The following is a 137,345-nucleotide window of genomic DNA, read 5'->3' on the forward strand; positions in this document are numbered from 1 at the left end:
CTAAAAACAGATAAACGGACTATGATTGATTCTTTTTTTTTTTCCATGCTGTTTTAAAGCTGAACATTGAAAGAAGTTCTACCAATTGACTGTATCCGCCATTTGTTTCTTTTGTTATACCACTACTTCCGTAATTATCGCACCGGTCGATTGTGTGTCGACGCCTTTGGCGCTGTGATATCATCTCCATCCACGCAAGTTCGCAAGTTAACGTGAACAAAAAGTCACATGTGATCACACCCACACTAGATGAACAATGCGGTTCCTAAGCAACTGATCCGGGTTGTGTGGGTTTAATGCGTGGACACACTGTGGAACGCTGCTGGGATCCGCTCGCCCAGCCGTGGGAGCAAAGCCTCGCCAAAAAGACGGCCAGGTGAATTGTGGTGAAATTGATGTGGGAGGAGGACGCGGTGAGATCTTGTTGCTTTTAACAGAAAACCTTGGTGAGCTTCAATATGAATCCAGTGGAGATGTTGTTGTATAGGTTGTTTAATGAATATACATTAGCATTTTGACATAAGCACTTCTTGAAATGAAATCACCCAACATGGTGTGTAGTTTTGATCAATACGTTTGTTCTCTTGCAGCTCTTTGTCAAACCGTATTGGATGTCTATTCCCGTCAATTGCAGTGAAAGATCATCATTCAAAGCCAATCATTACATGTAAGGAATTTAATAAGATGCCGATTTTTGGGGGGAAATGCAAGGACCAACTAACACAGCTAGAAAATGGAACATTATGGGCATTTTCAATTAAAATGGCCTTACAAACTGGGAATATTTACATTGAAGATTATATTAAATGTTAGCAGAAATAATTTAGCTCTGATAAAACAGTGATTTATTCAATGTTTGTTAGTTGGGGGGGGGGGGTCTCCATCGCCACCATAGGGCACCGAATTGAAGCATAACTGCGGCACACATTGAAGTGTCCAAGATCAATGTATCACCTAATGAGCAGCTATCACATCTCGTTTATGTTAGAGGAGGCTGTTGGCTCCAAATAAAAAAATAAAATCTATAAATATAAAAAGTATCGCACCTATGTTGCGGTACAAACGAGACATCGTTCAGACGAAACCAGCAACCTGGATCAAATTTTACTTACTGTCATGCAATCTACCAACAATACCATAGCAATCAATGTAATGAGGACCACTGTTTCTTAAAACTTTGACCTTGCTTAAAACAATTCAAATCAAACTTTTGGTGAATCTTCTATTAATAAGCATGAGTCTCTCCCTCTCATTTATTCTTGCCTGGCCACTTTTTTTAATGAAATCCCCCAAGATTGAAGATTTCCTGCGCTTAGTAAGCATTTTTCATTATAGACGTAAATGCAATTTGAGTCTCGGCTAACCCTCACCGCTCCTTTTTAAGTCAATTGTGTGGCCAGGCTTCAAAGGTCCATCACTGCCCTCTTTAGGAATAGTTAAAAACACACATTTGTTTGTTTCCCACAGTACTTCTTCATTTCACCTTCCTAATGCCGACCTTCTCCTTCTGGACGAAGCCATTGGTTGACAGGTGAGTTAGACAGCGAGCAGGCGTCTTATCTGAGTGGAAAACTACAAGGGAGGCCCCGGGTGGGAACAACGGAAGGGGGTCTGTTCCGTTACTGGTTGGGTCGGATGAAGTTTCACGTTATCATGGGGGTCACTGCTCTTTAAGCTGTCACCGTACCAGCATGACCACGTCACGACCCGTCGATAATAATAACAACACACTGTCACTTTCTTCCCGCTGTACGATTAAGCAGACATCATTTTTTTCCGTTGGGGTCCGTACTGAAATATGAGTTGAAAACAGCTGTCTGGCCCAGTGCGACAATTTGTTTTGTTCAAAACTGTTATTTGTCAATTACTTGTGGCAGGCTTAATCTAATACACAAAATGGATTGTTGTACACCTACAGGGTCCCTTAATAGTATTTGGATGGGTGTTCACTATGTGACATCTCTTAATATTGATTAAAAACACTCAGGGTGTTCAAACTACAGCCCGCGGGCCGCCTGCTGCCCACTGCCCAGTTTTTATCGGCCCACAGGAAATTAAGAAAATATCATTGAATATGGCTCACATAAGAATCTTAGATATAACTCCTACATTCACTTAGCTTTTTACACTAGATCAGGCTAGTCACTTAAATAGTGCCATGCCATTATTTCCAATCTATGTAAGATACTATAGAATTTCAAAAAAATATTTAAGAAAAAAAAGATAATCTTGATAGAGTTGGGATTTTCTTGACTTATTTTTTAGGTCACTGGACATTTTCATAGTTCTGGAAAGCTGGTTTCAGTAGTGTGAATAAATATGTATTACTGCTGTCAAGCGATTAATCAGGATGCAGTCCATAGTTTAAGTTCAAATATTGTTTTAAATAAAAAATGATACTATATTTTACAATATCCTCAGGGTTGACTCAGCTGTTAACAGTTATAGACAACAAATTGTGACATATTTTAAATTTGTTATTCATCACAACTCAAGTTGTTTGGACGGCCAAAAGGCCACCCGCCACAAAACAAAATTGAAGATAAAATAAATAAAATCAACAGTTGAATGTGGGAAAAAATATGTTTAAATTAAAACAAAATACAATTTGAAAGGGAGTTTTTTTTAAATTTGTGATTTAAGGTATTCGAAAAAATCCAGAGCAAACTAAACCTTCAATTTAAAAAATGAATTTGCTTTCAGTACTTTTTACGCAGTTTTCACCTATAAATGGAGATCATTAAAAAACAAATCTGATATAGTCCTCATTTCATTGTGAGGCTGCAGCAAGTCCCAACAATTTAGGTGAGACATTATGCAAATGCACGCCTGCAGCCATCATTCTGCCGGTTAGTGGGTCAACCACACACATTTTAGTACTCCCCTGCCCTGCAGGGATCAACCAGATATCTAATCTACATCTTTATATACATACTGATTGAAGTCATTACTGCCCTTGTTTTCAATTATTACAGTAATTTCTCACAAAACAGTTAAATGATGGAGTTAATTGCAAGTGAAACACACTTATGGGTGTTTGTGGTTGCATAATCAATATAATGATGTGATGTTGCTGTGACTGCTTGATTGACACAAGCACATTTATCTCTTTATAGGGCACTGATTGAAAGAGTTAAACCTGAAATGAAAGAAAGATTGTAAGGTAAGAGTTTGTTCATTAGAAATGAAGTTAAAATGTAACACTTGAAAGAAAAAGGCACATTAAAAAAATAATTCAAATTACAAAATCCATTTTGCTGCCCAAATCCTCCTTTCGAGGCTCTTAATAGCGAATATTTTATTGTTTTTTTAATGTATTAACTTTATTTTATTTTTACAAAAAAGAGGGAAAATATTAAATATTTCCCCTTTTTCCATTAATATTGTGTGTTAATTAAAAAAGGAAAACAGTAAATATTGCATGATTTTAAATGTAAAATAGAAGTAGAGCGTAAGCAGTTTTATTTATTTTTCAAATTTTTAGATTTAAAAATATTTTGTTATAAAATATGTGGGGAAAAAGGATGTTCAGTTTAAAACATAAAATATTAAAAATAAAAAATATAAAAACTAAGTACATTTGAACAAATATAGTTTCATTTTACTATGAAAACTGAAAAATAGGAAATATTGAGTTTTCTTCATTTATTTATGTTTTTAGAATTTCAAAAATACCAAAAAAAAAGCCAAATATTATATTTTTTAATTTAAAAAATTTAATATTTTTTTCTGAAAAAAGGAAAAACAAAAAGTAAATAATCTGAATTTTAGCAGGAACCATAAGTTCGATACACAATTTATTTTCTTGGGCCACCCAAAATGTTGTGGCGGGCCGAATCTGGACCCTGGGCCGCCAGATTGACACCAGTGGTGTATGTGGACACAGGTGTTTGTGCCATTATAATTTGCTAAAAATAGTCACTCACCCCAAAAGGGTTGATATGAAGAAAAGAAAGGTGCTGCAATGTACTTAAATTGTGACCTTAAAGAAATCGAAGAACCTTAAACTGTTAATTTAAAGCCCACAGAACCACATTTGCTTTGCTAATAATTGCGGAAACGTACAGATTTGTTTTGAACGAACCAAAACTCATGAATTAGACAAACTTTGCAACAATATCCAAGTCTGTTTATGACATACAAACTAAATCCAAAGTCTTACTGACGTGGAATGAAGTGAGCGACCAGGTTGCATGGCGGTTGACCTCAGGGGGTCCCGGAGGCGCGACGAGCTCATGCGGGCCGTAAACAAGACGGCACACTCTGCCGATTGTGTTGTAAACGCTCACCGTCTCTCGGCCGTATTGATCTTCTGATAGTATCGGCGTGTCTGCGTGTGCCGCCTGTTTGCGCGCACGCCCACATCAATGGACGACGTGATGACTAAACACTCGGGGTGGAGACAGGCGCTGGCGTCGGGGCCCGTGGCCACAAAAGGGGGATGCGGATTCACTATCAAATACCCCATCATGCGAGTGTGAGGACAGCGTTCAAATGGCTTGCATCCAGGGAGGAAATTTCCAAAGTAACCCCTCGTAATTGTCACCCCAGTTAGGAATGAAAAGGGCATCCTTTTTTAAAAACACCATCTGTTTCACTGAGATAAAAGAGTGAAGTGGTAACAAATCTACAGGGCGCGGGCCGGAAGCGGTCCGCGTGAGGGTCCAATCTGGCTCGCGGGGGTTATTCTAACTGACAGGCTCTTTGTGGTTCATTCATTCTATACATGCAGAATCGAATCCTACAAGAAGGATCCCAGAAATTCCCCCAAAACCAATAGGAAATGATCCAATGATTATCGGAAGTGACCCCTATAAGGACAATCAATGGCGGCCAGTAAGTTAACTTTTTTGGCCCAAAATAACGTACATGAGATTTAGTGAATGTGGCCCACAAAAATAAATAAATAAATAAATAAAACCTTTCCACATACCACCATAGTGACTAGCATTAAAAGCCTTGTTGTTTTCATCAAAAAAATGGGATTATATTACTTGTGCAGTATGTAGTATTGTAATCTATTGTAAAGTCAAGTGCATTATGCCATTAAATATTATGACATTTAAAATAAACAAAAACACTTTCTGTTAAGGGGTGTATGTTTTTAATTCTATTGATTTAATCATGTTTTTATTAACATTGTATTCATTTATATATTTGATTTATTTGCAAAAACTAATGATAATAATACAAAATTATATAATGTAATAATATTTGAGGTTTGTATACCAAATGTTATTATTGTGGTCTACTTGATCCAAAATGTGAGGTCCACTTATTGCGCATGGCAGATTTTTATTGTTTTTTTAAAGTATGAAAATTAGTCAGTTGCCCCATAAAGGGTTAATACTGTTAATTTTAATCTGTATTTCTTTTCAACTTATTCTACTAGTATGAATGAATCTGGAAAACATGTGATTCAAATTTTTTTTTTTTATTCCCCCAAAAATCTTTACATACAAACTACATTACCATATTGGTTGCCAATGACGACAATACTCGTCCAGTCCATTTAAACTTGGACGGCTGGCAGCGATTGAACATTAATTTGCTGTCAGCCCTCCAAGTTCAAAGGGATTGGATGTTTACTAGTGATAAATTCATTTCAATTTATAGCAAAAAGATATTTGGGCACCACACGACTAACATCAACAACGAAATTGAAAGAGTAAAAAAAAAACAATAAATAGAACAATAAACACAGCGACAGACATTTAAAAAAACATCAGAAGGATGTCAGAGTCTGCTGGAAACCCAGCGAATCGAGGGGCAGCTCCTCCATGAGGCCCCCCAAGAGGTTAGCCTGGAAGAAATCCTTCTGCTCCAACTGCTCCTCTTGGAACTTCAAGAAAGTAGCGCATGTCGTTTCTAGTTCGGCGTAGAGCGACGATGGGGAGAAGTGAGGAGAGCTTGACTCAGAAGAAGAGAAGAACACAGCAGGAGCCTGAGGAGAAGAGCTATAGGTGTCCCACTGAGGTACCACGGCTCCTGGAGAGTAAACAATCCCCCGAGGGGGAAGCAGGGAGGCCTCATCTGGGACCTGGGTGAACACGGAAGTCTGAGGGGAGCTATGCCAATCAGGCGAGGACGTAACCTCCGGAGCGTGTTGCCCGCCCAGACTTTTGGGGCTGGGCTGAGATGACGTGTCGGACGAGGAGCCGCGACGTTTCTTAGCAGATGTGACGGTGTCGGTTTTCCTCTTCCTCTTGCGGCAGAAGTTACCGTTGTCGAACATCTTGTCGCAGTTCGGATCCAGAGTCCAGAAGTTTCCTTTTCCTGCAACACAAGAGGTGACCATGAATTTGCAAAGAGTTGAAATTTCCGTATTTACTCTCAGTTCTCTCAGTTCATTCCAAGAAATGCCCATAATTCCCTGCTTCCAGAGGGTGACTTGGCAATTTTTCCTTCACAATCATCTTCTTCTTTTTCGAAATCAAGGGACACTTGGTGAAGGAGAAGACCAGTATCATCAGTCTAGGGCACATGTGTCAAAGTGGCGGCCCGGGGGCCAAATCTGGCCTGCCGCATCATTTTGTGTGGCCCGGGAAAGTAAATCATGAGTGCCGACTTTCTGTTTTAGGATCAAATTAAAATGAAGAGTATAGATGTATATTACATTTCCTGATTTTCCCCCTTTCAAATCAATAATTGTAATTTTTAATCTTTTTTTTCAGTTTTTAGTTCAAAAATCATTTTGTAAAATCTAAAAATATATTTAAAAAAAGCTAAAATAAACATTGTTTTAGATCTATAAAAAACGGAATATTCAGGGCTTTTAATCCAGTTCTTTTAATCAATTTATTTTAAAAAAAATCTAAATATTATATCTAAAATGGTCTGGCCCACATGAAATCGAGTTGACGTTAACGCGACCCGCGAACCAACCCGAGTCTGACACCCCTAGAGCTACTAAATAAATGTCTTTTCTTCAACTATTTAACTTACTCAATGCTAAATTGTCTATATAACCTAGCTTCAGGAGTTCCTTGAGGTTTAAAGGCCCTTGGATGTGGTCTCAGGTTCTCACTTCATCTGGATCTGGATCAGGATTTACCTCTAAATATCAGGATTGCTTTCTTAAGGTCAAGACAATCGTCTCTGAGGATCAAGACGGTTGCTATTGTGTGTACTTCTGTGCCAGGACAATAACAGATTGTTCTAAGCGGCCAGAATTTCATTAACTGAGTATGTCACGACTAGAAGTTTAAATCGTTTGAATGGATTTTTGTTCCCTGGTTGCTCGCCCTCCCAGTTTAAATCAAGTGAGTTCATTTCAGTTCCAAAACTCACCAGGATTGTTGTCCTCACGCGGAACCTTCCGGAAGCAGTCGTTGAGCGACAGGTTGTGCCGGATGGAGTTCTGCCAGCCGGCTTTGTTGCGGCTGTAAAAGGGGAAGTGCTCGGTAACGTACTGGTAGATCTGACTCAGGGTCAGCCGCTGCGATGGCGCGCTCTGGATGGCCATGGCGATCAGAGCCGAGTAGGAGTACGGCGGACGGCCCTGACTCAACGGGCTGTCCAAGGAGTACCAAGCCCCCCCGGGGAGGTAGGGACCCTGTAGGTTGTAGTAGCCTGCTCCAGCGTGGAGGCCCGGCAGCGAGGAGCGGTCGTGCTCGGGTGGCGGCGGCGGCGGCGGACCGTAGAAACTGAAGTCACCCAAAGACGGGAGGTCGTGGTTGGATGGGCCGTAGGGCATGAAGGATGCCATTCTGTTGAACACCTGTCTGCAAGCTCCTCTCACCTGCACTTATACTCAAAGGCACAGCCCACATGCAAGCTGATTGGATGCTGGTTCGCAGGCAACCAGTACTTGTTTTGAATAAGGGCAGCTTGAATTCCTGCCCAGGGGCAGACGTCAATGACTGATTGAATCTCTTTTTACAGTTTTAGTCGTTACTCATTCATCAGATTCTTTTTTTTTTTAACACTTTGCAGCCCCCTATGATTAACATAACCGTTCAATCAAGATTTGACACTTTGGACACCTTTTCATGAATGTGACAAAGCTCGTTCATAAAAGTTCACTCGGTTCGAGTTCTTTAAATTCACATATTTTTGGGGGGTGGGATTTCAAAGTACTCGATGATCTCCTTGCCTGCTTGAATTAGTTTGTCACAACTAGACATCCAATCCATTTGAAATAGGACGGTAGCCTTCCCACTTCACATGAATTGGACAGCTATCACCGCCAGTGACGTAACCACAAAAAAGAAAGAGCCAAACAACTTTTTTACTCATAGTTAAACTGAAAATAGGACCAACCTCCAAATCTTTGCGCGCTAACGCGTGAAAGGCGCAGGGTTGTAAATCTTACTCATAAAGCCGATGCGTTGCCGTCTTATCAGTTCATGTTCACACCTGCGAGGGGGGCTGCCTCGCACTCTTTTTTTGGGGGTCCAGGACGAGCCAACGACATGCGTGTGTGCGTCAGTTGGCGACAACGTCCAATCTGCAGCCGGCGTAGACAAAACATGACGGGCTGAGCTGTAACTGATCACTTGGATTATACGGGTGTCAACGATGAAAACTAAAGTGCGTGACTGGTCGCTTTTTGTTTTTTTCATCTTAATTCTAGAAAGTCTACAGGATTATGCGCTGCCTTCCCGTTTGTTTGTTAGTCTTTTTATTTGGGTTGAAGATAACTTAAGAATGAATAAGGGGATTATTATCAAATTTGCAGCATCGGTTTATCATGAAATGGGAGGGGTGATTTGGGGTAATGAGGTCAAAGGTCACAGGGGTCAGAAAAGGAATTTATTGTTATGGAAAGGTTTTAGAATGTGTTTTTATATATATTTATTATTTTTATATATATTTTTCATGTGTGGAAATATCTGTCTGTTTTAAAAAACTATGGATTTGGAGAGACAATCTTAAATGGGGTCTTAGTTCGAACACTTTTTGGGGGGGAAGCACTATCTAATGAAACTAGTAAACAAAAATATGATGAAAAGACTTGTTATGTAATCTTGGGTTGTTGAAGTCAAGTCTTTTGTAAGGTCTAGTTGTTGTTAATTCAAAACAACATTTTAAACAAGGTGGGTATGTAACTCATACTAATATTAGGAAATCAAAACGGTCAATTTTATGAAGAAAAAAAAGCATAGAGGGGAAAAATGATGGCACATTTGACATCAGCTACCAAAATCAGTACATATAGAGTCAGTTAAAACAAAATCACAGGGAATTGTGGTTCTGGTGGTAAGAAGTATTTATTCATATTAAAACACATTGCAATTACAATATTACATTATCATTTCATTTTTAACTCAGTGGCTGCTATTCATAGCCATGGACGTCCAATCCATGTGAAGACAGAGAGACTAATGATTGAGTTATTTAAATTCACAGCAATCTATCACATCACTGGCAGTTAATAAAAAAATAGTAATCATTGATGCCACCAAATTAAAAAAAAAAAAGGTAGAATGACTACAAAGGCGTTACAAAGAAGGCACCGCTGACGGCTGCTGTCTTCGAAGCAATTTGGAATAGAATGAGCGATTGGAAGGTCGGTCTCACAGGCTACCGGTCATGTAAATCCCTGCTGGCTCAGACAGCAGACACTGATTCTGTTGGCCCAAGGAGTTTTTCTTGGCATCGATGAGCAGCAGGTGACACTGGGAGTAGAATTTGATGATGTCCCACACCGAGGGGAAAGACTGCACAAACACACACACAAGGAACATTGGTGATTTATGATAATCGGGATTATATGATCTTCATTGGCTTTACCTCCTGGGCCTTCAGTCCGGTTCCGAGTTGAAACTGCTTGTCCTTGTGGCGGATTTGAATGTTGAAAACTTTGTTGTTGTAGAGGACCATCAGTGTGTACGGCTGGTTGGACTGCTTTTGGGAACTGTCCCGCACCAGGTATGCCCCGTCCTACAAAAACACACATATACAAGTCTATGTAGAGGACAGCAGTTAAACTCGCCACCTGGGTCTCATTTTGGGGGACTTTATGTTTCTTGCTACAATAAGATGAAAATACATGATAAATTAAAAAAAAACATTGTTCTATATGAAGAGATTTATATACGAGATTTATGTGTGTGTATGTGTATATGTATGAATGTATGTATGTATATATATATATATGTGTGTATGTATGTATATACATATTTATATGTGTATATATGTGTGTGTGTATGTATGTATATATATATATATTTATATATGTGTATATATATGTGTGTGAATGTATGTATATATATATATATATACATACATACAAAAGTATAGTTAACCCCCCTCCAATTCCACATTGTGCCTAAAGTTGGCTGGGATAGGCTCCAGCACCCCAGCGACACTTGTGAAGATAAGTGGAACCGAACTTGGATGAATGAAAAGTATTTTGAAATATAATTTTCTACTAAAAAGCTAAAAAAAAGAGGATTCTTTATTTTGGGTAAACTCTTTAAAAATGAGTTAAACATCAAAAGAAATGTTTCATTTGATCCTTATTAAGTCAATTAATGGTGGCAAAAAGAATGCAGGTGAGGTCATAACATAATGGAATGATGGTTTAATAGATGTATATGCTACATGACCATACAAAGTAATCGTGAGTTAATTTCCCAGTAAAGGAGGGATACATCAACTCACGAAACATGGAAATACATATGAGCAAACAAATTAGTTTTATACCTTGTTGTGTATGTATGTGTATATTACCTTGCTGACTCGTTTCAAGTAACTTTCAGCTTGCCCCCTGGTCACTCTACCAACATACCAGCGAGGGTCCATATTCTAGTCGAGCACATGGTTTCTTTTTAAAAAATGTATTGCTTAAGAGTCATTTATAAATGCTGTTCTTAAAATATGATTTAAATGCATAAGCTTACCTGTTTGAATGGAGGATTTTGCAGGGGAGGACGAACGTGCTCTGATGTGGCAAATTTGGCCCTGATGCCCCCTAAAGATGATGCACAGTCAATATTTTTATGAAAAACATAAATAGTCTACAACACCTGTTAAAGTGGCGGCCCGGGGGCCAAATCTGGCCCGCCGCATCATTTTGTGTGGCCCGGGAAAGTAAATCATGAGTGCCGACTTTCTGTTTTAGGATCAAATTAAAATGAAGAGTATAGATGTATATTACATTTCCTGATTTTCCCCCTTTTAAATCAATAATTGTAATTTTTTAATCCATTTTTTTCTGTTTTTTTGGTTCAAAAATCATTTTGTAAAATCTAAAAATATATTTAAAAAAAGCTAAAATAAACATTGTTTTAGATCTATTAAAAACTGGATATTCGGGGCTTTTAATCCAGTTCTTTTAATTCATTTATGAAAAAAAATATCTAAATATTAATGCTAAAGCGGCCCGCGAACCAACCTGAGTCTGACACTCTACAATTAAAGAAGTTTAATGAAAAAGGAAGTAGAGTGAAAAAATGAGTACTATAGTGTGTTTCTTATAAGTTCGTTGCAACTATTGTAAACAAGATTGGGAATGTCAGAAGAGTATGATTAGCTAGAAAATGAAGGATTCTCACCGTCACTGTTTGTTTGCTGGATGGAGAAAATGAGACGATTACAAAACTTGACATGTCGAGTTTTCTTCAAAATATTAACTTACCCCTCTCATTCTTTCAGCCCTGAAATTAAAACCAGCACACAAAAAAATGAATCGGTTTTATCTGAGATGTGCCTGGCTATTGATGAGGGGGGCGTCGGACAACCTGTGGAGAAGAGAAGGCGTGACGGAAGATTTGCTTCTGCTGACGCTGACCGAAGAGGAGGGCGGAGGTCCGAGATGTTTGGGCCAGGCGGGGAGTTCCGGGACGTCCGTATGAGGCCTGAAGGCAAGTACGCTCATCATCGTGACACTTTTTCCAACCTCGGGATGAACCCAAATTTAATGCTGATGACAGTGATTCATAGAGCAGGCCGCTATGTCTACCAATTAAGATGCCAAAATTAATCAATTCAACAAGTGACTGCTTTTATGAGAGTCGGTAGATTGTTTACAGATATTGAAATTTGTCCATTTCCTTTTTTTGAGACTCAAAAATAGCAAATATTCTCTTGTCTTTTTGATTTTTCAATTATCTGCAATTTGCTTAAATCAAAAAGTAGGAAAATATTGTTTTTCCTTTAATCTTAACTTTTTAAATACTCATGTTATTATTTATATTTCAAACTTTTAGATTGTTAAATATATTGGAAAGACTTTTTCAACCTTTTTTAAAGGCGGAAAACATTAAATAGTGCCTTTTCTCTTTTAATCATCGTTTTTTTATGTTACAAAGACAGAATGTACATTTTGACAAATATCTGATATTTATTGATTTGAATTGAATGCGTTTATTGTCAGTATAATGAGATTTAATTGTATTTATTTATCAAAACGTAAAAATGGAAAACAGGATCTATTCTATTTTAAAAATATTAAGCACAACCTAAAAACAAACAAACAAACAAAAACTCCAGGAACGGTCAAATTTTCATGGGAAATCAGTTATTACAAACTGGAGGTGGGCAGACAGAAAGGACAACTAAAACCAAACTAAATCGTTTTTTAATTAAATATTTTTAAAGGGAAAAAAGAGTAAATATTCTCAATATATCTCTAATCTTTATTTGAATTTTAGCATGTAATATAGTCGACATAGATGATTTACTTTCACGGGCCGCACAAAATGACATGGCGGGCCTGATCTGACCTCCGGGCTACCAATTTGACAACTGTCCCATAGAATCATGTGTGTGTGCGTGTGTGCGTTACCTTGGAGAGCGTGTAGGGGGCTGTAACGTACAGAAAATAATCATTTGCAATCCTGTTGATGTAGCTACAGTGGTACCTCGTGATACAACATGCTCGTGGTACGACGAAAATTTCGATCGAATAATTCGCTCGCGATACGATTAAAATTTCGAGATGCGACCAAGCCAGGTGGCTCATGACATGAGAGGCTGTTTATTATTGTAGTGCACTGTCTTTTTGCCGCATCTCTTTCGTGTATAACTAACGTTTTATAAAAACTATTTCTCGTTGGCAATGGTCGTGCGTTATCCTATTGTGAGGACATTTGTGTGCATCATTTTTGGAATATTTTGAAGGGAATAGTACAACAGCAAACAGTCCATCGATAGCGAACGTGAGGGTGGAGGCGTGGCAAACCGCTAACCCGGAAAACAAAGGTAACAAAAGACAAAACTAGAATTCAGTTTTGTGTAAAGTTACATTAAATGTATGTTTGAGTGTCTGTATATATTTATCCAAAATTAATTTAAATTTGTTTGTTCGTTTACGAGTGCCGTGGATCGTTGTCTCTCCCCTCCGCAAAATGCGTCTAATTTTACATCTATTAAACACATTTTATTACTATTAAACCACTCGTTATTTATTACTTTGTCAATATATGGCGAATTAGAAGAGATGAAACATTTTTTTCCAATCCAATATCCTGTTTTTGGTGTTTTTTTTCAGAGGGTTGCAACGAATTAATTTGTTTTCAATTCATTTCAATGGGAAACGTTCGCTCGAATTACGAAAAGCTCAACGTACGATCTCAGTCTCGGAACGGATTACGATCGTATGTCGAGGTACCACTGTATTTAATAACTCTTTTGCTTCCACTGATGACGATAGACGTCCAATCCATTTGAACTCCCATTTCAACAAATGTATTGGACGTCACTTGCCGTCAATGGCAGGCAATGAACTTAAAGCAACACGTACCCTCTCTTCTATGTTGGCACCTACAAACAAAAGAGACAGAAAATGATGCTCAGTGTCAAGTCAACCAAACTCGCACGAGAAATCATAAAAAATACCGCGAATGGGAGATGGGTTTCGACCCGGTTTGTTCCCACGGGAAATTTGAGGGGGTCCTTGAAGCACTTAAAAAAACAAAGTGGAAGATTCAGAACATGTATTATATCATGATTATTCTTTGAATAAAATGATTCAGGGCATGAATAAAAAAGCGAGCCCTGGGGAGTTGTGACTCACATTTCCCCGGCGGTGGTTGATCTTGACTGGATAACGACTCACCAGGCTACAAAATACACACTATTTTAGAGCTAATCCATTTTAAGATTAAAATTGTGGATGTGGAAAATAATTAGGTTGATCAGCAGTGACATATTTAATTGGCCAAACATGGTAGAAATGCAAATTGACCAGAGTGTGGCAGTCCCTCAAAAAGGGTCCAAATTGAAACGTTTTTAAGTAGTTTATAACATCTACTATCTTAATTCTAACATACAATAGAATAGGTCATTCACAAGTTGATGGAAACTAGCAGCATTTGCCTAATGTTCATAAATAAAACAAAGTATTAAGGCCACAAAAGAAGAACAAAATGGGCCTTACAGACTAAAGCCTTAATATCACCACATCTAAAGTGTAACTTGTAATATTAGGAGAAAAAGTAATAATATTATAAGATTAAAATCACAATGGTGTGTTACTTTCCATACACTAGACAATGTGTGGATATAGCACGTCTACATTATGAAATTACCACTTTTTTTGTTGTTGCCAATTTGCATAATAAACAACACTGTTGTTTTTGTTAAATAATCTTAACACTGTTATTGGGTGCTCTATTTCTCTTTTATTCATTTTAATTATATTAATTTCATTTTTATAAACCTTTAATTCTTTTATGCAGTTTTGTATTAATTTGATTTATTTATTTATTTAAAAAAATAAAAATATGACCAAAAATAATCACTTACACTCTAAAGGCTTAAAATAGCCTCTTAAACCTTAATAACAAATAGCATTTATTCCGAAGACATTGTGTGCCCAAACATGAGATGCATGCCTGCCAAAATGTTTTGGGAAATCATTTTTAGATCATTTTTTTTTTTAAATATATTGAGACTTTTGAGTCTTACCAATCGAGGTGACAGACTTGGAAGTGGAGAAACCGGTGGCCGAGGACTCAGTGCTGGTGGTGGGCCTCTGCAATCCCATTTGTCTGAGGGAAAATACATAAATCAGACGTGGATCAAATCATCACATATTGTTTCTTAATTAGCCCTCCTGGTCAAAACGGATTGGACGTCACGCACAATCATTAGCACTGAAATAACAGCCAGTTCCTCCAGAGTTGGATGTCTATCACTTATTATTCGTTTGAATTTTAGTGCTAGTTTCTGTTAACATGTTATTCATATATGGGTTTATTAATTAAAAAATGAATTGTTGGCTATCTATATATGTATATATATGTATGTGCATATACATATGTATGTATGTATATATAAATATAAAAAATTATATGTATATATATATATGTGTGTATATATATATATGTATGTGTATATATATGTATATGTGTATATATATATGTATATGTGTATATATATATGTATATGTGTATGTATATGTATATATATATATGTATATATATACAAATGTATATTTGTATATATGTGTGTGTATATATATAAACATGTGTATATATACATATATATGTATGTATGCATGTATATATAAATATATATATATGTATGTGTATACATATATGTATATATATACACACATATATATATGTATGCATGTATGCATGTATGTATATATACATATATACATACATATATATGTATATATACACACATATATACATATATATATGTATATATATATACATATATACATATATATATATATGTATATATATGTATATATATACAAATGTATATTTGTATATATATGTATGTGTTTATATATATAAACATATGTGTATATATACATATATATATGTATGTGTATACATATATGTATATATATACACACATATATATGTATGCATGTATGTGTATATATACATATATACATACATATATATGTATATATATACACATATATAAATACATATATATATGTATGTATATATATATATATATATACATATATACATATATATATATATATATATATATATATATATATATATATATATGTATATATATTTTTTTACATTTTTAAAACATTATACCGATGTAAGGGTCCTCTTCGCAGGCCAGAGCCGCGAACCGTTTCTGAGTCAGGTCCTCAGAGGGTTCCGTGGGAGGCGGTTCATAACTCGAGTCGTCCTCGAAGCTGCTGTTTTCATTCTCGTAGTCAGCCTCATCGTCGTCCTGAATCGGTTTAAACCAGATGCATTCCAAGTCCACGTCCAATTACACATTTTGGGCATTGAAACAGCGTTTGGTTATCTCAGATGTCCGTAAATTGAATTTTCATTAGACTCACAAATTCGTCATCATCCCAGCCGTCAACATTAGGAGCTGTCGCAAAACAAAACAGGGAAGGAAACTTACATTTTTTCAACTGAAAGTATGTTACACAACTAGAAGATGACATTTCTGGCAAAATTGTATTGGGATGCTTTGCTCTTCTGATTGGTAAACCTCTGTGGCTCACTCCTGGTTGATCTTTTTTTTCGCGATTTACAGTCCACTTCCTGAAGAATTTGGTTCACTTTCAATTCATTTTGGGGCATTTTTAGGTGACGGCCTTTTATTTTGGGTCAAAAATAATGACGCTTTGGTGGGTGTTATATGTGTTGTTATTGGGAACATATGGGAAAGTTTTTGTCCAATTTTGGCCCAACTGCATTTTTTTTAAACTAAAAACTGGCTAATACCTTTTCTGTGCCTTTATTTTGTGAATGATTTGATGTGCGCAATATCTACGACAAAAACTAGGAAGAATACTATTTTTCAAATTGAAATTGTATATATTATCTCTACAAAGTCAAAGTGTGCCCAGCAAGTGACTGGGACAAAAAAAAATACATATCTAATATCATCTTTTCTTGCTATAGTGAATAAAAACGTCTTACCAGAGCAGGCAGTGAAAGTCTGTGATTTTACGCTTGGAGGAAAACTGTCCAATAATAGAAAAGAAAAAAAAAATACATATATAAATGTAGTTCACATTAACTCATTGGTTGCCAGTAGTGTTAAACGTCCAATCCTTTTGAACTGGCTCGAATGGATTGGACGTCTACTAGTGATGAGCTCGTGTCATAAATTCACAGCAGAAAGATGAAAACAGCCACAAAAGGTTCAATTTTTTTTTTTTACCTGTCTCCAGGGCGGATTGGCCGTATGGGACGGGACGGCAGAGTCTTATTGAAGGGGAACGTGTTGAATTTTGTTGCTTGAAAGAATAATTGAAAGCTTACAGTCAATAAATGCTTAAAGGATTTTGGAATGAACATCTCACAATCATTGTGTGAAGGCCTGACGGAGGAGTTGCTTCTGCCGATGGAGGTGGAGGAGGAAGGATGTGGGACCCGAGGTTTGGACCTGCCCAGATCAACATCTGCCTGACACCTAAAAACATTCAAGTACTGTCAACGTTAACTACGAGGACAACAAACACAAAGTAAGTGTTTGCGCTTACCTTAGCGAGGGTACACTTGGCTGGAATTCACAGTCACAAATAAGATATATGCGCAAAGTCTAATTGATATATTTGATATATATAGACTAACCTTCTCTGCTAAATTGGGACCTGTGAAAAGGAATAAACATCTCAAGTTTTCACCACCAGTAAAAGAAAAATAGGGGAAGTATACCTCGAATAGGAGAAGAATTGCGGCCCGGCTTGTTTTCACGGATGATTTGCGGCGGTCCCGGAAGCACTGAAAGTTGTAGCATGAGGCAAATTTGAATAATTCTACAACAATAAATGATTAGATGGTTATAAATTTACTTACACTTTTCAGAAGATTTTCTTGAAATTTGTGGTGAGCTATTTCGACTGGGCTTTCCCGGCTACATAAACACACAAAAATATCTTTATCAATCATTAATCGCCGTCAGTTAATTGACAATCATCAATCATTCTTTATAATTTACGCTTTTGATATTTCAAATACATAACTGAACGTTTCTGAGATGAGCATTTATACGCATTTTTTTTTTTTAATATATGCCCTAAAAAACAAAACCTTATCAATATGCATTACTAAGTGCACCACCACTACACTGTAAAACATAACACTTTTTTAATGGATCTGACATCTAGCACAGTCAATGGTAGACAATGAGTTAAGATGTCTGACCAAGCCATGCAACAATTACTTTACAGTTAAGAGTATACAGTAAAAGAAAGTGTAGTACTATTATTAATTTGATTTAAAACATGGTACCGGCATTGGTCGATAATACAACCATGGTCTTTGTGCAAAATTACTGAAAAGGTTGATTTTTTTTCAGTTTTGCATGAATACGTGATAATTTAACTGAAATCGTCTCACTTGAAATTTGACAACTTTTTTTTTTCTTTTTTTTCAGTGCCCCTATTTATATACTCACTCCTCGAGATGACAGTGGTGGTACAGGTGGGCGGGGACAAACAGCGGGCGGCATACCCCTCGATGACCTGTCTTTATTCCTCGTGTCTATAAGGTGACAGTAGATTTGCGGTCATGTAAAAAAGTGTTTCCCCACCGTTTTTGAACTGTGGCACACTTTTGGCATTGCAAAAATCTATATATACTTCTATATTTACAATATAAAGTCATTCATGTCAAAAGTTTATCTACGGAGTCAAAAAAAAAAAAAAAACAGTATTTCAATATCTAAATTTTGTGTTTAATCTCAGGTTCAAACCTTCCTGTGTGGAGTTTGCAAGTTCTCCCTGGGCTCGCGTGGGTTTTCTTTGGGTACTCCGGTTTCTTCCCACCTCCCAAAAACATGAAATTTGGACTGGTTGAACACTCTAAATCGACCTTAGGTATGAGTGTGAGCGTGAATGGTTGTCCTTTGTCTCTTTGTGCCCTGCGATTGGCTGGCCACCAATTCAGGGTGTCCCATCTACCGAAGTCAGCTGGGATAGGCTCTAGCGTGACCGGACGTTTCGTCGAAAGACGTTTGGTCCCCGGACGTTTGGTCGACCGGACGTTTGGTCGACCGGACGTTTGGTCGACCGGACGTTTGGTCGACCGGACGTTTGGTAGAACAGACGTTTGGTAGAACGGACGTTTGGTCGCCTGGTTCGCTCGCTGTCAAATTATGACAGAGGGTTTACTGTTGATATTTTGATATTAGATATTAAACTCACTCTCTCTCTCTCATGATTATAATTTTGAGAGCTGGTTTCAACAGTAACAACCAAACGTCCGTTCTACCAAACGTCCGTTCTACCAAACGTCCGTTCTACCAAACGTCCGTTCTACCAAACGTCCGTTCTACCAAACGTCCGTTCTACCAAACGTCCGTTCTACCAAACGTCCGTTCTACCAAACGTCCGTTCTACCAAACGTCCGTTCTACCAAACGTCCGTTCTACCAAATGTCCGGGGACCAAACGTCCGGGGACCAAGCGTCTTTCGACCAAACGTCCGAGTTCCGGCTCCAGCACCCCCTGCGACCTTTGTGATGATAAGTGGAAAGGAAAATGAATGAATGCATACATTTTCACGCCGACTTTACGTCGCCAAAAGTCCACGAACGCGAAACGTCTTCTCGTTGACTTGATTAAAAAATTAGTTATCATAATTGTATCACTTTTCCCCCCAAGATGACTTGAATCTCATAATATTACGTGTAAAGCAGTTTTGTGGTCACACAGACTTTTTACATTGCCAAAAGTTGATGCCCATGAAACCAATCGTTAAAAATAAGCAAGAAAACAACTTTCAGCTTGCAATATTACGATTTAAAACTCGTAATATATTACAGTTTGGACTTATTGTTCGTCGTATTTCAATTTTAATCTTGTGATATGCATGACTTCTTGCCAGGTCATTTTCCGCGGCACATTGGTTGGGAAACACTGACGTAGACGTAACGTTTATCACTACGGTAAACCTCGTAGATCGCCGGCGTATTGGGTGTCTTGGAGGTTCGCGGCGCCGCGCAACTTGTGTGGCAGTAAATCCTCCGGGGGTTCCGAGGGGGGCACTTCGTAATGCTGGCCCACGTCGTCGTCGGGCTTCTCGTAGTCGCTCGTGTCGCTGTCCTGGTCGCCGCTGTCGGGACTCTCGTAATCGTTGACGTCGTCGTCCTGAAGTGCGGCGAAACGGGATTGAAAGATGATCATGGAGGGACGGTTTAATTGCAACGTTGGGGGGGGCAAAACTTAAACTTACAGAATGATTGGCACCTGAACTTTGTATATCACAAACTGGTGAAGACAGAAGATTATTGGTCGCTTGAAAACTCTAAATGACGCTTACGAAATGCATCAAAATACCTGGTTCGTGAAATTTCGGCGTCAATGTTCTGTGAAGGAGAGAAATAACATTCCGTTTATTGGGTTGATAACGAAACTTTTTTTTTTTGGAATAACGGAAACACGATATTACATTGATGGTATGCATTCGCGTTAAATTTATTTATATTTTAGTACACAACAAAAACCTACTTTTTAGTTTTAAACAAGCCTCGTTTTTCTTCCTTCTTGCCGATGTCAGCACTCAATTTGGAAATAATGCTGAAAAGTACACAAACAGAGCTTACAATGTCCTTTTTTTTCATGAAATGAAAAAAGTGAAACCCCGAAAATTGCTTTTGTGTATGCTTACGGCGTAAGAAGTTTCGGGAATTTCTGCAGATCGTTCTCACTCAGGTTCTGCAAGCACAAAAACTACGATCCAGTTGAACTGGGACAGGTTGGAGGCCCTTCCCAGTTTAAATTGAACGCCTATCACCATCGTATCGACTGAAAAACTCACCACAAATCGCAATCCGTTGATGGAGTTCTTCAAAACGGTTCTATCACAATCCGAGAGATTCATCTGCAATTAACGTTTCAATTCTGTCAGATTTTTAGCAAGCTGCTTGCACGTCAAATAAGTCTTTAAAATGGAGTCTGACCTTCCTCAGGTAGTCCGCCAGCTGTTGAGGACTCCACTCCATGACCTCCGACCGAGAAGGCACTCGGCCGCTGCTCATCCTGTGTTTTTTATTTTTTTTATTTTTTCTGCAGTTCTTCTTTCAGGACGATCTAAAACTGACGCTCACCCAGCGTTCGGGACGTTGACTATGGTAGAGAACCGACCTCGAGCGTCGACGTGGTGGCCTAGGCCGCCATTTCAAAAGTGGAACCAAGAAGCCTTCCTTCGTTCTTCCTGTCTCCTTCGCTTGGTACGTTTGTCAATGTCTCGCTCTCTCTTTCTTAACCTCAGAGGAAGTGACAGAGCAGAGGAGGGGAACGAAAGCAACGTCTTCCTCCTCCACCGCAAAGCGGAACAGCCCGTCCATGACTTTGACGCCACTGAGTCAGCGACATGAGGTTCATTTTTCAGTCATTTCCACTTAATGTTCGGGAATTTTCAGTTCTTCAAGCTAATTGTGTCGACAGTGAAACACCATGTTTTCACAGAAACTCAGTCTGTTATCTGCTTGATATTGTGATTATTTGGCATTCTGAGCGGCAAATAATTGCGATATAAAAATAATAATTCTGCTTTGGTGCCATCTGGTGGAATCTTGGTGTTAAGTTTTTTCCGTCCTTGGCATTATTTTGCGTGATGGAGGTATGAGGGGGATTTTTTGACTCTTTAAATGCACCCTGCTTGCTTTTAGGGTTGTCCCCATCACATTTTGGCACCCGAGTTTGACACACAGTCACTGGATTTTTGAGGATCTGCCAATATCGAGTACCGATCCATTACTTAGAATGTATTAAAGAGGGGGGGGGAGCAACGACGTAACAAAATATTTTCTCATCTCATCTCATTTTCTGAACCGCGTTATCCTCATTAGGGTCACAGGGGGTGCTGGAGACAATACCAGCTGTCTCCGGGCCAGAGGTGGGGGACACCCTGAATCGGGGTACACGGTCGATTGGTCGCCGGTCTTTTGGTCGCCGATCTTTTGGTTGCCGGTCTTTTGATTGCCCGGAAGGTTATTGATAATTACCATTTAAATTGTTGCTCAAATTCCCTAAATACACACTGCGGATTACTATTTAGTAATGCTTAATGCTCTAGTAATTATTAGGCTAAAGAAAAGCTCCAAATTTCCCGGACTTTAATTGTTTTTTGTTGGCGAACTTGTTAAGACACTGACTGACATCCCTTCTTAAAGGGACAACTCATGTACATACAAACTCTTATACACTCACACGTCGGCTCAGTGAAACTGCTCATGGCCATTGTTTATTGATGCGTACACCGTGTTGTTTTACCTTGTTTTGTCGCCGGTCTTTTGGTCGCCTGTTGTCACGGTCGGGGCGACCAAAAGACCGGCGACCAATCGACCGCACACACTGAATCGGTGGCCAGCCAATCGTGTGTGTAAATGTGTGTGTATATATATGTATGTATGTGTGTATATATATATATATGTGTGTATATGTATGTGTATATATGTATATATATATGTATACGTGTGTGTGTATATATATATATATATATATATATACATACACACACATATATTAACATTAGGGTTAGTGATGTTACCATAAATGTTCTTGTTTCTTTGGACAATATCCTTGTACAATTTGTTTAGTTTACCTCAAATATTTAGCAAATCCTTAAAGTGTGAATTTAAATGACCCCATTAGCGATCAGTACATTTAGTCGAAAACCAGTTAAAAAGAATGTCATTTATTGAAAAGAAAACCTGTCAATATACAACCAATAAAATGTCTTAATGACATGAAAGACAATTTGTATTCACTGCCAACCATTGGCGAGTGTTCTAACAAAGAACATAAAACATTACACTTAAATAAATGACTGAATTTCGGTCTTATTTTGGATGAACGGATGAGCTTCACTTGCAATTGGACAGTCCGTTTCGCTTCAAACATGCAAACCGGGGAAATGAATATTGAAAAAACTGAACTGGGAACATAAATGCCATTGTGCAGCAAGATTTAGTCATCCATCATCTTGCATGCGCCCTCTCCAGGCCACCAACGGCAATATAAGACGTGCTATCTCCATTCGGTGATGTTGTCGAGCCGTCAGCGGCTCTTTTTAGACGTGCCAAACCCCGAGAAACCCATGACGGCCGCCATTTCGTCGTCGTCCTCAAAGTCGCCGCCGTCGTCCTCGGCCCGTCGCTTCCTCTCTTTCTGTTTTTCCTTCTTGTAGGCTTTTGCCTTTTCCTCCTGAACAGAAGAACCCAAAGCAGACAAAAAAAATGAGGTTCAGGAATAGTAAAGTAGAACACCAGTTTTTGTTTGAGCATTGTTGTCCTCTTATTTATTTCCACCAAAAACGTGTAAAGATCTTATCAGACGGATTTTGAAACGATACGAGAATGTAATATGACGATATACAGTGGTACCTCGACCTACGATCAGCTCTATCTAGGTACGATGAAAATTTCGATCAAATAATTCGCCCTAGATACGATCAAAATTTCAAGATGGAACCAAGCCAGGTGGCCATGACACGAGAGGCTGTTTATCATTGTAGCACACTGTCTTTTTTTGCCGCATCTCTTTTGTGTATAACAGATATCTACGAGCACTGAACGATTTATTCAGACGAGTTTCCTCCAACACATCGACCAGGAAACGCACAACGCGCATGCACGGGCAAAAAGAGGGCTTTTTGGGTAATGACGTATACTCGTGCACACAACACCGATAGCCAATGGCACCCTTTCTTAGAATAAAACTTCATTACCCACAATCAATACGTGGGTAGGCTGTTATTCCTTCCTTAGCCTGTTAGCTCCCGCGATCGCTCATTCAAGACTATTTCTCGTTGGCAAGTGGTCGTTATCCTATTGTGAGGACATTTGTGTGCATCATTTTCGCAATATTTTGAAGGGAATACAACAGCAAACAACCCATCGATAGCAAACGTGAGGGTGGAGGCGTGGCAAACCGCTAACCCGCCTAGAACGAAGGTAAAAAAAAAAAAAATAGAATTCAGTTTGGTGTAAAGTTACATTAAACGTATGTTTGAGCGTGTCTGTATATATTAATCCAAGTTAATTTAAATTTGTTTGTTCGGTTACGAGTGTGTTGTTGCCATGGATAAAGTGCCCCCAGCTCCGTGTATGTCGCTGTCTCTGCCCTCCGCGAAATGCGTCTAATTTTACTTCTGTTAAACACATTTTATTACTATTAAACCACGAGTTGTGTTATTTTTTAAGAGATGGCGAATTAGAAGAAATAAAACATTTTTTCCAATCCAATATCCTGTTTTTGTTGTTTTTTCAGAGGGTTGGAACTAATTAATTTGTTTTTAGTTCATTTCAACTCGAGTTACGAAAAGCTCGACATACGATCTCAGTCCCGGAACGGATTAAGATCATATGTCGAGGTACCACTGTATTGAAGAATCATTATGTTTACCAGCCTTACTACTAACTAACAACTGTGACTTCTTCTCACCTCTTCTCGCAGCTCCTTCATTCGCTCCTCAAAGTCGTACTCTTTCTGCTTCTCTTCCATCTTCTTCTTATTTGCCTCGAAGCGCTTTTTCACCTGATCCAGAGATGACCGCTCAACCCTCATGGACATGCCGAGGTTCCTCTGATCTGAACAGTCGAGAAAGTGAATCGGAAATTCAACTCAAGCCTTGGACTGCCATTGACGATGACGGACCTCCGACCCATTTTGAAATCACTCACGTTTTTTGCCGTTGATGTGATCCAGGAAGTTGATGGAGTCTTTCACCACACAGTCACACACATTACAGTAGTAGCTGCAACACATTGAGATAACGTCAAGAAAACGGCAGCCATTCTTCAAATTTGTGCGGTTTAACGTGACGTACCCGCCCATTTCAGCCTGGGGGGTCATCTTGGTAATGACGATGGTTTTCCCCAGTTTGGATTCCAGGTCCACTTTGTAGTCCCGATGACGCAGATTCTCTCGCTTGATCGGAGGCACAATTTTCCCTATAACACGGGATGAGTTAGTACAAGGCTTGGCGGTAGAGAAGATGGCCCACAATGTTTTTTTTCTTAAATAAGTTAGGTTGACAGGAAATTTGAAATGAAGACTACTATTAGACTATGAGTAGTACAAAAATACAGTGTAACACACCAACAAAAATACAATGTAATACAGACAGAGGGCAGGGTGTTGACATGTGGACTATAAGATGTCATCATTGCACTTTCCTCTGCTAGCTGTTAAAATGTGTATACTTTTGCTGTACAGTTTAGCCCGGTGATTTTTTTTACAGAACAGAAAGGATTTGAATTAGAATGACATGCAAAGAAGTGGAAACAAAACAAGAACTCGCCATCTTTGCTGTCTTTTTCTCGTTCCTCGTTGATCCGCTTCTGAGCGAGGTTCTCGTACTCGTCTCTGTCCCACTTCCGACGGAAGTCATTTTTACTCGACTGGAAGAGAAGCACAAGCCTCAGTTAATTTCAAGGTGCATTCTTTGGTTGACAACATGCAGAAGGACAACAATGCAAAATAATGGTCATGGTTTTTCTAATCAACAGAATTGTGCTGTTTTTTCCCAGTTTTTTTTAATATATGTAGTATTTATTTATTAGGAGCCGAGACGGGTAATGTTAAGTAGAGCTGGGTTGCCCGTTATGAAAATATTGTAAATATATTTCTGCATTTTCTTTGTTAACTCATTGTTTGGTGTTGACCTCCAATCAATTTGGATTGAAAGGGACAAATCGACGTTGTTTCGCCCTTTTTCAGTCCAAATTGATAAGACGTCTAGTGCCGTCAAAGGCACCAAAAGCTGAAAAAAAAATCTGATTTTCACTCACTGGCTACCATTTACGGCACTAGACGTCCAATCCAATTGAAGGTGGAGGATTTCAATATCGAGCAAAAGGATGATAGGACCCGAAACAATTGGATGTCGATCATTGTCAATTGCACTGAACGAATTATATAAATATAAATATCAGAAATGGGGCGGCTTGGTGTGGCAAGTGGTTAGCCTCACAGCTTTGGGGTCCTGGGTTCAAATCTAGGTCGGTCCACCTGTGTGGAGTTTGCATGTTATCCCCGGGCCTGTGAGGCCTCCGGGTACTCCAGTTTCCTCCCACATTCCAAAAACATGCATGGTAGGCTGATTGGACACTCTAAATTGCCCCTAGGTATGGATGTGAGTGTGTATGGTTGTCCGTCTCCTTGTGCCCTGCGATTCAGGGTGTCCCCCACATCTGACCCAGAGTCGGCTGGGATAGGCTCCAGCACCCTCCGCGACCCTAATGAGGATAAAGCAGTTCAGAAAATGAGATGAGAGATCGGAAATGGATCTTATATCGTGTATTTTTTTAGTATATCAAGTTGAAAATTTTAGTAATCGTTTGGTAGAATGAACTCATCTTCATAGAGATTTAGCTGATTAAATGTTTTACATAGAGATCAATGGCCACAAAACAGGATGAACAAGTACACACTATGCAATGTAGTATAGTAAGCTTTCTATATTTTGTACGCGAACTGACTGATAGCAGCTACGACGAAATAAACAAAGTTATTTCGACAGAGTATTTTTTTAGGTCTTTTGTTTTTCAGTGAACGGTAGAGTGCGTTTAGAGACATGGATAAAGAGGAAAACACAGATCGACACATAGACAGAAGCAAAATACTTCACAACTAACAAACCACTGGTAAGATTTTGAACAATGTGAAAGTAGTATAAAAAGATATACCCCACTGCCAGACGCCATGTTTGCGGATATTTCCGGTATGAAGAAGGAAGAAGTCGAAGTAGTATTGCTTTTTCAGGGGACAGCGCTACCTAGTGGATCGGAAGGATTTTTAAAAAATATGTTTACACACGGATATTGAAAATGCAACATATAACGACACATGATAGGTTTTCGAGAGAATAAATAGACATATTAAAAATAAATTAATGTTAATATTAAAAATGATATTAAGATTATTCCCATGTAGGGCACTCACTTAAATACAATGAAAACATGTTTTTTGTTAGAGTTACTGGAGACTATGGCCAGCGTGTAGTATTTGTGGTTATAATCATGTTTGTATTTATTTTTGTTTTTATTAGACCAGAACAAATGGTAATATATACACATCATTGTATATACATATATTTTAGAAATTATATATATATATAATCACTTTTCATAAATATATATTTTTAATACAAAATAGATATTTTGCTCAAGTTACACATTCGAAAAATAGAGATCGCTGGAATTTTCCCAAAAGGATTTTTTTTTTTACATCAGCCCTAGAATAAATTGTAGTAAACAATTTACCCGGGTTTCCAAGGAGTATCATGCTACCACCCACGGGTCAGTTTTAGTACTGCAACTAACATTATCATATTCGATTACTTTCTCATGTGTGGGGTTTCTGGAAATTTGACAAAAATAAAATAATAATGTGAGCCCTTTTATTAAGAACATTTAATATGCGTGTTTTGGGAAAAAATGCTGCGGCAGGCCGCGCCCCCTTGCAGGTGCCACTAATTAAAAACGCCAGTAAAATAGAACATGGCGTCAGTCCGTTCCAAGCGAAGGTGCCAAGTTCTAAAGTACTGATGTCACGCTGTGGAGTTGAATCTGCTGCCCAGAGCCCGCGCCTCTCCTCCAGGTCGGTAACACCACTTCTTCTGATGTACTTCTCCAAGATCACATATCTTTAATTGACAAATGCATTAATACGGGGGAGTTTAACAACGTAGCATAAAGTCATACGTTTTTTTGTGAGTAAAACTTGTGCTTGCCGTTGCAACCTTCTGTCTTTTATTGTGAAGAGTTTCAGGAAGTTCTATTGACTACAAGCTTTTTAATCATTATAGGCCGCGGGAGCGTCAAAATCATATCATCCTTGTCGTTTCATCTTTTTTTAATGACTTTTGTTGGAGATTTATGTCGGTCAACCCTTATTAGTACTAAAGTCACTAGTCAAACTAGAGCTGCCACGATTAATCGACTAATTAACAACAAGGGGGTCACTTAAGAGTGAAAGCAGGCAATAAATAATTGGTAGAAAATTATTGCAAAACATTTCCATGAATATCTTTTCAATTGAGCTTTTGCAAAATAAATATATTTAATTTCATGCTGATAAATGATCAGTTATTGGTTGCCGAACCAAAATTATTTGCTGTAATTTTCCTCAGCCATTCTCTGTATCGTAAGAAATTTGCACATGCATGCTGAACATAAAGCATTTATTTTACTCAATTTTTGGGGGGGAAGTTGCAAATTAATTTTGATGTGCCCCATTGGATTTTCCAGTTTTTTTTTTTTTTCCTGTCACCATTTGTTTTGTTTTTTTCCCTAAAACCCTCAAATTTAGGTATTGAAGCCCTTGGTCTGACTTGAGTTGTGCTCGCAGTTTCTGTTTCAGCCCACGGCCATGCGTTTGTGTGAAGGACTGGCCCACGGCCATGTGGAACGGCCAACCCGAACCACTTCTGACTTCTGCTGGATGCTCTACCCCCGAGCCATGGCTTCTTCCTGGCTGCAGCTCCGTCTTTGACAGCCTCGTCAGGTCAGTTTCGAACGCTGGCGCTGTGTATTATATTTGATGTCTGCCTTTAACTCCTCGGATGCCATTGATGGTGATGGACCTCTGTTCCACGTAACCGGTTCAAATTGGAATGGATTGGACATCTATTAGTGACAAACTAATTTAACCATTTGGCTGCCCGATGCTTGGCGGATTTATGCTTTTGAAAAATAGCATTTTACTTGGAAATAAACCCACCATATATATATTTGCATCATTTTCTGATGTTGTGGAGACTATTTCTTCCAAATATACCAATGTTAGCTTTCTGAGAATTCATATAATTATGAATATATTTTCTTGGAAAAAAACCATTTCGCTTAACTGTGCTTTGAATATTAGGCTTTCATGCTGGTTTAAGAGTCCAGTAAAATGTTTGTGCTCCCTTGTCTTTTGTTTACATTGGAGCATCTGTTTTTCAGAGGGTGATTGTTTCTTTACTCAATTATTTTTCAATTTTACAAGGTTTTAGGGAGCATGGTGCCAACTTCAATGTTTGTTGCATTATTGCTAGTTAGGCCTTTCATGAGACTGTTAATTTTTGCAATAGGCAGTCAAAGGGTTAAATTCACATCAGAAATGTAATAAGTCACACAATGATTGTAGTTTGTCATTGCCAACAGTACTGAGTTAGGAAAAATAATAATAATCGTGCAGAAATAAGAGCCCAGGGCTCACTTTTGTCATTTCAGTAACGTCTCTCCAATCCTGATGTCTCCAGCGGCGATCAGCCCACGAGGAGGGGAAAGATCTGCTGGCCAGAAACCACGCAGGTTGGTAGGCTTTCTCTCTTCTGGAATATGCCTGCATATCTTTTGAATTTGTTTTTCGGGGTCTAGGACCTCCATCTTGGAGAGGTGCATCTTAAAAGTGTCCACCAGCAGCATTGCTGTCGGAACGGATGATCTGGACAAGAGGTGTGGTTACGTGGAGCCTTCCTATTATCCAAGTCCAACAAACCGGGTTTATTTGGCCATCTCAACAGGGCCGCTCTCGCTCGATGCTACCCTCGCATCCCAGACCCGAGCATGGAGACCAACGCTGCGGTTCTCAAGCGCCGACGGAAGCAGATCTTGTACGGCAAGAACACCAGTGGCTACCAGAACTACCTTGAACAAGTCCCAAAGTAAGACCAACTGTATTTTATTGCTTGACTTTATTCAGTAGTTAAACCTTTTTTATGGTACTCCTTTATTTAATTACAGTAAAAAATATATAAAACTTTTCTGCCTTTGTGGCACCTAGTCAGAGTTTATTCCAAAATCACCAGAAAGAGGTCAAGCGACTCAAGTACCTTCTCTCCACACAATGGCCATCACCAAAGTTGTCATGTAGCAAAGAACGTCAAGCCTGGATTGAGGAGCTTTGTTGGGCTAGCATAAATCAAAGAATCTTTACATATCTTCAGCACCCTCAAAATTCTGTAGTTTCTCAATGGTGATGTCAGCATATCCCTTTCGCCAGAGCGCTACAGCATTACATTTGACTTGACTTTATCACCACTTGTAATACAAAGTGTAGCTTGTCATAATATTCCACAATGCAGACAATTCATTTCTGACCAAATTAAATGGGAAATGCTTTAATAATGTGAGGTCATCTATAGTTACAGTCACCATTAAATGATGTCATCAAGGAAGAATGGTCTCATTTCTATAAACATAAGAACGTCAATGGACTTTTAAGTGAAAGGTGATAGGATGTTAACAAATTGGCTAGGACCTTGTGGGTTTATCTAACCCTTTTGGAGAAATCAGATGAACCCAAAATGGCCCTAATATTCCCCCCAATAAACTGGAAGTGACCAAAGGGGTTAAATGTCCAGGATTGCATTTTCTAGTGAATTTTGTTTCAAATTTATTGTATGTATGAACACTTAAAATATTAATTTAAGAATTGAATGAACAAAAAGTTTATAATTGACACGTGGGCCTTTTATAAGTTGAGAGAAATACAAAACTGCCTTCCTCAGACTTTTGAGGGACCCCAAAATCCATCCGTCCACCCCCAACAAGTACAGGAAGTTCAGCCGACGCTCCTGGGACATGCAGGTTCGACTGTGGCGACGATCGCTGCACCAGTGGGACCCTCCGTGCAACTCCCTGTCGGATGCCTTTGACCTCACACTTGACCCTGTGGAACAACTGTAAGTGGAGCTCAAGTTGGATTGGAATACCCCTGGTTTTGTATTCCTTGCAGTCCATGGTGTTTCATTTTTATTTATTTTTAAATTCTTGGTTGGGTAATGATGTTTTTTGCAGGCAGAAACAGCTGGCCAACATGACCTCTGACCTTTGTGACCATGGAGGAGAAAAGCAGAGAGAGAAGGAGACCCGGAAGGCATCCTCTGTGTCTCCCCTGTCGGCCGACACGTCGCCAGAGCTGCCTGGCGCCTGGAACAGTCCGCTGTCACCGGTAATGTCACACATTCAACTACGTGCGGATTTCTCACCCTAGCTTTAAGCCTTTTCTAGGGTGCTCATTGGAACTTGACATCCATGGAGCAAACTGGCCCCTTCCCAGTCAAAATGGCATGGATGTCTTACTCTGTCAATGGCACTTAATATGAATATTCAGGAGCAGTTCAACCTTCTTATAATACTATTTCAGCTAAGATAGACTGGACATAACTATCAATGGTAGCCGATAGGTAGTTCAAACCCCCCAAAAATGGGTACACGGTCGATTGGTCGCCCGGAAGGTAAGTGATAATTACCATTTAAATCGTTGCTCAAATTCCCTAAATACAAACTGCGAATAACTATTTAGTCATACTTAATGCCCTAGTAATTATTGGGCTAAAGAAAAGCTCCAAATTTCCCGGACTTTTATTGTTTTTTTTGTTGGAGAACTTGTTAAGACCCTGACTGACGTAGCTTCTTAAAGGGACAACGCATGTACATACAAACTTTTATACACTCACACGTTGGCTCAGTGAAACTGCTCATGGCCATTGTTGGCTTTTATTGAGGCGTAGACCGTGTTGTTTTACCTTGTTTGGTCGCCCGTTGTCGCGGTAAGGGGGGACCAAAAGACCGGCGACCAAAAGACCGCATATGCAAAAAATGTGCACTATAATTGCAATTCTAGTATTTGTTCACCTAGAGGTAAAATTTCCCTCAACTGCAGGAGCCTGAGAGCCTACACCGACCTCCTCGCTCTCCCCCTGGCCTCAACTGCTCTCTTAGGATTCAACTGTCCAACCAGAACATGGTTGACTGGCTGCAGCTTCAGCTGGAGGGCAAACATGTGGGAGGTGAAAATGCTTTGAACTGCTCACTCTCTCCACATAGTTTTATGGATGACATAGTTTTTTTCCCCCCACATGTTGTAGATTTTGGTGTGGATGACCAACAGGTCCCAGTGGTTTCTGATCAATTCTTATGGAATCCCTACTGATCTCTAGCTGCAATTAGCCCGCTTAGGTCATCTCGGAGAAATTGCGTCATCTGAATTTGAACTTTGTGTATGTTTCCAGTCTATTTGGAATTTTTTAAAAACACGGGTTTGGAACAGGAAATGGTTTTTGTACACTGAGCTTCTTTGCTCTTTAGCCAAGGGGGAATAGATTTGTCAGCTGATCTTGAAGGTGTCCCATTATTTAACAGACAGGGTGAAACTTGGCACGTGACCTGAGCATGTTTCATCATTTTCCCTCTTGTTAACTGCACTTGGTGACTTGCAATGTGTTCTCCATATACACAAAAGGTCTTCATTTGTGTTTGGTCCCTTTTCTGTGTTGTCACTATTTGGTCTTTGTAGAGGCTACTTTTTTTGTTTTGTTAGTTGTTGTCCACATTCACCGCTGCTTACACCATTTCCTTTTTATTTGTAACATGTGTTGCTTTATCAACTGAAAAGCGAAGATGAAATTAATAAAGATGTAAATGTCATCAGCGTTCCCAGCATTTCTGTTATGTTGCATTTTTTATTTTGTAGGATATCATTTTACAAAACTAGGAAATCCACAGGTAGGAAAATATAATTCCCTTGGTAAACACGAGTTTTAAATTATAACATAGACCTTGTTAACCCTTAATTTTTAGCCTTTTTAATGATTAAAATTTTAACTTCATGTATTGTTGTGAGCCCAACAGTGCCATTGACAGCATAAGTCGTCCAATCCATTTGGACTTATTTTCAACTTCCACTTAAAATGGATGTTTAAAGATTTATCTAGTGAATCCAAATTACACTTATCTTTATAAATACATTAATATAAATAAATAGCAGGTGCTAGTATACTGATTACGCGTGGGGGGGGGGGTGATGGTGTGTAACCCCGCCCCTCACCCACTCATCCCTCCCCTCCCTCCTCTCTGCCACCGTAAATGTTATTTATGAATGCCTCGCCGCTGTTGTGCACGTACAAATCTGTATCATTATGTTTTAAATAATCGGACGACATCGCGTATCGATCGTATCGTGCTGTAGCGGGGACGCCTTCGTCTGTGCCACACGTGCACAGACGGTATAATTCATTGCGGTGGCTGCTTTTTGGATGCTGAGCTCGGCGGCGGCGGCGGCGGTGGCGGCGGGGACGGGCTGGAACGCCGCGTTTGGTTCCTCAATCACGCCGGGTCAAGACGCCGACTAACCGGGGACTGGACGGACGAGGCATTCGGAGCGAGGATCGCCCGACGAGGTAAGCCTGCCATCCGCTCATGAATGCGTCCGTGAGGGTGCAACGTGCCCGCTTGTTTTGCGGTTCCGTCTGGGGGTGAGAGGAGGGTGGAGGTGGTGCTGTTAGAGGGGAGGGGGAGATAACAAGCCCGGACATATCCTTCCTTCCCGCAGCATCCCGCCGTGTCGCCAACCTCACTCCGGCTACCATTTCGCATCGAAAATAAGCGAGATAACAACACTCATTCAGTCTGTGTTTGTTGACACACAATAATAAAGCAGAAGCCTCTTCTCTAACGCCGACGGGGAAGGTCCCAGTCGGATATTTACAGTCCGCTAGCTTGCTGTGGGTAACACTCCGGTTCGGCCGCCTCGCTAGCCCCGCAGTGCAGCGGCCGACCGGGGCGTGTATGGCGAGCAGGCGGGCCGGTACACCCATAGCCGCAAGCCGGCTTGTTTTCCAACAGCTTTGCGGGGGAATGGAAGCCAGCGCCGACCTTGAAAGTTCTAACGAGATGACATTTTATTTATAGCTAACTGGGCTGGTCAGGTGTAAATGTTTGAGCATTAAACATGTCGTATTCCACGTTTGAACGAGCGCCCGAATGAGCTCAACTATGAAAGGGTTTCTTCTGTGGAAGCTCTTGTTCGAGAAGAATTATGTTTTTTCTCGAATGACAATTGGCACGGGGGTAGTAGCATCCCCCGTCGAAAACAATGGGAAATGTTAGCATGGAGCTAGCCGCTGCGGCTTCAGTGGGGCGGCCTTCTTACCCACGGTAGCCCCAATTAAACCTCAGCAAATAACACCAAGTCTTTGACATCACTTGGTGTGGAGTCAAGACACTTATTTCATCTGCTTATATGCCACCCCAGTTAAGCTAATTAACAAGGCTAGTACAAAAACAAGAAATCCAGCAGTTGTGTTTTGGTACTGGTTTTGCTGGCACAGAAACCATCATATGCTGGGCTTCCCAGTGTGTCTCAATTTGTTGTGTGATTTTTTTTTCTGGACTTCCTCCCAAATTCTAGAAACAGAACACACGTCATTTTAATTGAGGATTAAATTGGGGGGACAGCAGCGGTTAATGTGTCGGCTTCTCAGTTCTGGGGTCCTGGGTTCGGATCCAGGTCGGTCCACCGTTTGCATGTTCTCCCTGGGCCTACATGGGTTTTCTCCAGGTACTCTGGGTAGTCTCCAGCACCCCCTGCGACCCTAGTGAGGATAAAGTAATTCAGAAAATGAATGAATATTAAATTGGGCATTCTGCGCAGTGTATAAACACGCAGAGCTTCGATCCTAGAACTTCTTCATGTGAGGCAGAACAATTGCACTACTCTTTCCATCAATCATCCACTTATCTACTCCCGTGTTTTTTCAAGTGTTAGACTTTTAACCAGAAGGCTTTTTGTAATCGCATGAGCAAGTAGGGGTGGGCATGTCAAGATAGCAGCTGATACAATTTGCAATACAAGACTCACGATTACTGTTGTCTCACAATATGGCAATATATGTACGACAATTATTGAAACATGGGCCAGGAAATCAATCCACAATATTCTATAATACAATTACTAAAGACAAAACAAACCTATTTCTAAATGGGAAAATAAAGAATGTATATTTTCTGCATTAGATTAGATTCAACTTTATTCATCCCTTATTGTCCCTGACAAAAACATTTGTCTTGTCAATATATCATTCCAACATACTTGTAAACGAATGGGAACAGATCTTTATTAACTCATTGCCTGGGATTGAAAATGATAGATGGCCAAATATATTTAAACTGGTAAGACTGGCTTGATTGTTGTTGTTTGTGTCATTCATACCTCCCAATCAACATCTAGCTATGATGTAACAGACACTATTCTAGTGGCAGATTGTGAATTACAGTAATCCCTCGATTATCGCGTCTTCACTTATCACAAATTCCCTACTTTGCATTTTTTCCCGCTATTAATTAGACTGAAGAAAAAAAAAAGTTATAATAGGGGTGACCCTAATTTGCGATTTTTTGATTATCGATTATTATTATTCTCTTGTCTACATTAACAGCGATATTTGAGGGATTTCTGTAGCGGAAAATTTTGAAAGCAACCTATTGACTCCTTTATTATACTACAGTGACATTTCTTAAAATGATTTTTAGCAGGACCATATTGATAATTTATTGGAATGCAATGTTTTGTGATATATCACCATTTGTCACACCCTTACTAGCAAGTGGCTAACAACTAGTACCAATTTCTGCCTCACTATTCATTTGTTCATTTTCCATACTGCTTATTGTGAAAAGGGTCACGGGGGTGCTGGAGCCTATGCCAGCCAACTATTGCCACCAGGCAATAGACATCCTGAATTGGTGGCTAACCAACTGCAGGGCACAAAGAGACAGACAATCATTCATGCTCGCACTCATACCTAGGGGCAATTTAGAGGGTCAACAAGGCTACCACCCATGTTTTTGGGATGTGGGAGGAAATCGGAGTACCCAGAGAAAACCCACATGAGCCTAAGAAGAACATGCAAATTCCACTTAGGAAGGGTTTAAGCCTTCATCTCTGAACTGTGAGGCCGACGCTCGGCTACCGGGCCGTGCTTCTTCCTCGCTAGTGTCACAATATTCCAACTTCTGCATCTTGGTTCTATTTTTTTGATAACTTAAACTCTGGTAAACTTAGAGTGATGCAAATTACAAAGATTTTCTCAATCTACTTTAATCAAAAAAAATATCCGAATACAAAAATCAAAGTAAGACAGTCTTCTACCGCATTTTGGCGTGACCGGACGTTTCGTCAAAAGATGTTTGGTCCCCGGACGTTTGGTCCCCGGACGTTTGGTCGACCGGACGTTTGGTCGAACGGACGTTTGGTAGAACGGACGTTTGGTCGCCGGGTTCGCTCTCTTTCAAATTATGACAGAGAGTTTACTGTTGATATTTTAATATTCGATATTTAGATATTAAACTCACTCTCTCTCTCATGATTATAATTTTGAGAGCTGGTTTCAACAGTAACAACCCGGCGGCCAAACGTCCGTTCTACCAAACGTCCGTTCTACCAAACGTCCGGTCAAACAAACGTCCGGTCGACCAGACGTCCGGGGACCAAACATCTTTGGACAAAACGTCCGAGTACCACATTTTGGACATCTGAATGAAGTGAACTTCTTCCGGACAGATACCGGAGGTTGTCGGTGGGCGAAACTGCCATGTTGTCCTAGTGAGAGTGGGCGAGACTACCTGGGCCGGTGGTGCGAGGAAGAGCCACAACTTTTAGCCCCTCCCCTTTCTGCACTCACAAAAAGACACCCGAGCGGGGGCGTGCCTTACGCCTTCTCCCTATTGCTCTCCCTCCTCCGCCGCCACCATGACGTGATCACCCTGCTGGTGGAGAACGTGAGGAAGTCTGGAAGGTGACCCTGCTCCGCCGGGGGACTCGGACCTGGTGAGTGGACGGGCGATGGACGCCCCATCGTTTTGAAACGAGAGGGTTGGCATTGAATGGACGAATGTCGATTCGCTACCACCCTCCCAGTAACAAAAAATAAATGCCCCAAGGAGTGGCATTTAAAAATGATACATGGATTGTATTGCAATAGCATGGGCTACGTATTACATTGCTCATTATACTCAAACAGAATATGAAGTGCAATGTCTATTTTAACATGACAAGAGTACACCATTTTCTTTTTCCTGTCTCTTAGTCCCAGCTGGACCCAAAAAAACTCCCAGAGTGCTGGCCCCCAGATGGCTTGATGCCTGGTGAGTGTCTTAACTTAAAAAATGATTAAAAATGTTTATTTTAAATGTTCAAAAAATATTTGATGTAAATATTCTTTTATCTGGAGTCGATAGAAGTCCAAATCTATTGAAAGTGGATTGGACATCTGCTAGTGATAAACTCCTTTGAATGTGTATGTCAATTTTTTTGTCTTTAGAGAGCAGCTACTGGCAGCTCTGCCCTCCCTCCAAGTCCAGCCTGCAGGGGGGGTTGCTGAGCTCTAGTTTCCCTCCCGGTCCCGTCCCCCTGGTGCCGCCAGATGCCCACCTCCAGGAGGGCGGCGACCCTCTGGACGACGCCAGCTCTCAGCCGCAGCAGCGCCGGCCTCTGGCGCCCAGCACCTCGGCGTCCGAGCTCTCGCTCCCCGGGGCGGCGGCCCCTCCGGGTCCGGCTCCGCCGCCCCCACCTCCCCCGCCGCCCAAGCGCCACTGCCGCTCTCTGTCGGTCCCGGAGGACTTGTCGCGCTGCCGTTACACGTGGCGGCCCAGCGCCTCGCGGGTCTGGACTCCCGTCAGTCGCCAGCAGTGCCACGGAGGAGCGGGCGCTGCCGGTGTCGCCGGCGTAATGGGGGCAGGGGTGGGCGCCTGCCCGTTGCGCGCCCCGAGCTCCTCTCTGAACTCGTCCCTGCACTCGTCGTCCAGCCCCACCTTCTTCAGTTTGGCGCTTTCTCCGGATTCGCCACTGCCCTGGAACTTCCCATGGGACCCCAGTGAGGCGGCGGCGGGCGGCGGCGCCTGTTGTTGTTTCTTTCCCTCACCGTCCTCCTGCTCCTCATCGCCCTCGCCGCTCCACCCGCCGCCACCTCCCCAGCGGAGGTTTTCCCTCTCGCCGGTGCTCATCAGGGACTCGGCGGCCGCCGCATTCCTTCCACCGCGTCCCGTTCCCAGCCCGGCAGCGGCGCCCCGGCCAGCCGGGGCGGGGAAGGCCCCGGTGCCGGCTTCGCCCTCCTCGGCGTGCAGCACGCCGTCCTCTTTGCGCCGCAGCTTGCCGCCGCAACTGCCCCGTTGCCACTCGCAGCCCTGTGATCTGCTGCTCCTCAAGCCTGGGCTGAAGAGGCGGCGCGACCCCGACCGCCCCTGCGCCCGTCCCGTCCTCGACTTCACTAAGATGACACAGGTGCGTGCGCTGCTCTTGCTCACGAGTCTTCCACTGTTACTTCGTTCGCCCCTTCAATACTGCCTCGTAAACCCTTGAAAATTATAAAAGTACCAAGTTTGTTTGAACTATGTACGTAAATGAATGTATATATGCAAAAAAAGAAAAAAAAATGTTAAGACAAAATGAGTACGGAATGCAAAGGCGTTTTCCAATAGGGTGGAATTGCGAGTGGCAGCTGAGTAAACATACGCACACATGCATGTAAACACGCACTTTATAATTATGTTACACACACTCGGACAGATCGCCGAAAGACGTTTCGCCGACGGATGTTTGGCCGACGGACAGTTCGCCGAACGGACATTTCGCTTGACCTCGGCAGTAATAAAGTGGCCTGTTCTCCCCGTAGACTCGCAGCATCGACCCGCAGTATTTGGAGCGCGGCGGCAGGCTGGCCTGCGGCGGCGACCTCTTCATCGGCACCGAGTCCTTCATGGGCGACTTCCGGGGCTCGTGCTCGCCGGCCGAGTGTCTGGGCAGGTCCAGCATCGGCCCGCTGAGCGAGAGCGACGAGGAATGCCGCGAGAGCGACGAGGACGGCGAGGAAGACGAAGACGAGGAGGCGAACCAGCGCGAGGCGGCGCAGCAACAGCAGGCCGTATTCGAGAGGGATTGTACAGAACTGGATTTGAATTTAATCGAAGAAAACTGACTTGTTTGTAAAGGGAAGGTCCACTTTGTTCTCCCCCCCACACCCCTTATTTATTTTTAGATCGGAGGCCTTTTATTTTGAAATGAGAACTCCTACCCGTCAACAAGGCACTCAGGAACACCTCTCATAGGATGTGCTGGAGTAAGTCAAAAGGCAACAACAGTGATGATGTGACTATGTGCCAGAGAGACGCAACACAAAAAGAGCGGTGGCCGACGGTCTGCCATCAGATTCGGTCAGAGCGCACTTTTCTCCCGACACACCGCACGTCCACCTGAAGCATTTTTGGCATCATTGGTAGATCATTCGCTCTTGATAGACGATTCCCGAAAATTATCCGTTCAGTTCGTATTTCAGATTTTTTTTCTCTTCTAGGGCCACACAAAGGAAAAAAAATAGGCCGATGAGGAAAAATGAGGTCGGGAATGTTTAGGTCAGATTATTACGAGATTTAAGTTATATGTGACGAAAAAAGTCATTATCACAAGATTAAGTTGTTAAAGTGAGTAATTTAAAGTGTGGAGTTTTTCTAAAATCCTGCTTTTTTTATTTAAACAATCACAATATAAAACAAACATCAAAACAAATAGAATAAGGCACATTGCAAACTAAGATAAAAGAAAAAGAATAACAGAAAAATAATGGAAGCACACCTTAATAAAAAAAATTAAAATTTTTAGACAGAAAAAAAAAATAAAGGCGGCATGCTGCATAACATGTGACAACATACAAATAAGGGTTTTAAAATTGCACCAATTTCCGTTAAAATAAATGACATTCTAATACACAAATACCTTTATTACTTGTATGCTTAAGTGTATTCACATAAGAATGAATTTGAACAGAAAAAAATGAAAACATGGTTCAGAGTTGAAAGCTCATATTTTGCAAATATTTTCAAACTTAGCTTGAGGTTAACCACAAAGTATTATACTTTAAATTCGGATTAAAATGTAATTTTTACTTTTAGACCAACTACAAATGTAGATGTAGTAAAGCATTTCTCAAAATTCTTCCAAAATTTACCACATTTGGGTAAAATGAATACAGCACAGCTAAGTCATCATAAACAGCCTCATGAAATGCTCAAAATCGAATATGTTAAATGTTACGTAAAATCCCTACACAATTTCATGACTTTATTCTCTTCATATTACAACTTTTCTCTTATATTACGGCCTCGTACTGACTTGCATCTCATAATATGACGACGTATGATTCAAATCTTGTAACTTGACTTTTTTTCCTCGTCCTATTACGATTTAAATCTCGTAATATTATGACTTATGATTTATAGCGTGTCATATTGTGACTTCCGAAATCCCTTTTTCTTTCTAAAAATTACATGCACTAGTAATTCTACTAAATGTTTGCCCTAGTTCAGGTGTCAAACTCGTGGCTCGGAGCCCAGATCTGCCCCGCCGGATTATTTTGTGCGGCCCGCGATCATTGGACCGCACGTCTGATTCCAAATTACCAATACCGCAAGCATTTTTGTGGCCTTTTAAAGCAAATGAAGTAGTTGGTGAACAACACATTTTGAGGAATGAGTTTGAAGCCCTTACTCTAATCGGAACAAAATCTCAACACTTAATTCAACCCATTTTTGCATTTAGTAAAAGACTAAATCAATTGTTCACCTTTGCAGGTATGGTGATGCGTTCAGGTGCACCAAGCGGCTGTGTTAGCGTGACCACGCCCCTTCCGAGTAGCCACTGATGCTGTTGTGTACCCGAGCCGTCACACTTTCCTGTCACCTTCGCACTACGTGTGTGTGTGTTTGTTTTAAACGACCAATCGCACTTAAGAGGAAAACAACACGAATAAGGACAATCACGACGAGGGGATTTAGTCGAGAAATAAATTATTGCCTGGCCGAGTACCATATATAAACACACACACACATCCCCTCAGTCAATTGCATCATAATGCCCAACATGAGCCTTAAATCTTAGCTGCCATTGACAGCAGTGGACGTCCATTCCCTGTGAAATGTGAGGATGGGAGCTGTAACCTTCCCACTTCAAAAGGATTGGACGTTGACTAGTGATAAACTCCTAAAAAAAAAATCAGTTTTTAAAATCCACATAATTGGATGTCTATCATTTTCAATGGCATGATAGTTACCAACAAAAATTAAGATTAAAATTGTGAAAGCTCATTTTAGTCATATGTTTTGTTGCACTTTTATCCCAGTTCTGGATCAGGCGTACGACTCCTGATGGGACAAACACGATGGACAATGAACGCTTACGAACGTGTTACAAAAGAGACTCAGCTTTTATTATCATTATTATTATTGTATGTGTTTAAAAAAAGGAAATGAAAACATGGCAATTTGAAAAGCAGTTTGTGAATAAATTATTGAGAATTATTTTACAAAAGATGAACACTGGTATTGTGTTTTTTGAATCCCTAAAAGCAGTTTTATCAACGATGCATGATTGATATAACACAAACAAAAAATACAATACTTTAAGACCGGCAACACTGGGATATACTATTTATTTCAGGGATGCTTTGAAATTTAAATGGCCCCTAACTGACAGGAGGTGACTGAAATACTAATGTTACTCAATATTTGGTAAAAATTAGTGTACTAACACTGTTTTATAGCATCAAGACCACAAAAATGGCGACTATTCTACGTCATCTTCAAAACATGGACATAGAGTTGGGAGGACAAACCCTCTCGTGGAGCGCGGTAAGCAAGCCACCATCTTTTCCACATTCAATATGGGGAAACATTTTCCCTTATTTATATATATATATATATATATATATATATATATATATTTTATTTTTATTTTTTTTGGCTATAAAACCTCTACTGCAGCTACAGCTGCGACACATAACAAAATAATCAATAAATCAATACACAAAAATGGGGTAAAATCCACTTCCTAGCAGCATTTCATGATTAAATACAAATACTGGAGCTTTTCAGACATTACAACCGGGCCGGGGGGTGATTTTCCCGGGAAAAGACAGCAATGAACGTCAATGGCGTACGGGCAAACATTGCCCGAAAATGTTATGAATACACACATCTGGAGGCAGTGCAACCAGGGGGAAAAGCAATGAAAGGAAGCTAACAGACCATTTGGAATAATAAGTATTGATGGACAAAATATAATATATGATTCAGATACTATATCTTAGGCCAGCAGAGAAGGCCCTGACGGCCCGCTACTGTTTAAATGTCTAGAAGTAAAAAAACAAACACTAAAGTGCATGTCATCACAATGTTCATAATGTGCAATACTGTATTTTAAAGGATTAAAGCCCAACCCAAAAATATTTACAGCTCCCCCCACTAACTAATGCACGTTATGATGAAAACAATGTTTTTTTAAGTATGAATGCCCAATCAACACGTACTTACAGCCCCGCCCCCGCCCCACCCACTGACTAATGCATGTTATTATGAAAACAATGTAGTATTTTTTTTAAGTATTAAAGTACAACCAAAAAGCATTTACAGCCCCCCCACACACACACACACGCTGACGAACGTACGTTATTATGAAAACAATTTATATTTTTTGTGTCTATTTTTAATAGGCGTGGCCGAGGTCAGCTCAAATAGCCGACGTCAAACCCAAAATGGCTGACTAGCCAGGAGGCAGCACGGTCGTGCACTGCAGAGCAGCTCAAAAGTGACGTTTTTGCCGAAGAAAGCCTGACAAACTTCTCACAGGACGATGCAGCACATTCGGTACGTTGTCATTTGGGGATTTCGAAGCCCCAGTTCTCGTCTTAAGAGTGATAAGAGCATGATTCGTTGACGTGATGTAGCCCCATGTGTGTGCAGACAGCAAAATGTTTGCAAACAATTTGGCTACATTGCGTTACCGATCGCTCTTTGTTTAAAAAGAAATCATTCCATTGTGTTTCAGTCCCTCAACGAGCACAGATGGCTGGGAAACATCAAGAATGTGGCCAAAACGACCAGAAAGGGGCATCGTGTCGACGCCATAACAAAGTGAGTCATTTTTAAATAGTTGCGATTTTATCTATCCGTGTAATATTTAAACGTCAGCGTTCAGTATTCAAGGCTTTGCGCAATTGGCTCGTTTTTCATCATGATACATTCAACTTTTGAATGAAAACACCAACTAGCTCAGTGTTTTTTTAATAGCAAAAACCTGTGGATAAGTCACCCACACAAATGCCATTAGTGGACGTGTAAGGAATAAACAGTAATCCCTCGATTATCGCGGTTAATGTAGACCAGACATGGCTGCAATAAATGAAAAACTGTCAAGTAGGGTCATCCCTATTGAATTTAATTTAAAAAAAGAATACTATAGTGGCAAGTGTAGGACTAGCTTCCGCTTGCGAGTTTCACATCTTTCTTAACTTACAAATAATAATCGAACATGGGCTTTTTCATCATCATTGACTCGACAAAAGCCTAATTGTCATCATACCCAGATAACTGCGTATGACGAAATTGGTAATTGGTACAAAAAATTCTGCCATGTAGTGGAACTGTGAACTCTAATAGATTATATACTTTTACCCTGTTAACTTTCTTAAAGACCTCAGGGCTTGGACCGTTTCATTTTTAGTTTTAAATGTGGTTTTGACAAAACCTAAGTGACATTTATTCAACAATAGTGCAGGTGTCATTTTTGACTCTAAACATTTTTTTCCTTGGCATGAGAGAAAAATGGAAGCTTTTTGGATATTTATTTTTTCAAGAATGAATGGATTTGAAATAATTGACTGAAACTCAAGGCAGAAGTAGGATTTATTTTATTTATTATTTTCATGCAATTTGTACCTTGTGGGCCCCTGTCCAGTGTGTTTTCTATATTTCCCACCACATCAGGATCCTGATTATTTGTTTGTGGAAGAAAACATGGAAATATAGACTGGATAGGGCCCTTTAAAGATCATTTTTTAGTCTCTCTGCAGCAGACAAAAAGAAAACCAGACCATCAGGAGTATGTCTAATAATGGGTACCCTTTAGATGTTTTATAGAAAAAAAGCTAAATGTAGGAGGGTTTTTTAGTTAAACTAGGCCCTAGTCTGTAGTTCTTTTTTATGTAACTTAATCTATTGTGCCTTGACTCCTTTTTGTTTTCCAGAGTTCCTCCCAAGGGGGACAAGGTTTCCTGCCTATGTACAGATAGGCTGACGCACCCACACATTTCTCGGTGCTGGGTGTTACGCGAGAACCTATCTCCAAACTTTTTCAAAATAAAAGGTAAGACCTTGCGAATGGTTTTTTACTTAACTATTGTGCCTTGACCCCTTTTTTTGTTTTCCAGAATTCCACCCCAGGGGGACAAGGTTTCCTGCCTATGTACAGATAGGCTGACGCACCCACACATTTCTCGGTGCTGGGTGTTACGCGAGAACCTATCTCCAAAGTTTTTCAAAATAAAAGGTAAGACCTTGCGAATGTTTTTTTACTTAACTTTGTGTATTGACCCCCCTTTTTTTCCCCAGAATTCCACCTGGTGCCAAGGGGAGTTTCTTCGTCCATTTGAAAATGGATGAAGGCAACTGATTTTTAAAAATGCTGGAGGGCCTGCGCGAACCTATCTCCAAAGTTTTTCAAAATAAAAGTTTTTAAATGTATACATGTGTTTGTCTTTATCTAACAAAAAATGCAAGAAACAATTTAAGTTAAAACAATTTATTTACAGGTAAACATTTCAACTTTAGCATACTTAGTTGGCATTACATTAAAGTGTTGATTGGTGTAGCCAGTCTTTTCTCTGGTTTGTCCACCTGTAGACAAGACATTTTAGTTAAAAGTTCACAAAACAATTTTACACTTACAATTATTCTTTGTAAAATACATTTAGAAAATAAAATAAAAAACTGGGGGAATAAACACTTAGAAAATAAAATTAGAAAAATAAAAATTAAAAAAACGGGGTATACACTTAGAAAATAAAATTAGAAGTAAAAAACTGGGGGAATAAACAATTAGAAAAATAAAAATTAAAAAACTGGGGGTATAAACACTTGGAAAATAAAATTAGAAGTAAAAAAACTGGGGGAATAAACACTTATAAAAAAACTGGGGGTAAATACACTTAGATAATAAAATTAGAAAAAAAACTGGGGGTATAAACACTTGGAAAATAAAATTAGAAAAAACTGGGGGAATAAACACTTAGAATTCCCGCTCTAACATTAACTGAGATCCTTCTTACCTTAAAGATTTAGTCAAAGAGCTGTGGAAATGAATGGCCAGTGAAACATCACCATGATGATTTAGGCTTTTATTTCATTTGGATTTTCAGAAGTACAGAGACACCATATGATTCATGTGGGCAACTTGCGAGGAAGATCTCTCAGGCCTACATGGAAAAAAAATAGCAAAAGTTAGAATATATACAATGGAGATTCAACTTTTTTGGGGGGGGTGTAGTTTTACCTTGATCTGGCACAGTCTCCTCTTCTATAACCTCAATAGTGCTCAAGGCATGCTAGAAGAGCTGCATCTTGGTGCTAAACAGGAAAAATTTGCACACACAAAAAGCATAAGTTAGCATATATAGAGCCTGGAGATTCAACAGATAGGCTTCGTTGTTTTTTTGGGGAAGTAGTTTTATCTTGATGCTAAACAGGGAAAACTTGATTTAACCAAGTATTTGGGGGTTGCCAAACAATTACGGGATAGAGAAATCTTACAAGAAATGTAATAAACGATCAAGATAAAAAATGAAAATTAGTTAGCGAGTGCCAAGTGCTATTTTTCCTTTTCTAGACAAGGCGATTAAATATACAGACTGACGTTAACAGCTAAGACAAGGGTGTCAAACTCGGGTTGGTTCGCGGGTCGCAATAACGTCAATTCGATTTCACGTAGGCCGGACCATTTTTGAAATATGATATTTTTTTCTATTTAAATTGGATTAAAAATAACTGTATCAAAAGCCCTAAATATTCAGTTTTTATAGATCTAAAAAAATGTTTGTTTGAGCATTTTTTTTCTTCATGAGGGAAAATATCTTATAATAATGTGTTTTTCATTTCAAAAGGAAACAAAATATTTTTGGGAATATGTTCAATATTAGAGTGGAAACAGAATTTTTTTAAATATATTTATTTTTAGATTTTACTAAATGCTTTTTGAACTAAAAACACAAAAAGGAAAACAATGGATTAAAAAACTACAATTATTGATTTAAAAAGGGGAAAATGAGGAAATATAATATACATGTATAGTCTTCATTTGAATTTGATCCTAACAGAAAGTCGGCACTCATGATTTACTTTCTCGGGCCGCACAAAATGACACGGCGGGCCAGATTTGGCCCCCGGGCCGCCGCTTTGACACCAGTGAGCTAGGAGAAAGTTGGCTTAATAGTTTTGTATACGGCGATTAAATATACAGACTGACGTAAACAGCTAGGAGAAAGTTGGCTTAACAGTTTTGTATAAGTGATTTTTTTGTAAAAACAGAACAATTACAAATCGGCAACGGGTGTTTAGCACTCGGGTGTTTCGCAATGAAAACAATTACATACAGGAACTAAATCGTGCCTATGGATGTTTAGAGTGAGCATTTACCCAGCAAACTGTCGGTTGATGACTCGGCGTTGTTTGATTGAATTTAAAGCCTTGCCACACGACTCAATAATGGAGAGAAAACGGACAACATACTTTTTAAGTCAAATCGTGACACTAACGCTAATGTTAACTAGTAACATACGGCACACAGCCGATGAGGAAAAGCAGCGCAAACTTAAATTGTCGACGGTGTGCTAAACCTGGCATTAAACTAAGATATTTGTTGGCGTTTTGGGCTCAATTGATTGCTGAAAAATCTCCCGATAGCGTGATAAAAACGCATTTTAGTCAGTGAATTGCTCCATTCCTTACCTTGTTAGCGTGCTGGTCGACCGTCAGCGTGTGAAAGGCTTCCAAAAGGAATGGTTACTGCGCATGCGCGTTAATTAACTCGGCTGCGTCTACAATAGGCGTGGTGGACCATCAGGGCCTGCAAGGCCTTCTCTGTTGGTCTAAAATAGTAGTACGTATCTGAAAGACAGACTGATGTTTATTATATTTTGCCCATGAATATTTATGATGACCATGTATAGTGAGTCTTTTTTCTTGCAAAAATGACCATGTAGAGTAAGGCTTTTTTCTTGCAAAAATGACCACGTATAGTAAGGCTTTTTTTCTTGCAAAAATGACCATGTATAGTAAGGCATTTTTTCTTGCAAAAATGACCATGTAGAGTAAGGCTTTTTTGTTTCAAAAATGACTATGTATAGTAAGGCTTTTTTTCTTGCAAAAATGACCATGTATATTAAGGCTTTTTTTCTTGCAAAAATGACCATGTATAGTAAAGCTTTTTGTGTTGCAAAAATGACCATGTAAGGCTTTATTCTTGCAAAAATGACCATGTATATTAAGGCTTTTTTTTCTTGCAAAAATGACCATGTACAGTAAGGCTTTTTTCTTGCAAAAATGACCATGTATACTATACATGGTCATTTTTGCAACACAAAAAGCCTTACTATACATGGTCATTTTTGCAACACAAAAAGCCTTACTATACATGGTCATTTTTGCAACACAAAAAGCCTTAATATACATGTTCATTTTTGCAAGAAAAAAAGCCTTAATATACATGGTCATTTTTGCAAGAAAAAAAGCCTTACTATACATGGTCATGTTTGCAAGAAAAAAGCCTTACTATACATGGTCATTTTTTTCCTAAAAAGCCTTACTATACATTGTATAGTAACTATACATTGTATAGTAAGGCTTTTTGGAAAAAAAATGACCATGTATAGTAAGGCTTTTTTCTTGCAAAAATGACCATGTATAGTAAGACTTTTTTCTTGCAAAAATGACCAATAAACAATATTCATCCTCCTTTCTTTCCTCCTTCTTTTCTATCACCATCGAAGCTAATGTTGAAAGTCGAGCCTATCCTGTCGCATGTCTGGCAAACGTTTTTATTCGATTTAGTGCTGAAAATGTTCGGTCCCGGTTGTGACAGGTTTGCTTGCTTTGGAGTTGACCAACCTTTCTTAATGATGTCCAGCTTTTTTTCCCTTGAAAAATCCGTCTTGAAAATGGCTTTGACAGTAAATCTGCAAACAAATCAATTTCTTCTCCTCCCTCAGCCATTGCGGGTTGACAAAACCGCTATTAATTCAACACAACAATATATTTGCTTGTGCAGCTCGCTACAGATATGTGAGCAGATATGTGGGCAGACAGGGTTCAAATCCCAGTTGGTAATCATTTTTCCCTTAAATAAAAACAACCATGTGTAGTCAAGACTTTCCAAAAATGACAAAGTTAAGTGTGGCCACTTCATGGTGCAGAGGTTTGTTCACCTGACTGCCATGTGGGCAGTTGTCATTTGAATCCCAGTTGGGAATTATTTTTCCCTTAAATAGAAACAACCTTGTGTAGTCAAGACTTTCCAATAATGACAAAGTAAAGTGTGGCCACTTCATGGTGTAGAGGTTCGTTCACCTGACTTCCGTGTGGGCAGGCAGGGTTCGAATCTCGGTGGACAATGAACCATTTTGCCATTAAAGAAGACTAAGTCATTCAGTCTTTCCTCAAATGAAAGCACCAAATGACCATATATATGATTCAGATATTTCTTAGGCCAGCAGAGAAGGCCTTGAAGGCCCTGACGGCACACCACTGATAACGTGTATTAGTCTAACACACGTCAATCCAACTCTCAACAACTATTTTGTTATTCAAGTCTTGTATTTGTTAAACACCCACGCTTATCTTGAAACAGTCTATTCACTATTGCGCTCTAGTGGTCCAAATAGGTAATCGAAACACACCCACTTATATTCAAAACATTGTTTTCATAATAACGTGTATTAGTCTAATACACGTCAATCCAACCCTCAACAACTATTTTATGGCTATAAAACCTATACTGCAGCTACAGCTGCGACACATAAAAAGCATCAATAATAACCTCATACAATATTATTCAGTAAGATAGCCACATTTTACTCACCAAAAATCATTTTTATTTGAACACAAAATCCATCCTCCTTTCTTTCCTCCTTCTTTTCCATCAAAGCTAATGCTGAAAGTCGAGCCTTTCCTATCGTATTTCTGGCATAGTAAGTTTTTATTCAATTAAGGCCTTGTTGTCGCCAACTCGAAATCTGGTTGGTTTTATCAACGCTTATTTTATGCTGCAGGGCCTGCAGAACTGATTGTGAAGGCCTTGAGGCAGATTTCTGACCCTGGCAACAAATAATGGTTGCAATGTGATTGGTTAAATGCTTAAATATGAAAACACATCTGGAAGCAGTGCAACCAGGGGGAAAAGCAATGAAAGGAAGCTGACAGACAATTTGGTATTATTTAATAAGTATTCATGGACAAAATATAATTAACATCAGTCTGTAATTCAGATATTTTTTAGGCCAGCAGAGAAGGCCTTGCAGGTCCTGACGGTCCACCACTGCTCCATACGGATAGAGAAAAGTGTTATTGTTCTAACGAGGCCACGTTTAAAAATAACTTGAATGGCGTGTTGTAGCTGGGAAAAACGTCTTTGACATCATTGTTGAAAATAGAATACGATTCATTTTTTTATAAATACATCGACATAAATGAACAATTTCTGACTTCAACATGAGAAATAGGCTTCTGTCCATCTCTCCAAATGAGGTGTCACTCTGTCACCTTGTCGGTGGATGAGGGGCCCTCGCTCTGGGAAGACTGCGCCTCGACTTGGACGGGGACGTCGACGGCCGACGCCACGGCGATGGGGACCAGTCGCTCCTTGCCGTCCCCAGCCGCCTTCTCCCGCGGGGCCTGAATCTGCAGCCGTCCCCCCACCAGCGAGCAACGGACCGTCTCGGGTTCCACGTCGTCGGGCAAGTCCAGCTCCTGCCTGAACTCCTGACACCTGTACGAGTAGGAGCCTTTGCCGTCCTCTTGCTTCTTCTCCGTCTTCCCGCTGACCCTCAGCTTGCGGCCCACCTGCTTGACCGACAGCTCCTCCGGGGCGAACTCTTGCGTGTCCAAGCTGAGGGCCAAACCGCCTCCCTCTGAGCTCAACCGGTGGAAGGCGATGGGCCCGAAGGTGGCGGTGGCGGGCGTGCGGTCGATCTCCTCGAAAATCTTCTGGTGCAGCCTCTCCATGAACTCCATGCTCTGCCTCATCTCCTGGACGTGGCGCAGCATTTCCTGCTCCAGGTGGTAGAAGAGCGGTCTGGTCTCGGGCCAAAGGCTGCGGACGGGCCACAGACCGTCGGTCAAGGGCCTGGCTTGGAAGACGCTGGGGCACAACATCCTGCTTCTTCTTGATCCTCGCAGCTCGAGTGTCTGATGTCGGGACGTCCTCACTGCTTATGTAGGCCCGGCCGAAAGTTCCAGCAGCATTCCTTTGCGCGTGTGTGTGTGTGTCAGAGTCTAAATTCAGCACACGCGGCTGCCGCATGCCGACATGTCTATGCTTTGTTCTATTTCCGAAGATAGACTCAGTCATAAGTCTTTCTAAAGCAGCAGCGGTTGGACGTAATCAAGTATTTTGATATTTCACTCACTGACGGAATTCAATCATTCATTTTCTGAACCGCTTGATCCTGGCAAGGTTCGCGGGAGGTGCTGGTGCCTATCCCAGCTGACTTTCGGGCACCCAGCCGATTGGAGGGCACTACCACTACCCATACTGTACAGCAGGGGTCGGGAACCTTTTTGAAAGAGAGAGCCATAAACAATTCATATTTTCAAATACTATTCCTTGAGAGCCATAATCACAATTTAAAAGTCAAAACACATGAAAATGTGCGATTTTTTTAGTCATTTTACAATTTTTAAAGTACAAAAAGTCTCTTAATTATTTTGACATTTTTAAACTGTTGCTAATCAATGAATGTCAATGAGTTCAAGGAGTATCAATGAGAGAATGAATGCAGAAGACGAATGAAAAAAAAAAATCAATGCCAGTGCCGACGTGACGTTCTTATTGGGGACTCTTTTCTCTCACCACCGGTTTCCATATTTTAGCTCAGAGCCATATGCACCCATCAAAAGAGCCACATGTGGCTCCCGAGCCATAGGTTCCCTACCCCTGCTGTACAGGCTAACAGCCAATTTGTAAACACAGCCTAATGAGATGGACAATACTGTTCATTTTAATGGCACTACGCCTTGTAATGTTCCGTAAAGTTCGGATACAGTAAACAAATATATGCACATATTACAACTTTTATCTCTTCATATTACAGCTTTGTACTATGACTTTTTTTTCCTGGTAATATTACGGGTGTCACGATTTTGCCCAAGAGCATCGAGGATAGAAGGACCCAACTTGGGAAGGTACGCAAAGACAGGGGGTAGAATGCACTAACGAAACTTTAATAAAACTTGGCAAGGTTTTCCAAAAATAACAAAGACTTTGCAATCAAATAATGAAACCATACCTGAAAGGGATGGCGTGGGGAGACGAGGATCACGGGACATGGGCTCAACAGCGCAGACGATCCGACCAGGACTGACAAACACACAGGGTTTCAATGGACAGACATGAGGTTGATGAGACAATCAGAAACACCTGGGTCACACATGAGGCAGAAAGCAGGAAATAGACCAGGGGCAATCACATGGACAGGTCACACAGGAAAAAACATAAGACCAATCCCTAACAGCAGGTTTTAAGTCATAACATCATACCTGTCAACCTCTGCCGATAACTGACTGCCCTTATAAATGATTATGATTCCCCTTACAAATCCCCCCAAAAACTTACAAACACCGTACGACTCGTACGGTGTTTGTAAGGTTTTTTCAGAAAAAAATGTATTTTTCTGGGAGTTGACAACTCATGGTAAACTGACTGATTTGGTGCCTTAACCATGATGGTTCCTTTATCTATACCATATGTCCCGTCATTGTGATATAGGGGGATTAGCTCAAATGGTAGAGCGCTCGCTTAGCATGCGAGAGGTAGCGGGATCGATGCCCGCATCCTCCATAGCTTTTGGTTGTTTGTCTTTGGATTGTTTTTACCAAATGAAACGAGAAAATCAACTCCAATGACTGTTATCTATTCACTATTGTAATTATGTGTCAGTCCCCTCTATATTTGTGTGCGGGGGGATTTTAGTTATATATAGGCAAGGTTTGCAAGACAAAAAACAGTTTTTGCAAACATTTTAGATAAATACAAATTGCCGACCCCTGATGTTGCTTGTTAAGAATTGAAAAATAAAATGAAATGGGGTGTGTTGCCTGTCAAGCAAAATATATTTCAAAAAAATAGCATGTTTCCGCCCGGTCTCGAACCGGGGACCTTTCGCGTGTTAGGCGAACGTGATAACCACTACACTACGGAAACTGACATACGTTGAGCCGTATTTTTTATTAAATCCATGTACCCTGGTAAAACCAACGATTTAAAGAGAATACCATTGCCGTTTTAAGCCTTTGCTCAAATCATCAATTTTTAAATAAAAAATCGTACGTTGGTAAAACAATGTAACCTACTATTATAAGATAGCCGCCATTTTGTTTTCCATGTTTCTACGACCCTCAGGAAGAGACACAATGTGCCATTGAGTTGTATACAAAAATGGATATGTACATACTTCTTAAAGCGATCACAAGACCGTAAAAATGTTTATATTTATGATTCATTGCTTGTAAAATAAATTTTGTACCAAAATAAATACTGTATATAAAGTAAAGTGCCACTAAAAATGAAATCAAAGCCAAATAATTTTCCAGAAAGTTAGTGATGCTTTTTGGGGCATTTGATGACAAAAATAAGGTAATAAAATACCATAATTTGTATGTTAAGGTTATAAAACAGTGAATTAAAAAATATTAAACAAATGACCCCCTCTAATGACTCAAATTTAAAGAACACCTTTACGAATTTTTCTTTTATTTGTCAAAAAAAGCTCGTTTACAGCGCCAAGACCTCCATCCTGTAAAGCCTGCCGACATGTAAAATACCCTTACAATACATTAGAATCAAAACGGGTACCAAAAAGTACAGTAAAATGACACTTCCTTTCAATAGAAATGTCAGGAAGGGGAGAAGATGACACGGAAGGGAAAATAAAACCTTGAAAAAAAATGAAATACAATTTAAAAAAAAAAAATGGAAAAGTTACATTTCAGTTTTTTTCTGTACAAATGGTCTTCTGTCATAAAAGGTGTCACGTCCATTCAGTCCAGTGTTTTCCTGGATTCTGAGGGAAAAGAACACTACACTGTGACAAAAAAATGAAAGCGGGAAACAAAGCAAGACTTGGACGACATACCTCATTCCCATTAGTATGGCTTGTAGGTGCTCTGGTGGCCCCGCCTGGGGGCCTTGCCGTAACTGGCGCTGGCCTGGCCTGCTGCTGTAGCAAAATTGAGTTCAGTACCACCGTAGCAAAGGCAACATTCAAATGCAACTTACTGTAGTCGTAGCCGGGATATCCATAGTAACCCCCCGTGGGGTAGTCGTAGCCGCCGTAGCTACTGTAGCCCCCGTAGCTGCCGTAACCTTGGCCGCTGTACGCCTGGTTATAGTAGCCCCCGTAGCCCCCCTGACTCCAGCTTTGGGTCTGACCTAACATTTCAGACAGAGTGAATCCACGCCACTTTCCCATCTAGACTTATTTGATCAGACCTCCTCCTCCTCGCGCACCTCTTCCTCGGGCGCTGAATCCGCCGCCGCGGCCTACGCCAAACTGCTGCTGTTGTTGCTGCTGCTGGTAAACCTCTTTGGGTTGGGCAATTTTCAGCTCGCACTACAGACAGAACAACCCAACGTTAAACGCCTTGTCAAATGTATTAGTATATATCATACCCGTCAACCCCTGCCGATAACTGCCCTTATAAATGATTATGATTCCCCTTACAAACCCCCAAAAAACCTTACAAACACCGTACGACTCGTACGGTGTTTGTAAGGTTTTTTGGGGGTTTGTAAGGGGAATCATAATCATTTATAAGGGCAGTTATTGGCAGAGGTTGACAGGTATGATATATATATATATATATATTTTTTTTTTTAGGGGATGCTGTACCATTCCACCCCCAAAGCTTTGGAACTTCTTGGCCATGCACTTCTTGACACTGGCGTCCTCTTTGTACGTGATGAAGATGAAGCCCCTCCTCTTCTTGGATTTTGGTTCCACCGGAAGCTCGATGGCTTCAATCTGTGAGACAGATGTTAAATAATTGTTAATGAAAAGATGTGCGGATGGCAATATATGTCTAATTCCACTTAATCTAGGAGGAATGCCTTTGAATGCTCATCTTTCAGCTAAAGTGAGGGCATTAAATGTCCTATCTATTTCGGATGCAAATGGCTTGGATGTCTATGGCAGCAGTCAGATAATTTGACAATTAGGACAACTATATAAGCAATAAGTCCTTTTCAGATTAAGATAGAAACAAATCTGTCTACTAATAAAGCATTGGCAATTGTAGTTTATGTTCTAAGGAAAATAAAAACAAATTCTGAACCTCTTCTTAATTCTGAACCTTCCACTTATAATGGAATGTCAATTTTTGTTTGCCCTGTGGCCAAAAATTAAAAACAAATTTGTAATTTAAAAAATCTGTACAATTATGCATGTTTTTCTTTAAGAAATTCAGAAACCCAGACTATTTACCTATAAAATTAGCATTTATGTTACTTTATAATTTTTCAAAACTAATAAAAAGCTGAGAATTTGTGCATGCAACTACCCACCCATCCATCAAAAGAGCGAAAACTACTCCCATGTTTTTTTTAACCAGGATGAAACATCTCGCATTCTGGTTGTAAACTCCACTCAAAACTGTCGCTACCTCTCCGTAGGTACTAAAGTGTTTCCTGATGGCCTGCTCGGTGGCTTCTGGGTTCAAACCGCCCACAAAGATCTTCCTGGCCGGCTCCCTCTTCATGGCCAGTGCCCGCTTGGGGTCAATTTGTCGACCATCCAGTTTGTGCTGGTTTTGCTCCAGCACCTGCACAACACAAAATTTTAAAAAGTCAGCGACAGGACTTGGCGCAGTTTGCACAGCGACCCACCTTGTCCACACTGGCCGCATCTTTGAACAGCACAAAGCCGAAGCCCCGGGAGCGCCCTGTGGCCGCGTCGATTTTGATGGTGCAGTCCGACACCTCGCCGAACTTGCTAAAGTAGTCCTTCAAATCCTTTTTGTTGGTCTCCCAGCTCAGGCCGCCCACAAACATTTTGCTGCAAAATAAGGCCAGATTTTAAAACATGTTCTGCTGGAGCATAAAATTTAAAATCAGTTTAATTCATTGTCTAGCACCAAGGGTGAAAGACGTCCAATTCACTTCAAACGGACTTGTGGCAAACTTTTGAAATTTACAAAGGAGCGACATGACGGGAAATCTCAGAGTTAAGCGGCACGCACCCGGCATCTTCTTCACTTTTGCTGGCGTCAATCTTATTGCCGTCTTCGGCGCTCTGGTTGTCTTCGTCGGCCATCAGTTCAGCCTCGGCGCCATTCTGGTCCTCGTTCAGGTCCTCGTTCAGGTCCTCGTTCAGGTCCTCGTTCAGGTCCGCGTTCAGGTCCTCGTTCAGGTCCTCGTTCAGGTCCTCGTTCAGGTCCTCGTTCAGGTCCTCGTCACCGTTCTGTTCCGATGTCTCCATGAGCAGGATGTCAGCGTCAGCCATTGTAAAGATGAGTAATGTAGCCTGTCACAAAAAAAACATTGAATGCTGCACGACCGCTCATGACCATATGAGTTGGGACTCAGTGTTATTGGGAGAGCAAAGTGGAGAAAAATCAGTATTAGAACTAAATGCTAAAAGGTTTGCGTGGTTTAAATATTTTTTTTCCCATGTTGCGGTGGTTCAAATATAATTTTTACCCATGTTCCGGTGGTTCACGGGGATTAAAGCGTGGCTTCATAGCTGCTTGAGAACCGAATGACTTTAATGACAAACAGTGGGGGGCGCTTCTCATTCAAACAAACGCACGCGCTAATTGAGACCAAAACATACGCCGTAAACACGACCGCTGGTTAAATTTTGATCCCTACTATGTTGATTTAACACGACCCGCTCTCAAATGAGATATTTATACAAGACTGAAATGATCTAACGCCAGGCAATGTTTGGCAACAATAAGATGGAGATCTGCGTGCTAAAAAGCCGCGCAAGGCCCTAGCTAGCGTTTGCCAAACAGATCCGCGCCTGCCTAGCGAAGATAAGTAGCTGGTTCACAAATAGCCATTTAGAATGTGAATTTAAGTGTAAACCTAACCTCAAATGCGTGCTAACCATTGATTCCTACATGTGACACACGCCGTAAAGTAAATACATCGCTGTTAGCCACCTAGCTCCGCGATAACATCGTCTCGGAGCTCCAGAAGATGCAATTATACGCCATAAGGCTATATTCAAAGGGTATAACGTCATAGACAAGCGAGCAAAGTCACGTTGGTTGACATAGGAGCACTTAGATTGAGGAACAAATGCCAAATTGTCTTACTTTAAGAAGGTGGGGGGAAAAGCGGGAGACGCCGGATAGGTGCTCAAAATGGACACTCCGAATTCGCCGCTAACTCGTGGTAGTTTATATACGACCGGATGTGACCAAGCGTCACTGCACGTCCAAACAACGATTCTCTGGATTGGATGAAATGACTGAGCTCGCGAATTATGGCGATGCGCCATTGGCTGTGACATAAACATGGCGACCGAATGCCCTGGCTGTTCCGTAGTTTCGTCCTGTTGAAAGGCTATTAAACATGTTTACGCTACATTATTTCTAACTAACATGTTTCTCTGCTAGTAAATTTATCTAGCTCAAAATTGAGATAAGTCAATTTATTACATTATGACAATGGTCGAGTTGCAGGAGTTGAGCACTCTCTGTTTACGCACTAGATGCTATATTGACAGAATGTGCAAAACACAACTATTTTCCACATTCAGAAATAGATTGCTCTCTCCTCGATGGTTGTAATTAAAATATAAAGATCTTAACAATCTCATCTGCAAGTCATATTCAGAGTTATCCCAATTTTCCACCCGTTAGTTGTGGTTTAACCATTTCACTGCTAATAATTTCCAACTATTTGACACAAGATTAATGTACTTAATACACAGGTAAAATATTTGTGTGGGTGCTTTGCCATATTTTCTTTGTGCAATTTGGCCTAGTTAAAATGTTTTTATCTGTAAAGATATTTCCCCACTATATGCCCATTCCCTCTTTTATTAAAAAAAACGTTAGCCGTGCAAAGAAGCCCAAAAATGGATGCTTAGTCAAATGGAAAGAACAAATAAGCTGTAGTTTTTATTTCTTTTCACCGACAATTCACAGTTGAGTTGCTTTATTCAAATGTTAGAAGTTTAAAAACACATTTACAGGTAGAATTACTTAAAAGCACTTGTGTTTCAAGACATTAAAATGAATAATTTTAAATCATAGTCAAAAATACCTATCCTTTAAAGAGACAAACACCCTTGAGAACCCCCCTACGTGAATCTGAAAGGTATTATGAGCGGGATTTGCTGACCCAGTGGGATTTGCTGACCCAGTGGTACTTGTCCACGCGAGGCCCAGTGAATAAGAATAAGGGCCGGTATGAATTGGAACCTTTGGAGGCTGGGGGCTGCAATGGTGCACAAGGAGGAGGGTCCACGTGAGACGGGCAGTCATCCCCACCGAAGTTCTCTCTCGTGGGGTAGTTTAGCCACAATTGAGGAGCGCCAAAGCCAAACTCGTTGAACTGTGGCAGGCAACAAATAAAAAAAAATTAAAAAGCCCAGTTTTGCATTTAAATTTGACAAAAAGGAGGAAACAGTTGAGTATAAAGTAAGAATAAATCCATAATTACAAAAAATGTCTGCAAAAGGGTTATAATCCAAACAAGGAAGCTTTGTTAGTGCACAATTTGTGGTATAGCAATTAAATTAATGCCACACATTTGTTTATAGTCAATGACTAGCTAGCTGAATAAAAAAATATGACGAACACCTAAAAAATATTGCATTAATTAAAAAAATGGGTTTCTGCAAATAATGTGTGCATTTATAATGTTGGCACATTATCTGCCTCCACCCATTCACACAATTTATTCTTTTTTGCTAAGGTTACCTCCATTTTTTTCTGGTTAGAAGAACTGCTATTTTTGGTCTTTTGGCCATTTAAAAATGTTGAGTTTTTCCTTTCCTAAACTGGCAGTTTAACTTCAGACAATCTTGCAGATTGACATCAAATGACATCAATAGCAATTTTTCCAGAGCCTAGAATTTGATTAATTCATCCACTTAAATCCTATTAATTTAAAATGAAATTATGGCATTTTGGGACAAATAATGCTTTTCGGTTAATCATGCTTACATTGCCTCAATTAAAAAAAAAAAACAAGTCCCACCCCTAGTAAAAAGCTTTAATTTAGTGCAAAATGCCAACTTACTTTGTAGACGCTGTTTGGGTTGTTGACAGTCGGGATAGTTCTGGGTTGAGTACAATGCGAAGACGGGCTGCCGGTGCCACCGTCCTCTTCCTCGTCAAAGTCATCAACTTCATCGTCATCATCCTCATCCGAAGAGCTCTCCGAGGGCACGTCCAGGGCGGCGCGTTCCACGGCGTCGTGGACGCGCCGGGTAAACTGCCCGTCAGAACAGCGCCTCCCATCCAACAAAGAGACGCAGAAGGGGGAGCCGTGTTCACCATACCTGCAGTAGAAGTATTTCTCATTTTTCCACTATAATTTCAGCCGAGTGTCAAGGTTGTACACAAAATAATACACGCACCTGCAGGAAACCTCGCCGGGGTCAACCCAGATGGTGATCTCCTGAGGCAGGCCGAGGTCCCCGTAGCGGACTCCACTCCACTTGCACGCTTTCTGAAGGACCGGATCCTCAACCTGCATGCGGGTCATTCGCAGACACCTGCACGATATTTTTTCATTAGATTAGAACTTCATTTAATCCGGTAGTCTGGAAATTTCTTGGTTGCAGTAGCAAGACAGACACAAGACACACAAGACATTGTAGACCTAGGTAAGAAACTGGAGCCACACACAAAAAGTCCACAAGGTGGGCACCTTCTGCAGACTGAGACTGTTACCACACTTCCTTGCCTAGATCCCTATCATGTCCTATCACCTAATCAGCAGGCTAACAGAACAAAGAAAGTTGTAAAAACATTAAAGTAAAAAGTATAAAGTACAAAGTAAAGTAAAAGGAATGTGTTAAGAAATATTAAAATGTAACAAAAAAAGGATAGAAAGGCTGTAAAACCCCAAAAACTAATAAGAGTGGACAGAGCTACTGCCACCGGCTGCCGCCTGACGACGCCATCTTGGGGAGGGGAAAATAAATAATTTGCAAATAAAACCGCTTTGGACAATTAAGGTTCTCGGGGTTAACTTTTGTTGACACCTACCTGTAGGCCTGTCCCTTGGTGGGCATATTGGGGTACCAGTGGTTCTTGTAGCACTCCAACAAAGCAAACGTAAGTGCAGCGCCAAAGCGTTCGCGTCCGTCGTTGTCCAGACGTCCGTAGCGCTTTACTAAGCGGGTCATAAAAAACACAGCAGCAGCAATCTCTTCCTTCATAATTCAGTTTCAAATTCACAAAGTATAAAACCGATCATCTACTGAAACATGGGGACAGGGCTAAAAACAAAAACTCTTGCTACCACAGCAAGAAAAGTAAAACTAAAGAAGACAAACAGAAAACCATAGCTCAAGCAAACAGATTTGCTGTTGAAGCTCCATAAAAAAATCAGTCTGCACTTAAGTCAACACTTGTAGACAATTGCGCTAATTGGCATGGGCGGAGCTATTCGTTTGATTGGCTCTAGTCTAAAGGCTAAATCTTGCCATGTCCAATCATGCTTCTGCTGTGTATTAAAATACGTTTTTCAAGAGTTGGCGTCCAATCCATTTGAACTGGGATGGATGGCAGATAATGACACGTTTGGTTAATCAATCCCTGTATAAAGCGGTTCAGAAAATGAATGAATGAGATATATTTGGAGTGCTATTTCCCAATCATTAATCAGAGTCAAGGGACAACAAAATCACCAGATTCATTTTTTATTTGGAGGGTATGTTTTAGAAATTCTGACACTCCCAGTAGATGAAAAACAAATTTACATTCAAAACCTCCACCATAAAACCCCTGAATTTAAGCAAGCACAGAAGTAAAACCAACAAGAACAGAAGCCGGGCGGAAAGTGCATTTTGTTGCATTTTTCATAAATTTAGTAAGGCCTTCATAAAAAAACATTTTGATGACCTAAATATCTTTTAACAATTTAATTCAACACAACAAAAAGGCAAAAGGTGCTTTTAAGAGCTACAATCGAAAATTCCCAAAACAGATTAAAGTCCCCAAATTTTAACTTTATATAAGATGTCATTTTTAGGGAATAACACCGTGCAATGAATTAAATCCTGAAAAGGCTCACAAAGTCGGGAGTGTAACAAAGCGGGAAATCTTGTATAATTCAAGCATGGATGAGGGCAGCATAATTCAAAATGTAATAAAATAAATAAATCCGCAAGAATCAACCCACTCGTGAAAATAAGTGTAAAACAACAACAACGTAAATCAGAAACCGCATTCCGTGACCAAGACACACACACTACATGAGGGTTGATTAGGTAACAAAATATGACAATAGATGCGTCTTAAGATCCTTGTGGCGACCCTTCGTTTGTGACATTGTAAAGCAAGTGAAGCCAAAGCTGTAACGACAATTCCCCCCAAAATCTGGTGTTATCTCTGGGAAAAAATAAACTGGACTACTTTTGAAAGTTTTTCATTCGACCACATAACAAAGCATTAAAGTGCAGCCATTTTCATAACATATCACATAAGTCGGGAAAAAAAACACTTACAATAACTCATATCAGTAAATGATCTCTACAGTTCTTAATGGCAATACTCAGACAGTTCTCACCCGAGTTTTTTTTCCCCATTATGGCACCGTTCACGTGGCAGCAGCTCTGTCCACTCTTATGTTTTTCATGTTTTACAGCCCTTCTATCTTTTTTTAAATTACATTTTAATATTTCTTAATACATTCCTTTTTACTTTACTGTGCAAATAGAAGAACAAGCGGTGAAATCGGGTGAGAACTGTCTATGAGTATTGCCATTAAGAACTGTAGAATTAAAAAAAACTAACTATTTTGAATCAGGAAAAAAAAAGTAGCCAGACAAACTGTATCCATTAATTATACAGGAGGTACCCCTAAGACATCATGTGATTGGGCAAAAGAAACAAGCAAGCAGTCTTTTTGCATGTCTCTCCCATGATATCAGAATTTTTAGCCTGTATTACTGCCACCTCATTTCAGTCCTGTTGCAATCTACTGTACTAGGAGTACCGTTTATTGTCATGAGAAAGTTGTAACAGACAAAGACTTTTTCCAATTAGGAATCAGCAGTAAAAGCAGGCTAAAATTCAGATCTTAGGGTTTCTAGTTCAGAAGACAATAAGAGTGATACATTTACAGATTTAAGTATTAGGCAAAACATGGAGTACAACTAATTTTGGCACGTCCGAGTTTGGAATTGAATATGTGCCGCCTGTTTTAATTTGCAACAGAGATTTTTTTTGCTCAGCATCGAAATTCCAACAGATTTCACCTTGCATCAAAATGCAGTCGCAATATTTGAAGATTTGAAGCTCACTTTTATTTCTAGAAAGAAAAAAATCTTTGTTGGAACTTCAAATATTCGTTGTTAGAAATTTAAATTCTGGTGGCACAATTTTACTTCCATATATAATTGTGATAGGCGCACACTTTAGCTAGTGTCGCCATTAGCGTCGCAGCAAAGGCTTTGGCTCCGATTGACACCCATGTTGGGCTATTTCCGCCTTAAGAATCTCCAGCTACAAACAAAAACTTATGGCACTTTACTGTAAAATCTGTTGTAACATATGGACTGTTTCACTTTTGAAACATTTCAAACATTGCAAAGTTTATAACTATACTTTCACATCTTTGAAAAAAGCTGAGGTTTAAGCGCATCAGAAACAAGTTCGAACATTTGGCCCTGCAATAAGTAGCTGCTGGGTCACGGGGTTCACGATTGCGTTGAAAAAGAATAAGTCACCCACAAATAAATAGCGTAATAAAATAAAATAACATGGTGTTGGATGAGTGTGGGGAGGATGGCTGATGTTTTGGTTGAGTTGCTGGTAAAGGAGTGTGACTATATACTGACACCACAACTCTCCCAGTGTTGCTGCCGACTCTCCGGCGTCTCTCCGAAAGTCCGTGTCCAATCGACACAGTCCAATAGATCAGTGCTGTCCCACTGCGTGTTTCCACACTTACAATGGGAGCTTCTTTAGCTGCTCAAAGGTGATGAAGAACTGAGATGGTGATGAAGGAAAACATCCGCTGACAGATAAAACAAACGATTATGAAACAACTGATTTATTTATTTTTTAACTTGTATAAAGTCTCTGGATTAGAATTTCGCTGGTGCCGTACAGTCTCTCTGAACGTTTGTTGAAATTACCGCTTCTTTAAATAGTGATGCTAACTAATTAACCGTGTGCGGTCGTTTGGTCACCGGTCTTTTGGTCGCCCGGACCCAAAAAACGGGCAACCAAAAGACCGGTGTGTGCTAACTTTTGATTTGTTATCGTTTAGTTCGGTGTTGTGGCAGCCTTTTAATGGCTTAATAGTTTACTTATATATTTTTATGCTGTTTTTGCATACATATAAACACCTGAAGACATTTATAGTGGCTAGTATTAAAGATTGTGGAACAACTCATGCTAATTCAATGTAAAATGCTGCTCTAGTTATGAAAAATCCAAGTTACAAAACAAGTTCTGGAACCAATTAATTTTGTAAGTAGAGGTACCACTGTATTTAAAAAAAAACCCACTCCAAATGCAAAGGATACGATTATGTTCCAAGGCCCCAGTCGCAGCCAGTTGGGCCAGAAGCCTTTATAGAGTGCGAAGAAGCCCTCGTTCCTCCAAGTCTGCATCAAGCCATCCAACGTGCCTTTGTACATGGGCGCCCCCGAAATCACCCGCTGGTTCATCATGCGTGTGCGCACTACGTCCACTGGGTTGGAAGCCAGCGCCCCCGCTAGGCCGCAGGTGAAACTTGAACTACACAGGCCCAAAAATAAAAGGTTAAAGTAAAGATTGAATTAAATTCCTAATATTCACTCTTACATGAAATGCGTCAAAATGGTATCGCCCATGACACCAGATCGAAGGAGGTGCTTCTTTGTGATATCGTAAACAGGAAGTTCTACACCAACGACGATGGCGGCTCTCTGCGCCGTGGGGATCACGCCCTAATGTTGAGAAATACACATTCAACTCTTTCACTGCTATTGACAATGATAGATGGCCAATTATGTGGCTCTTTTCAACCTTTTACTGTGAATTTGAATGAGTTTATCCATGGTAGACGTTCAATCCTTTTCAATGGATTAAATGTTTCTCACTGTCAATAGTAGCCAAGAGTTAAAATAGACATGAATGGTGCAGACTCACTCTCCACAGGCCTTTGGTGCCCTCTGTCTGGTAGATATTGACGAAATTGGACATCATGCTGCCCTGAAGCAGACTGCCCTGCGCCTGCATCCGGATCTAAAAATCGGACAAAGTTTGTATTTTTAAAATCATGATACATTTGTCCCTTGTTGGATGAAAGAAAAACTTGGAAACATTAAAAAAAGAAACTCACTTTGAGGACATCTGTGGGATTTGCCAAAGAAGATGACAGGACGCCAGCAATGACACCGCAGAAAACATTGATGACCATTGTCTCATCTGCCAACAAACAAACATTTGCTTCAAATAATTTCAACAATTTTCTTTAGATGTCGACTCATATGGGATTTTCAATAGCTGTTACACAGTTAAAAAATAATAATGCTAGAATCCAATTTTGTAAGTTGAAAGTTTGTATATTAAAATAGGTTGACAAGGACAGGCAATTGAAAGACTCACTGTATGAACGTATAAATAAGAAATTAAATAAAACAATATCTCTATTTCTAGAAAGCTCAACCACTTGCTGTTCTCTAACTTTCTCTTTGATGAAGCCTTTTAGCCATTGGGTGGTGCAAAATTCAAATTTAACACAGATCATCATCCAAACAGTGAACATGACGGCCCATCTTTCATTTTATTTCTATGATGTTACCGTATTTTCACGACTATAAGGCGCACTTAAAAGTCTTAAATTTTCTCCAAAATAGACAGGGCGCCTTATAATCCAGTGTGCTTTATATATGGGAAAAAAATTAAGTGTCATTCATTGAGGGTGCGCCTTATAATGCAGTGCGCCTTATAGTCGTGAAAATACGGTACCTTCTGGACGAGCGACAAAAAGCCTCTTCAGGGAGTTATAAGTTCCGATCTTGATGGTCCCGTACGACGCTTGTCTCAAGAGTGCAGGTGAGATCCTGTGACAAGCAGACACAGTGTGTTATTATGAAGAAAGAAGACAAACGCAGATTTCCACAATTTGCTTTTCTCACGAACTGATACTACTTGAAAATGCAAAGTTTTTGACCCCGAGTAGAGTGCCCGGATGCCCTCCTCTTTGCCGATCCTGAACAGGGCGTGGAACATGCCCTTGTAGCGCACCTCCATGTACTGGGACTGACCCTGCACCTGGAGTCGTGTCTTTGTCAGATCGATGGGAAATGTGCCTAAAAAAAAAAAAAGAGTAATGCAGATGTGTTTTTAACCTTTGCGTTGCATTTGTTCATTTGGTATGTTAAAATACTCATGAGCCCAACCAAGCTCCATCTTTGATTAACTATGAACTATTTCAGTGCCTTTAACAATGATAGACGGCCATTCATGACGCTCATTTGGTCCGTGTGTTGTGAATTTAAATAAGTTTATCACCAGGAGATAGAATGAATGTTTGTTCATTCGATGCTAGCCTCCCAGTTCAAATGGATTGGACGGCCATCCATCACGGTCATTGACAGCCAATGAGTTAAAAAGTAAATGAGGTAAAACTTGAAAATTGACTCGGTCACTCACAGCTGCTTACAACAAAGCCACCCTTTTTCCCCCAAGACTCAAAACATTGTGTTCTACCAAATAAAACTCTTCCATCACCAGCAAAAAAAAAGTACTTTGAAAAAAAAAAATCATTATTTAGAAATTAGCAGTAAAACATTAATTTAAATGTTTTTCCTAACATTTTTACTTTTAAACGGATCCGTTTTGCAAGGACTCCAATATTTGAAAATTATTCCAGAGTGATGTAGCGCATTGTAACACAACTAGATAGTTTTCAGGAGCGATACCAATTATTAGTAGTAAGAGTAGGCCAGGCGTCCACAATATACAAAAACAAGCTACCAAATCCCCCAAAACGAAAATACATTTCCAATATCCGTTATATTATTTGGAAGTTCTTGCGGTAGCGTAGCGTCCTGCTTGACAATCTCCCCACACTCTGTTGTCCTCTTATTGGTTGTCTCACAACAACAACTCCCCGTCTTTTGTTGTTGTTGTTGTTGTTTTGATTAAAGCAACTTTGTTCTTCATTTAAAATGACTGGTGAGAATGAAATAAAGAAGCGGGACCTGTTATCCATCCATGTTTGATATTAAAAGTTCTATTTAATGCTCATTTTTTAAAAATTCATAATTTGTTGTTTAGATATGTGTTTATGTGCATGTGTTTGTGTGCTTTGTCGGTTGCCTAATGTTATAAATTTCTCCTTGCACTCATACACCTGCAGAAATATAAAATGTTTTTTCGTGCTTGCTATTCATTTTAATGCATTCATGAATAATTTTCTCTCATTTTTGTGTTTCTCACATCGTTCATACAAAATTAGACACTTTGGTTATTTGTAAATGGTTAAATTGGTAGTCCTTTTTTTAGGCTTGTGCAACAACAAAAATACTGCTCTATTTACGGAAAATTCAATTTACAAAACAAGTTCTGGAACCGATTATTAGAGGTAACACTGAAGATCATTAAAACGACAAACCGTAAACGACAACACACAATGATCAATGGATGTCTCACACTTTGACACGGAGCATCACCTACTAAATTCTGCAACGATCGAGGCCATCCCGCCGTAGATGAACGGCTTCCAGTTCAGGTCCATGTCTGCAGATGCGGAGGCGCCGGCTGCTGCTGCTGCCTCTGCCTGCTGAAGTCCGGCTAGGAACAACACCAAAGCGCCCAGACACAGGTCTACACAGCAGTGCTGCGAAAGGAGGCGAATAAGTAGGATGTAAAACATGATGCTGCTGTGATGAGCAGGGAGTCTCATCAGCATCAGCACCCGATAGCACACTGCGGCCGGAAACTGACAACGAACCGGCGTCACGTCGGCTCCTTCAATGCTATTAGAAGACAAACGTGTCAATCAAAACGTGAAACGCAATATTGACGAAAGGTAGCATGGTGAATTTAAAGTATTTTCTAGTTATATGAAGCCGCCTCTCCTAAAAGTAAATAATTATACACCGATAAATACGACAATATAAATAATTTCTTATAATACTACACAGACAATGCGGCGAAATTCACAGAACGACGCTTCGCCGTAATTGGCTGGCATCAATGTCAGTCAAACACTCCGCGATTCTATTGGAGTACGATACCCGAATCTAACAATGATAAAATAACTACTTTTAAAGTCGCGTGATGGGTATCCGAGATTGTCTATATTTCAAAATTAAACTTCACCATATAACGTTTATATTTATAAACATAATTAGCGGACATCGCTGTCTTAGCGAGTTAGCAACTGTCGGCTAGTCGACTAGCACTTTCAACCGATTACTACTAGCCTGTTGGACCGTTTGCAAACACTTCCGATTATGATAAATCACTCTTACATACCCGTGCGAAGACAATAAAATTCAGCAGCTGCTAGCCCGCTAGCTTTTTCATGATTCAATACGTATTTATGGTTAACTCTGGCGGAGCGATGAATGACAAACTTATTGGTCGTCGAGTTCGGCTTGTCTCCATTAAAGCTAATGTCAAGTACAACGGAAGCTACATGGCCAAGGTTTCCGGCTTGCACTTTCAATGTAAAATGACTCGCTCCACTGTGTACAATGTTGAAATAAAATGGTGTTTGTTCATAGTAAAATAAAATCAAAAAACAACATGATCTTGTTGAACATGTAAAGTCAAACCCTTTACTTTAATGCTCTCTTTCGTTACCTTTACATTTACCGTTCCTATATTTTTGGTTTGACTATTTTAAAGCATGTAGCAAAAATATTATCACCAAAATCTGTCATGTTCTTAGTCAACTTCCCTGTAACTCATTCATTCACTTTCTGAACCGCTTATCCTCACAAGGGTCTCCGGGGGTGCTGGAGCCTATCCCAGCTAACTACGGGCACCAAGTGGGGGACACCCTGAATTGGTGGCCAACCAATCGCAGGGCACAAAGAGAAGGACAACCATTCACGCTCACACTCATACCTAGGGGCAATTTAGAGCGTCGCATGTTTTGGGGATGTGGGAAGAAACAGGATTATCCGAAGAAAACCCAAACAAGCCCGGGAAGAACATGCAAACTCTACACAGTGATGGGATCAAACCCTCGACCCCTGAATGTGAAGCCGATGAGCTAACCACCTGGTCACCTTTCACTGTAACTCATCAGTACTAATTTTACATGTCATGATTTACTTTCCCGGGCCACACAAAATGATGCGGCGGGCCAGATTTGGTCCCCGGGCCACCACTTTGATACATGTGGGTTAGGATGAACAATTTGACAATTTTAATGACATAGTTCTAGAGAAAAAAATCTGCATTATAGAGTTTCCAAAGTAATACATTTTATTCATCATACTTCAAAAGTCAGACACTTTACAGGTTTATTGAGATCTTTGTAAATGACGAGGACGATCTTGCGGTGAAGAAGTCTCTACTGTCCACCTTCTGTTTTTAGACATCTCTCTGCGCCTATTTTCCACATACACACAACATAAATAGCACATGGACACACACATAGATATAAATCAAATGTTAGTGTCCAGTGACCCAGGAAGAACAAAAATCCATGATGTTCAACAATTTAACCTACAGGCAATAGCAGGTTACAGAAAATATATGGGGTGTGTGTGTACAGATGTACATTTAAAAAAAAACGATATACAGTCGATCTTCCCTGAGTCAAATAAATAACTTTGGTTCCTAAGGGTTTTCTGTATTGTCTTTTGGATTTTTTTGCAGTAATTTCTAATTGTAACTTTGTTGCATGTTGCACATCATAGTGAATAAATCTAGTTTTCATGTTGAAATATTACACTATCCATCAGTTGATGTACGGTATGAAGATAAAAGTTTCTCATCCAAACACCTAATTTATAAATTAAAAATACCCCTGCTTATACATGTACAACTTACAATGGAAGCCACACAGGCAGAGGTTATTGTGACTGTAGATGTAAGAATAAAAATACACACGAAGAAAATATATAGATGGCGTAGTTTAATTTAAATAAAACAATAGGAGTCAATCGCAATCTTGATAACAAAACTATGGTGGTGCTGGAGCTATCGCAGCAGGAGCAGCAGGAAACATCTTTTTTTAATTTAACATTACATTACTAATTATTATTATCACTGCTCATTTATGTTGTCGTCAGTTTCAGCCAGGTTTCACAGAATGTTTCGAAGCAGGTGGCCAAACCTCTTGGAAAGTTGCTGGAACAGTGACATCAGGTTGCTAAGGTGACAGAGAGTAAACATAAGCAAGGAGGAGAGAAATATTTGCGGTGAAATTAAGGGGGTTGAAGAAAATCCAAGTGATGCATTCGGATAGACGTTTTGCACCAACCTACACTAAAAGAAATGATGTACACATTAAAAATCTCAGAAAATACATTGCAAGGTACACTCACACTCATACCAAGCGGCAATAGATTGTCAAACCAGCCTACCCTACATTATTTTTGGGATGTGTTCAGGAAACCCAGAGAAAACCCATGCAACCCCGAGGAAAAGATGCAAACTCCACACAGTGAGGAACGGCCTGGAAATGAACCTTCAACCCCAGAACTGTGAGGCCGATGAGCTAACCACTCAGCCGCCTTTATTTTTATTATTGCGATTACTATTATTGCTACTTACTATTATCACCTTTATTATGCAGGACACCGGTACTCGGACGTTTCGTCGAAAGACGTTTGGTCCCCGGACGTTTGGTCCCGGGACGTTTTGTTGACCGGACGTTTGGTAGAACGGACGTTTGGTAGAACGGACGTTTGGTCGCCGGGTTGTTACTGTTGAAACCAGCTCTCAAAATTATAATCATGAGAGAGAAAGAGAGAGTGAGTTTAATATCTAAATATCTAATATTAACAGTAAACTCTCTGTCATAATTTGACAGCGAGCGAACCCGGCGACCAAACGTCCGTTCTACCAAAAGTCTGTTCTACCAAATATCCGTTCCACCAAACGTCCGTTCTACCGAACGTCCGTTCTACCAAACGCCCGGTCGACCAAACGCCCGGGGACCAAACTTCCGGGGACCAAACGTCTTTCGACGAAACATCCGGTCACGCAGGACCCCAGACATACAATTTTATTCTTATAAAAAGTATTATGTATTCCCCAACTTGCTTGTAATGTTTGCTGATAAAAAGGTTGTATTTGTCATGTTTACGACACACAAATACTTCTGCTAACTATCACAACACATATTTTGCCAAATCTATACTATACTTAAAAGACTTCAACCCCACTGATTCCAGTAGAATAAAAATAACATAAATCTGTTATGCTGGCGATTTTAGTTCATTCAGCTTTTGTAAAACTTCGGAAGTCACAGTATAGCTACATTAAACACCCGTACTCTGATCCCAGTGGAAATGCAAAATATATGGATGTCATTGTAGTATGCTGCAGAGTGGGGGTGTACCTAATAAAGTGAGCAAGCCTCACCGGGGTCCGGCTGAGGTTCCGCAACTGCCGCTGCTACGTTGGCGCTGACGGCACAATAGCTTGGTTGCATGCCGGACACAGTACATTACCACGGACAACAGGGCGCTCTTGGGGGGCATTTTCAGTCTGAGCGACAAGTGGAAAAGGGAAAAAAAGAGTTCATCACTATACACCAGTCGACGTCCAATCCATTTGAACCAGGAGGGTTCTGTTCGAATGGATTGTATGTCTGTCATTGTTAATGGCAGCCAATGATTTTATGTCAAATGGGCAGATGAGATTTTAAGGGAGTGACCCAGGCGGTCGTAGTTCATTTTGAGCAGGTTTGAATGTAGTTTTATTGTATTATATTTTCATCATTTGCTTCCACATTTTATTCAAACGTACAAACAGCACATTTTTTGGTTAATAAATGCAATTAAACAAAACTAGGTGATACTTTTGTTTGCAAAACAGATGTTTGGTACCAAAATTTGATGTAGTTTTGGTTTATTTTAATTTTGCTAACCAGTACTGGCATCAGATCATGTTGTTTCTGTTTTATGACTGTCCCACACATTCAAGCAATTCCTAGTCATATACTGTATGCATATACTGTACATTAAATTATATTAGTGAAATTCTATCAGTGTGAAAAATACTAGGGAATACTCAATCTATAAATTTAGCATTTCAGTTTGGAACATCATTTTGGTCAGACTGAAAACTGGTTAAAAAAGAAAGGAAGACTAATCGCACCAAACAATTAACTTTTACTTACGAATTCCTCTCCTTGAGAACAAAAAAAAGTGAAGTCAGGAAAGAGGTGTCGTCTCAAGCTGTTAACAGAACCCAAATCGGAACTCTAACCCTGCTTCAACGGACCACAGGCCGCCATAAATGCTGAGGTGGGCGCTTTTGCAGAAGGTCCTGAATGGTCCAGTGGCGCTTGGATAACATTGACTCATTGTGTCAAATGTGGCAAGAGCTGTTTATGTGTTTTGTTTTGTTTTTTTTAGAGAGGGGTGGGATCTCATGTTGTTAAAGAGCTTGCTTTTTGGCAGTGTTGCTGTTAAGTCTTACTGACATGTCAATGAAAGCTGAAAAACCAGATGATGCTTGATATCAGACAGTAAAAAGTTATTTCCTGATGGTTTCTTTTCCAATTCTTTGTCAAGTAATGGATGTTAATTTTGTAAGATTATGCAGCCATACATAAATGACAAGTCTTATAGTACATATTGTTTGCTTCTGATCAGCATTAGTTCAGTTTATTGAGAAGGAAAAGCAAATAATAATTATTAGAGTCAGTTTGAAAAGAAAAATATGTCATTCCCTTGACAGCGTTGTAGTTTTGGGCAACAAAATCATTTTACACAGAGTAAATATAGTAGTAATGAAGTAAAAATGCCCCAAATAAAAGGTTTCAATTCAATTTCAAGGGTTTTATCTGTATTGTTCCCAACTATAAAAGTGACTTCAAATACTATACTCTTGAGGACAAATCAGATGAGCAGGTATAGCAAAAAAAACACTAGAAAATTGCGTTAAAATGTATTTCTTTTTGTAAATTCTGACTTACCATCTAACCTTTGAATGTTGATCCCTTTTATGCGAGGATGTGCAAAAGCCTCATTAGCCATATCTGTTTGTGTGTGTAGCCGAGTGGAAAATGTCTGTCCAGCGGGCGGGTGAGAGTTAAGTAGTGCTGGCGGATTGGACTTTAACTGGAACAACTATTTTCGGAAGAAAAAAAAAGACTCAGTCCTAGGGATGTCGGAAAGTAGAGTCCATTTTATCAAGTGGCCGGATGGCAGAAGGCTGCAGGTAGAATCCAGATCGCATAGGCGCCAGTATGACGGCGTTTGAGGTGAGGCCGCGGTTGACGGCTTGGATCCTGAGCGTGGCCTCCTGCTTGATTGTGGGCACCAATGTCCTGGTGGCCACCGCGGTTCTGCGGCTCCTGGTCAGGAGACGCAGCCAGAGCTGGTGTTTTGTCCTCAACCTGGCCTTGGCCGACAGCCTGGTGGGTTTAGCAATCACGGGCCTGGCCACCGAGGACTTCGGGACCAACGTCACCTCCATGGACCTCGATCAACACCCGCGTCAAAGTAGCGAAAACTCCACGTCTGCCGCGCTGGGAAAGAGCCGTTGTTTGATGCGGATGGCCTGCGTAATGTCGCCGTGCACGGCCTCCATATTGTCCATGTTTCTGATCTCACTGGACCGCTACGCTGCCATCAAGGTGCCCCTGAGGTATTACCGATTCTCTGGGAAGGGGACGGCGACCGGGTCTCTTCTGGTTCTTTGGGCTTGTGCGTTCACCATAGGATTTTTACCAGGTAAATCCCTCACTTTCTTTGGTTCCTGAGTTGAGTGATCTATCGCCATATCGTAGCACTCATTGCGTTTGATACAGCTAATCAGCATAACTGGTGAGTGGGATGTATATTTCCAACATGTCCACAGTGATGGTCCGACAGCTGCAGGCAGATGGCTATGGCGGCCTGTGTGCCTTCTTCGCCGTAATCTACCCAACTGGCATCATCGTCCTCTTCAGCATCTGCTTCTTCCCCGTCCTCTCTGCGTTCGTTTACATCTACATGGACATCTTGAAGATCGCTTGCGGCCACCAACGGCAGATTTTCCAGATCAGACAGGCAGGCTCTCGGACCACCGCCGAGCCTGCACCCCCCATGCAACATTCCCAGTGGCCCCAGACAAGACACCGGTACTGGAGTCACGTCAAGGCTTTGAGGACTGTGGCTTTACTGGTGGGCTGTTTCCTGACCCTTTGGTGCCCCTTCTTTGTGGTTAGCATCGTGCATCTGCTGTGTAAAAACTGCCATCTTATCACAGTGTTGGAGAACCACCTGTGGCTGTTGGGGATGTCTAACTCGCTCATCAATCCATTGGTGTATGCCTTTTGGCAGAGAGAGGTGAGGACGCAGATTGCCAACATGTTTGCGTGCATGGCAGGAAGAGTTTTAGCTCCCGGTCCGGTTTTGGAGGGCGGCGATCTTCAGTCACATGCGCAGACTTGAATTGCTGACTAAAATCTGGCAGCACGAATTAAAATCTCTAGAGCTAGGATACTTTAAAAAGGCTACATCCAGGAACTGTCCCCATCCACCATGATGTCACTTTGCTTTTAACCATCTGTTTCAGTCCAATTTATACATTGACAGTAATTCTAAACGATTTACTGTAGGGCTCATGTGGATGAGAAAAAACAAATCCAAGGACTCTGTTTTATCGAAAGGTTTTCATGTGTAGTTAATTATTCAGTCATGGAAACATCCTGGTTTGCTCCACTGCCAATAAATCTGCCAGTGTGGCCACATGGATGTTGCTCAGCTTGGATACATATTGACTTAAGTGTGACCGCAGGCTGTCGTGTCTGTGTAATCTAATCAGGTATGGCAGGTTGTAAGACCTAATTCGGTCCTATATTCCATATCAGAGGGCTCCTGTAACACTATCAAACATTTCAAATTTTTATATTTTGATAAAGTTGAACCGGCACATATTTATTCACAAAGAATCAACAGAAAAGGAAGCTAATTTGATACAGCAAAAGGAATGCTCTCCATGATGACAAAATTCAGTTAAAAAAACAAAACAATGACAAATCTTTAACTCGTTGCTTGCCATTTACTGCAAAAGATGTCTAATTCATTTAAACTGTGAGGATTGGCAGCGAATGCTCACGTTTCAGTGCCATTGACAGCGAGAGACCTCCGATCCGAACATTTGTTTATTCCTCACCTCCCAGGCAAAATTAAGTGGACGCCTAGCACCCTCACAGGCAACTAATGAGTTAAGCAGTATCTTGAGGTACAACGTAATTCTATATACAGTATACGCTTGATGATATGTACATCTATCTATACATTTGCAAGGTGTCCTGAACATGTAAACACCCTTTAGGAGGTGATAACTAAATTCTCTGTTTTTTTCTTCTCCAGATTTAAGACGTTTAAATCAATGTTAATCCACATTAATTGAGGAAGAAAGGAAATTAATTCTAAAATGCTACTCAAACTATGAAAATATGGTTGAAGTGGAAACATTTCACAACATTACATGTTATTGGCTGACAAAGGGTGTAAAAAAAATTGGGGACAGGGGAGGGGTACGCAGTATGTGTCTTAGCTTTGTTTGTGTCTGGCTGTTCTGGCGGGTTGGAAAAATGGGTGCCACAGGGCCTCCTCCACGGTGATCCGTCGATCCACGTCGTAATCCAGCATGCAAAGCAGAAGATCCAACAACTGCCGCTCATCCTCGGTGCGCCTCGGCAAACTCTGTCATAGCAGACCAGACTCAGTCAACTTCATGTTTTGCGTCCAGATTTAACTTTCACTCCCATAGACTGGTGTTTGTAGCATACCTTGAGAGACTTGCAGTGTTTTTGAATGAATTTTCCTGAGGAGCTGTGCTCATCCCAGTCCAGTCGCCCATTGAGAACGTATTGTTGCTTTCTGTACAGTAGAGAATGAAGGGTTAACTCATTGATATTGATTGTGCTTGTTCAATCTCTGCCAATCCCCCAGTCAAATTGGATTGGACATCTATCACTGTCAGTGTTAGTGGTGCTTGATCATGCAATCCCAGCCAGCCCAAACCCAAAAAAGTGTACATGGAATAGATATTTGCATCCGTGGTACCTTGTTTTTTTAAGCAATTTTGGTGGGATGGGTCCCAGGACTTTCTCCATCATGGCCAAATGTTCCTTACTGTCATGGGTCTGAAACAATAAATAGCAATATGGCGACCAGCTTTTGGTGGACAAAAAAGAAAGACTTCCATTGGGATTTTTCACAAATGGTGAGGTATAAGAAGAGCCTCTTCTGCAACATGAATATAATCTTACACCATATCAAACAAACCATTTGAGCAGACACCACTCTGAACCTCTAAATCAGGAATGTCGGAAGGGTCGTTAAGTTAAGATCAGCTCTCGCTCGTGTACATACCGGGAATAGTGTCTGTCCAAGGTAGTACTCCATGAGAACACAGGCCAAACTCCACACATCACACGACTGGTTCCAGCCCAGATCTGAGCAGACATGTTCAAAATAAGGAAGCATAAAGCCACAGAAGAGCAAAAAGATGATTTGAAAATGAGTATTTTGTGTAATAAACTGGAATGAAAAGTGTATTAATACCGAGTATGATTTCTGGAGCTCGATAGTGCCGTGTCGAGACCACGGATTCATGGTGTTCGTGGTCGAAAACGGCAGTACCAAAGTCCACCACCTTTACATCCAGACTCCTCATCTTCATCTCGTCTTTTTTCTGAAGTAAACAATTGTTTTCTCTTCAGTTTTTTTAGGAGTGGCAGATCGAGGGCAGCTGTGGGGAGTCCTTTACCGTATCCTTGTTGAACTCCATGTCGTAGTCAGAGCAAACAAATAGGATGTTTTCTGGTTTTAGATCGGTGTGAGTCAGCTTATTGCGATGAAGGACTGAAAAAGAAAAAAACATATTTGAAAGGTTGAACACCTTTGGAATTTTAGAAACAATCTCAACACATTGACTGTTTAACTGCCATTGTTTGTGATAGACCTCCAATCATGTGGCTACTTCCATTCATCTAATATGAGTAGAAATGTGTTTATCACCAAGAGATGTCCAACCATTAGAAGCGATTGAACGAATATTCGAAATCTGTCCCCGTCAATGCCAGCCAATGGTTTTGAACTTTGGGAGCACAATTTTATTCATTACTCTTAACTCACAGCTGACAGCTCTGAAGATTTGGTAGGCCATGTGTCGGATCTGCTCCACGCTGAACGGCTGGAAATGGTTTTGCCAGAGGATCTCGTAGGTACTGAGACCCAGCAGCTCCAAGACCAAGCACACGTGACCTTGGTGCTCAAACCAATCCAACATCCTCACACATGCACTGGGGAAAAATGTAAATCAAGTCAAAAGTTGTCAGTAGGAGTGATTTTAAGCAAAATGTATTGACACTTTGTCCCTAGGATTCAATGAGTAGCATTTTGCTTTCTTTCTGATGTTATGGTGTTCCGCACAGCACCTTTGTAGAGACACAATTTTTCTGTTGCTTTATTAACAGATTTGGCTGTTTAGCAACTATGTAGTACTTTGGAGTTACTATTTCAGATAACAAGTCTTTGGACCACGAATCAACTCACAATTTGTTGTCATCATCCAAGGAGTTGATCTCCTCCAAAACGGCAATCTCACACTTGGCTGCCTGCCAGAAGCATTTGATGTTCCGAGCAATCTTCACTGCCACATGTGTACCTCTGAAAAATGAGGAAAAGCAGTTCTGATAAAGCTTGAAACTCATTTCCTGAAAAAATATCAAAATATAGCTTACTTGACTCGGTCAATACACTCAACCACCTTTCCGAAGGTTCCCTCTCCAAGCGTTGACACCACCTCATCTGGAAAGCACATTCAATTACGACCGCCTGATTCCCAAAGATCGAAAGAACCAAAAGCCACTTACAGCGTTGCTTAATCACCAGCCCGACGTGGTAGAGCATGTGGCCCGTCTCTTCGCCGATGTCTTGGCTCCTACCGGCTTGACTACTCGTAATGTCATCGCTGAGGTGAGTGGACTCGAGCTAAAGTGTAAAAAATATTGAAGAGTGGTAGCACATGTAGTGTTTCTCATTTAAAGATCTGTGACAGTGAGTATCTGCAAAAGAAGTTGGGGAACGTGCATACCGAATTGCAAAACCTTGCTGAGCTGTGTAGGTCATCACTTGTACTGTTCTTTGTCTCAACATGGACTGAGTCACTTTTGCCCTTGTTGCTGTCTACCAAAGACAAAGTGGATCACTTAAAAGCAGTCCAGGGTCACAACTTGAAAAAGATTCATGCAGATGAAATACCTAACCAAGAACCAATGTCCTGGTCTTTCCTGCCCATGGTACTGGTGTTCCTGAACCGCCTAGCCTTGCTTCACCTTCTCTGATCAAGAAACGAGAGTGGACACCTGGTTTGAATAAAAAGACAAGTGTCTTAAAATAGTCAAAAGATGGCGTAATGACAAACATGACTACTATTCTATAACGTTTTGCGGTCGAGTTCAGTTAAGACGGCTGCCTCATTTTATTTGCAGTTAAATACCTTAAGATTGTTTTGAACAGTCATTAAACACAGGAGGAAAAAAATCTGCTTTGTTTCCTGTTTCTTTTCCTTTTGTAGGTCATTGTTTTTGGCTTGCGATTTGAAAGATCTTGTCTCAGAGTGAATTGGTTTCTACTTGTGACCTCTTAACCCAAATTTCTTACAGTAAAAGAGGATTTCAAATGGGGCACAAAGATGATGGATGTTTACAGCTTGTAACACACGCCGTGAATTCGCCCAGAATTCCGAGCTCGACGTTTCCTCAGCTTCATGACATACTGATTCCATCGTGTCTGTTTTCAAAGCTATACTTAGTGAATGAGACATTTCGGCTTCCCGCAGAGGAGATATGATAATGTGAAACTGCAATGATCCCTTTGGGGAAATTAGGTTATTGGAGAAGCTGCGGGACATAGCGGGAAAAACACTCAAGTACAAAATATGGCCTTTAATATCAGTTTTCTTTTTCATCAAATGTGAATGCATGCTTTGCCAGCCCGGTGGAGTTCGTTCCTGATTTTAATAGGCCACCATTTGACTTGTGTACTTTTCCTGAATTTCTAGATGAACTTAGGATGCGTTGATTGCCATTCTCATAACAATTCAAGAGCAAGTGTGTGATGTTGTGCACGTAGGCCAAGGTCTCGCACCCCTCCTCCAACACCCCATAAGCCCCTTTCTACAAATAGGAAACATGCCTTTGGCTGCTTGAAGGGTCGGTTGGGGGGCAACCACACTCTATCTTGCATACTCACCTTTTCGTCACCTCATCCTCACTTCGAGGACAAATTTGGACCGGAATAAAATGAGATTGGCAATGCTTTCTAGCAAAATATTCTGTTTTTTTTAACAATAAAAGCAGGTGAAGTTTAGGGAGCAAGGCCCTCTTTGTTAAGTTCTTGTTAAATGTTGTAAAAATGTTTATTTTTTATTTTTTTATAAACTTTGCTGAATTCACTTATTAATGCGTCAGGTCCTTGTTAGGGTCATGGGGTGCTGGAGCCAAATCCAGCAGACTTTGGGCAAAAGGCAAAGTATACACCCTAAACTAGGGATGTCCCTATACTGACTTTGGGACTTCCGACTCCATCCGATTGTTTTCAAGATATGTTTTTCCAATACCGATTCTGTGCCGAACTGATGCTCATATTTTTAAAACAGTAAAAATAATGCAAAATACGTGAGCAGTAAAGTATAAATCCTATTTTTTTTGTATTCAAGTCAAGAAATGCTCTATATTACATTATGCTTACTTACGATTATTAATTTCTAAAGAATATTAGACAAAGACAGATATATTTGCCTATTGGTTTCAATTACAACAGCCAAAAGGCAATGATGGTACTAAAACACGTGACTACTGGATCAGATTCTATCTTCTGACTAAATCCAATACTACAAAAATAGTCATTTAGGGCGCCGATACTGAGCATCGGTTCAGGACATCACTACCCTAGACTGGTCGCCAGTCAGTCGTAGGGCACACATTTTTTGATTTTCATTCTACGTAGTATTTAAAAAATGCAGATATAGTAGAAGTTATTAATATTTAAACAATACACCTACAAAAGTCATTTTCTCTTGGTTTATTATAGTCACCAGCAAATTATAGGGCCACAGGCTTTATGCGTTTGATGTGATTTAAAAAAATCATATGGTGTCAGCGGCTGAGGCGCTAGACTGTAAATCAATGGTGGTGAGGAAGACTCTTAGCGCTTGTCAACGCGAAGGGTTGTTGTCACTCACTTTAGACCCTGAAAGTCTCAAAGCTGCTGCCAGGGGTGTCAAATGGAGTGGACATCATGTCAGCCAAGCTTCAGCGTATTTAGGATATCGCTAGCCACTATTTTCATTTGGGGGGATGATACATTTCAGTTAGGCTGGTATGGCCAAAACCTCTATTTTTTTGTTTTTTTTGTCATTTTTATGTTCTGCTAGGCCAAGGCAACAAATCTATTTTTTTTCAAGCATTTTTTTAAATGTAGATGATTCCGAAAAGAACTTGAGTATTTTGATGTTGTTGGAAATCTACAAAGCAATTATTGAATAGATTGTTCCATTAGAAAGAGTTTTTTTTGGTGAAGTTATGACTTAACATTTTGGTGCCAGCACCAAATAATGAAGAGAAAAATATGTTTTGCACCGTATTTATGTTACTTTCGTTCAACATTTACAAGTTACTACTACTGAAATTTAATGTCTATAAATGTCAATGCCTAATTATATATTTTTTTAAATATAAAAAAGAAAATAGAAATCTCTCCTATCAAAATAAAATGGAAAATAGAATCAAACTTCAATTTTGTTTCTTACAATTTGAGTAAATTTAAGCCAAAATCGTCTTGCTCTTTCTAAAAATTTGGAGATTTTAAAATAATTTAATTGACTAAATGAATGACATATTACAATGAGTGGAATTGCCGAACTTGCAATGAATAAAAATATTTATTGTGAATGTGTTAGTTGTACATATATTTAAAAAATATTGAATTTTAAAGTTTCATAATGATGATTATAATTACTGACAATTCCAAAAAGCTTTGCTACACAAAGATTCATTAAAAAAAAATCAAACAGATAATGGACGCTGTGTCTAGTTTGCATTTATATTTAAAAATTATAATATACTTCCAGACAGTGGACTATGGATTAATTGCATAGAAATAGAAAGGCACACATTTTACCTAATCAAACCAAATATTATGTTATTTAATTTCCATTGTTGTTTTGGGACATTTATCACAGATCATTTTTGGCAAGTTAATATAAATCGAAATAGAAAGTTAGTCTTATTCAACTCTGAGAATTGTTTGAATTTACCTTAATCCACTGAACGCAGAATGACTTCAGTTGTGTGCTCTCTTAGCTCGATTCTCTGGGTTCTCCTGCTACCTTGTCTGCCTCCAGTTATCTTACTGCTCCACTTTTTCTCCTCCACAAGGTGGAACGTGAGTGCCGGATGCCGCGTGGCCTGCCAAAAAAGGGGTTACGGATTTGGCGTGACCAGTGCAATAAAACACGATGTCCTTCGAAAAAGCAAGACGTCGAACATTCCCTCGAAACCCCGCAACGGTGGTAAAAGTCACAGCCAGACGCAGTGAAATGAGAGACGGGGAGTAAGGTGGGCAAAGGGGAGGAAACACCGCTGTCCCACTCCCAGATGACGACCCGGCACGGGCTCCTTTTTCAAAAAAGAAAACACGGCCGTTCTAATTTTACTAGGAGATAATGGTTTTGTAATGTAAGGGTACACGCATATGTACAAATTTTATGAGGCGTGAGGTCTTGGTTCTTCGCCTAGAATGTCAAAATGCGTCACACGTTTAATAACAAGCATTCAAAATGAATGAAACTGAACGTGAACTCTGACACTGCAACTGATTTTCTATTTTGAATGATTTTAGGTTCTTTATGAGAAAATTTTATCTATAAGGAAAGATGAAATAGACTCATGGTGTTCCTCAGGGCTCTTGTCGAAAGCCTCTCTTATTTTGACGGTTTACTAGATATCAACTATATGGAGGTGGCATCAAAACAAAAATCTTAGCAATGTTCCTGTTCCTTAATTGACATGGTAAGTCAACACCTATCTTTAGCGTCAAGTGGCAAAAGAGCAAGGCAACAGCGCCTGATGTAAAAAGTCAAACTAAAATTAACAAGACAACACGATTGGCTACACACACCCAAGCCAGACAGCAGAACAAGTTAACAACAGCTGCCTCACGTTCTTGTGGTGACCCACCGGTCGTGGGAGGGGTTATTTGGTATGGAAATTACACTGATTACATAATATGCTGTGGGGGCAACATGACACATCAAATTTCGCCTTAATAGCATCTATCCAAATCATATAAAAGGTTAATTTAAGCTGTCATAAATGGATGGATAAAATGTGGAATTTGGTAACACAGATTTTGATTTGATAACTAGGATTTACTTCTTGAAAAAGTATATATTTATTAGTGTTGTAACAGGTGGGGATTCTAACACCTAGCTGTGTGGTATCGATCAGTACCAATACTGTAACCATGCCATGTTTTATGAAAATTATTAAATGTTTCATGTTGACTCACTTGACTGTAAAGTAATTGGAGTCATTCATTCGCTGCCACCCTCCTGCTTCATATGGATTGGACAGCTATTAGTAATAAATTAATTAATCGGAAGGTGCATCTTGGCCAAAGGAAGACCATATTTTATTTTTTGACGTCCAAATCCATTTGAAGGTGGGAGGGTTGCCAGGGAATGAGTGAATATTGGAAAATTACATATTGCACAGTATTGGCACGTTATTTTTTAGTACTCCCTGATATAATTTTAGTGCATTATTGGTACTGTTACTGTTTCAATATTAGTGCAATACTGTTTAGTATTCATAAAGTGTAGATTAGTTAGGAATTATTATATCACAACAGTACCTATAGATAGAATATACATTTTGCTAACTACCATATCAATTGTCTTGTGATACAGCCATACATTTGAAAATGCATTTCACAATATTATGGCGAAAATATCAGTAGAATTCCAATATTTTGATATACGTTGATTTCATACTTGCCCAATATCAATAAAGACTGCATACCATGAAACAATGTTTTTGTCAATAATATTATATCACGATAGTTTTTTGTCCATCTAATTTCCTTTGCAAACGGAATTAATAATGGGAATATGTATACTGTAGTTTAAATTTGTTAAACAGTTCATTTCCAAGCAGATATACAACATACATTTTAAAAACACTACAATGCTAAAAATCGAGAAAAACTTTAAAAACACTACAATGCTAAAAATAGAGAAATACTTTAAAAACACTATAATGCTAAAATAGAGTAAAACTAGCAAATTTTGGCCCTTGAATTGAAGTACTAAAAGAAACAATTTATTTGTATATTTACTGGAGCATGATTTATGAATTCAATTAGTGAGAGGAGGCACTTCAACATTTAATTCACTGAAAAGCTTGTTACTTAGACACATGCAGAGTTATGTTGTTTTCATGGCAGTTCCCAGTGCAGCGTGTATTGAAGGACAGCTGTTAAAGCTCTAGGGCTGAATTAGAAGAGACAATTGATCAGGTAGATGTATGACCGGTCGTTAATATATATCACTTCCACCATTTGACCTTCCATCTTCTTAGACTTGGAAATAAACCTTGTGGGATTCCTCAGGGCTCCTACCTAAAGCCCTTGTTCTCCTGTACTTTGTGATGATAATCTTTGTATTGATAAAAATAATTCCCAGTTTACCATAAAATTTAAGTTTTGACCTAGTAGTTTAATTGCAAGAAACAGTCTTCATATTTTTTACTGAGGTACCCAGTGGTTAGTTAGTGCTTACACTGTTTTGCTCCAAGATCTATTTTTCAAGGAGCCAACTTCCTGCGATCTACATTTTTCTTAAAGGCTACTGACAAAGCTCAGCTGTTATGTATGTAGATATACTAAAGAAACAAATGCGTCAAAATGACCTATTCTGTCTACATTTTATAAAAAAAATATTGAGGATTCTTGCTCGGCACAGAGCTGAGATGGTTCACTTCCATTACCATGAAATGGAACTGTATTGAAGCACGTTTGAAGTGTCCAATTCAATCTACCACTTAACGAGAAGCTGTCACAGCTCGTTTATGTTGGACGAGGCTTTCGCCTGCAATTTGATAGAGAGCCTGATGATCGTTAAGAGATATGCATGTTCCAAAAATAATTTTAAATAAAATCAAAAGCATTTCAAGTCCTGCAATGTGAATATTAATCCAGGCACATTGTGAAGTGGTCGTACAAATGAAACATTGTTTGGGCCCAAATCCAAAACAACGGAGTGGATGAAATCTTAGTGTCATGTGAGCTACAAATAGTACCTTGATGATTGACAGGTAGATTGTCATAGACGTGTTGAGGACCACTGATACACAGCATATCTGCAATTGACTGGTGAACATAACCAGACTGTACCCCATTTCTCTTCCCTAAGGTCAGCAGAGAAAGTCACCAGTTCACCCACCTAAAGAAAACAGATGGATAAAAGGGTCAGTGGTGGCAGGCTTTCCAATACGTAGATCCGAAATAGGTCTCTAGGGAATTGCTATTGGCTTTCCAATTATCCAAGTGAAAGTAGCCACACGTTTTTGAATTAATTTCATGAACTTAAATCATTTCTAAATTATTTCCAATACGGCACAAAGAAAAAAAGGAAATCAAGTTGACAGAGTGGCTTTTTCCAGTGTGTTCAAATGTTGTCAGAGAAAACCAGTCTGTCTTCCTTTAATGTAAATCATGGAGACTGTGCGTGAGCGTGTCTTGCAGTAGGCCATATCTCAGCAACAGATTTAGAGGCAGATCATCTCTATCTCTCTTCGTCTTTCGCGCTCTCTCTCTCTCTCTTTCTTTCTGCTGTGATTACTGGGGTAAAAGAGGTCTGCGTCGCAGAGAACCAATTTTCCTAATGCACTAGCACACATATACAGCACCACCGTTATTGATGATGTAAATGGGGAGGAGGGGGGACCCGAGGCCACACGTAGTGCTGGGAAATGGGAGAGAGAGAACGAGGGAGGGAGAAGGAACATAGGGAAAGGACAAGCTGGACAAAAAGAGGGACAAGCCGGGCGAAGAAGAAAGAAAAGAACGGGGGACGGGATGGAAGCGAGCAAAGAGGACATCAAGATGTTCTAGGATCAGACAGGACGTCCACTTAAAGGGAGTGTGAAAAGAGGGCTCCTTTAGATTTGGATTTTTATGAGGGTTCACCAGGAAAAATGGGACACAACTTCCAAGACTGATGGAATAATACTGCTTTTGTGATATCCGACAGCCAGAAAAAAATGGACTTACAGAGTAAGTCCAGAGCAGTCCAAAGGGGGTTTTGTCTGCCGTGGGACTTACCCTTTAACTGGAGGAGTCAAAGGCTGAAGCTTTCAGAGGGAGAAATAAGCACATTTGTATGAAGACACTTGTTATAGGAGGATGCAAGAGATGGATGATGTCTGTTTTCTTTAAAAGGTTCAGTTGTTAAGCAGGATACGGACAAGAAGAGAACAGTTGCTTTGTGAGGCCCACCAAGAGAAAGACTAGGATTATCTCCAAGATAAAAGAAAACAGTTTTAGTCACTGTTTTAGGTTCTGGAACTACTATGGAAATGCCATCTTATCCTGCCTGGCCTCAAGCTTTTTATGCTCTATTATAACCCTGATGTATTCTCCAATTGAATATCTATAAATACCAGTTACCAGCTCCAGTCCCTGAGATCTCAATTCTGAAGGTTTGACCTCTTCCTTGGACATCATGAGTTTCCCTCCTTTCCATACTTTCACAGATTTGTTTTAGAGGATCTTATGAATCAAATACTGGTCATTAGGAATCCTAACCCTGAAATACTTTGGGCAAAACTCTCTTTTTGAAGATATAGCACTACTACACACATTTGTATAGTAATGCTTGAACAACTGGGAAACCAGGTTTCAATATGAAGAATTTCCAAAAGGCACCAAGACTTGAGGTTAAGAGTCATCCAGAGTGTGTTTTTCCTTCCTAGGCCTGTTTTGTAGAAGCTTACAACCCTTTAGTGTCTGCATGACATATTCTGTTCATCTGCTGCCCAGATGATACCCTGGACTGACGACCAATCAATCAACTTTAAGGACATATCGAATGAATATCAATGCAACTCCCGGTGATGAATATATTCCAGGACCATCCATCTTTCCCTTTAATTTGCTCAAAAGCAAGGCAGGAGTTCATCCTACTTACGGACCACACTCCAAAGAGATGTCCTGCCAGACATTGTAATTGCTTCAACATCATCCCAAGAAGTCAGCAACGTGAACTTTCCTGTAGCGCCTAATTTTTCAGGGTCATGGTAAAGACTGGAGTGTAGACTGTTTGTTTTAGAAAAGTGAGGAAAATGAACAGTTACATAATCTCTAGAATCCCTTGACCAAAGATCTTTTAGATGGAGACAAAAAGAGCTAAAAATTCAATGATTGATGAAACAAAACAGCCCAAATTGACTCACTTTGTACCAGCCTTATTTAAAAATAATTTTAAAAAACAGTTCAAGTTGCACGAGAGCGTTTAACAATCATCGTTACCTAGACAATCTGCGAGCGACAGAGTTCTGCAGCATGGGACTCAGCTGCTTCAAGTCCTGGAAACATGACAGAGCAGGCCTCAAAGGTGACATACACACAAACAACATATTAATCCCATTAGATCATATGTGTGTCCTTTAGGTCAAATGCTTACTAAGGGGTTTTGACGTTCTTCAAATTTGACTTTGAAGAGGAGACACAGTGAAGCATAATGGAAGCCGAAAGTCTTGACTAGCATGTGTCTTAAATTGAAAAATATAAGGTACAAAATAATAATAATGTCCATTTACTACTGCAAATCTAGAAATAATGTCTTGACAATAATTGAGATGTTTAGAGCCTGACCTCCTGTGATCTTATCTCCAATTAACATAGTCATTTCCTCTTTAGTTCAATAAATAGTTTCTGCTCCGCCACCGAACCTGGCTTAACCAAAGGGATAAAAAAATGACCACACGGCAGTATGACTGACTAAATAGTTTTGATAGGACTTGGTTTTCTATCACTCGAAACATAAAAAGCATTTTTGGGTTGGTTGTTGCAGGGAACAGAGACGTTTTGGCCAGCCCAGGCTCATACTTCTTCCTGTCCAACAGCGCTGGCCAGGGGGATGAGTGGCTGAAAAGCCTCAACAAGGGAGTCTGGATCCCCTTCACAGGTACACCCAATGGGTCTTTTCATCCTCAAATTTGTACTGAATGTACTTTGCACCAGATGAAGTAACCATCTTTGGCGTAAACATGGGTCAAGCCAATTCTACCACAGCTCGGCAAAACTTTAACTACCACAGGTTAAAATGACTGCATCTCCACATATCCTACCTTTACTGCTTAGGCGTCTTTGGTCAGCGTCTGGAAGAGACGGTATTGTACGAGCGTCGTTACGGCATACGCTCGGTCCCTCTGGTGGTGGAGCAGTGCGTGGCCTTCATTCGTGAGCGGGGTCTCCAGGAGGTGGACTTGTTTCGACAACCGGGACGATCAAGCTTGGTGAAAGAGTTGCAGGAAGCCTTCGACGCTGGGGAGAGGCCCTCCTTCGACAGGTGGGGACTTTATGCTTTTAACGTAAAAAGAAAAAACTGATGTTATCCAAGACTCATGGCAATTTCTAGATAAGTTTTCTGTGTTTGCAGCAACACAGATGTCCACACAGTGGCATCACTGTTGAAGCTCTACTTGCGACAGCTGCCAGAGCCTTTGGTTCCGTTCAGCCATCACAAAGACTTCTTACTCAGTGGTCAAAAGCTTTTAAGTGACCGCATGCAGGTGCTGCGGTACTCCGTAGAAAATTTAATTGTTGATGAAAAGGAAAACATTGTCTGTGCCTTTACAGGGATTGGATGAATTGAGGAACCTTCTCCAGGAGCTACCAGTGGCCAATTTTAACCTTCTCAAGTTTATATGCCAGTAAAACCAGTCATAAATACTCAATACTCGTGTCTGGCTGCTCTTACTACCACAAATAATCTTTGCTTTGCTTGTGTACAGTTTTCTCAATGAGGTCCAAAGTCACTCAAAGGGGAACAAGATGAGCTGCCATAACTTGGCCATGGTCTTTGGACCAAACATTCTCCGGGCCAAAGCAGAAGACCAACAAAACATCATGGGGGGTAAACGCTAACTCACAGAGTTCAGGTGGTCCGGTTTTAATGTCAAAGACTGACAGTTTTTGTTGCAGGTGCAGGACTGGTCCAAGCCCTGATGTTGGAACTGATCAAGGAACACCTATCCCTGTTCGCCAGAGTCTCAATACCGGTTCCTGCGAATACCGCCACAGGGTTAAACTTGTCGCCTGCTGCTCTCAGACGACCTCATTTTCACCAATCCTTCTGCTCTCGCCAGATGTCCCTGCCACTTATTGCGCCTCGAGGCCAAGAGCCGGGACAGAGTACAAGGTATGTTTGTGATTTTTAAACGAGTTCCATGCCGCCGACTCTCAAAGCTAAACTCTAAGTAAATCCAAAGGTTGCCAATACTACTCACTCTCTATAGAGGTGAAAAACTTGAGAAATACAAAACGCTACATTTATTGAAACCAATGGACAAAATGTCTGTAGTAAGTCACCAATACAAAGCGTTTGGGGAATTAATGAAATAATTACATATCTTATTCCTATCTTCCTGCAGCTCTGTTTCTCCAGCGGCATCCACCTCTGGCCACAAGAGACTCCTGGGCCATCGCTACACATCATCGCACCCAGAAAACTGCTTCTTACCTTTACCTCCCTCAATTCAGAACCTTCAGAACCACTACGATGGGAAATCCAGAGAGCAATGCCAGGACCTGACCAGTTGTGGATCGCCTCCTGCAGATGTCCACAGATCTAAGGAGCCTAAATGTGAGCTCATGAGCTGGATGGAAGTCTGGACCAGTGGACCAATCGACACAGGTGGCAAAATTACTCAGTCTGTTCTTAGTCGATAGTTTTGTAAAAGCTATACTGCGGAAAAAGATGAAATATGGATATTTGAAAACAAGTATGGTTACCTTTTTGCTCCCAAGCACTGGCAAGATCGCCTTTGTGGAATGTTGGTGCCACCCAAATCGCGGCGGCACAAGACGGCCATCCCCAAGAAGCCAGTGAGGGCAGCAGTGAGGCACAGGAAGACAGCACCCCATCCGATTATGACAACCTGAACAGTGTGCATTCCAGTCAGACGATAGAGGATGTCAAGAGTGAACATTTACACTCCAAAGCGGAACAAGACTCTGGTGAAGAATCTGAAGCTTGGCAGACTGTCAATGACTCGTCATCATGGTCCTCCTGCGAGGTCCTACCGCTGCTCAATAGTGGGAGCTGTGGGGGTCAGGTCAGTCTTGACGAGATGCCAAAAACATCCCCTGCAAGTCAAGCTGCAGAAGATGACCAACACCTTGAAGGCGATGCAGGAATTGACCCTAACGGAGGACGCCATTTGAACACCCCAACATCTGGCTCAATCCTCAGCCCTCTTAGCACAGGGAGCTCTGATGTGTTCCTCCCTTCTGGTCCTCCAGAGATTTCAGCATCCGAGCCTGAGTCACAGCCGGATGATGCGCAGTTGCTCCTGGCCGAGCTTCGTCAGCAGATGACCCAGCAGAGGACTGAGTACCAAGCCAGGATCCAAAGGTACAGTGATACACATCTTTGGCTTCTATTCTGGATAGTTTTTTTTACTGGATTCTAACCAGCAGAACCAGGCAATATTCACCAGAACCTTTTGTCTCTTTCGCCACAGTCTGGTGCGCTGCAACGACGCCCTGGAGCGGCAGGTGGCAGCACTTCGTGACCGTTTGGAGCAGCAGAGGCGCAGCCAGAGCGCAGCTGAGGTCAGGATCCGAGAGGTGGAGCAGGCCAGGGCTGCCGCGGACTTCCGCAACTCCACAATGCAGGTGGACATGGAGCTGTTTTTCCAGACATACAGAAAGATCCAAACGCAGGAATGGAAGGACGATAATGATGATACAGGAAGAAAAAGGCAACGCACCTTAAAGAGCCTATAAGAATGGAGCAAAGGATGAAATTTTAGTCTGTTAAACAAAAGGAGCTTTTATACACAGAAGAGGTCTGCGTTCACCTGCATGGTTAAAATTTTAATATAAAGGACCGAATACAAACATTTGCCCATGTGTGCTTTTTTCTTTTTATAATTACAGTATTGACATGGCAACCTAGAATTTGTCAAAGCACCAACATACACCCAACAATTTGATAAGTAGATGTACCAACAGCTAAAGGACGACAGTAAAAGTGAACTGAAAATTTGATTTACGGTAATAAAGAACATTAAAAAATGCTTTGAGACACCAAGTGCTCTTCCTTTAAGATAACTGTCTAAATACAGAATTCTTACAGTAAATATAGTTTGTTTCATGAATGGACCAAATACCAAATGACCACTTTACTTGATAGTGTATTTACAAAACTCAGCACATTTAATCCTGAAGATTAAATCTGAGGGCAGCACCATCATTTGACATAATAGACGCACTTTCTGTTTGATGACAACAGGACATTTATTTTCAATAGTCAAAAACAAACATATCCAGGTACTATGGAACAAAATAAACAAGGAGGACGGAATTTGAGACATATACTTCAATCCATTTAGAGCATGGGTGGGCAAGATACAGCACAAAAGTCTTACATAGAGGCCTGCAAGTGCATTTTGTCCAGGCCTGCCTTGCTTTTCTAACAGATTAACGTTTAACAAGGATCTGAAAAAAAAACGACGATATTTTGTTCTTATTGTTTGTTTCTTTTCATTATACAGTATTAACAGCCATTGGGTTCCTCTAGGATTATTTGAAAGCCTCACAATATGTTTAAGCAGTGTACATTTTCAAATCTAGAACTAAAGGACCTTTGTCAAGTAGTTTTAGAACAAACAATGTATTTTTTTTTTAAGAATTGTTCAAACATTTAGGTAATCTTTCCCCATGTAATGTTTCTATATCCAACCTGTGTCAATTGGAAAATTTGGTGTCCTCTGATCTTAATTTAAAGTAAGACCCTTAGGCCACATCACCAACTCTTTAAACTGACAGACACAGACAAAAGATTTACTTTTGACAGTTCATATTTTTGTTTTCTTTTTAAGAGAAGGGAAGGTAACAGCAACACCACTTGGTCCACTTTAAAACAAAGTGCAAGAGCAACAAAAATAACTAAAAAGTGCTACTTAAAGAAAGAAAATACTAGCTCGGCATACGACACGCACATTTAAAAAGCAGTCAGGAGTAAACCGAGTGGCTTTTTGACGACTGCAAACACAGCAGGAAATCATTTCTTCACTACTTACACTACACTAAAACATCTAAATCATAAAAATGGAAAAACTATTTCAGCGTGAAGGTGTCCTTCATTTTCCTTAGATGCCCTTTTTTTCTTTTAATATAGTAGTATACTTTATGATCATCTTAATATATTTGATTGGACCACATCTGAACTTTGTAAATCAGAACACGAAGATGAATATAGAGTGCAAATAAAATCTTTAGTCACTTTTAAATTATTTGCCAACATTACTAGGAGTGACTGTTTTAATTTGCCACTAGCTGCTTCACAGTGGTTATTGACTTACCAAATTAAGGTAACAGATCTCAGTTGAATTCATATTGCGAAAGAAACTGCAATTTCCGTTGCCAATTTAGCGTCAAGATTATACATTATTAGTAAAATAATTGCTAATTACAATATAGTGAAACTTCTGGAGTTTGTGCAACCACTGGAAGGCTTTTTAATCAGACGACCATAGCAATAAAACGCCACTAAGGTAAAACTATCACTCTTTCGGTAAATTGTTTTACTTTATTTTAGTTGTATTATGCAGAGCATAACTTCTTTGTACTTGTGAGGAATGTAATGGTGTTACAAAACAAACAGTGCTGCTAATGACAGTTTGGGTTGAGGACAATTTAAATAATTGAATTTTTTACTGTACAATGTTAACATTGTGTGTGTGTATTTTGGTGGAATGTATGTAATATACTAGTATTGTGGAACTTATCGTATTTTCTCGCATATTGTATTTTTTCTCTCCACCAGATTATAAGCCTTCCGTTCATCATCAAGGGTAATATATTAAGATTGAAATGTTACTAAAATGCTTCCATTTTTTTCTGAACTTGTACTCAATTCATTGTATAATATTTAAAAAATGCTTCCTAATTGTAGGTTCCACTTTAGGTTGTAGATTTTACTTTAGAATGGGGCTATGAGATGCAGCTGAACATTAGTCAGATAAAAAAAAATGGAGCAGTACATAACCTCTTCATAGAGTGGCAGTCAATCAGGTAACAAGACGTCATCTAAAAGCCAGAGGGCGTCAGGATGTTCATATCGCGTGGCTTGAGTTTGTGCGGGCGAGCACCCTGCCGACGCCCGTCCATCGTCGGGATCTCCATCTTGGGGGGGGCGGCTGCCTTCGTGGCGTCGAGGCTGTCAGCCAGTCTGGTGGTCGCCTGAGGCTTCGCTGCATCTGCGGCGCTGGTCGTGGGGTTGCCACGATACGCCTGCAGCGAAAAGCCTGCTGGATAAAACAGAAAGTCAAATTTGAACAAAGAAAAATGAGCAGTGTCACACTCGTAAAGTCACAAACATACTCCATGTATACTTTAACTACAAAGAGATATTCACCATTAAATGTCTGGTCAAACAAATGCTTTAACTAAACTAAACTAATTCTTCAGTCACCTACCCATTGTCATGCAGGGGGGAAAAAGTTTGAATGCCTTCCAAATTTGTCCAGTTGTGCTCCTCTGTGCTACATTTGTTTTCGTCTTTTGTTTTTATAAGCGGACATTCAAATTAGTCACCGGTCTGAAGGTCAATCTTTCACTCATTAACTTGCATCCCTTCTTTTGTTTGCTTTTTGTTTCACTTCCCGTCTAAGCGTCCTTGCTCCATGTATTCACAAAAATACAAATGTTTATTCCGCAACTTGCAATCTGGGTAAATGATTTCCGTGCAACTTCACTAAGGCTAAATACGTGTTACACTGAGACTATTCTGCAACTGACGCGGCGTCTGTAAAGCTGTTTTGACCTGGCGTTGAAGGATCGGCGCCTAGATCGGAGGTGGACTTGTGCACGAGTGGCCGTGGCCCAAACACGCCCCAGCGTTCCAACACGCCCCCTCCTCCTCCGTCACTGCCAACTAGGTCCACGCTGCTGTTGGAGGAACTCACGCTGATGTCCGAACTGGTGCTACTGAACCAACTCCTAAACAAAACAACTGTGATTGGCGGGGGAGCATATAGGTTAAATATTAGCTCTGATGGTTAAGTTCTGGGCGTACCTGCGCTGATGTTTCGGTGAGGTGTGCGGTGTGGTGGATGGCGTGGACTGGGCTGAGGAGGTATGGCGCTCCTCCCGGGCCTCCATGCTCTGAATCTGCATTTTCTATACCGCAATAAAAGTGAGAATGTTTAAGAGGCAAAAATATAGCAGTAATATTAGTCCTACTAGGACTCCCAAATTGTGAACAAAGGTAGCTGAGAGGGGATAAAAACAAAGGTTAACGGCAATATATTTCCAATTCATTTTGACTAGGATGGGCAAATGAATCAAAATGAATTGAATGTATAGTGGCAGCCAAGGTGTCATTGAGGCAATGAACATAGACATCATTCTAATGAATTTTTTTATCATCTAGCCTGAAAATTTTGATAGCAACCTGTTGTTTCCTTTATTAAATTGTGATATCATTTTAAAACTCTATATTTATTCTCGGGAAGAGCTTACGGATAACCTATTGGAGTACAATGTAGTATCTTGATAATCACACGCTTGATAAATTGTAACATCCTTAATAATTACAGTGAAAACTTCACACAATTACCTGGAAGGATTCTGGCATTCGGTGGTGGAGTCTAGTCTCTTCTGCAGTGAGACCTTTGTGGGGTGTGTAGCTGGTGTCGGTAAGGCCCGCCTTCTGCTCAAACTTGGACATACTGTCATGAGTCTGCTCTATAAGAAGAACCCACCCCGACCCCAAATATAGTAAGACAGGCCTTCACATGATAATTACAGACATTTTTGACATCATTGGCTGCCAATAAAGGCAATAACGATCATTCGCTAACAGTTTAAATGGACCGGTTGTGAATTTCTATCACTACCAACCAAAAAGTAATGTGATTGTAATGTTAGTTATATACAAGTCAAGTATGGTTTCAGTTGCCCTACTGGTAATGAGAGAGTTGAGGATGAGGGAGGAAGCTTTGGTCTTCACCACACTCGTGGGCCTGGGTGGTACGCTGACGTACACGTTTGAATGACGTATGGCAACACCTTCGTCTTCCTGGTGGCGAAACACATTGACCAGAAATTAAAACTCATCGATATTATTGAAAAAGAGCATTAGTAAAATTTGTGGGAGATATGGGGATGGTTAGGGGTTGGTGTCTCACTTCAGCCAGTTGGCTGAACTTCCTCTCAGGCACAACAGGGCGCCTCCATAGGTTGGTGATGTTGATGTCGTGTGGGGGCGTGGACATGGGCGCCTCTAGGTTATCATCGTAACTGAGCGCCCGGCGAGTCATGCCAATGGGGAGCTTCATCCCACCCATACCGGAACCTTCTAGAGCTGAAAATTCAACACTATTTTATGCCGGTTCTTTATCCACTTGCGCACCAGATGATTACAAATATTGCTTTCAACTCACCTGGTAAGTCACCTGAACCAGACATGGCCACTGTTCTTTTTCTATTCTTAGCAGCAAAAATTGAGGAGAACCTGTTGGGTGGAAAATAAGAATTTTCGCCACTTTAACGTACTAATTCACAAGATGAAATAGAAGAAAATGTTGCTCCGTGTACAAGACGCTAGTTAACCTGTGATTAGAGAGGCAGTAGAGACCAGAAGCAGGCCATGGATGTGCTCATCACGCCTGAGATGGGTTTAGGTGCTGTGGACCGGGCTGATGGAAAAGATGAGGTTACATCAGGTCTGCTGGGACATGACAACTGGCCTGTTTGCAGTTCATTGCTGGTATAAGGCCATTGGAGTCCAAGCCAGAGGAGAACAACTGCACAAACAGATGCATTGTCAACACCCATTGCATCCTGATAACAAACACAAAATCTGTCTTCCATTAAATCATGTTACCAATCCTGAAGTGGAAAGCTATATGCAATTTTCACTCCAATATTTGACTGCAGTCAAGCCCATGTAGAAACTTTAATTTCATTTTTCTCGAAATTTAATCTGTGAAATTGCAAAATTTTGAGTATGAGTAATGAGAGGTGTACTACTAGGATTGACCTTGCCTAGAAACTATGAAAAAAAAATCAATTTTTTAATATGCAAATGAGTGACTCGGGATATGAAAAAGATCCACGTTACGAAAGCCCCCCAAAAGTAAATGCATTTCCTTATCCGTTATTTTATTTCTAATTCCCCTTATTAACAATTAAAAACTGTACAAATGCAACGTGGCACATATTTTCACACGTAAAAGTCTGAACTGTACTACAAAGTGGACGGCTTTCGGCCCTGGTAGAACAGGCGGCTCTTGCCGCCTTCTGGCGGAGAAACACGGGTATTACATCAATAACAGCCAAGGAGGGAGATGTTTCAGTGGTGTAGAGCACATTTTAATGTGTGTTATTTATTTTAAGACATTAATAAATAATTTCCTTATAATTTTCTCTCATTTTTGTATTTCCTCACATTTTTCATACAAAATTGGGACACTTGGACCAATTTTAAAGGGTTTAGTTGGTACTTGTGTGAGGACCGTGGAACGAATTTGAGAATTTACATATAAAATACACCTCTACTTACGAAATCTTCAAGTTGCAGAAGTCTTGCAACCAAATGATTTCGTAAGTAGAGGTATGACGCGAAATATATCAGTTGAACGACGATGAGCGTGCATGTCACCTACGCCAAATTGAAATGATCGATAATACGTCACATGGCAACGTATAATGCGCGATCAACAACACATTATGCGAAAATGGTAGTGATTATCATTCGTGAAATATATCAACGTGGTTTGGTTTCGAAAATAGCGGAACCAATCGACGGTGACACACAAAACCGATGGAAACAGCTGAAGACCGCAGAGGTGTTTCTTTCTTACCAAACGGCGTCTTCAGGGCGTTTGGCTATAGTTTCCAGTGTAAACTCCCAACGATGATTCGACAGCTTGGAAAATATTTGATGACTTGGTCGACGGCCATTATGCTGATTTATTGTACAAAAGATTTCCGGGATGAGGGGGGATGACGTTATATCATAACCTCGCGAGAGTTCCTGCCTATATTTTTATTTGTGGGGGAAAGATGAGTTGGCGTTTTACTCACACATTTACAGTTATTTAATTGTATTTTAGTAATTCTTTAATATGTTGCAAATATCTTCCAATATTTCATTTTTTGAGGTCGTTAAACAATTGTTGCTGCACTGTTGGTTCTCTGGCTACACCTAGTGGTCAGTTGAGCAATTGCTCACAGAATGACGTAACACAAAATGTCTGTTTACATTCATGGGGGCGAGTGGGGGGCGTTTCCATAGTGAAAGGGGGCTTCGTACACAAATCAACTAAAAAAAATCGTCGGCAAACTTTTTGAATAGCAAATACACGGAATGAATCAACTGCAGAGCAGCTTGCCTGTTTCGTTTTTTATCAGTGCACTGGTTCACACTCAATGCTATAACATGCAATGCACTAGCAAGATCGAATGAAACTGCTCGAAACAAGACACAACACCACCAACAACGTCTGAAATTCTCTAGACTTCCACCCACTTCCAGGGAAACAAAGTTGACAATTGCCTACCGAGCCAGGGCACCTCCCATCGCACGCCGCCTTTCCCACCCCACCCCCGGGAGCGACTCTACTAACCGGACTTTCCTCCCGTGCACCGCCGGCAGAGGAGGAAGTAACACGGAAAGACTCACCTCTCCTTTCCTGCAGTCACCATCGTGTTCTAAGACACTTTCTAAAAGTTTTCTCTTTCGTCCGTATCTCACAACAACAATGACCACCAATAGCCAAAAGACTACCACGACTACCTACCGGACCTTGAACGTGGCCTCGCCCGAGCCGATGAGCACCGCCACGACCAGCTACCGGACCTTGAACATTGCCTCTCCCGAGCCGGTGCTGACTGCCACGACGGGCGGCTCAACCTCCCCACTCCAGTATGCTGTCAACGGGAACTACAGCACGCTGCGCTACCTGGTGCCGGTTCAGCCGACCGTGCAACAGCAGTCGTACATGTTCGTGCAGCAGCCGCAGGTCGTGCAGCCGATGATGTCGCCCGTCTACCTGCAGAGCGTCAGTGGCATAGATTCGGACCTCCTGTTTCAGCAGAACATGGTGAGATCCGAGTTAACCTTGAACGCCACTACTATACTTCACTGCACGACCTAGTCCATGGGGTCGGGAACCTCTTTGACAGAGAGAGCTAGAAATCATTCCTATTTTTAAATGTTATTCCTTGAGAACCATACTCAGAATTTCTCATCTCATCTCATTTTCTGAACCGCTTTATCCTCACTAGGGTCGCTGCTCGTTTCAATAATATGGGAACCTGTTTTTCCCAAAACTAGATCATTAAAAAGCAATGTTCCCTCTAAGCTGCGTGCGCGCGCAATTGCGCGCTACTCTCGTCGTCTCTGCGCACAGCAAATCAATCATATGGAGCGCACCAAATAAAATCCCATTTTTTTATTTTTATTTTTTACTTATTTTTTTTTAGCTGTGAGGTCGACGCGCGAACAACTCATCCGCCAGGCAGCCCATTCATAGATATTAATCATTACATTTTATTATTACTAAATCAATTATGTGTAGTAGACATGCACCTGCTTATGGCAGGTGTGATACTGGTGTGTGCCCATAGCGAGCAAAGATGATGTTGCTCACACCAGTACTCAATGTGCTCAGGGAGGTTGTCTTTCTGCGTAGACAAACAAAAAATTAGAGGGAACATTGTTAAACAGTCATAAACTTGTTTGGTGAAACTTTTGGGGAGATTTGTTATCACATAATAAATACATGATGTGTCTTTATTTAGCAATGCATCATCATTTTGGAAGTATTATTTACATTGTGGCATTGGATTGAATTGTATGTCATATTCCATCTTCTTTGCATGCATGGAGAGGGAGACAGTGCACAAATGAGTTCATTTGGTGTGTGTTTATCTTTAGGTGGGAGGTATGACGCATAAGTACTTGCATGTGCATGTAATATCATTTTAACATACCACCTTGACTTCTCACAACCTTTCATGAGCAATTGTTTGTCCTCATGATGGATATGAGTGACTGGTCACTCATGTTGATGTATCTTTTTCGCCCTGTTCAGTGAATGAAATTGGAAATAAACACAGCCTGTTTATCGACGATAGCTGCTGTTGATCGCAGTTAACCTGGGCCGATTCTCTGATAAAAGTTTTTCCCCAAAAAAGCAATGGGTATCAAAAAGTCAATTTCTGCTCTATTTTGACATTGGTTATTGATGCATTCTGTTTTGCTAGGTTCATCCACCCAATTTTGCATCAATCAGTGAAACAGGACATGGATGTTTTTCCCTGCTTTTGAGTTTTGATATTGTTCCCATAATGGCTTCTTTGAAACAAAAACAACTTGTTAATGCCTCCTGTTATGATGAACACCCTAATTTTGCATAGATTGTAGAAACAGTAGCATTATGACAATTGACTTTTTGTAGAATCTGTCCCCAAACACCATCCTGAACTCCAAAATACTGACTTTCTGTACTATTTACAAGATGGGCTTTTGACAAACTGCTAATTTCATGTTGATCGCAAAAACTGGTGTCACGGGCTCACTTTCCAGGGGATGCTACCAAATCTTCTGTTACTGTTTTTGGAGTTTTCCTCCCAGATTGCTTTGACTAACCTCTTCCAAAACATAAATTCCACTTCCTGTGCTCTGCTTCTATTTGGCTCCTGTCGTTTTTTTCCTCCAATGTTTCTTACACACTCTGTATCCTCTTTTAATTTAAACACCCTAAATTTGTTCTCCTGTTTGAGTAACTCCAGTCAGAAGTGTCCGGACAGAAAATGAGTATAACCCACAATCCTTCGCTGTAAAGGCTGTCACCTTAAAATCCAAAAAAGAGAACACATTCTTCCACCTGGATGATATATATCTAACATATTTACACTTAATATATGAAAAACGGCAGTTAGAAATGGCATTAAAGTAATACTCTGGCAGGACAAGTTCCTATTGTGTTTTCAATAAATTGGCTTTGCAACAAGAATCTAATTACTCATGGAATAAAGCAGCAAACGCAGGATAGTACATCTAATGGGTGTCAGGTTATCAACTCCAATTACCAGGTGCGACTTTAAAGCGATTGCGCTGAGAGCAGGGTAAAACAAAAACAACATGATTTAAAGGCGTTTGAGGCCCGTAACATTCTCCAGCTTCTTGTTGTGCTGCTGCTCAGCGGGCAACGAGTTGTTATATAACACCGTGTGCACTTCAAGAGCGATTAGGGCTGTTTTCGACAAGCATGCCTTTATTTAAAAGGAAAAACCAGAAGAATTTAATGCGAATTCAATTGTTGAATTGCAATTATGTGCAGTTCATGAAATAGGGTAATTGATTTTAAAAAGTAACACTATAAAAAATGTTTTCAAAATGTGATACTACCTTAAATCTAATGCATTATTGTTATTATTTTTTTAAAACTTAGTTTATTTGATTGTAGACTGCCTTTAATTTAACTCTCGCTTCAATAGCTTTTAAATGACCAAAATGGAGAGGCATAAAATAACTTTAAAACAAATTTAATACTTTTAAATTAACCATAATAATACTAAAACGTAAAAGACTGTCATAATCACACCCACAATGCTTAGTTTTTGAACCCTAATGAAACGTGTGATGATTTTACGGAGTAATAGTCTCTTAAAAGCTTTATTATTACTATTTTTTTTACAAACAATAGATACATTTTGAATCGAAAACTGAACAACTGCGTACTTTTGCCTGCTTGTTTACAAAAGTGCACTTAGAGAAAAACTCTGAACCGACACTGACTTATTTGAAGGGGTCTTAACGTTTATCACAGTTGCGTGCTTGACAGTCCGCCAGTTAACACATTTCCGCTCACTAAATTCTTACAGTAGCGTCTAAATTGAAGCCTTTTAGTAGCGGGGCAGACTGACTTTGCACATGTTCCTCAAACAGGAGTACAAAGAAGCATTATTCATGGGTTACAGTACTCTAGCGGCCACAGCTTTCTATGAACACAGCTCTTTCTTCCTCTTGTCTCAGTGTGTGAGCAGGAACTCGTCCTCGGGGTTCAGCTTGTCCTCCAGTCCCCCCAAGAGCCCCGAGCCCAGTGTGGAGGAGGAAAAGGAGGACGAGGCAAGACACACACAAACACACCAGTTTTAGTTCCCCCACTGTCGTCAAAGCCATCTCGTAATGTTGGAAAGTCTCTGGGACGCATTTTTAGGTTTGGCAGGTGCACAAAAATGTGTCCTTTGCTTTGGAAACCCATTGGCTTTGTTTGCTTATTTTTTTGGGAACATTAAACCGTTGCTCGAAGGAAACAACATTACATTCTCCTTAATTGAAGAGCTTGAACCAGTCGCAACAGGTTGTAGTAGGAGTTGACTTTCAAGTGGTATTAGTGCTGCAAAACCTTTACTGTGTTCACAAAAAAAATCATTATTTCAGTTTTAAAAGGCAGTCAATTCGGTCATTTGTCAATGTTGAAATGTCTAATTAGACTTTAAAATGTTAGATGTTTCAAAACATATCCTAAAATTGGGTTGTTCTTTTCTTCTTACTAGTATTTTATAGCATATTTATTTCTACTGGATTGCAATAAACCAATTAATCAACTTGATTATGAACAGGAAATAGTTCAGATTTAACTAAATTAAACTAGACGGCACAGTGGACGTGTGGTTGGCGCATCAGCCTCACAGTTCTGGGGTCGAGGGTTCGATCCGAGGTCAGTCCTCATTGTGTGGAGTTTGGATGTTCCCCCCCAGGCTTGGGTGGGTTTTCCCTGGGTACTCCGATTTCCTCACACACTCACAAAACCTTGTAGGCTGGGTTGAACACCAAGTTGGCTCCAGCACCCCCCGCAACCCTTGTCAGGATAAATGTTTTCGGAAAAAGAATAAAGTGCGTACCTAAAAAAGTCAAATTTAGAGTTTTGGTCATTCTGGTAAAAGCAGGCAAAATATATCTTTGTAAGCTTCTATTTAATTATCATTGTTTTAAAATGACATACACGTATTAGTGGTTGAGCCTATGTTTTAATTCTATATACATTGACATTTATGTTCCCATGAAATTTCCCGAATACGGGATGAATAAAGTTATCCAATCCAATCCAATCCAATTTCATGACTGAGATGAGTTTCTAAATTAACTGGAAAGTGTTTTCCGTTGGACACCCAGTCGAACCGGGGGAATATGTGTGTGTATGCGCACCATCAGCCCTGAAAATATGTGACCATGTGCTGATAGTTCAATGTATGTGTGACAAAACATTCACCACAGGGTGTGTCATGTAGCTAGAAAGGTGTGTCCACTTCCCACACCTTTTTATCGTGGGTGGGTACAGTTCATGGAATGTCAACTTGCAGCATCACGTTTATGACGGGCGTGGTCACAACTGATGTTTTTTTACTGTACTAGCTCACTTACACTTTTTCTTGGAACTAGCTCCCCTCTTAAAATGATGCACAGTTAATTAAAATATTGATCTCACAGGCCATTCATTGCTTATTCACTAAGTTCTTCCCTTAACTATAGAATGCAATTTCCCAGTACAACTTTAACCCTTTATATGGCGTTGATTTAACTCATTGGCTGCCATTGATTAAACTCCAGTCATTTGCCCCTCCCAGTCAAAATGAACTGAGAGCTTTGATCCAAGTTTAAATGAATTTGACATGTACAATTATTTCAACTGTCAGTGTCGCCGATCCGATCATGCAATCACAAATGTGGTGAAAAAGATTGGCTTTTAAAGATGTATTAATTCATTTTACCCTTTTATAGAATTACTGTTTGTGTTTTCCCAAAGCAACAAAATAATGCAAATTTACAAGGATAGAATTGTTTTGTACTACGCATCATAATACAACAGAAGTGGAAATATGGCTAGTTGTTGAAAGTTAGTTAGGTTAGGTTAGGTTAGGTTAGAACTTTATTTCATCCCGAATTCGGGAAATTTCTTGGTTGCAGTAGCAAGACAGACACAAGACACACAAGACATTGTAGACCTAGGTAAAAAAACTAAATACCAATATGCAATAAAAAAAGACAGAAAAGTAGCAAAAACACAAAACGAGCAAAAGCGGACCGAGCTACTGCTACCGGCTGTCACTTGAGCGGCGCCATCTTGGTTGCAGTAGCAAAAACGGATACAGATACTAGAAAAGACGTTGTAGAGTTGGATAAAACTGGAACCACACAGGAAGTCTTCCACAAGATGGGGAACTTCTGCAGACTGTGACCGAGGTTGAAAATATGCAGAGTCACTCTTCCAAGGTTATCGGCACAGACCCTCAGTAGTCTGGAGCTGAAGACGCTTGTTAGATTAAAAGCTTGTTGTTGCAAGTTAAAATGTAAAATAGTTCAGTTAAAGTTATAGTTAGCAAGTTAAAAGTAAGATAACATCATGCAAGAGTGATAATGTTTGAAGTATGAAAATATTTTATATTTGGATGTTTTTTTTTTTTTCTTCGTCAATATACATTACCAAGGTATTAGTAATAAAATATTCAAATTCATTCATTCATTTCAATTGTATATATTTTTTTAAAATAACATTTCAGTGATTTATAATATTAATCCATGAAAAAATATTAAAACAAAATGTTAAAATATATAAATTGGGACCACATATGTAGGTGACACGTGTGTACCAAATGTTAATATTGTGGCTTGCGTGACCCAAAATGTGATGTGCATGTATGTGGACACTCAGTCTTTATGAGGGCTGGGGTTATTTCTTTTTTTATGTACCAAAAATCATCATTTGGTCTATAAAAGGTTAAGAAGATTAAACAAATACTTTAATTGGAAGCTAAGCGACGTTTGACTTACTATTATGTAGTCATGCTCATTTAGGAATGAAGCTACAACTTAATTTTGAAGCACTTAATTATCATAGTGCGGTCGTAGCCTTAGCTGATGCATTTATTATCACTTCAGTGGGGAATGTGCGGCATTCCCGGCTAATTATAGGCCACCTTCGTGAAGCTCATGCATTGTGATGACGATGGGAATGCCGAAAGGGAATTTGTGTGTTTGGTGTTAAAACAAAATCTAAGTTCTTTGTATGAATTGGATCGTTAACTCTTTTCATCCAAACATTCACTTGTCTCACTACCTAACCCTAAATTCTAACCCTAACCCTAAATTCTAACCCTAACCCTGGCACTTATTTGTATTTTTTATCGTTGGCACTTAATATAACCCAAACATTTGGCACTTACCTGGAATGGTGCCCGCTCTTCTCTCAGGCGCCCGTTGGTTCTCTCTCTGGATGACGCTGCCATTGACGCACCTGTCCGTCCAATATGCATTTTTTAAATAACATGAAGAATGGCCTCACTAGCCCGATGCATGTCTCCTGGCCTACGTACAGATTGTTCCCTCCCGTGCATTGAATGTTTTCCAAACATTCACTTGTCTCACTACCTAACCCTAAATTCTAAGCCTTACCCTAAATTATAAGTCCATCCCTACATACTAACTGTAACCCTACATACTAACTGTAACCCTTCATTCTAACCTTAACCTTACATTCGAACCCTAAATTCTTACCCTAACCCTAAAAAGTAACCCTAACCCTTCATTCTAACCTTAACCTTACATTCGAACCCTAAATTCATACCCTAACCCTAAAAAGTAACCCTAACCCTACATTCTAACCCTATGACTAAATTCTAACTCTAAGCATAACCCTAAATTCTAACTCTAAGCATAACCCTAAATTCTAACAATAAGCATAACCCTAAATTCTAACTCTAAGCATAACCCTAAATTCTTGCTCTAAGCATAACCCTAAATTCTAACTCTAAGCATAACCCTAAATTCTAACTCTAAGCATAACCCTAAATTCTAACTCTAAGCATAACCCTAAATTCTAACTCTAAGCATAACCCTAAATTCTAACTCTAAGCATAACCCTAAATTCTAACCCTAACCCTAAATTCTAACCCTAAATTCTAACCCTAACCTTAAATTCCAACCCTAACCCTAAATTCTTATTCTAACTGTAACCCAAACCCTAAATTCTGACCCTAACCCTAAATTCTAATTCTAGCTGTAACCCAAACCCTAAATTATAACCCTAACTCTAAATTATAACCCTAACCCTAAATTATAACCCTAACCCTAAATTATAACCCTAACCCTAAATTATAACCCTAACCCTAAATTCTAACCCTAAACTTAAATTATAACCTAACCCTAAATTATAACCCTAACCCTAAATTATAACCCTAACCCTAAATTATAACCCTAAATTCTAATTCTAACTGTATCTGTATTCTAACTTATGGTGTGATTGATTATGAATGCTTTCATATCTTTTCCCAGTGTGATCAACGAAGTACTAAAGTGTTTTAAAATCCTACCTATTAAAACATATCAGGTTAATTTCTCACATTCAAATACACGGTGTGTTTTCATCCTTGTAATTTTACAAAACAGTGAGATAGATTACTTTTCTCTCACTCATCTGATAGCTGAGTAAATTGTTTGAAAAGCTGGCTCAAGATGCCACTTTATCTTGAAGCAATTATTGTTATGCGTCCTTTTCAAGTCGACAGTGCCTGACCGGTTTTTGGGATGCCTTTGCTTGCTTTCTGCGTCAGGTATGACTGGCATGCGGTGACACACCCATGTGATCCCACACACGAGTTTTAACCTGAACTCATTGGCTGCCATTGAAGGATGCCCAGTCCGCTTGGTTTTCATAAAAAAAAAATCGTTTATTAGCTGCAACCTTACTGGTTCAAAAAAATTGGACATTGGACTAATGATAAACTCACTTCAATTCACAGCAAAATGTTTGTCACCATCATGCCAATTTGTGATGTTCCATCGAGGCCTTGTGGAATCTAGCAGAGCTACTCCGAGTATTTACAAAGTGATAACTTCAACACTCGGCGTAAAACGCAAACGACAGAGTATTGGTGAAAAAGTTAGTACTAATCGGTCAACCAATTCTTTAAGGTTGTAATATTCAGTATTGCTACTGGCATTTAAATGTAATTACTGGGTACTTGTATTACAAAAGGATATCATTTACTTAATTCATTTTCCCTACCGCTTGTCCCCTCAAAGGGTTGCAGAGGGTGCTTGAGCCTATTCCAGCCAATGGGCACCAGGCAGGGGGAGATCACGCAAACTCCACACATTTAAGTAGCCACACTTAAATATTAGTGGAAAAATACTTTTTGGATAGAAAACAATCCCTATTGTAAATTTAACACATTCTGTAATAGAAATGTTGACCTTTACTCTCTTGTATTTATTAGTTTTTATACTTTTTTTTCCATTTGGTGTGCATTGAAAAATGTCAGCCAAAGTGCAGGCAGCTGCACCTTTTTTTAATGTATGTTATTTGCTTTCAGTCTACATTAAATATGAAGCATTTTCCCATTTCCTTTTTTTTGTGGTAGATTTCAAAACCAAATAATCCGACCCTATGATTTGTATCTCAGAAATTAAAAACACCAAAACCGAACGATATGCGTAAAAAGTGAAACTGACCATCCAGTTTGAACAACAGCAAAATGGAGATAAAACTTTTGATTAATTCTAATATCAATCGTGAGCGTCTGCTCACAAAAGAGAGAGTGACAGGTGAATGTTTACAGAGTAAAGTTGCGTTGAGTTGTGTGGCTGATAACAGGTTATGCAACATTGAGTTGGACTACGCATTTACAGATAAGGAGTCGGCGGCGGAAGGTGTGTTCGGGCTTGTGTTGCCTGAGAAATAGTGGTTGACTCCCTTGGCATCCGAAAAAATTAAAATAAAGTTTGTCCTCATTAGATTTTTACAGTAACGCTAACTTTTTGAGCTGAATCTTCTTAATATTCAGGTCCTTCCTAGGGTCTGAAGACTATGACATATTTTAACCATATAATCTAATGAAGACTATGACATATTTTAATCATATATTTTATTACAGCTGAATCATTACAATACTACACAAGGCTTTATTTTTTTATATTACTACTGTATGATTAAACACTTGTTTTCAGCTGCTCGATGACCACACAACAGAATGTTGAATAAAGGCTTTGAGTATGAGACATTCTTTTGAGGTTGATTACAGCGGAGCAAGAATAAATCATCTGTGGATTAACCCGTTAAACCCTGGTCTGTCTCCCCCGATGGTGAATATGCGCCATTGTTAGAGAAGATAAGACGAAGTTTAAGGCGTTGGAGTCAAATGCTAAAACTTAACGTCTAACAGTTACAAGAATGAAACCTTCAAAAATACAGGATAAAAAGATGTCAAACATTTAACGGAGCCACTATGCTTTCAGGGGGAGCAGAATGAAGAAACGGTGATAGTGGACGAAGAGGAGATTATCAATGTCATACAGCAGAAGCCACCGCCAGTCATCGAGAAGATCTCTCGCACGGACGTGAGAACCGACTTGAGCGAGGCCACTAAGATGGACACACGCTACTTTGCCCAGCTGCTGGCTGACGTCTACAGGAAGAACTGCGACATCCACTCCTGTATCGCCGAGCACGTGAGCAAGATCAGAGGACAGTAAGTCCAAGCCCAACAGTCAGCTGGAATTTTCTTAAGACCCAAGGAAGTTGTTTTAGGTGACCAGTGTCAAGGAATTCTCAAAAGACCAGACAGACATGGGACATTTGACCCCTGACCCCTCTTATTCCACACTATTTTAGCTGTCGCACCAAACACTTACAACACAGGTGTCAAAGTGGTGGGCCGGGGGCCACCTTTGGTCCACCACATCATTTTGTGTGGTCCGCAAAAGTACATCATGTGCTTTTTTTATAATAAAATTAAAATGAAGAGAATGTAATGAGAATATTTACAGTTCCCCCTTTTTTGATAAATAAATACACATTTTGATGTTGTTATTTGATGTTAATATTTTTATTCAGTTTGTTTTTATTAAACCCCAAATGGAGAATATTTACTATTATAACTACTAATATTTTGTTGTATTTTTTTTTTTAATATAAATACACAATTTTATAATTTTTCATATAATTTCCCATTTTTTTCAATTAAAAAGAATTTTTAAAATGTTGAGAGATTTAAGAATTTAATAGGCAAATTTTTTTTAATGTCTGTAAATTATCTATTTACCATCAGAAAAATCCCAGTTGGCAGACATTGGCCCTCCTAATAAAACCGTAACTAAGACGTGGCCTTGGTATGACAGCCTGATTTAACACTGGAATAGGACCAGGAATTTCAGAACATTCAGCGTGTTCAGCTCATTTCCCTGCACAGCCAATTATAGATAATGACTGATTCATCCTCCTTTTTGTTTTACAGCAGAGTGGATCTCAGCGTTGACCCGGTGAGGCCAGCCCTCCTACTTCAAATGCACAGTTGTTTTATCGCCATCTGCAAAAACCGTAATGATTTGTCTGTGTTCAGATGGAAGATGTTGAGTCTTCGCTTCCTAAAGGAGCCACTGAGCTGACCAAACAGCAAATCCGCTATCTGCTGCAGGTCAGTTATTCGGAATCTGACGCTAAATAATCGTGTCTAACAAAATGTCAATGGTTATGTGTACGTGTAGACTCGTCTGACTGCAGATAAGAGCATGCGTCTGCTGCTCTCCACCTTCAGCAGCCTGCGAGAGGAACTCCTCCGCATGTCCGAAGATCTGCGGGTAAGACTAGCAACAGCAATGCGTTCACTGGGTTTAATAGGATTTGCCTTGAAGAAATATGTTGTGCGTTCCAGCATCTGGAGAACGAAAAGGAGTCCCTGGAGCGAGATCTGGCCTTCAAAGTGGATCAGGCTCGCCAGTACGACAGCCTCCTCGAGGAGGTGCGTGAAAACAACAGACATCTTCAGGTAAGAAAAATATCCCCTTCCACAGTTCTAGAGTATTGTGCTGATGTGTTTTTATCTATATTCACACTGAGGATAATTGGGCGTTGTTTTTTTCGGTATTCGGACGTTTCGTCGAAAGACGTTTGGTCCCCGGACGTTTGGTCGACCGGATGTTTGGTCCCCGGACATTTGGTCCCCAGACGTTTGGTCGACCGGACGTTTGGTCGACCGGACGTTTGGTCGACCGGACGTTTGGTAGAACGGATGTTTGGTTGTTACTGTTGAAACCAGCTCTCAAAATTATAATCATGAGAGAGAGTGAGTTTAATATCTAATATCAAAATATCAACAGTAAACTCTCTATCATAATTTGACAGCGAGCGAACCCGGCGACAAAACGTCCGTTCTACCAAACGTCTGTTCTAAAACGTCTGTTCTACCAAACGTCCGGTCGACCAAACGTCCGGTCGACCAAACGTCCGGTCGACCAAACGTCCGGGGACCAAACATCCGGGGGCCAAACGTCTTTCGACGAAACGTCTGGTCACGTTTTTCCCCCCTCTGTATTTAAAAGATTGAATTTCATTGCTACAGGTTCAATTCATTACATTTTGAATTGCGCTAGATTGCTTTGAGGGGTTACTTCACGGACATACTGCTTTTTTTGTGAAGTTAGCCGTAAAATTAGCTCTAGAAATGAAAATTCCATTCAAAGTGGTCTTTAAAAAGTGTTAAAAAGCCTTTGATTCCACTTGATGACATGCGTAGGAATCATGCAAAAGAGGCTTTTCTACTAAGGACTACTGTTCCGTTGGATGTAAACACTGTTCTGAATTGAAAGACCAATCTCCAGACTTCCTATTTTGTGCATCCAGGTTTCCCTGAAGGAAACCACCGCCTCCCAGCGTTCCCTGGAGAGCCAGCTCATGAGCGCCCGTAACACCGATTCGAGCCGTGATTACCGAATGCGAGATTTAGAGGGACAGATCAGAACTCTGGAGAAAGAGAACGAGATGCTCCGGCAGAAAGTAGCGATCCCATCTGTTTTAAGTTGGCCTTTCTCACTTGAATTTGAAAGTTTATGTCTCTAACGGTCTTTCTGAATCCCACTTTACAGCAATTAGGGCAGTCTAATAGCAGCACCACGCTGCACATCAAGACCGAGGAACTGTCGCGTCAGTTCACTGAGCAACTCGGAAACATGAGACAGGAGAAAGACCAAGAGATTCAGAGGCTGCGGGTGAATATGTTTTTTATTTTTTTCATCATTTTACAAGTAGAATTTGCTGTCTTTTTATAAAAACCTCACCATGAACACTTGGGGCATAATAATGCACACTGTAACTACAATCAGACTCCAGAAAATCTGTCACATTGTGTAGATGTTATATGGAAAGAGTGCTTTCATTGTAATATGATACAGAATTTGATATTAAAAATTTACATCAATCATCAACTGAATTTATAGGGGAATGTACGGATACTTCCAACTCTGCAAATATCATAAAAACTTTGGATTGTATAGAACACAGGTGTCAAAATGGTGGCCCGGGGGCCTAATCTGGCCCGCCGCAACATTTTGGGCGGCCCGAGAAAGTAAATCACAAATTCCGACTCTGATTTAGGATCAAATTCAAATCAAGATTATAGATGTATATTATATTTTCTGATTTTGATCAATAATTGCAATTTTTTAAATCCATTTTTTTCTTTTTCTGTTTTTAGTTCAAAAAGCATTTAGTAAAATCTAAAAATAAATAAGTATATATAAATATTTTCAGTTTTCCCCCCTTCTTTTGAATACAATTAAAAATATATATATTGTTTCATTTTGAAATGAAAAACAAATGATTAAAAGGCCTTTTTTCTTACTAAGAAAAAAAACTCAAATACACATTGTTTTAGATCTATAAAAAACGGAATATTTAGGGCTTTTGATCCAGTTATTTTAATCCGATTGCCTAAAAAATATATAAATATTATATCTAAAATGGTCCGGCCCACATGAAATCGAGTTGACGTTAATGTGGCCCGTGAACCGACTCGAGTTTGACACCCTTGATATAGAAGAAAACGGAAGAAGCTTGTTGCTAAATGTATAAGAACAGTGACTGGAATTTCTATGTACATATATCTACTCCAACATATGGAAATATCACAGCTATGATCTCAACATTTCAACCTATATATATGTCTTAAACTGTCCTGTTTTAAGTGGTAAAACATGAATAGTATATAATTCATTGTTTATGTGACATTAAATTGCTAGTGTTTTGTCTTTTGTGATCAAATCATTGATTGGAATCAGAATGCTTACCTGGTGTGTGTGTGCTTCTCTTTCTAGACTCAGATTACGAGGCTCCAGACGGAGGTCACCACTGAAAGGACATCGTCTGCTTCGGAGAAGAGCCTTCAGTTGAAGATCTCTGAGCTACTCGCCTTACTGGAGAAGCGGCAGATCACCATCACCCAACGGGAGGAGGTCGCTAAACCAAAAAAAAAAACCCAAGACAAACGTACATATTCTGTTTGAGTGTGGGGTACTTAAATTCAAATCTTGACTTTTTCTTTAGGAGATCCGGAAGTTGATGATGGAGAAAAACGACAGCTCTAAAACCACTAGGACTGTCACCACCCAAAGGTACAAATCACACCGTTGGTCCCACTCTTAAAGCTCAACCATGTCATTTGTACTGTTTTACGTCACTGTAGGTATAGAAATCAATACCCCATCCTCGGCCTGCTGGGCGATGACTACCAGACGTCCAGTTCAATCATCAGTGAAGACAAAACCATCGTCATTGAAAGGGTACGTAACAGGCCCTTCCACGGTTGAAAACCCAATGAACTGCCACCTCTTGGTGATTTAAAAGTGTTACTGCAGGCAATTTAATAGAGACTGCTTCTCTCGCTATAGAACTAAGAAAAAAAGAAGAACAAGTGGATCGAAACATTAAGCCTGTGGTGGCGTTTCAACGAGGGAATTCATCTGATGTTTTATTTTTATACTAATACAACTTTCCGAAGATATTTTTTTCCATTGATCAATTTCTAGCTTTGTTGACACTCATTGTAGAAGTTTCCCCGCAGTCACACGTGGATTTGTTGCTGTAAATATTTTAATATATATATTTGTGAGACGGTTTAAGAACAGGGGAAGTTTATTTTTACATCCGATGATAAGGTCTAATCTCGTTTATTTGAGGGTGTCATGAAGGGTATGCTTGGAAAGAGGTGCTTGTGGTAATGGAGTTTTGAAAAGAAAAAAATTATAATGTCAACTATTAGTTTTGGGATGTGTGTGCTGTTTTTTTTTTGTCCACTGGGAAATAATCTGTAGCCTGGCTAGCATGGGACACTAATTCATTTGCGATAAAATCTGCTTTATGAAAAGACTTTTTCGACTTAGACTACTCATTACCGATTTGTCTGATGTTTCCAAAATACTCTTGGTCTCTTTCGGTCTGAAATAAAAAAAACTTTAACTTTCTTAGTGTTTTTTTTTCTTGTTGTAGTATGTATGTTTCATTCTTTGTCAGCCTTTCCCAGTTCAAAAGGTCTAAATTGATGGCGCTGACACCAATTCCGAAACATGTCTTGTATCGACACCATGTTTTGTTTAAAAAAAGAAGTTTTTCTTTTAATACAAAATTACATCTTACTCAACTTGAGTGTAGAGCACATGTGTCAAAGTGGCGGCCCAATTACAATTATTGATTTAAAAGGGGGAAAATCAGGAAATTTAATATACATCTCTAATCTTCATTTTAATTTGATCCTAAAACAGAAAGTCTGCACTCATGATTTACTTTCCCGGGCCACACAAAATGATGCGGCGGGCCAGATTTGGCCCCCGGGCCGCCACTTTGACACATGTGTGTTTTAGGGTATGGGGTGGCTTTCTTGAATCACAAAAACTAGATCTTAAAAAATACATATCATCCCAGCATTGGCACATTATTTCCTAGTACACCCCAATACCACTGATGTAATTTTACTCCCATATTGGTACTGATACTAGTATCGGTGCAATACTAATGGCAGCCAATGAGTTCATTTGTTAAACCCCTCTCTAATATACTGGCATGTAGTAATAACACCAGAAGATGGCGCTATTCCCACTTCATGTGGAATGAGGTCATTGCAGCTCTTTTGGTAATGCTGGCTGCCTGATCGAATGCTCATCATAAAACTCAGCGTTCTCCAAAAGCCAACAATGTTGGTATCCAAAATGAAGAACAGAAAACACATTTTTGGATTAGGTATGACAGGGGATGCTGTACTGTGTTGCAATCCGTCCCCGCCCTTGTCTCACTTACACATTTCTGGACCCAATCGATTATGCAGGCTGTTCGACGTTATGTAGGCCTCGTGAATTAATTATGAGGAGTGACAGTGAAAGGGGCAGGGTGAAGAAGAATAAAAAAAAACACAAACAAAATTCAGCTGTGAGATTGCACAAAAAGGTCAAATTTAAAGTCCTGCAGAAGAGATGAGGATATGTTGATGTAACAGAATGTTAACCACAGTTTACCCAATTGATGTTCCAAAGCTTTTACTTTGCCATGATTGACATATCGGATAAGGTCTTAGTTTTGTGTATATAAGTGTAATATTATATATAATTGCTTAAATGTCTCTTTTGATGCAAAAGCATTGGAAAATCATAATTTGATTATATTTTGTTTGGTATCATGTACAAATCTGAAAGTAGACATATGGCAATTAAGCAAATATATCATTAAAATCCCCCCAAAAATATCAAAATCCTTTTAACTTCAACTACCCTCCACAGAAAATATTTTGCAATTTTCTGAAAACCGTCATAGAATTTCCCTGTTTACTTTAAGAATAACATTCAAATAATGACATAGATATATATCGGGAAAGAAATGATCAATGAATTAGTCATTGATAATTAAAATTTATCTACCACCTTAGCCTAAATATGCACAAACAATAAAAACTTCCATATCATTCAACATGCTCACGTGGGCCGTGTACAATTCCTTGTGTGGGTGTCAGATGCATCCATGTAAACCCAATCTCCCTGTGAAGGGCCTGGGGGGAATTTTAGAGCAATGGAGTCAGGAAGAGCAACAGCATTGTCCACATCACAAACATTGTTAGCTATAATCAATGCTGCGTGCATTATTTGGAGCACTCCCCACTATTGTACCCTACACATAAAACCCTATAATCAGATCAATAGGCCAAATTGACTTTGGAAGGGTAAAGTATATGCATATCCTCACATGGGTCACAGGGAGGGGGGTGCTAGAGCCTACTCCAGCTAACTAGGGACACCAGGTGGACAACCACTTAGGCAATTTAAAGTGTTCAACCAGCCTACCATGCATGTTTTTTGGGATGTGGAAGGAAACTGGGTAAAACCTCTAAACCAAGGGTGTCAGACTCGGGTTGGTCCACGGGCCGCGTTAACGTCAACTCGATTTCATGTGGGCCGGACCATTTTAGATATAATATTTAGATTTTTTTTATTATAAATGGATTAAAAGAACTGGATTAAAAGCCCTGCATATTCAGTTTTTAATAGATCTAAAACAATGTTTATTTTAGCTTTTTTAAAATATATTTTTAGATTTTACAAAATGATTTTTGAACTAAAACACAGAAAAAAATGGATTAAAAAATTACAATTATTGATTTAAAAGGGGGAAAATCGACAAATTTAATATACATCTATACTCTTCATTTTAATTTGATCCTAAAACAGAAAGTCGGTACTCATGATTTACTTTCCCGGCCCACACAAAATGATGCGGCGGGACCAGATTTGCCCCCCGGGCCGCCACTTTGACACGTGCTCTAAACAAAAGGGTTTGAACCCCACCTGGGATTGAACGTGTAATCTCAGAACTGTGATCCCGAAACGCTAACCAACTGGCCTATATGCTTGGGTTACAGTTTGTAAAAAATACACATTATTTAAAATCTTAACTTGAATTAAAATCAAACTGATATAGAACAAAAAACAAAAAGAGAGTGTTCGAGGTAAAGAAAATAGAGAAGTCTTGCCTAAAATCAACTTCAATGGACTGCTGACACCCCTGTGGGTATGTGGGGCACTGGTTTTTCTGGGGTAACAGAGTCAATAGGCCTGGCAGGCATCTGAAGGGGGAGGGCCAAAATGATGGCAATACCCCCAGCTTATTGGATGTTTACGTAATGAGAGTTTGAACCATCGCACTAGTCCGAAGCCAGGAAAACACCCTCAAGGTCCACCTTCCACCCTGATGAAATGAATTTGGCTAACATGACCCAAAATACATAAAAATTGAAAGTCAATGTTTTGTACGGGTGCGGCAAAGTTTGTATGAGCTGAATAATTGGAATTACACTAAGAAGGCCTACCTTGTCTATATATATAGTACTTAAATGCAGTGCATCAGACCGAAGTACATTTAGCATTCTGTAAACTGATGTATCAGTGACCACAATTACAACACGTTTTGTGAGCTGGATTAGTAGTGAATAAGTTAAACTAATGCTAACTTTTGTATATAGTGACCACTGTCCTTCAAAGTGTTGAATGTATTTTGATTTGAATTCCTTTATAAAATGACTATTGAACTTTGTTATATTGCATCATCCCTGTGTGATGCCATCATTATTACATTGTTCAATGTAAAATACAAATAAAGACCAGACATAACTGATGTCACACGTTATTTATAAATGAATCCTCTGTGTGTTTTCTTTCTTTGATTATCTTTGTGTGCCGGCAAACTGTTTGAGCTTCATTCCTTTGAATCTTTCACCGACAACTTTGTCAAAATGCTGTCCACGTAAATTAGCTAGAAGTAGTAAAAAAATAAAATAAAATAACAGGAGCGACAACGATGGATTTATCCGTGTGTGAAGCTGCCGACTGCTTGTGTCCATGATGCAGTCTTCACTCGCCATCTTCCGGCTACAAAGTGCTCTCTGTAATGGATGAAGGAACCTTTGGTAGAGTGGCCAAATACCACAAGCCGGACACCAACACGACAGTGGCGGTGAAGATGATCAGGGACGAGGGAAACTTGGCTGTGCATGCTAGGTTTGAGGTCAGAACATAACTAACAATACGTGGAAAATCGAACTTTTTGAACCGCTGTTTTTGTGTTTATAGATTGAGACTCTGCAGAAAATTCAAATCCTGGAAAACTACATTAGTCACCTGGTCCAGTGGCTCAGCACTTTCATCTACATGGGCTACGTCTGCCTTGAATTTGAGTACCTAGACAAGAATTTGTTCGACTTCATGAAAGAGCGACATTTCGAACCTCTGCAAGTCCTGGAGGTCCGACCCATCGTCTGCCAGGTAGTAAAATTTTACCTTCATGATGAAGCGACTCTGACAAATGGTAGCTTTTTCTATTTTCCCAATTTTTGTCAGCTTGCAAGGGCTCTGGACCACCTGACCACCCATTGATGATTGTTCCTTAGGTCTCCGGAGATCTTGGTGGGGGCGCCCTATGATAAGGCCATTGACGTTTCGTCCATGGGTTGCGTAAACTGCTTTTTTGTACATGGGTACATTTATTTTTCCAGGCAAGAATGACTAAGAAATGGTAAAAAATTGCCAGGGCTCAAATTGGGATTTCCATTTGGTTAAATCAAATCATCCCTATTGTTAAGTTTTGTGGGTTTGGGTTATTGTCTTTGAGTTTGAGACTTGTCCAAAATTAATAATGGGACATGTGTGTTTTTATGCTTTTTGATCAGGGGAGCCATTCTTGTTCTCAAGTAACACTGTATGCCTATAAAAGTCACAGGTTTCCATGGTGACTTTGTTGTGTTGTATCTTCAGATAAGGTACATCACACAGACTCAAGGAGCCCTTCCACAGAGTCTTCTGGTTTCTGGGAAAAAGACTGAATACTTTTTCCACAAAGGAAAGGGAAAGCAGTCTGTGGAGTCTTAAGGTACTCTCTCATTTGTGCATCCAAGTCGGATTGAAGTGACCAGTGTTTTTGATGGGGAATTTTCATGTTAATGTTAAGAAACAACAATTCTATGACCACCATTTGCTTTTCACCAGAGGATGTCTTAGCTCTCACACAGTACTGTAATCCAGCGGCGGTCCGTGCATTTTCTAGCGACGGCTTCAGCGAATCAATCCAACCCTCAAAAACTTTTATGGCTATAAAACCTCTACTGCAGCTACAGCTGTGACACAGAAAATGATCAATAATATCCTCATACAATAGAAATATTATTTAGGAATATAGCCATATTGGACCAGTTAATTCATTGGGCTGATAAACTGATGTTTGTGGATCTGCTTAAAGGAATGTTCCACCTTGATGCGTCTCTGCGGATGACTCCCCAGCAACTGCTTGAGCATCAGTTCATCAGCATGACTCATCTGTGGCCTCACTTCACCCTCAGCCCCCGGTAAGGCCCTAAAAACTCAGTTTACCGGTGTCTCCCTTCTAACAGAAACTTTTTTCTCTATCAACGCAGCGTCACGTCTTGCGGTAGAATAATGAACGCCGGTGAGCCTGAATATTTTGATGATAAAAACATGGACGCGATGCCACAGAATCCCCCTGGGAGTACAAAAAACTGTCCCTGCAGCTGTGGCCCAAACAAGAACCAGTCACGAAAAAAGAAAATGGAAGATGGCATGGCAGACCCTGAACAGCCTCTTTCAAAAAAGATGAAGACTGTAGATGCATCATGTCAACCCAGGTAGACTCAGATACAGCCATCATCATTAACATTTAACACCATTCTATCAATCCTTTTATAAAACCAGTTTCATGTCTGATCATGTCTTTGTGAGGCGTCCGGAGCACTCTGTGCAACCTATGCCGCCTCAGTCCAAGAATCTCAAAGAAAGCAAGGGACCGTACGGATGTTCACTCCATGACAGGAAAAAACTCAACTGTGTAGCTGAAGAAGGACAGACGGACGGCCCAAGCACTGGAACAGGAATGGGACGGCGTCCCAATCGTCAACTACTCAACCCCCCTAAACTGAACATACGCCAACAGTGACCTATCATAATTTCCCCCTAAAAAGAATGAAGTGTATGGTTTAGTAATGACACAGGGATAGTATAAAAAGTAACGGAAACATCAAACATTCTCTAAATTTAACCCTAAACATAACTTTTTGTTGCATGCCTAATTGGAAAATACACATTTTAATTGATCTAAATGCAACAGGAATTTCAGCCAAAATAAAATCTTTCATCATTCCGTCACAGAAACAGAAATGACCATAGCTGATATTTTAAAATTTATTTTAAGATAAAAAATTATCATGGATTTCAGTTGAATTTTCTCACTTCGTCTATCCGTGTTTTCACTTGACTCACTCTTTTAGGGATAAGAAATGTGAAAATTGTGAAAGGATTTATAAAATAAAGAGCAATTTTGCTTGCCTTGTCACTGTGTCTGAATTTTTACACCCGTCATGCTTCCCACTAAGCGAGGGAAGAGCTTGACAGCCACTGATGTACTGATGCTCATTATTAAAACTTTTATTCTCAGTCAGGAAATGGATTTGAGCCCCGGTGGCTAGAGCTCCTCTCAGACACAGGAAATGGCCGCTTGGCCAACAGCCAATCTCGCTATCTCAAGGGGGAGGCGGGAGGGGTTCATCCGGAGCAAATCAAGCCAGTCCTGGTCGCTTAATGGATCGGTGTGTCGACTCATCTGCGAACCCACATATCAGTGGCAATTAGAGGCCATGTGGGTGTGACCGCTTAACTTTCAGTGTCATTGACAATGATAGACATTCAGTAATGTTGCTCTTTTCATCCTTCTACTGTGCTTTTATGAGACGCCACTAACTGGAATTCATTCTAGGCCCTGATTACATGACGATGGTCCAAAGAAAAAACACAAAAGTGGTGTTTTGTGGTGACTTTTTAGTGTTAATGTTATGTATCTTTTCGTAATGGATTCAGTTCTGCGAATTTAGCTAGATTAGCTACTATATATAATAAGTAGAATTTTTGGAGCCACCATTAAAATAAAAAAAATGAGGCAGTATTTTAGAATCTGTTACAACAAGGAGGAAATCCTTAATATTTATCACATCAAATTATAAAATGAGGATTTTTACTAATATCTAATCTCCCGGTCAAGGTAGGATAATTCACATAGTTTTCTTTACGTAATATTTACCGTATTTTCCGCACCACATTATAAGTCACAGTAGTGGTGGTAGTGGTAGTAGTAGTAGGGGATTGTGTTACACATCCACTAGATGGAGCTGTAGTAGTAGAAACAGTAGTAGTGGCTAGGAGTAGTGTAATGCACCCACTAGATGGAGCTGTGCTAAAGACAATTTCATAGCATGGTCACCAATATTGATCCAAATATAAGGCATATCGGATAAGGCACAATGCTGGCTTTTGAGAAAATAAGTCTTTTAGTTGCACCTTATGGTGCAGAAAATACGGTAGCAAATGTTTCTAAATGACCTGCACTGCATCCGTACACATTATGCAATGTAAATGTAATATAAGGACTTAAATTTCATAATAATGTGATTTTTTTCGGCAATATTATGACTTTAATCATATAATATAACAACATATGCCTTTATTCAACTAATATCAAGACTTTAATCTTATATTTAGATTTTATTCTCGCTGTCCTATTTAGAGTTGTCAAAATTTCCACTCAATAAAAAGAGTCAGGTGCACTTTGGTTGAGTTCAGTTCCTTTTGTCATTGCTTCTTTAATGCACGTGCATGAAGTGCCTTTAATTCAATGATGGGAGTGGGTGGGGGTTTCAGAGGGAGGAGTATATGTATGCACGAGAGAGCAAGAGAGAGAGAGAGACAGAGAGAGCATAGCCCTAAGAGCCATTCATCTCTGGACGCTACGAGAGGGCAGGAAAGGAGTTCTTTGGAACAATTTGTGCCTTCCATCTTTTGACTTTTATGCACTTTCTTACTGTTTAAGCCACTCCTGTCCATGAAACAGGCGCTTCTTCCTCATCTTTGATTTGCCTGCTCTCCAGCATCCTCAGAAGGCACATCCTCTGCCTCATTTTGAGAAGAAGAAAGCGGTGGTGGTGGGGGTGGAGGTGACCTCAGGAGGACGCACAGGGATCCCAGCTCCGGGAAAAGGAGGAAGAGGGAACATCCTGCGATAGAAAGCATCTATGAAGCCTTTCTTTTCCTCCGTGCACATGCACATGAACATTTAGGGTCTGTTTTCACACAAACTCTGAAAAGGATTGTGAAGTAAGTCACTCTACTTACCACAAACGTGTATGGTAAACATCACTACGTTAGTTTGCGTGAGGATAAACTGCATTAAAGGACGTTAGGAGAGGAGCTGCCTGAGTGCAAAATGGATCTCAATCAAATCAGAGGTAAGTGCCTCCTTTCAAAAATGTTAAAAGTTTGTGGTTAAGATCCAAGAATCATCATTTCGTAAGGACAAAAGTTTGGTAAAGCAGTCACAACTGTACTTTATGTGGTGTCGAGGAACAGTGTGTATTCAGGTATTCATTAATTCCTAAAGTTTGCCAAAAAAAAGTCACACAGCCATATTTGGAAAGTGTTCCTGACTGTTTCATAATTGAATATGACATTTTTATCTTTTCTTATACAAGTGGGAGCTATATTAACCAAAATGTCCTTACAGGAAATAGGACTCGATGTGAATGTTCATGTTTCAGTACCATTGACAGCGCTAGATGTCCAATCCATTTGGAATGGGAGGGGCAAATATCTGTTAATAAAGCACAGTCCCGTCAATGAGGTTTATAAGCAAAAGTGGTTAAAAGTACACTCAGTAAATGCAAACATATTTCTCTCTCAAACCTATTTTTTCTTATAAGGGACCTGTCTAGTATAGTGAAAGCGATCAAAAAACATCCCTCATCCCACCTTATTAATCATCACATTTAATCATGAGGAACATTTGAGACATTGAATTTAAATAAAAAATCACAGTTCTTTGCCTGTTTTTTTAAACTTTTCTTTTGCTCACATAACCCCAAAAATCCAGTCCCCTCCCATAACAGACGTTTGTGTGAGTAAACGTGACTGGGACGTGCTTGCAGGGTTTGCCATCGATTGTCCTCAAGGTCGGATGCAGAATGTCGATACCCATCTCCGCTGTGGTGGGCCTGTGAGGGTGGGCCGATGGATGATGGGAGTGATGGAGTGACGTTGTGGGGAAAGTGGATGTGAATGATGGAGCGGGGAAGTGCGTGGAGGAATAACCAATCAAGGCTCAGAGGGGAGCTGTGAGACGGAAATGGGGGTGAGGAGGGAGGGAGGAGGTTGTCGGATGATGAAATGGATGAATGGATGATGGCGGAAAGGAGGGAGGGAATGAATGGTGTTTGGTTTTTTTTGCCATTGCAGAAGCACTAATGCTCCAACTAATGCACTGTATCACCACAGTGCAGCGGAAATGTACGATTTGCACTAAAAGAAAACTTTACAAAGTTAGAGTTGCCGCAAATTGCTATACAAAAGTATTGGGAGATACCCCTTAACCCTTTTTGGGTATGTCATTTAACTCATCGTCTGCCATTGACAACGCCAGCCGTGCAGTGCATTTTATTCATCCATTTTCTAAACTATCCCTACTAACTATGGTCGACAACCATCCATGCTCACAATTTATAGTGTTTAACCAGCCTACCATGCATATTTTTGGGGAGGTGGGAGGAAACTAGAGTACCCGGCGAAAAGCCACACAAGCCGAGGGCGAACATGCAAACTCCACACAGTGAGAACCGACCTGGTTTTGAACACTCGATCCAAGAACTGTGAGCCCGACGCGCTAAACATTCTCCAACAAGGCGCCCAGTCCATTTTAATTTAGCTGATTTTGAACATATTATTAATTTATACATGTTTTGCAATATTTATAATATTAAAAAACATAAATGAATGAAATATATAGTAAAATGGCTGTGTCTGTAGAGGTATAGTTGCTTGTGGATTTTATTTTGGAACTGCTTATGACAGACACAACTACCAAAAAAACATAATACCAGCTGAAACTGGTGTCTGAGGATGAACCTAATTCCAGTATCTACAACAAAACCAATTTAGGAAGCAAACCTATAAATGAAGTTTGAACTTGCAAATGTTAATATATCATAAAAATAGTCTGTTGTTGATTCGTACTTTTCTATCAATTTATCATGGCCCTCGTGGGACCTTGTCTAAACTCAAATGGTCCCTCACTCCTATGGGAACTTGCTCTGCGACTTTCCCTCAGACATCCTTTCATCATATTTAGATTTCAGAATCATTCACAGCGTCGTGATCCCTCGGTCATTGGCTGACCCTTCCCTTCCTGTGACCGCCCTCGCTCCCCTCCCGGTCTTCAGTGTCTATTTCAGTCTTTCCGTCACGGTCAGATTCAGAACATCCGGTATCTCATCAAGTTTATTGTCATCCAATCCTGCTGCTGCTTCTCCCAGGAGACCATCACAGAAGGAAAGCCTCTGGGTCTTAGAGCCTAGTGTATACAGAAGGCCAAAAATAATCATTGAAAGTGGAAGTTACCTATATCAAGTGTGGTTTTACCACTTTGAAAGCCCCTAAATGTCTTCTTTTTACACTCCAACTAGTAGTTTCCTCTTGGAGATAACACACACGTGTGAGGAATTGCCCTCCTCCCCCATTTACTTTCAGTATCTTTTCAAAATAGCTAGGTCGCTTGCATGAGGTCATCATGGAGAGAGCTTGTTCAATCCATTAAAAATCCCCATCGACCGTCCACATTCAACGGAAGTCAAAGCAAATAACACCCATTTCGACCTTGAGTGAGTGCGTTTTCAATACTTTATTTAAAAAAAATAAAAAATCCTGCAACGGATAACATTTGATTGTGATCTGAAAATGACCAGTGAACCTTCAAAAACAGTCGCACACTGCATACTTTGCTACATGCATGCGTGGTAGTCCTCTCGTCCCGTCACAGTGATACTCCCTCAGTGCCGGAATTGGCCCTTGCTCAGGTTACCAGATTGCTGGCCTTTCGCTAGGATTTTCTGTATTTCACTTTTTTAACTGTTAATGACCAAGAGTCCACAGTTATGTTTCCAGATTGACGTTAACTCACTGGTTGTTGAAACAGGATGATTTTATCCGCCTGCAAATACGATTTAGTTGACATGAATGCAATTTTAATTCAACATCTAAAGAAATGTCTTCACTTCCTTGCAAATCTAGTGACATGTAGTGTCTGACAAGTATGTTAATTTGATTGGATGATTTACCCAAAACCTGATAACTTAACCCAGGGGTTGGGAACCTTTTTGACAGCGAGAGCAATAAACAATTCATATTTTATAATGTTATTTTTTGAGAGCCATTCTCAGAATTGAAAAGTAAAAATATATGAGTCAGATTTTTTTGGTAATTTCACCACTTTTAAATTACAATAAGTCTCTGAATTATTTTGACAACATTGTTATGCTGTTGCTAATAAATCAGTATCAATGATGTCACGCATGCAGAAGAGTAATAAAAACAAAATTATGATTAAAATGGTGGTAGAGGTAGTGTCAACGCAACAGTGACGTTCCTATTAGTTTGTTTGGGACTCAACTCTCTCACCAGTTATTTCCATATTTTACCTCACAGGTTAGTGGAGAGCCATATGCACCCATGGAAAGAGCCACATATGGCTCTCGAGCCATAGGTTCCCTACCCCTGACTTAACCCAACTCTTGAATTTGGTGAAGTTCAGACTTTGAGAAGGGCTAAAGTTCACGTCAGGTTATTCCCTCTTCCAGTTGACTAGATGTCCACAACCAGAATAAAAATCTTTGTTGGTGCTTTTTCTATGCTCTACTTATTTTTTGGGTGCAATCCTGAAGCGGTTGTCTGAGTCGAGTATGTATTGCCTTTAATAAGAGACTTCTGCCTTTTCCCGGATCTGCTTATCCATTCATCTGGAGCTTTTATTCAATTGAGTCTACTTTGCTGCCCATGCATTTCCTGGACTTGTCTTTATTTTCCTTTCCCGAACGTCTATCTGACATCTCTCCATCTGAATTATACAGATACACGGATTGGCCTTAAAACTATCACAAGAAATGACCTAAATTTATGACCGATATTCTAATATTTGTTTGCAAAATGTCTTACATTGATTTGTTAAGTCAATGTGAGCTATGAGTATGGTAATGTTACATGGCTGTAAACTGAAAGGGGGATGCTTCCATCGGCGGCCCTTCTCAAGTTTTCATATATTAGTATCCCAGGTTTGAGTTTTACCTCGTATTTTTGGGGGTTACAACAGGAGATTTCGATATTTTTATAAACGATGAGCCAGAAAATCCCTTCAAAACATTGTTATGGTTGAGGATTCAATAAAGTTACATGATTTGACTTGCCAAAAGTTAAAGGAGGAATATTGTACAGAAACCAGGATCAAAATATTGAAGTCCACAACATATGGAAGGAACTGGACCAGCCACTAACTAGCCGATTCTGTTGTTTTGATACAAACATTTTACTCAAGACTGTTTTGGCCAAATTACAAATAATATGTGGCCAATGAATTGGGTTGTTTTTGGGGCTAAACTGCAGTAAGATATACTGATGTTGGATGGTCAGCACATTGAAACAACAAGGCTTTAACCAGCTTTGTTGAACCCACAAATAGTTATGGCTCAGTGTAAATCTTTATTTTTTAATTTTCTTTGACAAGTTTCTATCATTTAAGTAGTGTGTAAAAATCTGTGATAGGGGGACTTGTCTTTTGTAATATCATAGCCATTTAATGAAGAATTAAAGTGCAAATCTTGCCCCTTTACCTCAGCTTGTTAGTGAGTTGGTCAGCTTATGTAAAAAAAAATCTGGGAGCATTTTCATTCTAGTGTAAAGTGATTAACCAACTATCTCAATGTGTGACTCCTTTGCCTGCAGGTCTGTCTGATGTGCCTTGAGGCTAGGCCCGGTGCTTCCCACCCTGGTCCCACCCGTCGTGGCAGTCACATTTGGACGGCGCCCATTCTCTTAGGATGGAGCTGGACGCCGTGGACCTCCAGCAGGTCCCGGTGCTGTCGCTAGACCAGATCCGCGCGATCCGGGCCCGCAACGATTATGTAGACCGGCCGGTGGCGCTGGAACTGAAGTCCCAATCTGGATTTTTCTACACCCACGATGAGCGCCACCCACATGGAATATACTCACAGTACCCACAGCCACCCCACCATGCCGCCCTGCCCCGCAGTCAAAGTCAGCAGCACGCCCACACTTCTCGCATCAGTCGCTCCAGTACGGTGAGCTCCTCCATGTCCCGGACCAGTGCCGGTTCGGACCAGAGGCTCCTGGCAGGCTTGACACCCTCGCATTCCGGTCTGGCCTCGGTGGTGCGCGCTCAACCGAAAGGAGAGCTCAAACACGACACTTCTCTAAGCAAAATCCTAGCTGAAGACGAACTGGGCCGGCACCAATTCATCTGCGAGCGCTGCGCTCGCTGCAAGTGCCACGACTGCTGCGCCCCGCGCCGACTGCCATCCTGTTGGGCCTGCGGTCAGCGTTGCCTGTGCTCGGCCGAAAGCGCGGTGGAGTACGGCACCTGCTTATGTTGCGTCAAGGGTATCTTCTACCACTGCTCGGCTCAGGACGACGAGGACGATTGCGCCGATCGTCCGTGCTCCTGCGCCCCGGCCCACGCCCTAGCCCGCTGGGGCACCATGAGCGTCCTGGCTCTTTGCCTGCCCTGCCTATGCTGCTATCCCCCCACCCGGTTGTGCCTCGCACTGTGCCGCCGCGCCCACGACCGGGCCACTCGACCTGGCTGCAGGTGCAGCAACACCAACACCGTGTGCCGCAAGATCTCCTCCTCCAACGCCAGCCCAGGTCATCCCTCTGCAAGCAAAGCTGTGGAAAAGTCCTTATGACAGTCCTGGATTGGTGACATCTCGATGCCTGCCTTATTAATGTCCACCTACCTTGTATGCATCCACCTGTTCTCCAGCTCAGGAGGCACCAAAAGCTTTACTGTGCCTGTTCGCCTTGGAAACTACAAGCTCGACCTGAAAAACTCAATTGAACTCGCCTTCCTTCTTCTGCCTAATCGGGATGTCTAAAAATATTTATTTATTATTGGACGCCTATGGACTCTTTGGGGTCGACTGTGCGTAAGGAACTCAAGGTTCTATCACTGGGATGCAAGACTAACAAACTAGTGGGGCAATTACGCGAACATATTCGGCAGATCTAGAACACTTTGACACACTTGAAAAAAGGAACCGCACACTGTCTGGACGGAATTTCAATGCCATCAAATGTATGTAGGTGCACATGCTGCATTGCGTAAAACATGCGGGCCATTGAGGTAAATCGGATTTAGGTTAAATCTCAGGAAACTTCCGATGTTTCTGGAGGATCAAAATGTGTTTTCTGGGACTTTTCATTCAGTCCTTGACCAAGATACATGCCATTTATCTAAAAAAAAAATCTCATAGAAAGGCCTTCTACCTAAATCCGTACTCACACAAAGTTCCTGGTGGTAGACTTTGGGGCTGTTCATTTTCACCATCTCTGGAACATTTTGACTCTTAAGAAAAAAGGACGATACGGTGCAAAATGTCTGGTGGTATGGAAGATGAAAGAATGAATGAACTGTGCAAAAGTTCGAGGTCATCAATAGAGAGCAACTTCTTGGTTAATCTAACTCTGTGACTAAAAACATGTACTTGAAATGCTTGGAATAAACTCCCTTTTAAGAGTCAGTGGTGACTTTTGCGCAGCATCTCTGGAACTTGAAACTTCCAGACTGAACAAGCATTTTTAACAAGATCTGCCCCCAAAAACCAGACCGCCAGCCTTCTCACAAATTAACTGACCAAAAAAAACCATCCCTCAGACTTTTGCACAGTATCCTACAACGTTTAGCAATGGGTTATTCAACAGCAGGGTGGACCAGATGGACGTTAGTCCATTGCGTCTTTGTATGCATGTGTTGGTGTACTGTACGTATGAAGCAGATGAAGAAGCAAAAGTAGAGGGAGCTGTCTTTGTCTTTTTTTAGCCTCGCTGCTACATCTATGCGCTGGTCCGCTCGGGTTTCTCAGTGTGTCGCCATGCTTCCTGGTAAGACCGCCGCCCAAACCATGGTCCCAACCATCTCCACTTCCCCTGTTCACCAGTTTATCCTACTATCCCTGCCTCTCCTGTTTCGTCGCCCAGTGGGCTAAAAGCCTCCCGCCGAGAGTTGATCAGACGGGCAATTATCTCTGTGATTGCTCTTAATGGGCCAGACGAGAACGCAGGAAGGAGTTGCGGTGTTTTGGCGGACAGAGAAGAAAGCGGGACGAGAAGAGGAGGAAAAAAAGGGTCCAGGCTCGGGTTTCTAGACGTGTGTGTGCATGTTCTCAAGCGAACATGCGTGTGTGTGTGTTTTGGGGGTGCATGAAAACAACACCCGAAGCATTAAAAGCTTTCTTTGCGATTATATTTTTATACGCAGATACTAGCGAACGGCGTTGAAATGATTTTTTTTTATTGTGCTTCCATGAACAGTGAGGAATTAAGGGTGGAACATAAATAAAAGAATTTCAAAAATGATGCACAAGGATTTGGTAGGAGAGAAAACATTTTAAGCCTTTCATGCACAAATTAGGATTTTTATTTTTTATGTATCTTACAGAGCATCCATTTAACTCATTGGCTGCCATTGACGCTGGGCATCCAATCCATTTTGACTGACTGAGAGGGAAGAATGGAAAAAAAACTGTTAAAATGGACTGGACATCCAGCGATGTCAATGGCACTGAAACGTGAGCAATCACAGCCAGTTCTACTAGTTTAAATAAATTGGACCTCTGACTCCATCAATGGCATGCAATGAATTAATCATTGTGAATAAAAATAAACTCTAGAGTGTTACTTGCGGCTGAAACCAATGAGTATTTCTTGTTTTATTTTTATTCATTCAGTTTTTTAACCTCTTATCATCACAAGGGTCACGGTGTCTTATAACTACGGGCACTAGGTGGGGCACCCCCTGAATCGGTGGGCAGCCAATCCCAGAGCACAACTAGACGGACAACCATACACCCTCACACTCATACCTAGGGGCAATTTAGAGTGTTTATTTGTTTTAATTTCCTTAAATTGTATTCATTTATAAACAAATATACATATTAAAAACCATCAGAAAAATGCAATCAGAATTATTGATTTTAAAATACAATAGATATAATAGCTAATGTTTACTTTCTTGCTCATTCTTGATTATTTTCTTATAAATGGCCGAAAATAGTCTCTTGCCCTACAAAGGGTTAAAGCTGGTTAGTAGCTCTCCCCTGTAATGACCACTGTCCCTGAAAGGGTTAAAAGTAATACTGCAATGAAAAAGTTGTAGTGTTCATTCATTTTCGGAACCACTTCATGGTCACTTGGTCATGGAGGGTGCTGGAGCTTATCCCAGCTAACTATGGGTACCAGGTGGGGAAAGAGGTCCAATCCATTTGAACTGGGGATCTGGCAGTGATCATTCACTGTGAACAGCAGCAAATGAGTTCAGTGTGATGTATTTTTGGCTGTCAAATCCTATGAAATCCTTGCAAGAATAAAACAGACCATAGGGAAAATGAAATATGCAAAGATGTCACGGAGACTATTTTCAATTGTTGTGTTGGAGAAAATGACTTTTATTTGAATGAAAACTTAAATATATTCATGGATGTGCGCATAGAGGTACGTGTTATATTTTAATATTTATTTGTTTCATATTGTATGACGCACATGGATGGAAAGTATTTTTTCGCATGGGGGAGGCGTTTTTTTGGTTTGTACTGGTGGGTGACATTCTACCCATCAGTCTTCAGTCTTTCAAGGGCTACTTTATAATGTGTATTGAGATTTTGTCAGGTTATCTTTTTTTTTGGGATGGTTTGCATGAGGAGCCAGATCAAATGCGCTTCCGGGAGAGGCCGCATATTGGCCCATTCACCTTAGGTTGCCCACCCCTGCTTCACACAGTATAACCAACTACATAAGCTTTTGGTACACAATTGACATCTTGTTTGTTTGTTGTAGAGCAATTTAAGAAGAATATATGGAGCAAATATATGTAGAAGTCTATCTTCAATCCAATATTATATTGGTTTTTTTTTAAATTAGTATGCTATATAAACAGTACACGTATATTTCTTTGCCCAGATTGTGTCATTGGTTATTTATTTCCAGGTTATGCCCCACCATGGAGTGAGTACAGGATGAGATTATGAGTGTGCTTGTTGTTGTATGTTCTGGTTGTTGATTTTTTGGCTATTTGGTGTGCCTGCCGATGACCTCTAATAAAAAAGAGCTTTCCAAACACCAATCAACATCTGTGTGTGTTTTTACAGTGGTAAAATGACGAAATTAGTGTCATTGAGTGAACAGAATAAAGGCTTTTCCTTAAGAGAAAAACATTGCAATACTGTATATCAAGGGTGTCAGACTCGGGTTGGTTCGCGGGCCTCAATTTCATGTGGGCTGGGCCATTTTAGATATAATATTTAGATTTTTTTTTAATATAAATGGATTAAAGGAACTGGATTAAAAACCCTAAATATTCAATTTTTTTAATAGATTATTTGAGCTTTTTTTCTTAGTAAGAGAAAATCATTTATTTAATAATTGGTTTTCATTTCAAAAGGATGCCATTTTTTATTATGTTCCATATTAAAGTGGAAAACAGCAAATATTTTTATGTATTTTTAGATTTTGCAAGGTCATTTTTGACCTAAAAACACATAAAAAATGGATTTACAAATTAAATTGTAATTTAAAAGGGGGAAAATCAGGAAATATAATATACATTTACATCTATCATTTTAATTTGATCCTAAAACAGAGAGTCGGCACTCATGATTTACTTTCCCGGGCCACACAAAATGATGCAGCAGGTCAGATTTGCCCCCCGGGCCGCCACTTTGACACCTGTGCTGTATATTATGATTGAACATAGGAACATTAAACAGCCAGAGAAGCTGTAAGTTAGTGAATCAAAGATTCGATGACACTTTTCACAGAGTGGATTTGCAAAATGCTAAAGACAACCGATACAATGTTTTACAGTTGATAAAAAAAATAAAAAATAAAAAAGTGTGTATTGCACCCCCTGGAACCCTTGTGAGGATAAACGGATCATAATATGAATACATATTGTATTAAGTGATGAGTAAAGTTATGTCACCATAAATATCTGTCAACAAGGGCTGGCTCTAGAGGTGATTGTGTAGTTCCCTTCAAAAAGATTGCAAAAACACCTTCGCTTTCCGTACCTCACATAGCTGAAACTCAATTCCAATTACCATACGTGAACTCCCGTCTCTGAACCTTTTCGCCTGGCTGTTAGATGAACAACACTGCAATCAGAACGCCTTCTAAAACGCCTTCAACCTGCACAAGGGACTAAAGATGGAAATTAGCCCTCGGCTACAACCTTACATATATTTTTTTCATTAACATGAATATGAATATGTTCATTAATATGTGCTGTCCCTTATTAAATTGCAGTAAGACTATAAAATCTTCCTTTCCCCCCCAAAAAAAACCTTCTGACGTTGTCCGGCTCTATTTATCGCTAATGAAGTATTTGATCAGGTAATACATTGACGACAATTAACTTTCGACTCAAGATAATACCTCGATTTTTAGTTAGTGACAGCGATCCGATTGCGCGACACTTGAGGTTGTTTAACGAGTGATCATTGAAGAATGTGTGAGGATGGCGCACAAAGACACTCTTCCTGACAACAGACAATCAGCCTTTGACCCTCTCTGTCTAAGCAAGGGGACTCCCCTATCCTCTTGTACCCCCTGGGAGCCCCCCCACCACCCTGGGACAAAGCAACCTGTCCGTCAAAGGCCCATACAACTGTCAATCAATCATGGAGAAAGCAAGAATGTTTACTATGATTTTTTGTTGTTTACTGCTGTCAACACAGGGTAGGCAAAATGAGCCAGGGGTCAAAGTTCAGGGTGAGCGACACGTTGTTATTCTTGGAGAAGGGAAAATTACTCAGAAGTACGGAACGTTTTTCTGCTAGTTTCGCTCAGCTACATAAAATTTGGTAAAAGGTAAGCCAAAAGAGTTAATTCAGCCTTATAAATTTCCAGACAAAATATTAGTACTGCCAATGGTTTATTTTCACCCCTGGAATTTTACAGAAAAGCGTGAATTAGTACCTGAAAATTTGATCTTTTTTAACCTCCCAACAGCAAATTTTCTAGTTTTGATTTTGTAATATATTTCCAATATTAATCACAAAAGGAGAAAATACCTATTATTTATTTTTTTCCTAATATTTTCTTTTTAATTAAAAAGGAAAAAAATAAATAATCTATATTTAAAATTTGATCACATTAAAAATCAAAATTATTTTTTCTAAATTGTGGATTTAAAAAAAATAATTTTAGATAAAAATATGTGAAAATGAATTGGAATGAAACCAGAGCATTCAAAGACAGTCTTCCCAGGTTTGGGGGCTTTTACAGCTCATGTCCTGTTGATTTTGAGTCACTGGCTATTCATTTGGGGACATTCCTGTCCCCAGGAAGTGACCCAGAAATTCCCCCAAATCAAGAGGAAGGGACCAAGAAGTACACATAAACAAAAAAGTGACCAAAAGTCAACAGGAAATGACCTCAGTTGCCGCAAAATTAATTCAACGGATGCTATTGACGGGCATAGACGTCAAATCTGTTTGAAGGGGGAGGGATGGTCGTAAAAGAACGATTGTTCATTCGCTGCCACGTGCCACTTCAAAAGAAATCGATATCTACTAGTAATAAACTAAATTTCAATTGACAGCAGAAGGTTAAAAAGAGCTTATTTTTCCTGGTTATTAGCTAGTTGTTGTTATTTGAATATTGTAGAAGGATTTCCTGACTAATGTATCGACAATTGTATCACCTAATCGAAATATAATCATTATGGTGAGCCTTTTATTGCAAATCCGATCATATCGTTACGCACCCCCAAATTTCCACCTCTATTCTGTATGCATCTACAAACCTGATGTCAACACATGATTTTCATCCATTTTCGATGATTTTTGCAAAAAGATTAAAATTGTTTCAGCCATGAGGAGAAAGAATACAATTTTCACAAAGGGTTGAAGGGATGGCGGGTGGGAGATGTAGCGAGGCGAGTGGGCTTGGGGGGGCAGGATGGGAATGTTATCAGCAGGGGTCACGCGGTCAGGCGAGAAGTTTCAACTCTCTTCCTGTTCCTGCTGCTGGGATGACAACAACAACAACTCCCCTGTGGAATTCAAACTCATCCCCTCCCAAGCGTTCCTCCTTCATTTTTGGACTAAATCACAAGACGATCCTTTCGGAGTGAAAGTCAAACGTGGAATGTCAGTTAAAAGTTGTTGGCCTCTGTTCAAGCATGCAGCTTCTGCGTTCAAGGACGCCGATAAAGCATCTGCATGCAACATTTTCCCACCCTGTTTACGAGCTTGGTTGAGACCTTTGGGCTTTGTCTGTACGAGGGGAAATAGATGGGGAAAGTACAGATTTGGAAAAATTGTGCCGTTTGGTTTTTCATAGACAAACTTAAAAAAATCATATTAGTTATTTTCTTATTTCAGCTTTATTTAGTTTCATCGCTGACAGCCCATCAGTAAAATTGGATAGGATGCCTATATATGATCAATGGCATTGAAACATGAATACTCAATTGACCTTTCAGAAACTCCTCCACCAAAATGACCATTGAGCAATCATATGTCCCAGCATCTGTTGTTGGAGGACAACCTCCGACAATCTTTACCATTCCCCCATTGTTGCAATGCTTATTTCGGTGGTTACCCTAAGCATTACCTGACTGCCAACTGGCAAACATCAGAATTAATGGAACCCTCAGAAAGTATCAACAAGCAGCAGATGCCCAAAATGATGCAGTAATGTGCCAATGGAGTATATAAATTGGACACGAGGTACTCCAAGAGTCTATTTGATGGAGTGTGTTTTTCTTACTATTATTCTTACTAATATGATGTCGCGACAACATCTACTTATAGCTGTTTCATTAACTCAAGTTAGTTTACTACATGTTCTTGGGTACTCGGTCGTTTGGTCACCGGTCTTTTGGTCGCCCGGAAGGTTATTGATAATTACCATTTAAATCGTTGCTCAAATTCCCTAAATACAAACTGTTAATTAAAACTGCCCTATTAATTATTAGGCTAAAGAAAAGCTCCAAATTCCCCGGACTTTTATTGTTTTTTGTCGGAGAAGTTGTTAAGACCCTGACTGATGTAGCTTCTTAAAGGGACAACGCTTGTACATACAAACTCTTATACACTCACACGTCCGCTCAGTGAAACTGCTCAGGGCCATTGTTGGCTTTTATTGATGCGTAGACCGTGTTGTTTTACCTTGTTTTGTCGCCGGTCTTTTGGTTACCGGTCTTTTAGTCGCCCGTTGTTTGGGTCCGGGCGACCAAAAGACCGGCGACCAAAAGACGGCGACCAAAAGACCCGCGACCAAACGACTGCACACGTGTTCTTGTTCACAATCTGTTTGATGAGTGCACAAACATCAAAACAATGTTTTTTTTAAATGTAAGCATAGCGTTCTAATAAGAGTCTTGAACATACTGTGACTTTCACTACTATGCGGCTTCAACATTCGCGGCTGCAAGTACAATACGTTTTTTAAACTAAGTATTAAAAAAAGTTGACAAAAATGGCCGCTTCTTCTTTGGCGCTGAATTGAGTGGCACTCAGTGCTGAAGAAGAAGCCATATTTCACCGTAGAAGATGAATGGCGCACCGAATAATATAAAAGGCCGAGAACGACGATGTCTTGCCATTTCCTGGTTTCTTCGGATTACATTTCAAATTGGGCACATTACCTGTGGAGAGAGACTACACCGAGCCTATTCCAGCTTTGTTTGGATTTTGAATCTTGACCATGACTGGTCCACATTGCCTCGATAATTAAGCAGCTTCTCAGATTTTGCTTGCAACCTGTATGGTTTTGGTGTGATGGTTGTTGTTTCCCCTTAACCACAAATGATTATATTGTAAATGTAAATTTCTACCACATTAAAGCTTTTGTGCGTCAATCTGAAGGATATTGCTTTGGTGTTTCTCCAAAACAAATCACTATCATACATGTCCCTGCCATAGATTTTAACGTATCTAAGTGGGGCGGAGCTTTCGCGGATGGTCAATTCTTGTCAACCCAGTTGAAAAGCACTTGATGTCTATAACTATCAATGTGAGTGATTCTTCAAACATGGCAATTCACAGTAGTCGTTTTTTATCTCATGGAATAACATTGATCATTCAAGCCACTCGTCAGTCATTTGCGGCTGAACCCCCAAAGACGATCGGTCGGCCGAACGGACGGATGCTTCAAGAAGCAGCACTTAACCTCCCAGCAGTGCCATCAGCGGTAGTGAGCCATTATGGCTCAGGAAATATGCTAAATTATTCAATGGCTTCCTCTCATTGCATCCTCTCACACAGGATGCACAATAGAAATGAATGACTGGCACTCTCTCGCCACGTATACAACTTGCAAGCTTGACCTACATTACATGCTTTGGACAACATGGGAAACATTTTTAAGCCTCAAGGGTTTCAAATGGACTCCATGTACACGACCACCTGAACCCCTAAATCAAACTAATGGTTAAACAATTAATTATAGCAATGTTACTTTTGAATCTTTATTGATTTTTTTGTCATATATATGTGTATATATATTTAAATTGGGGCGGCCCGGTGTCTGTGTGTCGGCCTGTTTTCCCTTGGGGGCTTTCAATTTAGCGATTCTATCTAAAAGGAAACAGGAAACCGGTTGTTAAAGGGCACCTTTTTAATAAGACACATCTTTTTTCCCACACCACTCCCAAGTGAAAAGTAGGGAGCCCCCCAATGGAGGCCTGCAGCCCCCGATCACGGTTGCAATCTCGGGGTACAACAAGGTGAGTAAAAGAAAACTTGAAACAAACTTACACTTTGTTTGTCCCAAATTCAAAATTTACTCTCTTGCTGACACGTGTGTTGGATCATTATTATGTGTTGTGGAAAAATCTGTTTTTTTCTAAAGGTCGTAGGTGACATCTGCTGATTTTCTTTTTGAAAATTTGGCTCTCCCTATTGGCCGACGCATTGGATCTCCGAATGCCTCAGCAATGTTCAGTAAACATCACCAATAAACTATTTGACATGCAAAAAAAAAGAAAAAATACTGTTGCTGACAAAATTTTCATTAATACAAAACCGGTAAGTACATTTACAAAGTAATAAGGCTTAAAAATGGCAAAAATAAAAATGGTGGCCTCTTAGGTCTTGGAAGCTGTAGGCGTGTTCACTTTACTGTTCTCAAACCACACCCTATTTTTTAATTTTTTAAATTGCAATCGTTTTATCATACATATTTCATCTATTCAGCTATTTATTTTTATTCATTCTTTCATTGGATTTAAGTGTGTTTTTCAGAACACATTTTAATTTTTATTCATGATTTGTTGACCCTATAGTATAGTCTTTCCTTTTCAAGTTACATTATAAAAAAATATATTGTTTGATTGTACATTGTTGATACTTCTCTTAATTTCAACATTAGTTTGTATGCATGCAGTACTACATGTGAACACATAATGTCAGTATAGGCACACTGTTTTTAACTGTAGCCTCGAAGACATAAGATTACCAGGTGGCAACAGTCAAAGTAAAAAAAAATGTTTTTTTAAATTGTCAGAAAACATAAAACTCTAACAAAGCAGGCAAAGTGAAAAAAAACAAAAAAAAACAGTATACTCTTTAAGTATACTAACTATTTGTACCTGGTGGTTTTCCACCAAATTCTCCAAGATACATTATCAGAGAAGTAAAAAACACAGGCCAAATTTTTCCTGAAGTATTTTGTGAAATTCATTCCTGTCAAATCATTGACCAAACTACAAAAGCAATGAATGAAAATTTTCACACAAGTCCTAATTACCCATTTCTGTCTCAAGGTAGTTTCTAATGGTATAAAAAAATACATGACAACTGATTCAGAGAAGTAGTTAATTGTCTTAAATGGGTAAAGTATCAACTGGGGGAAGGTAGAATCTGTGCCAAAATGCACTACTAGTATAAAAATTTTACTCAGCTGCACTCAGACCTGCTGAGCACACAACACGGAGTTCATGCAAGGGTCACTGCAAACCGTATTAAAAACCTCCGAACCCCAAGTGAGACACAGACAAACGGGAATGATCAATAAAGAGCGCTAAGGGAGGTTAGCTGTCACTCACTAGTGTGAGCTGAGAATCCCTGAAGCTTGTGATCCCTTCTGTGATTCGATCACTTGGCCGTTATTACCTCCGCCAGGGAGTATATTCCAAATTGTACGTTTTTCCAGAAAGTTTGTTGATCCGAGCACTGGTTGATATACAAACAAAATGACATTGGAGTAGGAAGCTTGACTGGGATGTTGGGGCTCGGAATGAGGAGGGGCTGGATTTGATCTTCAATCCTTCTCCAGCAGGAGCCTTCAAAGGGGGCCCTGTGAACGGTTTGATATTTAGATTTGTGTTTGATTTTTTTAGGGGGTGTTGCTCACCATCCAAATAAAAGCACACATGGATCAAATGTTGAAAATGTGTCGAAAGATGGCTGACACCTTGAGTCAGAAATATATGTTATCCCTGCAAACATCAAAAAGAGCTCAAGTAGAGGATAGATATCTATTTGAGGAGACTCCCACTTGTTTCAATTCCATAATTTCCTTAATAAACTGTTGTGGAGGAGAGTGTTTGAAAAGTGTAATCAAGGCGAGAGTTACAGTATTTTTTTTTGTATGTGCTCTTGTCTTTGGAATTGCTTAAGATCATGTTGCTTTTGTTAAGAAGGTTTTATCCATGAAGAGATTGAGGGCAAAGTGCAGCAAAATGGAGACTTTGGAGTATAATTCTGTGACATCCAAAGTGAACACAGTTGACGATACCAACTAGTACTTTGGTAAACTATTTATTCATTGTATTTTTACAGTTGTTGATTAGGAGACCATTTTTAGATTGAGAGGAACTACAGGTTTGGTTAAAAATATTTATCTAGCTCCATGGTTGTTTGTAAAGTTTTGTAGCATTAAAGTACTACAAAGATTGACAAAATTGACAAAAAAACGATACCACCTACTTTGGTAAACTATTTATTCATTGTATTTTTTACAGTTGTTGATTAGGAGACCATTTTTAGATTGAGAGGAACTACAGGTTTGGTTAAAAATATTTATCTAGCTTCATGGTTGTTTGTAAAGTTTTGTAGCATTAAAGTACTACAAAGATTGACAAAATTGACAAAAACGATACCACCTACTTTGGTAAACTATTTATTCATTGTATTTTTACAGTTGTTGATTAGGAGACCATTTTTAGATTGATAGGAACTACAGGTTTGGTTAAAAATATTACAATGTATGCTACAAAGATTGACAAAAACAACAACTATTTTTACAGTCTTTACTACAAAGATTGACAAAATTAACCTGCATTGTTTAACTTTATATGGCCGTCTATCGCTGTTGAGGGCAGTGAATACATTAATAATAACAATGGCTTAAGAATGTATCTTAGAATGTCGTTTTTGTTATTTACATTTTTAACATTTTTTCTCAAGCTTTTAACCCAACAGTTAAGTCAAATTTGAGTTAAGCCCAAAGTGAAAAAATGGGGGCAGGGGGTGTTTGTCTGTAATGGATGTTCCCTTCTTTTTTGTTTTCCTGCATTTTCCAGCAGATGTAAAAAAAAAAAGTGATTGAAATCCCAGCAGGCCTCATTACTCCAAGCCCCCTGAGAGCTTTAAGGTCTTCAAGTAGCGATTGAAACATGATTTGTATTAAAGGCGGCCAGACGGCATCCTCAATCCTTTTAATGCCTAAAAAAATCATCCCCCTCCCCGAATTGCTGAATGAAAAGCTATAACATTCAAAAATAAGGTGAGATGTATGCCCCACTGTCTATCCTTTGATTCATTAAAAGCGGTGTGTGATGCCCAGGGTGCGAATCCCACGAGGGACTTCGCACTCGTTAATGGAAATGCTTTAGCCTGACAAACATACATGACATTATCTCTTAGTCAATCAAGGTTGAATAAAAAATCCTGACCGTTCTTTGATCAAAAAATGTGATGACTTGAACATTTTATTAACTATGTCAATATCTCAATTCAAATTAATGTTGCATCGGTATAATTTGGGGGGGGGGGGGGGGGGGGCTACCGGTACAGATTTCGACACCCGTGCCTTTCGTTCTCCGTTTCATGACCCTCGAAATGATTATGAAATGAGAAGCAGAGCCTTGCAGCTCATTTTGGTGTCCTCCTCACGTTCTCTTCCCACTTCCCAGCTCGTCCAGGTGAGAAAACAAGCTTTTGAAGGAGGCATCTATCGATCGGTCTCCGACATCATTGTGAGCCTACCTCCCACCTTCAGCCAGTATCGATCGCTCCAGACTAGCAGAGGAGTCGAACGTAGGGTCCGAAGAGGACTCCGGGAGAATGATTGACAATTGTCGCGAGATGCAGTACTCAGGAAGTTAATGAGACACCCGTGCTCCACTACTACATCTATATTATCCCTCGCTATATCCCACTTCAAAATGCAGCTCTAACTTGACTTGAGGGTGTGATATCCAAACCCTGGAACTCATTTCTTGGGATCAAAAGGCTTGATGTTGGAGGCAAATCTAAAACAAGACTGATGGCTGCGAACAAAACCATATAATTTGACCGACCCTGGAAGTTGTTTTGGCGGTGGAGGGGATTAGGACTTTATCCGGTGCTAATGACATCGGATCAACTCCTTATTCATTCTAATCAATAAGATGAGCTACTGAAGAGTTACTAAGATGAGTCATTGGACACAAGCTAGTGCCCACGTTTCCAAAATGCTTAGATTCCTCCCTTTAATCTTTGGTCCTAAAATTCCATTGGACACATCCTTAAAAGTGGCTTTCTTTTTTTATCCTCATTCGCAGTGCTGCCTCCGAAGTTGGTACCCCAAATAGAGGTAGCGATTTATATCTGAACAGAACACCTATTCCAAGGGTGTCAACTCGGGTTGGTTCGCGGGCCGCTTTAACGTCAACTTGATTTCACGTGGGCCGGACCATTTTAGATATAATATTTAGATTTTTTTTTAATAAATGGATTAAAAGAACTGGATTAAAAGCCCTGAATATTCAGTTTTTTATAGTTCTAAAACAATGTTTAATTTAGCTTTTTTAAAATATATTTTTTGATTTTACAAAATGATTTTAGAACTAAAAACACAGAAAAAAATTGATTAAAAAATTACAATTATTTATTTAAAAGGGGAAAAAATCAAGAAATTTAATATACATCTATACTTTTCATTTTAATTTGATCCTAAAACAGAAAGTCGGCACTCATGATTTACTTTCCCGGGCCACACAAAATGATGCGGCGGGCCAGATTTGGCCCCCGGGCCGCCACTTTGACACATGTGACCTATTCCATCCAATTCCATAACACCTGCAAGGCACCTCTGCGGCAAATGATGCACAATGAAGATTATATAAACTGTTTCGTTGCCAGCCTTGAACATCTTTCGCCATAAGCGGTGATGAGAGAATGACTGATCACTGCCACCATTTCTTCAGACTTAGTCTGGAAGCTCTGACCCATTTGGCAGTAGCACCTCCACCCTCTGGTGGAAACCGGATTTTAAAAACAGGGTTATAAACACTGCTAATAAACATAACGGATGCTGTAACAGTCAGGAAGCCAGTCAGTGCCTGACACTTTTCCCCGGATGCCACATCTGAAGTGACAGTAAGCGGGAAGCAAACATTTCCTCTTGTCTTTGTTGTCCACCATCGAGGGTAGACAGCACCCGAAAAAAACAACCCACCCCCTTTTTCTGGAGATCTCTTGGGGAAGTTAGGAGCGAGAGAGTGTGTGTTGATGGCGCCTTGATCAAGCCTTAATCCAGGGAGGAAGCGGGGTACCCCCCCCCCTCTCAAGTTATCCCCCTGCCTCCATCTCGTCCCACTTTGGCCCGATCTACGCCAACTGCGTCTGTGCATGCTAAATAGCCGTGATGTCAGAGATGAGGAGACACAGCGGGGGTGACAGACGCGGGACGAAGGAGGTTCGAGATCACGAACGCGGAAGGGGGGGGGCGGTCGTTTGGGTGTGCCTTCATCGCTTCTTCTGAATCATTTACACTTTCATTTTTTTTTGGGACCAGAATTGCCTTGCTCAAACGTCACCCGGCCTTTCT

General features: G+C 40.2%; 16 protein-coding genes, 2 long non-coding RNA genes and 2 other non-coding genes across 42 annotated transcripts; 8 read left to right on the forward strand and 12 right to left on the reverse strand.

Annotated features, from left to right (window-relative positions):
- Window positions 1-5,660: 5,660 nt before the first annotated feature.
- LOC144068480 (forkhead box protein I3-B-like) lies at window positions 5,661-7,708 on the reverse strand. Its single transcript, XM_077593051.1, has 2 exons — window positions 7,291-7,708; window positions 5,661-6,276 (listed from the first exon to the last, which is right to left on the reverse strand). The coding sequence occupies exons 1-2, from the start codon at window positions 7,706-7,708 to the stop codon at window positions 5,726-5,728; spliced, it is 969 nt and encodes a 322-aa protein (XP_077449177.1). The 3' UTR covers window positions 5,661-5,725.
- A 1,479-nt stretch (window positions 7,709-9,187) lies between these two features.
- lcp2a (lymphocyte cytosolic protein 2a) lies at window positions 9,188-21,082 on the reverse strand. Its single transcript, XM_077593052.1, has 29 exons — window positions 20,799-21,082; window positions 20,657-20,719; window positions 20,507-20,553; window positions 20,347-20,415; window positions 20,176-20,204; window positions 20,072-20,106; window positions 19,791-19,986; window positions 18,295-18,380; window positions 17,694-17,751; window positions 17,553-17,618; window positions 17,469-17,488; window positions 17,378-17,397; window positions 17,198-17,307; window positions 17,056-17,131; window positions 16,812-16,855; window positions 16,220-16,254; window positions 15,963-16,104; window positions 14,857-14,939; window positions 13,964-14,009; window positions 13,786-13,851; window positions 13,691-13,710; window positions 12,734-12,753; window positions 11,688-11,804; window positions 11,585-11,603; window positions 11,502-11,517; window positions 10,848-10,918; window positions 10,678-10,752; window positions 9,736-9,885; window positions 9,188-9,662 (listed from the first exon to the last, which is right to left on the reverse strand). Exons 1-29 carry the CDS (start codon window positions 20,874-20,876, stop codon window positions 9,519-9,521), a joined length of 2,001 nt encoding a protein of 666 aa, XP_077449178.1. The 5' UTR covers window positions 20,877-21,082; the 3' UTR covers window positions 9,188-9,518.
- A 1,435-nt stretch (window positions 21,083-22,517) lies between these two features.
- On the reverse strand, window positions 22,518-26,672 carry zmat2 (zinc finger, matrin-type 2). The gene is made up of 6 exons (XM_077592477.1): window positions 26,532-26,672; window positions 25,145-25,244; window positions 24,671-24,794; window positions 24,525-24,598; window positions 24,286-24,431; window positions 22,518-23,046 (listed from the first exon to the last, which is right to left on the reverse strand). The coding sequence occupies exons 1-6, from the start codon at window positions 26,547-26,549 to the stop codon at window positions 22,900-22,902; spliced, it is 609 nt and encodes a 202-aa protein (XP_077448603.1). The 5' UTR covers window positions 26,550-26,672; the 3' UTR covers window positions 22,518-22,899.
- Window positions 26,673-27,293: 621 nt separating this feature from the next.
- slbp2 (stem-loop binding protein 2) lies at window positions 27,294-32,189 on the forward strand. The gene is made up of 9 exons (XM_077592474.1): window positions 27,294-27,444; window positions 28,195-28,350; window positions 29,061-29,141; window positions 29,208-29,285; window positions 29,354-29,494; window positions 30,341-30,514; window positions 30,630-30,783; window positions 31,498-31,624; window positions 31,703-32,189. Exons 1-9 carry the CDS (start codon window positions 27,392-27,394, stop codon window positions 31,765-31,767), a joined length of 1,029 nt encoding a protein of 342 aa, XP_077448600.1. The 5' UTR covers window positions 27,294-27,391; the 3' UTR covers window positions 31,768-32,189.
- Window positions 32,190-32,681: 492 nt separating this feature from the next.
- fam53c (family with sequence similarity 53 member C) lies at window positions 32,682-44,180 on the forward strand. Of its 6 annotated transcripts, XR_013298165.1 has the most exons (11): window positions 32,682-33,013; window positions 36,175-36,441; window positions 36,701-36,758; window positions 36,935-37,893; window positions 38,285-38,728; window positions 41,204-41,291; window positions 42,152-42,305; window positions 42,487-42,572; window positions 43,685-43,803; window positions 43,868-43,986; window positions 44,049-44,180. XR_013298165.1 is itself a non-coding variant. In XM_077592838.1 (5 exons), exons 3-5 carry the CDS (start codon window positions 36,752-36,754, stop codon window positions 38,585-38,587), a joined length of 1,269 nt encoding a protein of 422 aa, XP_077448964.1. In that variant the 5' UTR covers window positions 32,682-33,013; window positions 36,175-36,441; window positions 36,701-36,751; the 3' UTR covers window positions 38,588-40,971. The 6 variants fall into 6 exon arrangements, 1 of the variants encoding a protein (XP_077448964.1); XR_013298166.1 differs by lacking the exon at window positions 43,868-43,986; XR_013298167.1 differs by lacking the exon at window positions 43,685-43,803.
- Window positions 44,181-44,222: 42 nt separating this feature from the next.
- LOC144068581 (uncharacterized) lies at window positions 44,223-46,514 on the reverse strand. The gene is made up of 4 exons (XR_013298203.1): window positions 46,440-46,514; window positions 44,989-45,062; window positions 44,765-44,911; window positions 44,223-44,333 (listed from the first exon to the last, which is right to left on the reverse strand). It is a non-coding gene; the product is annotated as an uncharacterized LOC144068581 (long non-coding RNA).
- Window positions 46,515-48,907: 2,393 nt separating this feature from the next.
- Window positions 48,908-51,237, reverse strand: hspb9l (heat shock protein, alpha-crystallin-related, b9-like). Its single transcript, XM_077592421.1, has 2 exons — window positions 50,993-51,237; window positions 48,908-50,260 (listed from the first exon to the last, which is right to left on the reverse strand). The coding sequence occupies exon 2, from the start codon at window positions 49,857-49,859 to the stop codon at window positions 49,236-49,238; it is 624 nt and encodes a 207-aa protein (XP_077448547.1). The 5' UTR covers window positions 49,860-50,260; window positions 50,993-51,237; the 3' UTR covers window positions 48,908-49,235.
- Window positions 51,238-51,470: 233 nt separating this feature from the next.
- trnaa-agc (transfer RNA alanine (anticodon AGC)) lies at window positions 51,471-51,543 on the forward strand. The gene has a single exon. It is a non-coding gene; the product is annotated as a tRNA-Ala (tRNA).
- Window positions 51,544-51,833: 290 nt separating this feature from the next.
- Window positions 51,834-51,906, reverse strand: trnav-aac (transfer RNA valine (anticodon AAC)). Its single transcript has one exon. It is a non-coding gene; the product is annotated as a tRNA-Val (tRNA).
- A 532-nt stretch (window positions 51,907-52,438) lies between these two features.
- Window positions 52,439-56,162, reverse strand: LOC144068492 (heterogeneous nuclear ribonucleoprotein A/B-like). Of its 3 annotated transcripts, none has more exons than XM_077593066.1 (9): window positions 56,022-56,162; window positions 54,939-55,222; window positions 54,586-54,754; window positions 54,363-54,521; window positions 53,594-53,725; window positions 53,212-53,314; window positions 52,981-53,133; window positions 52,838-52,921; window positions 52,439-52,765 (listed from the first exon to the last, which is right to left on the reverse strand). In XM_077593066.1, exons 2-8 carry the CDS (start codon window positions 55,199-55,201, stop codon window positions 52,848-52,850), a joined length of 1,053 nt encoding a protein of 350 aa, XP_077449192.1. In that variant the 5' UTR covers window positions 55,202-55,222; window positions 56,022-56,162; the 3' UTR covers window positions 52,439-52,765; window positions 52,838-52,847. The 3 variants fall into 3 exon arrangements, with proteins under 3 accessions (XP_077449192.1, XP_077449191.1, XP_077449190.1); XM_077593065.1 differs by having other exon boundaries at window positions 52,838-52,918; window positions 53,194-53,314; XM_077593064.1 differs by having other exon boundaries at window positions 53,194-53,314.
- A 638-nt stretch (window positions 56,163-56,800) lies between these two features.
- On the reverse strand, window positions 56,801-59,267 carry LOC144068214 (maternal B9.15 protein-like). The gene is made up of 4 exons (XM_077592541.1): window positions 58,932-59,267; window positions 58,298-58,435; window positions 57,958-58,219; window positions 56,801-57,267 (listed from the first exon to the last, which is right to left on the reverse strand). Exons 1-4 carry the CDS (start codon window positions 59,102-59,104, stop codon window positions 57,034-57,036), a joined length of 807 nt encoding a protein of 268 aa, XP_077448667.1. The 5' UTR covers window positions 59,105-59,267; the 3' UTR covers window positions 56,801-57,033.
- A 304-nt stretch (window positions 59,268-59,571) lies between these two features.
- On the reverse strand, window positions 59,572-66,523 carry slc25a14 (solute carrier family 25 member 14). Of its 4 annotated transcripts, XM_077592835.1 has the most exons (9): window positions 66,369-66,523; window positions 65,565-65,727; window positions 64,057-64,195; window positions 63,852-63,946; window positions 63,223-63,308; window positions 63,030-63,125; window positions 62,703-62,827; window positions 62,423-62,636; window positions 59,572-61,880 (listed from the first exon to the last, which is right to left on the reverse strand). In XM_077592835.1, the coding sequence occupies exons 2-9, from the start codon at window positions 65,623-65,625 to the stop codon at window positions 61,839-61,841; spliced, it is 858 nt and encodes a 285-aa protein (XP_077448961.1). In that variant the 5' UTR covers window positions 65,626-65,727; window positions 66,369-66,523; the 3' UTR covers window positions 59,572-61,838. The 4 variants fall into 4 exon arrangements, with proteins under 4 accessions (XP_077448961.1, XP_077448960.1, XP_077448962.1 ...); XM_077592834.1 differs by lacking the exon at window positions 66,369-66,523 and having other exon boundaries at window positions 65,565-66,264; XM_077592836.1 differs by lacking the exon at window positions 66,369-66,523 and having other exon boundaries at window positions 65,561-65,708.
- Window positions 66,524-67,349: 826 nt separating this feature from the next.
- On the reverse strand, window positions 67,350-70,363 carry LOC144067865 (uncharacterized). Of its 3 annotated transcripts, none has more exons than XR_013298054.1 (3): window positions 70,198-70,363; window positions 69,438-69,563; window positions 67,350-67,454 (listed from the first exon to the last, which is right to left on the reverse strand). It is a non-coding gene; the product is annotated as an uncharacterized LOC144067865 (long non-coding RNA). The 3 variants fall into 3 exon arrangements; XR_013298052.1 differs by having other exon boundaries at window positions 69,415-69,563; XR_013298053.1 differs by lacking the exon at window positions 67,350-67,454 and adding an exon at window positions 67,628-68,220 and having other exon boundaries at window positions 69,415-69,563.
- An 836-nt stretch (window positions 70,364-71,199) lies between these two features.
- Window positions 71,200-72,489, forward strand: gpr119 (G protein-coupled receptor 119). Its single transcript, XM_077591903.1, has 2 exons — window positions 71,200-71,758; window positions 71,886-72,489. The coding sequence occupies exons 1-2, from the start codon at window positions 71,272-71,274 to the stop codon at window positions 72,458-72,460; spliced, it is 1,062 nt and encodes a 353-aa protein (XP_077448029.1). The 5' UTR covers window positions 71,200-71,271; the 3' UTR covers window positions 72,461-72,489.
- Window positions 72,490-72,900: 411 nt separating this feature from the next.
- Window positions 72,901-87,801, reverse strand: LOC144067861 (dual specificity protein kinase CLK2-like). 5 transcript variants are annotated; one of them, XM_077591899.1, is made up of 17 exons: window positions 87,104-87,801; window positions 85,438-85,672; window positions 84,617-84,672; window positions 82,387-82,529; window positions 79,344-79,494; window positions 76,286-76,389; window positions 76,119-76,210; window positions 75,898-76,015; window positions 75,766-75,832; window positions 75,578-75,691; window positions 75,158-75,324; window positions 74,790-74,884; window positions 74,585-74,714; window positions 74,393-74,475; window positions 74,084-74,163; window positions 73,807-73,897; window positions 72,901-73,720 (listed from the first exon to the last, which is right to left on the reverse strand). In XM_077591899.1, exons 6-17 carry the CDS (start codon window positions 76,320-76,322, stop codon window positions 73,568-73,570), a joined length of 1,227 nt encoding a protein of 408 aa, XP_077448025.1. In that variant the 5' UTR covers window positions 76,323-76,389; window positions 79,344-79,494; window positions 82,387-82,529; window positions 84,617-84,672; window positions 85,438-85,672; window positions 87,104-87,801; the 3' UTR covers window positions 72,901-73,567. The 5 variants fall into 5 exon arrangements, with proteins under 5 accessions (XP_077448025.1, XP_077448023.1, XP_077448024.1 ...); XM_077591897.1 differs by having other exon boundaries at window positions 85,438-86,979; XM_077591898.1 differs by lacking the exon at window positions 84,617-84,672 and adding an exon at window positions 83,411-83,439 and having other exon boundaries at window positions 85,438-87,801.
- Window positions 83,290-88,327, forward strand: LOC144067860 (rho GTPase-activating protein 22). Its single transcript, XM_077591895.1, has 10 exons — window positions 83,290-84,701; window positions 85,161-85,274; window positions 85,451-85,658; window positions 85,749-85,881; window positions 85,949-86,022; window positions 86,104-86,225; window positions 86,294-86,510; window positions 86,743-87,005; window positions 87,119-87,725; window positions 87,835-88,327. The coding sequence occupies exons 1-10, from the start codon at window positions 84,650-84,652 to the stop codon at window positions 88,097-88,099; spliced, it is 2,055 nt and encodes a 684-aa protein (XP_077448021.1). The 5' UTR covers window positions 83,290-84,649; the 3' UTR covers window positions 88,100-88,327.
- A 260-nt stretch (window positions 88,328-88,587) lies between these two features.
- On the reverse strand, window positions 88,588-94,332 carry LOC144067863 (putative monooxygenase p33MONOX). 2 transcript variants are annotated; one of them, XM_077591902.1, is made up of 9 exons: window positions 94,186-94,332; window positions 92,933-93,126; window positions 92,764-92,834; window positions 92,509-92,684; window positions 92,285-92,399; window positions 91,938-92,065; window positions 91,395-91,498; window positions 91,143-91,318; window positions 88,588-90,624 (listed from the first exon to the last, which is right to left on the reverse strand). In XM_077591902.1, the coding sequence occupies exons 3-9, from the start codon at window positions 92,786-92,788 to the stop codon at window positions 90,407-90,409; spliced, it is 942 nt and encodes a 313-aa protein (XP_077448028.1). In that variant the 5' UTR covers window positions 92,789-92,834; window positions 92,933-93,126; window positions 94,186-94,332; the 3' UTR covers window positions 88,588-90,406. The 2 variants fall into 2 exon arrangements, with proteins under 2 accessions (XP_077448028.1, XP_077448027.1); XM_077591901.1 differs by having other exon boundaries at window positions 88,588-90,627.
- A 500-nt stretch (window positions 94,333-94,832) lies between these two features.
- Window positions 94,833-109,625, forward strand: pof1b (POF1B actin binding protein). 2 transcript variants are annotated; one of them, XM_077593085.1, is made up of 13 exons: window positions 94,833-95,427; window positions 98,367-98,459; window positions 104,628-104,860; window positions 105,626-105,650; window positions 105,731-105,805; window positions 105,876-105,968; window positions 106,043-106,156; window positions 107,011-107,163; window positions 107,253-107,375; window positions 108,480-108,617; window positions 108,709-108,776; window positions 108,848-108,944; window positions 109,053-109,625. In XM_077593085.1, exons 1-13 carry the CDS (start codon window positions 95,086-95,088, stop codon window positions 109,056-109,058), a joined length of 1,560 nt encoding a protein of 519 aa, XP_077449211.1. In that variant the 5' UTR covers window positions 94,833-95,085; the 3' UTR covers window positions 109,059-109,625. The 2 variants fall into 2 exon arrangements, with proteins under 2 accessions (XP_077449211.1, XP_077449212.1); XM_077593086.1 differs by lacking the exon at window positions 98,367-98,459 and having other exon boundaries at window positions 94,866-95,427.
- A 3,257-nt stretch (window positions 109,626-112,882) lies between these two features.
- LOC144068368 (uncharacterized) lies at window positions 112,883-115,387 on the forward strand. 4 transcript variants are annotated; one of them, XM_077592840.1, is made up of 5 exons: window positions 112,883-113,205; window positions 113,271-113,462; window positions 113,952-114,066; window positions 114,433-114,835; window positions 114,930-115,387. In XM_077592840.1, the coding sequence occupies exons 1-3, from the start codon at window positions 113,089-113,091 to the stop codon at window positions 114,063-114,065; spliced, it is 423 nt and encodes a 140-aa protein (XP_077448966.1). In that variant the 5' UTR covers window positions 112,883-113,088; the 3' UTR covers window position 114,066; window positions 114,433-114,835; window positions 114,930-115,387. The 4 variants fall into 4 exon arrangements, 2 of the variants coding, with proteins under 2 accessions (XP_077448966.1, XP_077448967.1); XM_077592841.1 differs by having other exon boundaries at window positions 113,286-113,462; window positions 113,952-114,835; XR_013298171.1 differs by lacking the exons at window positions 112,883-113,205; window positions 113,271-113,462 and adding an exon at window positions 113,482-113,603 and having other exon boundaries at window positions 113,952-114,835.
- A 1,575-nt stretch (window positions 115,388-116,962) lies between these two features.
- LOC144068570 (protein sprouty homolog 3) lies at window positions 116,963-126,430 on the forward strand. Of its 2 annotated transcripts, none has more exons than XM_077593184.1 (2): window positions 116,963-117,481; window positions 122,016-126,430. In XM_077593184.1, the coding sequence occupies exon 2, from the start codon at window positions 122,111-122,113 to the stop codon at window positions 122,993-122,995; it is 885 nt and encodes a 294-aa protein (XP_077449310.1). In that variant the 5' UTR covers window positions 116,963-117,481; window positions 122,016-122,110; the 3' UTR covers window positions 122,996-126,430. The 2 variants fall into 2 exon arrangements, with proteins under 2 accessions (XP_077449310.1, XP_077449312.1); XM_077593186.1 differs by having other exon boundaries at window positions 116,963-117,350.
- Window positions 126,431-137,345: the final 10,915 nt, after the last annotated feature.

The sequence above is a fragment of the Stigmatopora argus genome, chromosome 22, assembly GCF_051989625.1.
Source record: "Stigmatopora argus isolate UIUO_Sarg chromosome 22, RoL_Sarg_1.0, whole genome shotgun sequence".
Lineage (NCBI taxonomy): Eukaryota > Metazoa > Chordata > Actinopteri > Syngnathiformes > Syngnathidae > Stigmatopora > Stigmatopora argus.

Coding starts and splice junctions, on each gene's coding strand:
- slc25a14 (XM_077592834.1), bottom strand. CDS start 65,799: ATGCTGATGAGACTCCCTGCTCATCACAGCAGCATCATGTTTTACATC. Junction 64,196..65,564: donor CTCGATCGTTGCAGAATTTA/GTAGGTGATGCT, acceptor TTTTTTTTTTAG/GCACATTTCCCATCGATCTG. Junction 63,947..64,056: donor ATCCGGGCACTCTACTCGGG/GTCAAAAACTTT, acceptor TGCTTGTCACAG/GATCTCACCTGCACTCTTGA.
- slbp2 (XM_077592474.1), top strand. CDS start 27,392: ATGTCACGCTGTGGAGTTGAATCTGCTGCCCAGAGCCCGCGCCTCTCC. Junction 30,784..31,497: donor GGAACAGTCCGCTGTCACCG/GTAATGTCACAC, acceptor CCTCAACTGCAG/GAGCCTGAGAGCCTACACCG. Junction 31,625..31,702: donor GGAGGGCAAACATGTGGGAG/GTGAAAATGCTT, acceptor CACATGTTGTAG/ATTTTGGTGTGGATGACCAA.
- LOC144067861 (XM_077591899.1), bottom strand. CDS start 76,322: ATGGGCAGGAAAGACCAGGACATTGGTTCTTGGTTAG. Junction 76,016..76,118: donor CAGCAAGGTTTTGCAATTCG/GTATGCACGTTC, acceptor TTTACACTTTAG/CTCGAGTCCACTCACCTCAG. Junction 75,833..75,897: donor GCTGGTGATTAAGCAACGCT/GTAAGTGGCTTT, acceptor TGTGCTTTCCAG/ATGAGGTGGTGTCAACGCTT.
- LOC144068570 (XM_077593184.1), top strand. CDS start 122,111: ATGGAGCTGGACGCCGTGGACCTCCAGCAGGTCCCGGTGCTGTCGCTA.
- lcp2a (XM_077593052.1), bottom strand. CDS start 20,876: ATGAGCAGCGGCCGAGTGCCTTCTCGGTCGGAGGTCATGGAGTGGAGT. Junction 20,416..20,506: donor TTCCCGAAACTTCTTACGCC/GTAAGCATACAC, acceptor TGTACTTTTCAG/CATTATTTCCAAATTGAGTG. Junction 19,987..20,071: donor GTTCAGGTGCCAATCATTCT/GTAAGTTTAAGT, acceptor GCCGCACTTCAG/GACGACGACGTCAACGATTA.
- pof1b (XM_077593085.1), top strand. CDS start 95,086: ATGACCACCAATAGCCAAAAGACTACCACGACTACCTACCGGACCTTG. Junction 98,460..104,627: donor AGGAGGAAAAGGAGGACGAG/GCAAGACACACA, acceptor CTATGCTTTCAG/GGGGAGCAGAATGAAGAAAC. Junction 105,969..106,042: donor GCATGTCCGAAGATCTGCGG/GTAAGACTAGCA, acceptor TGTGCGTTCCAG/CATCTGGAGAACGAAAAGGA.
- LOC144068368 (XM_077592840.1), top strand. CDS start 113,089: ATGGATGAAGGAACCTTTGGTAGAGTGGCCAAATACCACAAGCCGGAC. Junction 113,206..113,270: donor CTGTGCATGCTAGGTTTGAG/GTCAGAACATAA, acceptor TTGTGTTTATAG/ATTGAGACTCTGCAGAAAAT. Junction 113,463..113,951: donor TCCGACCCATCGTCTGCCAG/GTAGTAAAATTT, acceptor TTGTATCTTCAG/ATAAGGTACATCACACAGAC.
- LOC144068492 (XM_077593064.1), bottom strand. CDS start 55,201: ATGGCTGACGCTGACATCCTGCTCATGGAGACATCGGAACAGAACGGT. Junction 53,726..54,362: donor ACTTTAGTACCTACGGAGAG/GTAGCGACAGTT, acceptor TCTGTCTCACAG/ATTGAAGCCATCGAGCTTCC. Junction 53,134..53,193: donor AGGTGCGCGAGGAGGAGGAG/GTCTGATCAAAT, acceptor CTGAAATGTTAG/GTCAGACCCAAAGCTGGAGT.
- zmat2 (XM_077592477.1), bottom strand. Junction 24,795..25,144: donor AGAAAAAGACAGCAAAGATG/GCGAGTTCTTGT, acceptor CCCGTGTTATAG/GGAAAATTGTGCCTCCGATC. Junction 23,047..24,285: donor TGAAGGAGCTGCGAGAAGAG/GTGAGAAGAAGT, acceptor TCTTCTGTTCAG/GAGGAAAAGGCAAAAGCCTA.
- LOC144067863 (XM_077591901.1), bottom strand. CDS start 92,788: ATGTCTGGTTCAGGTGACTTACCAG. Junction 92,685..92,763: donor TGGTTCAGGTGACTTACCAG/GTGAGTTGAAAG, acceptor TTGAATTTTCAG/CTCTAGAAGGTTCCGGTATG. Junction 90,628..91,142: donor CGCCGATCCTTCAACGCCAG/GTCAAAACAGCT, acceptor TGTTTTATCCAG/CAGGCTTTTCGCTGCAGGCG.
- LOC144067860 (XM_077591895.1), top strand. CDS start 84,650: ATGGGACTCAGCTGCTTCAAGTCCTGGAAACATGACAGAGCAGGCCTC. Junction 86,511..86,742: donor GAGCCGGGACAGAGTACAAG/GTATGTTTGTGA, acceptor ATCTTCCTGCAG/CTCTGTTTCTCCAGCGGCAT. Junction 87,006..87,118: donor CAGTGGACCAATCGACACAG/GTGGCAAAATTA, acceptor TTTGCTCCCAAG/CACTGGCAAGATCGCCTTTG.
- gpr119 (XM_077591903.1), top strand. CDS start 71,272: ATGACGGCGTTTGAGGTGAGGCCGCGGTTGACGGCTTGGATCCTGAGC. Junction 71,759..71,885: donor CACCATAGGATTTTTACCAG/GTAAATCCCTCA, acceptor ACATGTCCACAG/TGATGGTCCGACAGCTGCAG.
- LOC144068480 (XM_077593051.1), bottom strand. CDS start 7,708: ATGGCATCCTTCATGCCCTACGGCCCATCCAACCACGACCTCCCGTCT. Junction 6,277..7,290: donor GCGTGAGGACAACAATCCTG/GTGAGTTTTGGA, acceptor CTTGTGTTGCAG/GAAAAGGAAACTTCTGGACT.
- LOC144068214 (XM_077592541.1), bottom strand. CDS start 59,104: ATGAAGGAAGAGATTGCTGCTGCTGTGTTTTTTATGACCCGCTTAGTA. Junction 58,436..58,931: donor ACCAAGGGACAGGCCTACAG/GTAGGTGTCAAC, acceptor AATATCGTGCAG/GTGTCTGCGAATGACCCGCA. Junction 58,220..58,297: donor CCCGGCGAGGTTTCCTGCAG/GTGCGTGTATTA, acceptor CTTCTACTGCAG/GTATGGTGAACACGGCTCCC.
- hspb9l (XM_077592421.1), bottom strand. CDS start 49,859: ATGTTGTGCCCCAGCGTCTTCCAAGCCAGGCCCTTGACCGACGGTCTG.
- fam53c (XM_077592838.1), top strand. Junction 37,894..38,284: donor ACTTCACTAAGATGACACAG/GTGCGTGCGCTG, acceptor TTCTCCCCGTAG/ACTCGCAGCATCGACCCGCA.